The sequence below is a fragment of the Emys orbicularis genome, chromosome 13 (assembly GCF_028017835.1).
Source record: "Emys orbicularis isolate rEmyOrb1 chromosome 13, rEmyOrb1.hap1, whole genome shotgun sequence".
Lineage (NCBI taxonomy): Eukaryota > Metazoa > Chordata > Testudines > Emydidae > Emys > Emys orbicularis.
Genome location: NC_088695.1, coordinates 35,991 through 175,064, shown reverse-complemented (window position 1 = coordinate 175,064; position 139,074 = coordinate 35,991). Strand labels below are relative to the sequence as shown.

Genomic DNA, 139,074 nt, shown 5'->3' with positions numbered 1-139,074 from the left:
CTTGCCCCAGCCCTGAGCCCCCTCCCAGAGCCCACACCTCTACCCCCCTCCTATACTCCAACCTCCTACCCCATCCTGGAGCCCTCATCCCCTCCTGCACCCCAACTCCCTGCCCCATCCCTGAATCCTCTCCTGCACACAAACTCACTCCCAGAGACCACACTCCATCCTGCACCAATACCCCCAGCCCAGAGCCCTCTCCTGGAGCTGTCTCCCAGAGCCTGCTCCCCAACCCCCTGCCCCAGCCCTGAGCCCCTGCCCAGAGCCCCCTCCTGCACCCAAACTCTCTCTCCCAGAGCCTGCACCCCAGCCCTGAGCCCGCTCCCCCTCCTGCACCCCAACCACCTGCTCCAGCCCAGTGAAAGTGAGTGAGGGTGGGAGAGAGTAACTGATAGAGGCAGGAGGGAAGCAGTGAGTGGGGTGGGGCAGGGGTGTTTGGGTGTGTGTGAGTAGACAGTTGGCACCCCTACTTGGGCCCCTGGTGACCTGCCCTGCCCCTGAGTGGAATTGGGGGGTGGGGGTGTCTGCCGGGGCAGGAGAAGCTGGCAGTGGAGGTGGAGATTGAGCTGGTGGATGAACAGCAGCAGAGAGGCTCTCACACGGGGAGACCGTACGTTCCTGGCCAGAGAGACCTGGTTCCAGCTGACAACAATACAGCCAAGGCCCAGCTGGGCTGTGGAGCGGCTGAATGAGGGTCTAGATCAGGCTCTCACTTTCCCTAAGACCATATTGTCACTGGGCACCCACCTAGCGGCTTGGACAGTGACCCCCCCCCCCCCCCCCCCCCCAGGCCCCGAGTGCACGCAGCCAGCAGCTGTAAAAGACCTTTTATGTCCAGCACTCACGCTGAGTCCATACCAGTATTAAAAACAAGAAGCAAGACAAGCAGCAGGGTTTGTTTGAACAGTTCATAGTCCCCTGCTTCCACTCCATCTATCTGGCTGAACATCTCTATGGCCTTGGGGCCCAGTAAGGGGGTGAGATGCCAGAGCCTGTTTGCAGGGTCAATCTGGTGCACATTGCAGCCTTCTCAAAAGCAGTAAGGAAGGCATCTTATCCTCCCTTTCCTTAAACTGGTGCAGCAACTTTACATCTGAGTTCCCTGCGGGCTTGGCCACCCTGGGACCATCCCCACTCACCATGGTAGGGGTCCCTCTGCCTCTCAGCTCTGCCATCGCCAGTTCATGCGTCTCTGCTCTTCCCCATACTTTTGCTGTCTCTCACTGTCCTCCCATTCTTTCAGTTTCAGCTCCACCGATGGGAAGATCCCCTGCTGGTCAGGGAGGTGGGTCCCAGGATCGCCTGGCTGCTCTCAGCCCCTCCCGCGGCCTCAGTTGGGTCGGGGACCGGTGTGGCCCTTGGGGCTGCCTGGCTGCTCCCAGACTCTGTCGTGGCCCCAGCTGGGTCAGGAACTGGTTCCTTAGAGCGATCCTCCTTTTCCAACTGAGCAATGAGCTGTGCCTTGGAGAGCTTTCCAATGTGCAGCCCTCTCCCTCTGCACAGCTCTACAATGTCCTTCTTAAGGAGATGGTTATAGGCCGTCTCCACGCTGTTCCCAAGTGGTCACGGACTCATAGCCCTGTGCTCTCTCAGCTCCCCAACCGCTTCAGTGTGACAGCCCTTCTCGGGGGTCTGCTCTCTCTTGGGGTTAAGTTGTAGGCTCCTCCACCTCCTGGAACCGCACCTCTCAGCCTTCAGCATGCCTGCTAATCCCCCCTTCGTTCTACTGCTCCCCCATCACTCACTGCAGGATGCTTTGTCCATGGGGTACAGTTTATCCCACCACTGCCACCAGTTGTCATGGACCCACAGGTCCGTTGCTCTGGAAATGGTCTGTATGAAGCCAGCCAGGACTCTGGGGTGGCGTGACTCCCTTCAGGGCATGCTGCCCAGGGCAAAAAGCCTCCTCGGCTACCGTCTTCCTGGTCTGACCTTGGAGCATTCAGCATCCCTGTTCACACCGTACAATTCCCCATGGTGAGTACACCTGGACAGGACCTCTGGGGAAGCCAGAGGGCCCTGCACCCCAACTCCGCAGTCAGCCATGACTCTCAGCCAGCGTTGCAAAACAAGGTTTATTAGCCGACAGGAACACAGGGTAGAACAGATCTTGTTAGCACAGAAATCAGTGACTTTCAGACAAGTCCATCTTGGGCAGTGGTTCTCAAACTTTTGTACTGGTGACCCCTTTCACATAGCAAGCCTCTGAGTGCGACCCCCCCTTATCAATTTAAAACACGTTTTTATATATTTAACACCATTAGAAATGCTGGAGGAAAAGCGGGGTTTGAGGTGGAGGCTGACCGCTCGCGCCACTCCATGTAATAACCTTGTGACCCCCTGAGGGGTCCCAACCCCCAGTTTGAGAACCCCTGATCTTGGGGGGCCCTGGGCTCCCCCTCTTCCAGTCCCCCACAGCAGACTGCCCTGGATCCTGCTGCCTGGCCTCCCCCAGGTCCCTTGCTCCTCCTCCGGTCTTTGTCTTGCTTCCCAGGCAAAGTGTCACTTGGTCACATCCCCCTCCTGGGTCTCAGGTTACAAAGCCATCATCCAGTCAGCTGGGCAGCCTTACCTGCCCCGAGGGCATCAGCAAAAGTCACACACCCAATTCCCACCACTAGGCATTGGTGCCGTACACAGGGAAACGGAGGTACGCACTGTGTTAGTATAGAACAGTAAGATTCACATGGAACATAACAGGATGAAAGACCCTGCTTCGTCACAGCATCAAACACCCATGCACCACCCCACAGCCACAGTGAGTGCAGAAAGCATTGGTCCCACAGGGCTCCAGCCACACCCTGCAGCCAAGCCAGGATGGTGGCACCCCTCACTTCCTGTTGGCCTGCGCTGTTCCGATGACGCACTCGTTCACCTGGAAGGGGGAGAGATGGAGTTGAGGGGGGAGCTGCAGCATGGTGACATGGGCAACCCCCTTCCATCTGCCTCTGTTACCTGCACAAAAATCTCTGTTACTCTCACACTCTGGGGGCATCCACCTTTACCCAGTTCCTAGGGCTTAGGCCTAAGCCTCTGCGGGTTTGCAGGACCTTTTACCAGTGAAAGAGCCTTCCACTGTAATATCCTTGTCCTCTCTTTATTGACAATTACCAAGCAGAATACACATGCTAAACAAACAGGGCTCTGCTCACCAACCCTGATCAGGCAGGCGGACTTTCCCTGTTGGCCAGGCCAGGTCGGTCTCGTCTGGGTCCTGGTTGCGGCACATCACGGTCGTGCAGAGGATTCTTAGCAGCTTTGATCTTAGGCTGAGTCTTAGAGGTGAGTTCTTCTTCTTCTGTCCTTTCTTCCTGCTCGTCTCCTTCTTGGACCCCAGTTTATAGAGTGAAACTTGAATCCTGCTTAGCTAGACCTTAACCAATCATTTTACTAAAATTTTACTAACCAATCCAAACATATTGTAACAAAATTTTATAACCAATCTAGCAAAATTAATTATGTCACAGACAGAAACAATCAAAGAACCAAGCAGAGACCGGACAAACAATAGAGAAGTGAGGACCGTAAAGACAAAACAATAAAGAAATGAGGATTTCACAACCACAACTATTGATAAGAGATTTCTTGCCCAACAGGATGCTATCAAACTAAGTTTTCTTTAACCATCTTAAGATCTGTTTCTTTATCTGGTGATAGTGGGTGCTATTAGGACAGGATCTCTTTCTTAACAGCCCGATATTACATTGTTTTGCCCATAGGCAAAAATGCAAACATGGTACCCATCCAGAGCAGACTGCAGAGAGGGAGGAGGAGGCGGCGGAGGAAGGCGTGCGCCAACGTGCTCCACATCGGACTATCTGCACCATAAAGGAGTCTCTGCAGGGCCTGGAGGCGGAAGACATGGACCTGGCTGCGGAGGCAGACCAGGCCCTGTCCTCCCTTCTCCAGGGGAAGCCTCAGAACCCCTGCAGAGACCCAGTGCAGCCCCGGCCAGAAAAACTCCAGAGCTACCCTCTGGAGCCAGGCCAGGATCTCCGGGGCCGGGCTCAGGGTCTTGAGCATGGACAGGACTAGTTGGTTAAGCACCAGTGCCCTCCCCCGCAGGGAAAGGCACCGGAGCAGTCCTATCCATCTCATAGACCTTAAGGTCAGAAGGGACCATTATGATCGTCTAGTCTGACCTCCTGCACAACGCCGGCCACAGAATCTCACCCACCCACTCCTGTAACAAACCCCTAACCTATGTCTGAGTTATTGAAGTCCTCAAATCGTGGTTTAAAGACCTCAAGGTGCAGAGAATCCTCCAGCAAGTGACCCATGCCCCACGCTGCAGAGGAAGGCGAAAAACCTCCAGGGCCTCTGCCAATCTGCCCTGGAGGAAGATTCCTTCCCGACCCCAAATATGGTGATCAGCTAAACCCTGAGCATGTGGGCAAGACTCGCCAGCCAGCACCCAGGAAAGAATTCTCTGTAGTAACTCAGATCCCACCCCATCTAACATCTGCAGCCCCTCACCCACCCTGGTCTCCAAACCCTGCCAGTTCTCTGGCAGAAAAGGATGCGTGGCGGAAAGGTAAACGCCAAGATAGAGCAGTGGACTCGCGCTCCTCCGAATGGCTTGAAGCGCGGGTGGGGTGCATATAGTGAGGCCTTATTGGAAATCCTGGGAGGTGGACGGGCGCAAGCCCGCCCACTTCTAAAGGCCCCTCCCCCAGCCTAGCGGGTGGGACCACTGGAACCAGGGACCAAATAAATACGGGGAACAACTAATGAAAAACAGGGTCGGGAGTGAAGGTCACAGGTTCAAAACAAGGGTACCGGATGGGGACACCGAGCAGAGGACCCTGGACAGCGCCCACTGCTCCTCAGAGCTGTCAAGGGAGCCAGCGGACGCTGCCCAATGGAACCCTGCCCAGAGGCGTGAGACCAGGGAAGAATGGAAATAGGCCCCACAGTTGCAGAGCACCCCCCCCGTCCAGCATCCTCCTCCTGGTAGTGTAGATCGAGACTTTGGCCTGAGCCAGGAGGAGGTTGACGAGGAGGTCTCGCGACTTCGTGGAGCCACGGATGGGGTGTGCAAAAAGGAACAGGTGTGGGGAAAAGTGCAGCTGGAATAGGGGCTGCAACCTGGCGCATTCAAGATAGGTGTGCGCCCAGTTCTCCCTCACGCCGCAGAAGGGACAGGCCTCGGGAATGGGGATGAACCAGGCCAGATACACGCCCGTGCTCACGGCCCCGTGAAGGAACCACCAACCAATGTTCTCGGCAGGCCGTGGGACCAGGGTGGAATAGAGGCTGGCCCACCGGGGCTCCTCACCCTCCGCAGGTGGTAAATAGTTCCGCCACTTGGTGTCGGGGCGGGACAAGAGGGTGAGGAGATGGAACATGTGGAGCACGAGCTTGTACAGTTGGTCCCTGGGCACGGTTTGAAAATGAACCGGCTGCAGGGTGGTTGCCGGCTCGGAGTATGGGAGTGGGGAAGCTGGGGGGGGGCCTCGCGGAACGGGGCCTGATAAAAAGGTCCAGAGGGCCCGGGGTAAGGGGGGGCGGGGAGCGCCCTCTCGCAGGGCCTGCCGCAGGAAGACAAGAGAAGTGGGTGACAAGGCAGTGCCCACCTCCTGGAGTACACGCAGGGGGGTCGGAAGGGTGGAGAACCCCATGCGCCAGCCGAGCGCACGGGGATCCACCCAGTCCCCCCGTTGTAGTCCAGGAAATCTCCGACCCTGGTGGTTTCTGCCAGGACCAACCTCCGGCGCACCGAGGGAGACTCCGCCACCTGCACACGTAGATCGGGCTTGTGTAGCAGGGGATCTGTGAGGAGGTCCGCGCCCTCGGTGGCCACAACGGACCTGGTCGCTGAAAAGAGCTTCCAGGTCTGGAGGAGGTCCTGGTAGAAGACCAGCAGCTCAGAGAGGTCTTGCAGAAGACCCCTCGGGTGGAGATAAAGGAGCTGCCAGTCATATCGGAGCCCTCAGAGGCGGCGGAGGAAGGCGTGCGCCAACGTGCTCCACGCCAGATTACCTGCACCATAAAGGAGTCTCTGCAGGGCCTGGAGGCGGAAGACATGGACCTGGCTGCAGAGGCAGACTAGGCCCTGCCCTCCCTCCTCCAGAGAAAGACTCAGAACCCCTGCAGAGACCCAGTGCAGTCCTGGCCAGAAGAACTCCAGAGCTACCCTCTGGAGCCAGGCCAGGATCCCCGGGGCCGGGCTCAGGATGTGGAGCAGGTGCCAGAGCATGGACAGGACTAGTAGGTTCAGCACCAGTGCCCTCCCCCGCAGGGAAAGGCATCGGAGCCATCCTGTCCATCTCTGCAGCCGCTCACCCACCCTGCCTCCAAATCCTGCCACTTCTCCGGCGGAGAAGAATGCGTGGGGGAAAGGTAAACACCGAGATAGAGCAGTGGACCCGTGCTTCTCCGAATGGCTTGAAGTGCGGGTGGGGTGCATATAGTGAGGCTGTGTGGCCTCCCTCTGACCCAGACGGGGAGGAACCCAACTCTCTGCCCAGGTGGGCAGAATCCAGCCGGCTCTCCCATCAGAAGTAGAGAGGTGGGGCAGGAAGTACCATAGGGGAGCCCCTAGCTCAGTTGGGGCAGAGCCTGGGAAGGAGACAGATGTGTCCTGTTTGCTGCTGCCCGCCGACACTGCTGCCGAGCCAGGCAGCACCCTGGGTCTGGAGAGACCTGAGGCCGAGGAGGAGCTGGAGCTGGTGGGACTGCTGGCGGCTGAGGACCCTGACGACATGGAGGAGCCTGAGACCACGGAGCCGGATCTGGAACTTGGGTAGGAAGTAGCCCAGGGGTTATTTTGATGGTGTTGCGGGCGGATCCCCGATGATGGGACACCCTGACGCTGTTAGGGCCCTGGGCCGGAAGGCAGTGGAGTCGGGCGGGCCTGTGTCCCCTACCCCTGCCACCCCACCCTAGCGCTATAGACTGGTGCCAGCGCTCCCCTGCCTGAGGGCTGGGGCTTAGAGACTGCTGATTGGATCTGCCTGCTAGGGGGCTAGGGACCCTAACCACTGATTTGCTGATTCCCCTTATAGTAGGCTGTGAGCCCAGTAATGTAGTGAGGCAGTGTGGCCTCCCTCCGACCCAGAGTGGGAGACACAACCGTGAGTCCACTACACTTGGGGGCGGACACGGGGAGTGACCCTACCCCTGTCAGAAGGGGTCTTAAGCGAGTCACATGCCACCGGTTCCTATAACAACAATGGAGATGGACAAACTCATTAAATTCCTGGCCACAAGTCAGCAGCAGCTTCAGCAGCAGCAGCAAGTGGGGTTTGTAGAACCCTTTGATCTTTATTTAGGGCAAAATTGACCGATTTCCACCACGATTCCCTATTAATTGTCTCTCCCCTTCTGAACATTTCCCAGAACAACTTTTTTATTTCCAAAGGCAGATTTCCTGGCATGCCTTCCCGGAGTATTCGAATGACCAATTGCTGACTTAGTTCCTGGGTCTGTGTATAGGCAAATGCTGGAGACACATTTTCTTGTATTGATTCCATAGTCCCTGCTAACAGTAACAAATCCTTTTCGCCTCGCTGTTGCCAGACTGGCAGGATGTTAGAAAACAATTGTTGCCCCATTCTTTATTTTGACAAGGATGCACTGATGGGCTTTCCCGATTCTTGTGTTTCAGCTGTAACATAATTTAGTGTGTTTGCCATTCCCTCGATGTTAGTAGCATCCAGTGCTCCAACTCCTAATCCAGTTCCACCCAAAACAGTCTCCAATACACCCCTTGGGGTTCCCTTCCTTATGGACTTTTCAATATACCATAATTTTATCCATGTTGCCCACCCCTTTAGACCACCGCTTTAGATCAGTGGTCCCCAACTTTTTTGGTCTGGCAGGTGCCAGACGATGAGCCACGGAGGACCGTGGCGGCGGATGAGCATTTGCCGAAATGCCGCCGACAAGCGGCAACATCAATAGGCGTCGCCGCCAAAATGCCGCCAATTTTCGGCGGCATTTTGGCAGCGACGCCTCTTGATGACACTACTTGCCGAGAAGCAGCATCATCCAGAAGCGTCGCCACCGACTGCTTGAAATCCCCTTTCCATGGTTTAAACTGTGAAGAATGGAACCATTTTAACTTTGGCTTGTTTAGCCTTTGACCAGATTTTTACCTGGTATACTGTTGGGCTGGCCTTTTCCACAATGTTCACTGGGGCTTCCCATTTCATTCACAAAGAATGATCTTGTTCTGCAAATTTCCAATACAGCACCTGATCTCCAACCTCCCATTCAACAGGCTTCTTTACCCAGCCCAGACTTTTATCCATCTTTTTTACGTTAACGCCCAATTGTCCTGCTATTGTCTTGTGGGTTTCTGATAATGTTTCCACAAGGGACTGGATCCGCTGGTCATTTAGCAGTTTGGGTTGCCACCCATCTGGAATAGCTACATTGAGCCATCACTGTGGGAATGTTCTCATGTCCCTTCCCGTCATTGCTACAAAGGGATTATAACCATGACTTGCTGGGACTGACCTTAATGCCATTAGAATCATAGGCAGTTTCATCCCATCTTTTCCATTTTCTTTTATCATTTTTCTTAGTGCATCCTTTAGAGTGCGGTTAGTTCATTCCAATTGTCCTGAGGATTGGGGGGGGGGCCCACAATGTGGAACCTTTGCTTAATACCGAGTATTTTACACATTTCCTGCAGAGTTTCCTCAATGAAGTGTGGACCTTGGTCCAAAACGATTTCCATGGGCAGCCCCCACTGGCTAAACACTACATTAAATAATTGCCGGGCTGTAGTCAAAGCTGTGTTAGTCTTTGTTCGGATGGCATCTATCCATTTTGTAAAGGGATCTACTCTTACCAAACTTGTTGTTCCTTGGGGGAACTAGTAGGGGTCCAATCTAGTCTATCTGTAACCGGGCCCACGGACTCTCAGTCCTTTGGTGAGCAATGGGACCCTTTTGTACCAGGGCCGCCCAGAGGATTCAGGGGGCCTGGGGTCGGCGGCGGCAGGGGGCCCCCGCCGCCAAAGACCCAGCGCTTTGGCGGCGGGTCCCTGGGCGGAAGGACCCCCTGCCACCAAATTGCCGCCGAAGACCCGGAGCGGAAGAAGCTCCGGGGGCCTGGGCCCCACGAGAGTTTTCCGGGACCCCCGGAGCGAGTGAAGGACCCTGCTCCAGGGCCCCGAAAAACTCTCGTGGGGGGCCCCAGCAGGGCCCGGGGCCTGGGGCAAATTGCCCCACTTGCCCCCCCCTCTGGGCGGCCCTGTTTTGTACATGAGGGTCTGCATTGACCATAGCACATTGCAGACAATGATTACACCACCGCTTTACATCTTCCTTTAAGGTGGGCCACCACCCTGTGTCTTTGACTCTTTCCACAGTTTTGCCCACCCCAAAACGCCCTTGCTCGTTCACATATTGAACCAATTTAGTCCTGACTTTCTTAGGCACTTGCCACCTTTTAGGCTGTTCCCCAAGGTCGGATTCATGCTCAGTGACCCACACTCCCCCTTCGGGGTCTTTGTGTACATGCCATTTTCCTCTGATTATTTCTTGCTTCAGTAATTGCTCAACTTCTTCGTCCCCTTCCGGTAGGCCTTGCAGATCCAACGTCTCTGGGCTTGTCACCTGCCTTTGTGCTCTGGTACTACATTGATTACCTCCTCTTCCTCGCGCTGTGTTAACAGGGTGTTAACATCCGCCCTGTTATTCCAAAATCCTTCCTCACTCCCTGGTTTCTGATGTGCCCTCACATGTGTTACACACGTGTCTCCCTTTCTGCCTCTTATTAAAACCACCACTTGCTCCCAGTACTGTTCATGAGCTACTGGCTTTCCATCTCCTGCGCACATACCCCTCACTGCGCAAATGGGTAGCCATGCCACTGCTGCTCTGCACACCCAGTCCAAATTGGTAAATATTGCCGGGGTGGCTTCCTGATCCTCCCCCTGTAACACCTTCAGTACCGCCACACCTTCTGCAGCTTGTGCCGAGTGCGGCCTTACTGGTCCTTTAGTGCCTGGTTGGTATTTACCTTTACAGCTCCACATCCTGTCTCAGCTCTCCCAGCACTAAACTAGCTCGACCCATCCACAAACCAGATCTGGGCATTTTCCTCCCGAGCTTTCTGTAGGGTACGTCCTGATTTCACTGGCCACTCTGGCAGGGGACACTCATGCTCCTGCACTTGCACTACAAGGCCATGTGGTACAGAGGATAGAACCTTTCCCTTTCCTGCAGTTCTCCCTCGACTTACAAGGGCTAGCGTCCATTGTGCCAACCTAGGGTGAGATACCTGCGCCTTTCCTGGTAGCATGTGTTTCAATGGGGAATGTATTGTCTGCACTATGACTTTGGATCCTCCAATTATATACTCCCGATGCTCAAGGCCCACACTAAGGCCAAGCACCTTTCTCTCTCTCACAGGGGGTGACATTTTGCTCAGTGTAATTCAGTGTTTTGGACCCATAGGCCACGATTTGTAATTTCCTGGTGCTTTGCTTCTGTAACAGCACTGCTTCCAGCGCCACAGCAGTAGTAGGCAGTTGCAGGATGGATGGTTCTCCCACCATATGCTATGGCCGGAGCCTGGGCCAAATCCTGTTTCAGGGTCAGTGATGCCTTTGCCTGATCAGGCCCCCGCTCCCATTGCCGCCCTTTCATTAGGAGAAAACACAGTGGGCGACATTTCAGTAACATCTCCCAAGAAGTTCAGGGTTCCCAAAAGGCTCTTAAGGATGCCGCATCAGTAGGGGCGGGAAGTTTTCCAGTCAGTTCCACCCATTGTGCATCTGGGCTTCGTCCTTCCTTTCCCAATATGACCCTTAAGTATTTAATCTCTTGCTGTACCAGCTGGGCCTTGCCTCTCTTAGCCTTGAATCCAGTATCTTGGATGATCTGTAACATCTGCTCAGTGATCCTACCAACCTCCTCCCTATCATCCCCATGCACCAGGATATCACTAACGTAAGAAATTACCCTCTTTGGGTGTCAATTTTCCCCACATCTTAACCACATGAGAGTGACAAATTGCAGGTGCATTATGAAAACTCTGGGGGACTCATGTGAAACAGAACTGTTGTCCCCTATAAGTGAAACCAAATTTGTACCAAGACTCAGGGTGCAAGGGAATGGCAGAGAAGGCATTTGCTAAATCTATTCCTGAGAACCACTGTGCCCCTGCTGCTACTACAGCAACTACTTTGTGGTACTTAGCCATGACCGGGGCAGGGGCTACTGCATTTAATGCTCTAAAATCCACTGTCCTTCTCCAGGTCTTCCCACCCCCTTTCAGTACAGGCCAATCGGGGCATTATTAGTACCAGCCATTTGCACAAGAAAACCCTGTTCTAACAAACGTTCAATGGTAGATTTTATTCCTTCCTCTGCCTCCTGAGGATACTTGTATTGATGCTGGGGAGGGGGGGGGGTCAGGCCCTCCAATTAAAACCTCAGCATCAATTTTCCCACACTCCAATTTATTTTTAGCCCATACCCCAGGAAACTTATCCACCCATGGGTACCCTCCTTCCGGGGCCTTTACAGCCGCACACCTATGTACAGCATTAACGGAGGGGGTGAGTGTTTCTGCTGGCCCCTCACTATTTGCCCATAGGAACCCATTGGCTAAATCCCCTCATTAAGATAAGGCGTTCCCAATACTCCACCCTCATTACTCCCATTCCCAGTTTGATCCTGCTCCTGAACACACTATTTTACCCATGATTCCTGATTCCCTATGTGGGTCAGCTTTGGTCTTGTGATAAATGCTTTCTTTGTCTCCCCTGTATATGATACTAGCTGTGTTGAATTTTCTGTTTCCACAGAGTCCCGGGAAGCCACTGCTCTCCAAGCACAGATACTGATGCTCCGGTGTCAATTAGCATAGTGGGGCATGTTTGTTCCCCTAATCTCCCCATTATTGCCCCTACAATGGGATGCCCCCATTGGTCATATTGTAGTTGGGCCACTATCTCAGGGGGAGTCTGGGGAGGCGGGCACCCCTATTGGGGTGGTGCCAGTGCTTCGGGGTCTGTTATGGGAGTTACAGGAACCCTGTCAATCAATTCCTCTCGCCTCTCTAACTGGGCAGCCCTCTGCAGCAACTCACTTGTGGGCTTCCCGTCCCATTTCTCTTCTGGTTCCCCTGCCATCATGAGCTCCCTCCATGCCTCCCCTCTCAGTGTACCTTTCCCACCTTCAGCCAGACATCCTCTGTTCTGCATCTGATACCCACGTCCAGATCCATTTCTTCCTCTGGCTCCTCTGCTGCCCTTTGCACCTCCCCGTCCTCTTCCTCTAACATGCCATAGTGCATCAGGCCCCTTTCCCCCCGGCTCCCCTTGGAGATCTGGGGCCCGTTGTTGGCAAAAGTTACCGCCTGTACTGGCTCCATGCTCCTGTCCTTATTTCCTTTTCCCACTTGTCCCTGCGTGTCTTGAAAAACGACAGCTTCTCAAAAAATGTCCTGTTTTAACTCCGGGTATCCCCTAGCTGGATCTATGGGTCCTAAAATTACCTTCATTCTTGAATTCAAACCGTTTAACAATGCCGTCTGAAAAGCTAAAGTATTGAAATCCAGTGGGGTTCCAGTTACTACTGGCACAACCCCGGCAGCCATGGCCAGTGTCTCCTTTTTAATAACATACAATTCCGGGGAGTCACAGGGGCCGTGTTCTGTTACATGGAACAATTTCCCCAGTTGTCGGGCAGACCTCACAACCTTCGTTACTTTATTCACCCAGTCCCATTTGGTAGCAAGAACACTGTTTACACCTAACTGCTCAACTGCCACCTCAACAGTGTAGGAGATACTGTAGTCATATCTTCAACTTGTATTAATGAACGCCCTGAAGGTCTCGTCTCCCAAAACTACCTTGACAGGAAGAAGAGAATCCATGCAGAGGCGAGAGCACCCACAGCTCCCACTGATTTGAACAGCTGTGCATACTCAGCCCCGCTGAGGATAGACTCTACCGCATGGATACTCAGAGGTAGCTAAATAAGCAGACTCCAGCTTGGAAATCGAATCCTTGGTTTGTTACTAGGATGAGGACTTGTAATAGCCTTGCTGATAAGGAATCACCTGTAAGGGAAGAATACTTAGTTCCTCCCTCGGAGATCTGAAGAGTAGGTGTACAAGGAAAGGCATACTACTCTATTTTCAGAGCCTCATGGGAACTCAACCTGTTGGAGTAGTAGCTGGGATTCCAGATTCCACCTCCACCACTTGTGAGCTGACTGGACATACGACAAGCTTGGGATGGGCCAGATTGGAAACTCTGCAGAGGTGCTGACAGCCAGCACTGTGTTGCTCGGTAAGACCACGGCACCTCTACTAGACTGTCACATCCCACATGACCTCTTACACTCACACCCAGTGAATTACCACCAGCAAATCCCACGTTAGCAAACAGTGGAACAGGAAGAGCCACCAATAGATTTGGAACAATCAGGTAGCACCCTTGCTTCCTTATCCTCTCACCAGAGTTGCAGGGTACTTTCTCGGGACTGCTACGAAATCCAGCTTCTTGTATTCATTCCCAGGTTGGCTTTCTGTGTGCTGTTTAATCCTCTCATCTGTGCAGAAATGGAACTCAACTGGCTTTGTTACCTGACCAGCAGTTCTCTTCACAGGTTGTCCTAAAAAGGAGAAAACCCAATGAGACTGATACTGAGGAGGAGCAGTTTATGCTCATCCAAAACCTGTGTTCTCTATGGAGTCATGTGCATTCTATCGGGCCTGCAAAGCCATCCTCAGCCCTTTATATTTCACAAGATAGTTAAGCTGTGTTTCCAGGTAGAGTTGTGGCCCAATACCCTTTAGACATGCCATTTGATATGGTTCCAGAAACATGCTGTTAAGAATGTGGAAAAATCTGTTTTGGTGGATACATCTACCTCTGTCTATTTGATGATAGTCATGCTGTCTGCTACATGTAGGGTGACCAGATAGAAAGTGTGAAAAATCGGGACAGGAGCTGGGGGTGGTAATAGGCACCTACATAAGAAAAAGCCCCAAATATCGGGACCGTCCTATAAAATCGGGACATCTGGTCACCCTAGGAACATGGTGCACAGCTCTGACTCAGTCCCAGGTAGAGTCACATCTGCAAGAAGGCAGATAATGGTTGTAGACAGCTCATCCCCAGCACTTAAATACTAAAGAACTTGAAATGGTTAAAAGCCTCAGTCCTGAAGCTATGGGGAAGGGGAGGGGCTGGAGACTAAGGCCTTGTCTACAGTGAAATGAATGCAGATTAAGGTAGGGTATGAATTTAAACCAGAGTAGCTATTCCTCACTAACTCCCTGTGTGAGTGCTTTTATCCTGGGTTAACCCAATCCACTTGGATTACAGTAATATGGAATAAAGCCCTTATTCTAGAAACAAGAGCATCCACACAGAGCATCAAAGTTACCCTGTGCAGACAACCCCTGAGAAGCAACTGGAACTCAGGGCTACTTCTGCACTGCTCCACAGGTTTTGCGTCCCTGTCCATCAATGGCTATTAGCCAGGATGGACCTATCCTCCATGAAGTTCTCTAGTTCTTTTTTTTAAACCTCCTTATAGTCTCGGCCTTCACAACATCCTGTGGCAAGGAGTTCCACAGGTTGACACTGTGTTGTGCGAAGAAATACTTCCTTTTGTTTGTTTTTAAAGCTGCTGCTGTGGCAAGGCACCTCTTTTCTCGCGCCAGCCTTAGCATTTCTCCCTTCTGGCGAGGGTGGGCCAGAGGTAATCCGTGCCACTCAGGCAGGGTTTGCCTTCCCCCTTCGGTGCTCCCTTGGCTGTGTCTTCAGGGTAGGCCGGAGGGTAAGCCTAAAGGGTGCTCCTTCCCCACTCAAAGAAGGGAAATAGTCCCATAGACCCAAACAAAGGGTGATATCTTTCCCCGCCTCCTCGCTGGGATGGGGTGTCAGTCCTTCCCCTAGCCGGCACTCGGGCTTGTCTGCTTCCCCCATGGGAAGGGGCACAGCCTCTCCTCTTGGAGAAGCTACTTCCCTGCTGCTCCTAGCCTGGTAACAGCTGGTGTCTCGCTCCTCCCTTTCTCTCACTGGAGAAGGGGGTTTTAAAGGGTCTCAGGCAGCCCTTACTTGGATTCAGGTGTCTCTAATTAACCTGAGGTAACCCCTTCTCAGTTTGTAGGAAAAAGGGCCTTGAACATTCTAGGGCTAACATATCTGCCTTCCACTACCCTCTTGCAGCCGTCCGGCCTGACTGTATCACACTGCCTATTAATTTCATTGGGTGATCCCTAGTTCTTGTGTTACGAGGAGTAAACAACACTTCCTTATTTACTTTCTCCATACCAGTCATGATTTTATAGACCTCTGTCATATTTCCCCCCCCCCCCCACCACCACCACCGGTCGTCTCTTTTCCAAGCTGAAAAGTCCCAGTCTTTCTAATCTCTCCTCATATGGAAGCTGTTCCATACCCCTCATCATTTTTGTTGCCCTTTTCCAATGCCAATATTTCTTTTTTGAGATGGGACGACCACATCTGCATGCAGTATTCAAGATGTGGATATTCCATGGATTTATATAGAGGACATATGACCTTTTCTGTCTGATTATCTAATCCCTTTCCTAATGATTCCCAATATTCTGTTCTCTTTTTTGACTGCCGCTGCACATTGAGTGGATGTTTCCAAAGAACTATCCACAATGATTCCAAGATCTTTTCTGAGGGGTAACAGCTAATTTAGACCCCATCATTTTATATGTATAGTTGGGATTATATTTCCCAATGTCAGGGCCGTAGCAACAAAGAACGTGGCCCCCTCCGAACGGTGGCCCCCTCCGAACATATGTCTGGGCGGGGCCCCTTACAATGCAGAAACTGGAATTCGGTATTTATTTTGCCACTTTTAGGGGCCCCCTTCCTTGCGGGGCCCCCTCCGGTCGGAGGGTACGGAGGGCGCTCGCTACGCCTCTGCCCAATGTGCATTTATCAACACTGAATTTCATCTGCCATTTTGTCCAGTCACCCAGGTTTGTGAGATCCCTTTGTAACTATTCACAGTCTGCCTGGGACTTAACCAGCTGGAGTCATTTTCTATCATCTACACATTTTACCACCTCACTATTTACCCCTTTTTCCAGATCATTTATGAGTATTTTGAACAGTACTGGTCCCAGAACAGACCCCTGAGGGACATCGCTGTTTACCTCTCGTAATTTTAAAAACTGACCTTTTTGTTTCCTATCTTTTAACCAGTTACTGATCCATGAGAGGACCTTCCCCTCTTATCCCATGACAGCTTACTTTGCTTAAGAGCCTTTGATGAGGGACCTTGTCAAAGGTTTTCTGGAAATCTAAGTACAGTACACTATATCCCTGGATCACCTTTGTCCATGTTTGTTGTGTTTGTTGACCCCGCTCATAGAATTCTAGTAGATTGGTGAGGCATGATTTCACTTTACAAAAACCATGTTGACTCTTCCCCAATAAATCATGTTCATCTATGTGTCTGATAAGTCTGTTCTTTACTATAGTTTTAACCAGTTTGCCCGATACTGAAGTTAGGCTTACAGGCCTGTAATTTCTGGGATCACCTCTGGAGCTGGTTGCATATTTTCTGTTTGTTTTTTTTGGTGGGTGGATCATCTTCCTTTCTAGTGGAGGTGACTGTGCATCTCACTGCTTCAGCTCTGGCCCAACATTTGCATTGCTGGGCAATCTTGTGTTGGGCTGACCGTCTTCTGGATACCCTACTGCAGGGAAGAACAGTGTCAAGTCTCCCATGTGGTCTTTGGGAAGGGCAGTCAGTCCCACATAATGTATTTCAATATCTACTGGGAAGAGTCACTGAAATCCAGACAGCACTACGTACAGATATGCTTCAGAGGAGACTAACAGCAGCTAATTGTTACACTGCTAATTGGAAACCTAAAATCACTCCTGTTATTTGCACTATGGTACAAAGCCCCCTTGCACATCTAGGCTGCAAGTCAGAACTCAGCCTCTCTCAGTAGCAACTTCTGAGTACTACCATCAGCAAAGGGGCTCTTCCCGCTTCAGTCCAATTCCAGATATCCACACATCCTGGAAGTCACCAGCGCACAACTGGTTATCTCAGCCACCAGGTATGAAACTGAACTGCCTTCTGACCCCCACAGATGGGGCCTCCGGGTTAGGAAATAGGCACAGTGACAGGATCTCACGCACAAGCTCACACAGCTGCTGCATGTGGTGGATTAAGCAGATGTCAGTCTCCAATCATATCAATATGGGACCATTCATGAAGAGTTGAGACTGCTATGTCATCATTGCTCACCTAATCCAGGACACTAAGGGTCCCCCCTCAGCCATGTGGGAAGAACCCCTGGACCCAGGACTCAACTAAATATGCGGGACAACTGAGAAATACCAGGGCAGGAAGTGGAGATCACAGGTTCAAAACTAGGGATCCAGAGGGGGATACTGATCAGAGAACCCCAGTCAGCGCCTGGTGCGCCTCAAAGCCATCTCCTCCAACACTTCCCGCTCCAACTGCTCTATCACCACATCCCTCTGCCGGCTGGCGCCCCGGGTGTAGTCATGGCAGAAGAGCCAGGCACGCACCTGTCACGGAGTCCCCGAGCGATGCTCTGGAACTGCTCCCCACAAAGCCAGTCAGGACTTTGGGGAGCCTCCTCTCCCTCGGAGCAGACTGTCTTCAGGGCAAGAAGCTCACACGGCTTCACCTCCTGGGTCTCTCCTGGGAGCATTCAGCATATGCCCCTCCGTGCGCTTCCCACAGCGAGTCCGCCCAGGCGGGGTCCTGGGGAAGCCAAAGGGTTCTGCACCCCCACTTCGCAGTCAGACGTGACTCTCGGCCAGCCAATAAAACAGGTTTATTAGACGACAGGAACACGGTCTAAAACAGAGCTTGTCGGTCCAGCGAACGGGACCCCTCTGCCGGGTCCATTCTGGGGCCCAGCGAGGCAGACCCCGTCTGCCCTCCCTTCCAGTCCCCAGCTAGCTCCAAACTCCAACCCCCCTCCAGCCCCTCCTTCTCTGGGCTTTGTCTCTTTCCCGGGCCAGGAGGTCACCTGATCCCTTTTTCTTCAACACCTTCAGTTGGCACCTTTGCAGAGGAGAGGCCCAGGCCATCAGTTGCTAGGAGACAGAGTGTCGGGCATTTATGTACCCTGGCCCTTTGCTCTGCAGCAACCATACACCCTTATCCCACCACCTAGACACTTAAGAACTGCATAGGGGAAACTGAGGAAAACATTAAGAACAGTCCCACTTCGTCTCATCTCTCCCCCCTTCGAGACTGAACTGAGCGGGGTCACTGCAGCCAGTGACCTGGGGAAGTTCGAACCCACCAACGTTCCCATGGATGCCCCAGCATCTCTCCCATTCCTTGGTGGGAGTTACACCAGGCCCTTCCAGTTTCGTGCCCTCCCTTAGTTCGAGTGCGCTTGATGGCACTCGCAGGCCGCATGTGGGAAGGTTTATGTGGCCCGTGACCTTTTGCCAGCCCAATACCCCTGGGGTTCAAACTGGGACTGGGTCTTCTCCCAGCACTTTGGTCTGGAGGGCTGCGATTCGGGCTCTCTTGGTTAAGAGCCCCTATCTTGACCTTGGCCAGCTCTGGGCTTGGGCAGCCGCTCCCCACCTTGTGGCCCAGATACAACACCTCTGTCGTCCCCACCTTATACTTTCCAGCTTTTACCGTCAGTCCCACCTCCTTGAGGCAGCCCAGCACCCTCTTCACCTGGGACACACGTCCCTCCCAGGTCTGGCTAAAGACACACGTCATCGATGTACGCCAGGGCCAAGTCCTCCATCCCCCTCAGCTTGTCTAGAATCTCCCCAGGCCTAGGCGTGGGGTAGGCATCGGACACTGTGATGGTTTTAAGCTTCCAATAGTCCCCGCAGAACCAGATCATCCCGTCTTCCTTGGGGACCAGCCCCACGGGTGAGGCCCATGGGCTGTTGAACGGCTGGATCACATCTAAAGCCAGCATGTCCTTGACCTCTCTCTCCAGGTTTTGGGCTGCTTTCCCAGTGAGTCTGAATAGGGAACACCTGATGGGGAGATTGGCTCCCACCTCAGGGAAGAGATCCACCAGGGAGTCTTCCCCCTTCTCCTCCCAATCCTCCCTTTTCAGGTCCAGGGGTCCCCTCACTTTCCTCCCATACAGCAGCTCGAACGGGAAGAAACCTGTGGATTCCTGGGGCACCACCAGCTGCCTCCCGATTCCCCACAGTTCTACTTCCCCTTGGGGAGCCCATTCCTGGTACAGGAATCCCTTCTCCCACAGGACTCTGTCCCTGCAGCCTTCCCCAAGGGGGTTTGCAGCGCTGTGGCCAGCAAGTTCCCTCAGCTTCTCCAAGGAGGGATCCCTCTGCAGCTCGGTCTGGAATTCAGCTGCTGGGGAAGGGAGTGGGACCTGTTCCCTCTCGGTGGCTGGGCCTGGGGTCACAGCTCCCCTGAGCCCTGTCCCTGGTAGCTCCCTCCCTGCTGTGTAATCACTTCCCAGCAGCACGTCTGGACCAGGCAAACCTGGTTGGCAGCCGACCTGCCCTGCCTGGGTGTCCCCCCACTCAGCTGGGGTCTCAGCTCCCACCATGCCCAGCACTGTCCTTGTTGTCCCACTGGGGGCAGGCAGCGAGCTCTCTGCTCTGGTCACAGCATCAGAGCCAGCATGAGCCCCCTCTCCGGTGTGCAGGGGGGCGGGGAGTAATTCTCCTACACACTCAGCCCCAGGGGTCTGGTTACAGGTAGGCAGGTATTCTGAGCCCAGCAGCCCCTCCCTCCTGCCAGCCAGGTCATTTGCATTTTCACTGACCATTTCCCTCTTAGCCAATTGGTTAGCGGGATTCAAATTTAAATCCTCGGCCTTTACAGGAGCAGGGCCTGGATCTTGTCCCAAAGAGACAGAGTCACCCCCGAACAGGACCTCACAGCCGATATCCGGGAGAACCCCAACTACCAGCCAGCCCAACCTCTCCAGGGTCTGCACAGGGATCCGGGCCATAGACAGGGTGAGGGGCTTCATCCCAGGGACCTTCACCCAGGTCACACAGCCCCTCAGCCTCTGCGGCTGCACCACCCGGGGCCTGACATCAGTTCTCTGTGTCCCAGGGTCTCGCCATCCCAGGCAGGTCCCCCCATTGACCACCACCTTCTGCTCCCACTGGGGGTCCGAGGGGCCTGAGCCCAGGAGACTCCACACCGACATATAGGCCGGGGCCAGGAGTGGGAGCCTGTCCACCACCCCACCCATCTGTCTGACAGTGTCTATGGCCTTGGGACCCAGGAAGGGAGCTAGATACCGGGGCTTTTCCGCAGGGTCCCCCTGGTTCAAATCACCTGCCTGCGTGAAGGCCGTGTGGTGGGAATCCACATCACCCCCCTCCTTAACCAGGGGCAGCAATTTAGTGTCGAGGTTCCCTGTGGAACTGGCAGCCCGGGGTCTATCCCCACTCACCCCTGGGGAGCCCCCTATGCTTCTCCACTCCACCATCGCCAGTCCATGCTGCTGCTGCTTCTGCCGCTTTTCCTCGGGCTCTTGCTCTCTCTCACGGTCCTCTCGCTCTCTCGGACTCAGCTCCAATCCCATCCGTCTCCGACCCCCTGATGGGGAACCCGATCGTGAAGACCCCCATCTGGTTGGGGACCAGACTCTTGGGGATGCCTGGCTACCACTCCAGCTGCTCCCAGATCCTCTTGTAGCCCCGTCTGGGTCAGGAATCTGCTCCTTAGAGCGGGCCTCGTCCTCCAGCTGCACGATTAACTGGGCCTTGGTGAACTTCCCAATGCGTAACCCTCTCTTCTTGCACAGGATTACAATGTCCTTCTTGAGGAGATGGTGATAGGCCATCACTCCGCTGTTCCCAGGTTGCTTTGGACTCACAGGCCGTGTGCTCTTAGCTCCCCCACGGTTTCCAGGAAGAGCCCCTAGTGTGCCAGCCCTTCTCGTGGTATCACCTCTTTGCCAGGGTTGAGCTGCAGACTCCTCCGCCCCTGGGACCACTCGCTGCAATCCCCAGGGGAACCCTGTTACTGCAAAAGTCCTTCTCTCTCCCAGGGTCGAGAGGCAAGCTCCTCCGCCCCTTATACTGCTCGCTGCAGTCCTCAGGGGGACCCCGTTACTCCAACAGTCCTTCTCACTGGTCACACACTCCTAGGGGTTAATCGCCCCCTGAAACCGTCCCTCTCTGAGCCTTCAGCACGCCTGGTCCTCATTATCCCCCCTCTGTTTTACTGCTCCCCAGTCACTTACTGCAAGAAGCGCCATTCACGGGGTGCAGTACATCCCACCTCTGCCACCAGTTGACACGGAGTCCCCGGGGGATGCTCTGGAACTGCTCCCCACAAAGCCAGTCAGGACTTTGGGGAGCCTCCTCTCCCTCGGAGCAGACTGTCTTCAGGGCAAGAAGCTCACACGGCTTCACCTCCTGGGTCTCTCCTGGGAGCATTCAGCATATGCCCCTCCGTGCGCTTCCCACAGCGAGTCCGCCCAGGCGGGGTCCTGGGGAAGCCAAAGGGTTCTGCACCCCCCACTTCGCAGTCAGACGTGACTCTCAGCCAGCCAGTAACACAGAGGTTTATTAGATGACAGGAACATGGTCTAAAACAGAGCTTGTCGGTCCAGCGAACGGGACCCCTCTGCCGGGTCCATTCTGGGGCCCAGCGAGGCAGACCCCCGTCTGCCCTCCCTTCCAGTCCCCAGCTAGCTCCAAACTCCAACCCCCGTCCAGCCCCTCCTTCTCTGGGCTTTGTCTCTTTCCGGGGCCAGGAGGTCACCTGATCTCTTTGTCTCCAACACCTTCAGTTGGCACCTTTGCAGAGGAGGGGCCCAGGCCATCAGTTGCTAGGTGACAGAGTGTCGGGCATTTATGTACCCTGGCCCTTTGCTCTGCAGCAATCATACACCCTTATCCCACCACCTAGACACTTAAGAACTGCATAGGGGAAACTGAGGAAAACATTAAGAACAGTCCCACTTCGTCACAGCACCTTCCCCACATCCCACCACCACCGTGCAGAGGGAAAGGTGCGCCGCTGCCCCTGCCAGGCTAGCCAGAACTCCTGGAAGGATGCCATGAAGCCCACATCGTCCAGCAGGCTGTTAGTGAAATGCCAAGAGGCCGGCCCTGGGCTCTCTGAGGTGAGAGAGGCCGTCATGGCCACCAGATGGCGGTCCAAGAAAGGGGCTGGTCGCATGCTGGAGGAGTGGACCCATGCAAGATGGGAGCGTGATAGATAAATGCAGTCTAACTGGGAGTGACTTCCACCCGGACATAGGTAAAGGTGGACTTGTCGTCCTGTTGGTTGCCGAGTCAGACGTCCACCAGGGAGTGATGATGGGCGATCTCCCTGAGGACGCCCGCAGCGGCCTGGCTGCTCTCAGTTCCAGAGCAGTCCCGCTCCTCGAGGGTGGTATTAAAATCCCCGCCCAAGACCAGGCACTCAGAAGGATGGCGGACACCTGCTGATAGAAACACACCTGCTCTGTGCCTGATGTCAGGGCGTAGACATTGACCAGATTCAACGTTAACCCCTCATGCAAGCGTCGAGGTGCAGCAGGTGACCCAGCATGACCTTAGTGACCCCTAGCACCTCAGGCCATAGGGTGGGGGAGAACAGGGGGGCCACCCCAACCGAATGAGCGCTGAGATGGATGAAGTACATCCTGTCCCCCCATTCTAACTGGCTGCGGCAGTTGGATCCGTGTGGGTTTCCTGCAGGAAAATCACAGAGTAGCCCCCTCCCCCAAAGGCAGGAGAGCACCTGGCACCTGCGGAGGCCCACCCTATAGCCTGGGTGTTCAACGTTGCAAAGATGGTGGATTTTATTGTGAGGGCTGGGGAGGATCCTTGTGTGCAGGAGTGCCGGCGGCCCCCATTGGGCCCTGCAACAATCCGTGACTGACCCCAAAAGCCAGCAGGGAGTCACGGAAGTTGCGGGCCCGCTGGTAGGCCGCGGCCTCCTGCCTCCTGGTCCCCTTCCCCTCCTCCAAAACGGCCCTCACAGCCCAAAGGACGAGATGGAAGTCCCCCCAGGGCAGGGGATCGAGCTGCACCTTGCCCTGGGAACCATGGGTGTCCACCAGGAAGCGGCGCAGCTCGTCCAGCAGCACAGTGGGGGATGGGATCACGGACCCATTATCGTCCTCTGTCTAGTCCCCTGTAACGGGCCCACGGCGAGGGACAAACGGGGCAGATGCACTGCGCCAATACCGTTGGTGCTGCACAACCCATCCCTATTCCTGGCAAGGGAGGGGGCTGCGGAGGAAAGAGAGCGCCCCGTAGCGGTGAAAACCGCCCCCTGAGGCTCGTCTGATGAGAGGGGAAATGAGACAACCCCTGGGCTGGCAGCAGTATGAGAGGTGGAGGGGAAATAATCAGAGACTGCGACAGGGTGGGAGTGAGGCTGGGGCCAGCAGCGGGGTCAGGAGCAGAGGCGGATGTGGGAGCGGGATCCCCGGCGCCTCTCGACCAGGGTCAGGGGCCGAGGGGATGGGGACAGGAGGGGGCCCTCAGCACTGCCAGGCCTGGGCGCTTCGATGATCTCAGCACCCGCAGCCATGGCATTGGGCCCGATGGCATCTGCAATAGGACCCCCAACTGGGAGGGAGGGAGGGCCGCTGCCCTGCACTCAAGGGCCCGGCCGCTCGGCACCCGCCATCACCACTGGGGGCTCGGCAGCCATGAGCAAAGTACCATCTGGGGCTGGGCAGATGGACGAGCCCAGGGGCCCCCCAGGATGGAGGGCAGGGGCAGCGGCCTGGGGTAGGAGGTAGAGAGGAGGAAGGGGTGGCGTGATCAAGCTGCCATCCAGAGCGAGGCCCTCGGCAAGGGGTCGTCCTCCCCCGGGGTGACCGGGGTCAGACCCAGGGCCCCAATTGCCTCGAAGATGGAGCTAAAATGTCCCCCCGCCGCCCCAGGGTCCTTCCTGCCAGTAACCTAGGCAGCAACCGCCTCAGCGTCAATGGGGGGCACAGATGACATGGGGATTGGGGGGCTCCATCCGAGGCCTCCTCAAGGAGGGACTCCAAGGGGGGGGGCAGTACCGCCCCCCTCCACTGCCATGGCCTCCTTGGCCGGCTCCACCTGCAGGGCTCAGTTGGGGCGCGGCGTAAGGCTTGGTAGCGGCGCCCCCCCATGGTCTTTGCAGGGAGCCTCATCCCCCTCCATGTCAAGGGGGAGGCGCTGAGCCGGAGCCGTCCTTTTGTCCTGCTTCCCCTGGACGCGTGCCCAGCCGGGGGCAAGGGCGCTGGATCCAAGGACTGGAGAGGCAAAGGGGGAGCAAGAGGAAGAAGGGATACCTCCCCCTGGGGCGTGCCCTCTCCCTAGCCCAGGGACGGCCCTGCCGCCCTCTCCTCCATGGGCCCTGCTGGACTGCATACGACGGAGGTGGGGCCTACCCGCTCGTCTGGGTGCAACGGGGGGGGGCTACCCCTGGGGCCCAAGTGGGAGCAATAGCAGAAGGAGGAGGGGCGACTAGGGGAGCCGGACAGCCAGGGTCGCCGGTGATGGCAGGGCTGGTGCCCTCCCGGGTCTCGAGGGGGGCCCAGGCACCCCTCCATGCCGGGCCAGGGGGCGGACGTGCCCGGTTGCCCGGCAGAGGTAACACTGGGCCTCCCCCGAGGAGTAGTGCACCCGGTAATGGACTCCCTGGTGGGGCACCAGAAAGGACCCCTCTACTGCCTCTCCGTCACGCGCTGCCGGGGGCAGTTGGATTTGGACCTGCCGGCGGAAGGACAGAACGTGACGGAGGGCAGGGTCCTTGCAGCCCAGTGGGAGAGGGCCGATAACAGATAGGGGGTTTCCCCAGGGTGGAGCGGAAGGGCATCATTGGGAAGGAAGGACGGGATGGAGGTGAAAACTACCCGTACGCCCAGTTCCTCAAGGGGAAAAATGGGACTAACACCTCCCCCCCCCCCCTCCCGCAGGCCCATTTCCACCGCCTCCTGGGCAGCGGCCTCTGATGCCATGAATACGACGACCTTCCTGTACATCTTGGAGGCCGCCACCATGGCTGTGGGCCCCACCACCTGCACCAACGCCCTCACGTAGCCCTCTACACGGGGTGAGGCGGGCACCAGGAGGCAACAGAGGCCGTGCTTCCTGGGCGGGGAAGGGACCCCGGCCGCAGGGATGGAGCTGGAAGCCGCAGTTGTGGAAGATGATATAATGGCACGTGGAGGGGCTGTGGCCATCTGGGCGTACGCTTTGGGGGCCAAGGGAGGGGAGCCCCTGGAGCTGGTGGAGGGAACAACAGGGGGGGCTGCGGTGGGTGATGGGGTGGCGGCGGCCCCAACCAGGGGAGGCTTCACTTTTGGGGCGCAGCTCTTGCCCTTTTTACTGGCCGAGGGGGTTCCCCAACCCGGAGGGGGTAGAGGCCATGGCAGTGGCGGAGTCCGGACTTGTGTCCACCGGCGGCCGCGGCGCCTGATCAGAGGCAGAGGGGCCGGCGGTGGTTGAGAGGTTAGCCCCAGGGAGATTCGGGGGAGTTAGCAGAGGGGGGGCCACCCACAGTTTTCCCCACCATTTTGGTATGGGGCAGGAGGTAGCACCGGTGGGGGGGGGAGAAGGGAAGGGGACGGGAAAAGGCCTACCACTCCTCCCCGCTAGGCTGTGGGCAGGGGGGGAGAGTACCAATGGGGAGGCGCAGGGAGGCCAATCGAGGCAGGGAAGGGGGGGCGCAATCAGTGGCGCGGGAGGGGGATACCGGCTCTTCCAGTGCACTAGGAAGGGGAGGGACCACGATATCATTGGGGGGGGGGTTCGGTGAATGGGGGGCACAATGGACAAGGGACACAAGCACTTAGGGGGGAGGTTTGGGGGCATGAAACAAGGGGGCTGAGCGAGTGGGGGAGCAATGGGAGGTTAGGGGAAAAGGGGACCCAGCTGGAAACAGGCGGGGGGCAGGGCTGGAGAGGCACAGGGACAAGCTCTGAAGGCTGGGGCGGGGTAGGCAAACTAACAGTCCCAAGCTGGGTCTTAAGCGAGTCAGGCTCCAATGGTTCCTATAACAACAATGGAGCTGGACAAACTCATTAAATGCCTGGCCAAGAGCCAGCAGCAATAACAGGCACCACAGCTTCAGCCAGAACAGCAACTGGTGCAACAGCAGCTACTTCGTGAGCTGGGGGCCCACCATGGTGAGCAGCAGCAGCAGTGCCTCCAGCCTCCCGACCCATGGGCCACCCTCCTCATCCCGTACCTGACGGGCAGCTCAAACCGCCTACCGGGGGCTCCCGAATGACGAGGCCAGGGATTACAGATGAGTGAAAGCAGCCATCTTAGACACCCTGGACATCACTCTGGAAACCTCCCGGTGGCGGTTCCGTGAAAAGGTCTGTCCAATGGGCGCCAGGCCCCAGGAGTTGAAGGATGCCTGCTGGAGGTGGCTGCAGCCCGAGCAATGGACCGCGAACGACGTTGCCAAACAGGTTGTCCTGGAGCACTTTGTGCACATCCTCCCAACCCGAGGGAGGGCCTGCGTCCTCCAGCACTGGCCGACGACGCTGAGCGCGGCCGTCTCTCTAATGGAGGACTTCTTAGTCGCGGAGGCTCTGATGGGCCAGCGATGCAGGTCCCAGCATTGGGGCCGGGCGACCCAAGAAGAAGTCTGGGACCAAGGCTGACATGCGGCCTGGACCCCGCAGACATGATAGCTGGGGGAGCGACACTCTGCGCCGAGTGGACTCAGCGCCGTGGGGGGTGCTGGGACACCCCGATAAGAAGGGCCGAGCGCTGCTGCCAAGTCTGCCCCACCATCCGTCTGTAGCACCAGCCAGGTCAGGGCGCCCTGAAGTGGGCATGTACATAGATTCCTAGGACTAGCCGGATATTGCCGCCGCTTTATCCCAGGGTTCTCCTCCATTGCGGCCCCCCTTTCCAATCTCCTCAAGAACGAGAGTCCGGAAAGGATCCAGTGGACCAGAGCCTGTGAGGAGGCGTTCCAAACTCTGAAGGCCCGGCTGTCTCAAGAACCCGTCTTGTACAGCCCTGACTTCACCAAGGAGTTTTTGTTACAAACAGATGCCTCAGATGTGGGCCTAGGAGCTGTTCTATCACAGGTAGTAGGGGGCGACAAACACGTCCATCCTCTATATTAGCAGGAAGCTATTCCCGCGAGAGAAGATCTATTCTGTAATCGAGAAAGAAGACCTGGCAGTAAAACGGGCCATGGACTCACTCTGTTATTACCTTCTGTCCGCGCACACTTCACCCTCGTTACAGACCATGCCACGCTCCGCTGGCTTCACACCATGAAGGCAGCGACTCATTGTAGATCTCCGGGAAGTTGGCCGTGAAATGGTACCGGGGTGTGTGTGGGAGACAGAAACAACATCAGAACCATGAACTAGTAAGTCTGCAAGCGTACTAAGATGTGTCTGTCATGTCTTTCCAAGAAGATGTGACGAACTGGGACTGTTCTTAATGTGTTCTTTGAATGCTGAGTAGGGAGTGTGGCTGGGGGGCTGCATTGGGGGATGGGAGACTGGCCTTGAGGGAAGATACCTGAGCATGTAACATGAGAACCCAGGAGGGGGCTGGAGCGAGGTGACACCTCTGCCCGGGAAATGGACAAAGGCTGGGGGAGGAGACACTGGGGAGAATGAGAGTTGCAGGAGCTGGCTGGTGTAATGGAGGGAGCCCAGACGGGGCTCTGACCCCCCAATGGGGCTGTGGTGCCCCTGGGACCCCAAGATGGACCTAATTGGTCCTGTTGTCTGTGCCTGCAAGACCTGTCTTGGACTGTGTTCCTGTCGTCTAAATAAACCTTCTGCTTTACTGGCTGGTGCCGGGCCTTGTGTCCCCCCACACTCCGTGACAGAAGGCCGTAACAAGCTCACAGAACCATGCTGGACTAAGCCATTATGCCACTTAGCACCAATGCCTTTCAACTTCAAGTGGATGGAGGTTATTTTTTCAGAATTGTGCCAATTTACTGGATTTCACCATTGGTGAAACAATAGCTTGCGGAAGATTAGCCTTTGAAAAGGCAGGCTTGTGCTGGAAGACAGTTGCCATATTCTCTGCAGGAGACATTCTCCGAACTGGCTTTCAGATCTGTGGAAAACACTGCCAACACATTGTATATTAAGCATTTGTAACAATACCCCGTGGTATACAAGTAATTATGATGTTAGCTAAGCCTGTCATCAACTCACTAGTTCTTGATCAAGGATAGCATTTTACTGTACTTAGGTTTTAGACATGTAATTTCCTGCATAAGTCACCACAACCTACTTGCTATAGAAGTCAGGACTAACATAAGAGAGTTTCCCAGAGCAGGGACATTTTCCCTTCCCAAAGCCTCAGCAGAAAGCAGACACCCTAGTCTCCCACTGTGAGATACTTACCAAACCGTGACTCTACACCAGTGGTTCTCAAACTTTTCTACTGCTGACCCCTTTCACATAACAAGCCTCTGAGTGCAACCCCCACTTATAAATTAAAAACACTTTTTTATATATTTAACACCATTATAAATGCTGGAGGTGAAGCGGGGTTTGGGGTGGAGGCTGGCAGCTCGTGACCCCCCAGGTAATAACCTTGCGACCCCAGTTTGAGACCCCCCGATCTACACTCTGCATGTCATCATCATTCAGAGTCCTGAAGTTGATGCAGAAACGACCTACATCATAGGAATAGGAAGATTGTGGATGAGACATTTTCACCGCAGTCTTGTCCCCAGAAGTCTGTCACATGTGCCACCACCAATCAGTTTTAGATTAATCACTGGAAAAAAGTTTTAATTTAGGTTATTTCTCAAAAGGACTTGTTACTGTTCCACTCAATGGTGGAAATGTTCAACCCTGAAAGCCACCAGTATCAAGCATCTCTAAAGACGGAGGACAGAATGCACCAGACAAGACTCCTAATTGGTCTCAGAAGCACTAAGTATATTGCAACTGCACAGAGAGCATCTGTATCTACTTTTCATGTCCAGTTATAATAGTGGTTTATCTAAAGTTTGTTAACCTCTGTGAAGGAGCAGAGGGACTGCGGCCAGGCACAGCAGGGGTTAAAGAAAACCTGTGGGTTCAGATAGCCCTGCCCCGTTATACCTGCAGCCAGTGCCAGGCCTGGAGGGGGGAGAAAAGAAGGGCACCTGGCGCAGTCAAGGGCTGACTGGCGAAGAGGCAGGAGCTCTCTGTATGCCTGCCTGAAGGCATGGCCCAGCAACCTGCCTGCCAACGCAGCCACTGGAGGCAAAAAGTTTCCCCTGCGAAGGGGAGCTTGCAGATAAGCCCCAACTGTGGGGAAACGGGACTAGCGGGGCCACGCTCCAAACTAAAAGGACTTGCATAGGGGAGCAGCCCAGGAAAACAGGTCCTGACCCCCACCCCTTCATGGCTGGGAGAAAGATCCATCTCCCCTGTTTAGGGTTTGAGCAACACAGGACCCTGGGCCAGAACCTAAGGGAGAAGGAGGGGTCAGGTCCCCCTACTGCCCCCTAACCAACGATCTAGCCACTAGGCTGCCTGGCCACGGAAGGCCCTATCACACTCTCCTATTAGGAAACTTTAGATTCACATGAAAGAATCATGCCACACCCCTGAATACAGGAGTTAGCCACTCAGCAATGCTCAGGGGCAGCCCGCTGGGGACAAGCCCAGCCGCTGGGCCATGCACAGAGGTTAGGAAGAAGGATCCCGAGTGTTCTACCAGTGTTGACCCGAGCTTCTGCGGAGGGGCCGCCACTTGTTAGATCAATGCTAATAAGTGTCTAAAGCTTAGATTTTAAGATGATACCACACCTAGTCCCCCAACTGGAAGAGAGAAACTGGTCTGTCCTCTTTCATCGGCACAGCCTCCTGGCTGCTGTAAAGATACAAAGAATAGGTCTCTGTTACTCTATTCCCTCTCCCAGTTTGTTCGGGAGGAATGGACAGTTTCACAACTGCAGAGGATTTTGAACAGCAGGGAAACAGACTGTAGTCTTATTAATTTAATACTGCCACTGCTTCCGGGCAAAACCAAGAGCAGCAGCTTTGGCACTGGAGTTGTTTAGGGACTCAAATAAAAACCATGGCATCAGGTCACATTGAAAGTTTTGCAGCCATAAGGGCTAGAAGCTTATTTTGAATGGAAAGTTTGTTCTGCAAAAAGCGATAGCTTTGTTGTGCACCTCCACCACCACCATCCGCACTTGGTAGCACGATCGTCTCATTCATTGCTGGCAGACACATTTTTCAAGTTGTGGTCCTTAGTCTGGTGAAGGGAAACCTTCTGCACTTCCGTGTGGCCTTCTTGCACAACTTTGGAGTTCTGTTACCATCTGGTTACATTAGCATCACTTCAGCAACACTAGCTACTCAGTCCAACCACGCCCTTGTACAATGAATGTTTAATTGCAATACTACAGAACAGACACGTGTACTAAGCAACAGTGCTGCAATGTCTCTTTATTTAAGTTCACATACAGGACGGCAATGTAAACCCTTGGAGAATGCCACATCACTGCCCCCACGAGTTTGGTTAGTCACAAGCACTGACAGACAACAAACGTAGTCCCAACTTTAATGACAATAAAAGGCTGAGGCATGATACAACACTTCCAGTTCAAGTGGTGATATTAGAGACTCATGGATACAAGAACAATCCAAGAACAAAGTTACAATTCCTTACATTGCAACTTAGGTTGAAATTGCACCTTTCTAGTTGGCTGTTGCAAGGCTGGTGAGGTTCCCAGTGGGCATCAGAGCTCTGGGATTACCTCTGGCTTCCTTCCCCACCCATTGGCCATTGCCTGCTGCCCAGATCCATCTTCCTCCGATGGGTCTCCATCCTCCTGCTGTTTGGAGTTCATAAGCTTTGAGTCATCCCTGGTAACACTCCCCAGCTTCTCCATCCCCCCGTCGCCACCCAAAAAGCACCAGAGACCCAAGACATAACTGTGCTGCCCACTGCCTGCTTCTGAGCCAATGTCAATAACAACTGTGACTCATGGTCGTCTAGCACCTCTCACCTACTGCACGCAACTTCTCGCCCTAAGAAGGCAGCTACTTGTGGGGTGGAACGTACCAGCTGCTAAGTAGCACACAGCCCTGAGGGCAGAAAGAGGTGGATTCTGTAGTCAGTAGAAGCTGCAGCCGGTGATGGAGGTTAGCACTATGTAGCCCCCCAAGCTGTAATAGGATCTAGTTAAATACCCCTCCCATCCCAAACCGCCTCCCCTCCCTCCATTCCAATCCCTCCTTACAACGCATCTTTGCCACCAACTCTGTGGTGACCCCCCACCAGAGCCAGCCCCCAATATGCAGCACGCACCAGGCTAGACTGGAGATCCAGGTGGGTACGGTCTGCTACTAGACTGGAAGCATGGCAGGAGAAAATGCCTTCCTTTGTATTTCAAGGGTAGCAAGCACCCTGTCAGCATTCCCACAACGCTCTGGGCTTCATGGGCGGCCTGTGAACCCCTGGCTGGGGGAGGCTAGCCCGCAGCCCCACCCGTTCAACCCGAGGTCCCACCCCACCGCAGCCACCGGCCCCAGCCCCGGAGCATCAGGAGGGCAGGTGGCGCAGCCCCAGCTGTGGCCAGCACTGGCTGGGGGACTGGAGCCGCGCACGCAGAGTGGCGGGAAGCTGGGGGAGCGGGTCAGGGGCAGAGTGTGGACAGGGCCACGTCTGGTTGTTTGGGAAGGCACAGCTTCCCCCACCCTATGGTACCTGCCACCCATGCTGGGCTTCTAGTGACCTCCAAAGATCTAATGACCGCCGGTCCCCATGGGATAGGGCAAGGGCCTTTTGAGGTGTTTGGGTCTTAGTGATACCCCCTCAGAAGCCTGCTGTGCCCCACTGCAGCCTTCTCGAGGGTTGTTCTTGGAGGAAGAGATTGTGAATGGTCCCATAATTAGGGGCTGGCCTAGAATGTGAGCTCTGGATTCAGTTCCCAGCTCAGCTCTCTAGTCCCAGTGTGATCTAGGGCAAGCCAGTTGGGGGAACCGAGGCCCAGGCTATGTACCGGGGTGTTATTGCACTGCCCTACCTCCTGGGGAGGGGCCCGGGACTGAGTGAAGCCTCATAACACACCTCAGGCAGCTTCAGCCCCCTCAGCCTCCAGCGGTTAAAGCCTGCTGAGGAAGACACTTATTTGCACAGTCACTCCTGAGCCTGGCATGCTCGACTGCCCCAATGGGCCTGGACACACCCAGCCCTGGGAGGTGGGGCTGCGGGGCGGGCGGGGTCTTTCAAAGGAACTGGTGAGGAGAGGTGTTGCCCTGGCTCACCTCTTCCCTGAGTGGCTGCACTTGAAAACTGGAGGCAGTGGAAGAATGATCCTTGTGGTTACAACACAACCGGCCGACACCCCAGTGCCTAATATAGGAGAGGCAGGGTTTGCAAACAGGCCCTATGCACAGCCACGGGAGCTTCTCTCTCCCCTGTGCAATAGGGGGCCCAGCTGAGAGCTTCATACCAAGGGACACGGCTCGCATTCGGTGCCAGGTTCCCTGCGCCCTCACATTCCCACGCGAACAATCCGGAGCCAGGGGGCCTGGGAGCAGAGCCCAAGTCATGATGCTCTGCCGCGCTGCCAGCTCTGGGCTTCTAACTGGGCAGTGGTCCCCTAACCCTTGTGCTGGGAGACAGATTTAGCCAACAGGTGAGCCGGGATTCAGGTATGACTGTATTAAACTACGAGAGCATTGTTCACTTTGCTCCCTCTCCACTTGTGCACCATCCTTTCCTTTTAGGTTAGGGAGCCAGCCGATACGGAGGCCTCTCTTTAGGGTTTTTTGTCTGTGCAGTAGAGCACAAAGTCTCCAGAGGATTGTGCAAGGAAAGCCTGCCTGGGTTTAACTAGAAGCAGGGCAATTGCAGCTTCCTGCTGGATACTTTGCCACAGAGAGTAGAGGCCGCCTGCCTCCCGGCTGGTCGAGACACCGGGCAAGAACAAGTCAGCCCTGCTCAATTCAGAAAGCTGGGATGTAAGTGTGACGCTGTATGGAATCTGGGGGACACTTTAGGATATTCTGAATACCAATAGTGTAAAATTGCAATGAGTTATGGCAGATATGCCATGTAAGATATCTGCAAAAATGTTATGATTTGCCAGATACGATAATCTTGTTTATATGTTTGTATCACCTTTTGTATTATGAGTTATAGATATGTATGTATGTCTGTATTTTAAACTTGGGCTTTGCTTCTGGGCGACACCCCCAGGCAGTTTGGAATCAGCATGATGGCCTATTAAGGACCATCTGCTATACAACTGACCCATTGAGAGAAGGCAAGGGATACACATGATGACTCAGCAAGGCAGGCAGGGGCATGGACAGAACTCTGAGGCTTCCAGGCCATGTACTGAGCAGCTTGTGTTTGGGACAAAGGTAGTATAAGCCGCATGGCAAAAGCCTATAAAAGGCCGCTGCATCTTCTCCATTTTGTCTTCAGTCCTGCTTCTTGTCTTTATTCCTGCTTCTTACCTCTGGAGTAACCGTTCTACAAACGAAGCTCTGAACAAAGGACTGAATGATACATCCAAGCTGTGAATGTTTTCCAGAGGGACTTTCAAGCCAGCAAACTCACCAACACTGCTAGGAACCTGATGGACTTTGAAGGCTTTGTATGTGACTGTTTTACCATTTACCATCTCTCTTCTTGTTCTTTCTTTTTTCTTTATAATAAAGCTTTAGTTTTAGACATTAAAGCATTGGCTGGCAGTGTGGCATTTTGGGTAAGATCCAAACCTGTACTGCCCTGGTGACATGGCTGACCCTTTGGGATCAGAAGAACATTTTGTACATGTGAGCAGAGTTTTTTAAATAACTTCTCACTGTACTGGACCTAGGTGCTGATTGGGAGCCAGAGAACTGGAATGCAATAGAGGGAGCTGTGTGATTTATTTTTTGCGTCTTGATAACCAGTATGTGGGTGGGTGGGAGAGGGGGAGGGGGAGGGGGGATTAGAAGCACAGTTTGTGACTGGTTGGGGAGTTTAACTTCAGTGTTACCCGCCAGTCTTGGGAGTATCTGCTCTCCCTTTTGCAGCCCGCCCTGACCTTGGCATTTCCAGTGAGGGCTGCTCCAGTCTTGGCTGTAGACAGTGGATCGTGTGATGTATCCTGGGTAGAAGCAGGAGGCATGTAGGTAAGTATCGCGGTCAGTAGGTTCATAGGCGCCGACTTCTACTGGTGCCGGTGGGTGCTTGACCCCCCTCTGCCCCCGGCACCGCCCCAACTCCACCCCTGCCCTGCCCCCTCCCATCCCCATTCCCGCCCCTTCCCCAAAGTCCCTGCCCCAACTCTGCCCCCTCCCTGCCCCTATTCCGACTCCTTCCCCAAATCCCGGCCCCACCTCTTCCCCGCCTCCTCCCCTGAGCACACCACGTTCCCACTCCTCCCCCTCCCTCCCGGAGCGTGCTACAGCTGTTTGCCGGTGGCAAGCACTGGGAGATAGGTGGAGGAGCGGGGACGCGGCGCGCTCGGGGGGGGGGGGGGGCGGGGTAGAGGAGCTTGGCTGCCGGTGGGTGCAGAGCACCCACTAATTTTCCCCATGGGTGCGCCAGCCCCGGAGCACCCACAGAGTCGGCACCTATGAGTAGGTTTCCGGTATAGGGTGGTGTTTATGTGACCATCACTTATTTGCACTGTAGTGTCCAGGAAGTGGATCTCGTGTGTGGAGTGGTCCAGGCTGAGGTTTATGGTGGGGTGGAAACTGTTGAAATCCAGGTGGAATTCTTCAAGGGCCTCCTTTCCGTGGGTCCATAAGATGAAGATTTCATCAATGTAGTACAAGTAGAGGAGGGGCGCTAGGGGACACCTCTTCGTCAATTATTGGGAGTGGACCACATCCACCCTGACTGAATTGACCCTTTCAGCACTGGTTCTCCACTTGTAAGGTAACTCCCTTCTCTTCATGTGTCAGTATATTTATGCCTGCATCTGTAATTTTCACTTCATGCATCTGAAGAAGGGAGTTTTGTTTACCCACGAAAGCTGATGCCCAAATAAATCTGTTAGTCTTTAAGGTGCCACCGGACTCCTCATTGTTTTTCAAAACAGTTAAGTCGGCTTCAGTTTATACCATGTGTTATTTGGATGCAAGTCTGTTGGGGACCCCCATACCGCTTCAACATTTGCTCTTTGTTCAGACCGGTTCACCCAACCTTCATTTGGGCATCAAATGTTGATCAGTTAGAGGGAATCCTTTCTTTATGGGGATTCAACAGCCAGAGCGTATCCTGTAGACCACCTGCCACGGGAGTCTCTTGCAGTTGTCACTTTCAGGGGCCTGTCCAAGCCACCTGTTTGCCTTTCCCCTCTGCACTAGACGTCTCCTTACAGTTAGAGGCTAAACTCCCACCTGACCTCCATTGGGTGCTGCAGGGTTCCACTCGCTCACACCAGGGGGAATTTACCCCAGAAGTTTCAAAGTCCCTTTCCACACGTGTGTAAATTTTGGCTGCCATGGCACAAGTAACACCGAGGTGCCCAGTGTAGCCCCCCCCATACTGCCACTGCTGGTCCCTAGTTTTAGGCCAAGCTGTGGTCGCTATTTTTTGGATCCTCTTATTGGAATTTGCTATCCTGTTGTTACTGATGTTATAAGAACGGCCAAACTGGGTCAGACCAAAGGTCCATCTAGCCCAGTATCCTGTCTTCTGACAGTGGCCAGTGCCAGGTGCCCCAGAGGAAATGAACAGACCAGGTAATCATCAAGTGATCCATCCCATCGCCCATTCCCAGCTTCTGGCAAACAGAAGCTAGGGACATCATGTCTTTCCCTCCCAAACTGCCATCACTTCATCAGTCTTTGCTGGCAGGGCTGGGCACTCATATGTTCTCCTGGCATGTCCTTGCGTTCTGACCTGGTCTTTTACTCATCTGTAAGATGGCCCCTGTCGACTCCTTCCTCTGCGTCACTAGCAGCTGGAGTTGCGAGTGGTCGTCTTGGCTTTTGCGGTACGGTACACGCCAGCTTTTTGCACATCCTGAACCAAACACGTTTTGCTCCACTCTGCCAGCACGAGCCACAATTTGAGAGTTTGAGGTTTTATTTTCCACTGGTTCAAATGCAGCTCCTAAGAAACCACAACTTACTGGAGTCACTAGATCCCTTCCCACAGCAAATGCTTGGCTGTACAGCTGAATGTCACACCCTGGCCTGAAAGTGCAGGCCTGTTCGGTCATACCAACTAGTAAAGTATGTTGCACAGTCGAGGACTCTGCAGCCTCCATGTGCAAATCTAGCAACACATGGATGGGTTTTGGGGGGCTGGGACCCGAGCCACGAGACTTTAATCAGAAACAGACCCCTTGTGTTCCTTGTAGCTAGTCCCACTATAACGCAAGGCCAATACGCTTTGAAGCAGCTGAAGCTTCCACGGAGTCTCCATGCGTAGGCAGACATCAAGAGCACATTCCCATAACCGGGTGATAGGCAGGGATGGTCCATAGCCGAGAGATGTAGTTAGAATCACACCAAACACACATTGCACGTGAGCACCAAAGCCACTTAACTCCACAGTGGCTCCTGACTGCCTCAAGGCAACAGTCTAGCTAGAGCACGTGGAACAGCTCTGGCAGGAGGAAAATACTCCTTTTGCTCTCTAAAACTGGTGGCTAACTTACAAGACACCACCGCATCGTAGGAACAGAGGACTCTGAACTGTTCTGTGCCAGCGTGTTCCTGTATTGGCTGCTATTGTGATGCACTGAGTCCTTTAAGTGGGGGGAGAGAAGGACGTCACCTTTTCGCCTCACAGTCATGCCATTTATTCCCCGTTGCAGTTGCACTCAGCTTCCTAACCTGATTGCTCGTTCTCTGGCTCCTCCCTGGTTAATTCACTTGCAGCCCAGCAGCAGATGTAGAAGGGGATGGAAATTAAGGAACACTTGGGCTCAAGGGAGAAGATCGGAATGAGAAAACAGTTGTGGGTGGAGAGTCTCAGCTGAGGTAGTGGTTGCTCTATTGGTGAAGTCATTTTAAAATTTAATCTGGAGCATTGCCTGCAAGAACAATCCTGCAGGGGCAAGGAAGGGGGCAACGACGCCGTGTCTTTCACCTCTGTCTTCTGACATCAGTTGTGGGTGGATAAAGACACTAGGTGAACTTCTCTCCTGAAGTGATTGCAACAAGCTTAGTAGGGTTTACATTGGAGGTATCATTAGGCTTCAGAGCTAACATGATAGAGTGGGTTTGTGCAGTTAGGTCACAGTTTCCTTATTTTTTCAGCATCCCTGGCTGCATTTTCAAGCAGGCAGAGTGCACAGGGATCTCCCAGGAAGGTTAAGGACGAAAACAAATCCTTAAAAGGTATTTAGGCTCCTATCGTCCACTGAAATCAGTGGAAATGAGGCACCTATGTTTGAGGCTCTGGGCCTCAATCCTTTATTGCAGAAGCAAAGGTGTTGTGGAAGCGAACAGAAATTAGAGGAGACATTCAGATGAGCAGATTGGTTTAAAGCTCCTGAATGGACAGCTCTTGCCACTTGTGACAAGGTGGTAATTCAATTATGCATGAGGCTGAAGCTTAGCGTTCATCAATGGAGTCCATTGCACACATGGCCTATGACTAAGGCGAAGGTTTTGTCACGGTTGTTTTTAGTAAAAGTCACGGACCGGTCACGGGCAAGAAACAAAAATTCACGGAAGCCGTGATCGGTCTGTGACTTTTGCTGCTGCAGCTCCATGCGTTCCCCTGCCACAGTGGTGGCTGGGAGCTGTGCGGGTCCCTCGCTGCCCACAGCGTCTGGGGGCTGCAGGTGGGGCCCCCTCAGCAGCTGGGAGCTGCAGGGCGACCATGTGTTCCAGAGAGAAAACTGGACACCCCCCAGCCGCTAACTTGAGGTGTCCCCCTTCTTCCCCCCCCCAGCCCACCTGAGGCTGTCACCCATCACAGGAACCTTGCAGGAGGGCTGCTGTTGCTTGGGGGAGTTGAGTGGAGATTGGGGCGTGGCATGGCCAGGCGGAGGGGGGGGGGGTCCATGAGGCTGGAGGGGGAGTGGGGGTGGCACCGTGCCAACGTGTTGGTCAGTGTTGGGGCATCTCTGGTGGTGTGGTGCACTGGACGGGGGTCTCTTGGGGAGGTTGGTTGTAGTATGGCTGTACCCCGGGTCTGCTGGTGCCAGTTGAGCTGTGTGTGTGTGTGTGTGTGTGTGTGTGTGTGTGTGTGTGTGTGCGCGCCTCCCTCTTTCTGTTGGTGTGGTGCATGTGCACCTGCACCAGCGGGGGGCGGGGGGGACATGGGCTGTGGGGGTTTGTGTGGGGGAGGGGGCACTGGAGAGATGCCACCTGAGGGGATCCCAGAGTGTGTGAGGGGGGGATATGGAGGCAGAATGAGGGGGAGGAGTCCTCCTGCCCCCTGGGGAATGTGATGGGGACAATCCCGGGGGGAGGGCGGAGTAAAGGATGCTGTTTCGAGGGGAGAGTCTGAATTGGAGGGGGGGGGGGGGGGGCGCAGAATCTTGGTCTAATGAAGGGCGGGGTGTGTGGGACCCTGGGGGGGGGCCTACAGTTTGCGGTGAAGTGGTGGAGGTCTGGTTGGCTGGTGCAGAGCACTGTGGGGATTATATGGGCGGGGCTACCTGGACATTGGGGGGTGCATGGTGGGGTCTTGGCTGGGGCAGTTGGGGGAGGGTCTTGGCTGGGCAGTTGGGGGGGGCCCTGGCTGGGCAGTTGGGGGAGGGTCTTGGCTGGGGCAGTTGGGGGAGGGTCTTGGCTGGGCAGTTGGGGGGGGCCCTGGCTGGGCAGTTGGGGGAGGGTCTTGGCTGGGGCAGTTGGGCGGGCCCTAGCTGGGGCAGTTGCGGGAGGGTCTTGGCTGGGGCAGTTGGGGGGGGGGCCTGGCTGGGGCAGTTGGGGGAGGGTCTTGGCTGGGGCAGTTGGGCGGGCCCTAGCTGGGGCAGTTGCGGGAGGGTCTTGGCTGGGCAGTTGGGGGGGGCCCTGGCTGGGCAGTTGGGGGGGGGGCCCTGGCTGGGGCAGTTGGGGGAGGGTCTTGGCTGGGCAGTTGGGGGGGGGGCCCTGGCTGGGGCAGTTGGGGGAGGGTCTTGGCTGGGCAGTTGGGGGGGGCCCTGGCTGGGCAGTTGGGGGAGGGTCTTGGCTGGGCAGTTGGGGGGGGCCCTGGCTGGGCAGTTGGGGGAGGGTCTTGGCTGGCAGTTGGGGGGGGGCCCTGGCTGGGCAGTTGGGGGGGGGCCCTGGCTGGGCAGTTGGGGGAGGGTCTTGGCTGGGCAGTTGGGGGGGGGCCCTGGCTGGGCAGTTGGGGGAGGGTCTTGGCTGGGGCAGTTGGGGGAGGGTCTTGGCTGGCAGTTGGGGGGGGGCCCTGGCTGGGCAGTTGCGGGAGGGTCTTGGCTGGGCAGTTGGGGGGGGGCCCTGGCTGGGGCAGTTGGGGGAACATGGCTTTTGGTTTTGGTTTTTATTTTTTTCACCATCAGTGCTGGTTCACATCCCCCACCACCGACTGGCACTTAACTCACACTTGCCTGCCCAGCTTGGCCTGGCACCGGACTTGAAGAGATTCTACCTCAGCACCTCCCCACGGTCAGTACCCACGGCTCGGCTCTGCCTGGCCCTGTTGGTTTTTGGTTTTGTTTTAATTAAAAGCTCGGCTGTGGTCGCTCTTTCTGGTGCCTCTCTGGTGGAGGTGCCCCTGCACCAGCAGGGGCGGCGGGGGGGCGGGGGGGTGTCACAGGCTGTGGGGGCCTCTGCTCAGGAGGACGTGCTCTTCCCAGCCCAGGGAGATCAGCTGCTCCCAAGATGGGGAAATTCTCCCCCTGCACCCGGAATGAGCAGGAAACCTTGTATTACAAACCAAGCCCCAGCTAAAAGGAAGCACCAGTCTGTACTCAGCCTTTACCAGCCATTGATCTTAGTCAGGGGCAGCACCAGCCTCTTCACAGGTGGGGGGTGCGGTGGGCTAGACAGAAAACTAGGAGGGACTAGACTGCATTTCCCACCTCTGTCTGTGGCCCCATCCCTGCTCCTCCTCAGTTAAGTGCCAGCCCCGCCTGCTCCCCCCAGGCCCCCCTCCCTGGCCAGGTCGGAAGCTGGAGCTGGGCCGTGCGGGGCGGAGCGGCTGCTGTGCTGGCAGGTGCCAGGGTGCGGGCTTCGCCTCGTCCTGCTGCTGCTCTGACCCTGGGGCTGCAACTGCTCCTCAGCTCACCACCACCCTTCGACTGCTTGCAGCCTGTAAGCGCTCCCTGGGCAGGCAAAGCAGCGACTGTGGGGAGCAGCGACTGCCGGGAGGGGGCCCAGGAGCATCACTCTGGGCTGCTATAGGGAGCCCTGGACCCAACGCCTGCCCTGGGCAGCACCAGCCGGGGACTGCTCTTGGGCCCCGTGCTCAGACTTACTTTTGGTGGCGGCAGCTCTGCCTTTAGAGGTGGATGGCCAAAGAGCGGCGGGTGCTGGCCGGGCACCCAGCGCTGAAGGCAACACCGCCGCCAGCAGCAGCAAAGTATCTCCCTAACGTTTCCCCTTTGTGCTGGGAGAGGTGGATGGGGGGGGGGGGGGGTTAAGACAAATTTTAGGGTGGCTATAGCCTCCGCAAATCCCCCCCTCCCCCCACACTGCCACCCTGATCTCTACTCCCAGCTGATCTTGCCTGGCACCTGTCTCAAAGCCGGGCTGTCCTACCGCTCAATCTCAGGACAGAGCTGAAATTATTCTTCACCAGTTCTCCCTGGCAGGAAACACAACCCAAGAACATCAACTGGGTGGTAGAGACTGTAACGGTATTTGGCTCCGGTGATTGCTGTTCCAGAAGGACTTGTCCTACACCTCCCCAGGGCAGTCATGGTCACATGTAAGAAGCACCAGGCTGCTCCTGCACACATCACACAGCACTCTATTGTCCCTTCCCTTTGCCTTTATCCCACAGACGTCTGTCCCCCTAACCAGAATGTTCATGTCCTCTGAAGCAAGCCAGAGTCGGTAGAGAGCAGGGCTACAGGGCTGTGACCAGGGACCCTCACCCTGTGATGTGGAAGGAAGAGCATTGAGGACTGAGCATCTCTGGTTACAGGCAAGTTGCTCTCCAGGAAGTTACCGTACTTCAGAAACACTTAATCTCCCTTGCCAACTCCTTGGGAGGGCACAACCGGCTCCCCCAAGCGTATCGTGCCCCAATTAGACGCAGAGGCCTTTCCTCAGCGCCCCACCCCATGGTAACATAACAAATTCTCGCCCCAGACAAGAGTCTTTGCAGCCCTTTCTCAATACTTCAGCAAATTTCCATTATTCTGCAGCTTGCTGTCTGGTTTCCATCCCTCCGGCTGGGCTCAGGGTGGTGGCGCCTTCTCTTGGGCTCTGCCACAGGTTTGGCCATTCTCTCATCCACACAGTGTCATTAGGGTCTGAAATGAGAAAGACAGAACACTTGTGCATGGTGCACACACAGCCCCACCCCCCGACAGACAGAGTCACCTAGCTGCTGCTTCCTGGAGCCCTCTTCTCTATTCACCTCCAGCCTACCCAATGCCTGGAAAGGTCAGCATGCATAAGGGCTGACAGCCCCCGAGGTCACTCCACACTCTCACCTTATACAGGATGTGCTGGTCGACTGAAGAGAGAGAAGATTGAGTATACACATGGAGAACAATGTGGTGTCCAGTGACACACCCCGTGACGTGGAAGGACAGACCAGACACTACAGAGCATCTCTAGTTACATGCAGGTCGCCCTCCTTCACATTTAGTCATGGGGAAGGCAGTGGTGGGGGGGGAGAATCCCAGACAATTACCTGCCAAAGGCAGAGATTGACCTTCCCCAGGACCAGGGGTGAAAGTAATTTAAAGGACTTACCGGTACGCCGGAGTCCTGAGCGGGGGCGTGGCCTCAACTGGAAGAGGCGGGGCCTTTCAAGATTTAAAGGCCCTATCACCCCGGAGCTGCAGAGGCAGCTGGGAGCCCCGGGGCACAGTGGCGAATTAGAGGGCCCGGCGCTCCGGCCACCGCGGAGCTCTGGGCCCTTTAAATCACCACGGGAGCCCTGCCGCCGCTACCCCGGGGCGGCAGGGCTCGGGCAGGGATTCAAAGGGCCTGAGGCTCCCTGCAGCGGCGGGAGCCCTGGGCCCTTTAAATCACCGCCGGAGAAGCCAGTCCTGTCCGGCACAGCGTACCGGACCGGCTTACTTTCACCTCTGCCCAGGACCCAACCCATGGAAATGAGAAACCTCTCTCTGCTCTCAGGGAGGCACCTTGCTACTCAGACACTGGAGAGAGAGAGAGGATGTGACGAACTGGGACTGTTCTCAATGTGGTCTTTGAATGCTGAGTGGGGAGTGTTGGCTGCGAAGGCAGGGGAGGTTGGCTAGGACGGTCTGCATGGGGGAATGGGAGACTGGCCTTGAGGGAGAATACCTGAGCATGTAACGTGAGAACCCAGGAAGGGGTTAGAGGCCAGGTGACACCTTTGCCCGGGAAACTGAACAAAGGCTGGAGGGGGAGTTTTGAGAGCTGGCTGGTGGAATGGCTGGGAGGCAGACAGGGCTCTGATCTCCCAAGGGGGCTGTGGTGCCCTGGGACCCCAAGATGGACCTTACTGGGGGGGATCCTGTTGTCTGTGACTGCAAGACCTGTCTTGGACTGTGTTCCTGTCGTCTAAATAAATCATCTGCTTTACTGGCTGGCTGAGAGTCATGGTGAATCGCAGGAAGCCGGGGGTGCAGGGACTTGTGTCCCCCCACACTCCGTGACAACTGGTGGCAGCGGCGGGATCTACTGCACCCCGTGGTCAGCGCTTCCTGCAGTAAGTGACTGGGGAGCAGTAAAACGAAGGGGGATCAACGGGGACCAGGCGTGCTGAAGAGTCAGAGAGAGATGGTTTCAGGGGGCGATTCACCCCTGGGAGTGTGTGACCAGCGAGAAGGACTTTTGCAGTAACAGGGTCCCCCGGGGGATCACAAGGGAGGTGGTGACCTCGAGAAGGGCTGGCACACTAGGGGTCTCCCTGGAAACTGTGGGGAGCGGTGAGCACCCAGGCCTGTGAGTGGCCAGCAGGAAGATGTATGCCAAGTGCCTTAAGAGTGACCTGGTGGAGCTGTGCAGGCAGAGGGGGCTGCGCAGTGGGAGGCTCACCAAAGAACAGCTCATTGCCCAGCTGGAGGAGAGAGATCGCTCCAATGAACTGATCCCTGTCTCTGAGGGAAGCAGCCCGGCAGATGCAGCGCAGGCCCCAGTGTCTGTCCCAGCTGGGAGTGGTCAGCCGGCTGCTGAGGGCTTCCCGAGACCCCTCCTTCCTATGCCTAGGGGAAGGGTGGGGAGGAGCCCAGCAAATACTGAGGGCACCGTGACACCCCCGGCCAGCAGGGGATCCTCCCGGCGATGCTCAGCATCCGTGGAGCGGAATGGGCTGGAATGGGAGAAAGAGCTAAAACTAAGAGAGCTGGCAGATCGTGAACAACAGAGACAGCATGAACGGGAGGAGAAAGAGAAACAGAGGCAGCATGAAGAGAAACAGAGGCAGCATAAAAAGAGACAGAGGCATCATGAACTGGAGCTGGTGAGGCTGAGGGGCCGCGAGACCCCGGCTGCGGTGAGTGAGGGGGGACCCAGGACTGCACGGAGCTTTGACAAGTGCATCCTGGCTCCACGTAAGGAGGGGGAGGACATGGATGACTTCCTGGATGCCTTTGAGACGGCCTGCGAGCTGCACCAGGTTCATACTGCGTACAGACTCCGGGTTCTCACCCCCTTACTGGACCCCAAAGCCGTGGCATTGTACCGCCAACTGGAAGAGGCGGAGAAAGGGGACTACGAACTATTCAAAAAGGCCCTGCTACGTGAGTTTGCGCTGACTCCTGAGATGTACCGGGAAAGATTGCGGAGTCAGGATAAAACCTCTGAGATCTATCTGCAACTAGCCGTCCGCATGGAGGGATATGCCAGCAAGTGGGCAGATGGGGCCCAGACGAAGGAGGACCTGGTTAAACTGCTGGTACTGGAGCAACTGTATGAGCAGTGCCCATCCGACCTGAGGCTGTGGTTGAGGGACAAAAAGCCAGAGAACCCGCGACACGCAGGGCGGCTGGCCGATGAGTTTGTAAAGAGCCGGTCAGGGGATAACAGGGAGGAGTCCCAAAGGAACAGTCCCACCACAACGCAGAGAGAGAGTCACCATGGGACCTCCCAGCGGGGAAATATGGAGAACCCCCACCAAAGGGGAACATCCAGCGTCAGGTCCATCCGACCCGCTCGAGGGGACCCACGGGACATGGGCTGCTATCACTGTGGCCAAAGAGGCCACATAGGGGCCCAGTGCCTCAGGCTCAGGGACAGACTGAGCAGACCCAACCCACAGAGGGTTGACTGGGTAGAGACCCAGCCGGACGAGGGGAAGACGGCCCAGGCAAGAGGGGTTGACAGCTTCCCAACGGCTCAGGAGAGAGGAGGGCCCTGGGCCAGCTCCTCTGCGGGGCTGGATGCTCCAGACTCAGGGTTTTTGGTTTATACGGTGGGCATGGGGCTGTCCCTGCGGAGCGAGTACCTTGTTCCCCTGGAGGTGGATAGGAGGAAGGTCAATGGATACTGGGATACGGGCGCAGAGGTGACGCTGGTCCGGCCCGAGGTGGTGGCCCCAGATCGGGTGGTGCCCAACACCTACCTGACCCTGACAGGGGTGGGCGGGACCCCAGTCAAAGTGCCCGTGGCGAGGGTACGCCTGAAGTGGGGGCCCAAGGAGGGCCCCAAGGACGTGGGGGTACACCCGTATTTGCCCTCTGAGGTGTTGATGGGGGGGGGACCTGGAGGACTGGCCAAGCAACCCCCAGGGTGCCCTGGTTGTGACCCGCAGTCAGAGCCGGCGAGGGGCACCACGCCCTGACCAGTGCCGTATTATTGCCTAGGCTGACAAGGCCTAGGCCTAGGGCAGCAAATTTGCAGGGGCGGAAGCTCCCCTCCGCGCCCCGCCCCCCTGCTCCAGCTCACCTCTGCCTCCTCTGCAAGCACGCTGGCGGGTCCTGTTTCTCTCCCCTCCCAGCGCTTGCGCCGTGAAACAGCTGTTTCGCGGGGCGGGCGGGGAGGAGGGGGAACGCCACGCGCTGGGGGAAGAGGCGGGGCCCGGGCAGGGATTTGGGGAAGGGATCCAATAGGGGAAGGGAGGGGGTGGAGTTGGGGCGGGGACTTTGGGGAGGGGGTTGGAATGGGGGCAGGAAAGGGGCGGAGTCGGGGTGGGGCCAGGGCGGCAATTATTTCCCAGCCTAGGGGCGGCAAAATTATTAATCCGCCACTGGCCCTGACAACGGGGAGGGTGCCTTGCCCGAGGCGCAGGACCCTAACCTGGTGGGGAGGGAACGCCCAGGGACACGGCTCAGGGAGGCTGCGGCTTCAGACCCTGCCAGCGAGAGAGAGCAGGTGGCCATCCCTGTCCCAGCTGCTGAGTTCCAGCCCGAGGTGCAGAAAGATCCCTCCTTGCGGAAGATAAGGGACCTGGCCAACTTCAGTGCGGTACAGACCATGGGGAGACGTGGCCGGAAAAGGTTCCTGTGGGAGAAGGGGTTCCTGTACCGAGAATGGGCTCCCCCAGGGAAAATGGAGTCGGGGGGATCAGGAGGCAGCTGGTGGTACCCCAGAAGTATCGCCGCCAGCTGCTGTACCGGACCCATGACATTCCCCTCTCAGGGCACCAGGGAACCTGGCGTACCCAGCAGAGGCTGCTACGGAGCTTTTACTGGCCTGGGGTCTTTGTTACTGTCTGACAGTACTGCCGATTCTGTGACCCCTGTCAGAGGGGGAGGAAGGCCTGGGACAAGGGGAAAACAGCTTTAGGACCCTTGCCCAGCATAGAGGAGCCTTTCCAGAGGGTGGCCAAGGTTAAAAGGGGGGGCTTTGAACCAAGAGAGCCCGAATCACAGACCTCCAGACTGGAACGTTGGGAGAAAACCCCAGCCCAGTTGGAACCCCAGGGGTATTGGGGTGGGAAAAGGGCACGGGCCGCATAAACCTTCCCATATGCGAACTACAAGTGCCATCGAGCACACCCGACCTAAGGGGGGGGCGTGAAACTGGAAGGGCCTGGTGTAATTTTCACCAAGGAATGGGAGGGATGCTGGGGCATCCACGGGAATGGGGATAGGTTCGAACTTCCCCGGGTCACTGGCTGAAGTGACCCCGCTCAGTTCGGTCTTGAAGGGGGGAGAGATGTGACGAACTGGGACTGTTCTTAATGTGGTCTTTGAATGCTGAGTGGGGAGTGTTGGCTGGGAAGGCAGGGGAGGTTGGCTAGGCTGGTCTGCATTGGGGGATGGGAGACTGGCCGTGAGGGAGAATACCTGAGCATGTAACGTGAGAACCCAGGAAGGGGTTAGAGGCCAGGTGACACCTTTGCCCGGGAAACTGAACAAAGGCTGGAGAGAGAGTTTCGGGAGCTGGCTGGTGGAATGGCTGGGAGGCAGACAGGGCTCTGACCTCCCAAGGGGGCTGTGATGCCCTGGGACCCCAAGATGGACCTAACTGGGGGGGGATCCTGTTGTCTGTGCCTGCAAGACCTGTCTTGGACTGTGTTCCTGTCATCTAAATAAACCTTCTGCTTTACTGGCTGGCTGAGAGTCATGGTGAATCGCAGGAAGCCGGGGGTGCAGGGCCTTGTGTCCCCCCACACTCCGTGACAGAGAGAATTTCAGACAAATTGACACCTGCTCCCCTTCCATCACTGGCACCACCAGAGAGGACTCGAGGGCTCCTCGAGGGCTAAGTGCAATGTCTAGACTGCCCAGGTCCACTTCTTCCAGAGCCTCCTCCTCTGGCTGGGGCTGCTCCACTGCCTGAAGGAGTCCTCTGCAAACACAACGACGAACCCAAGAAAGAGCCATCACTGCCCAAAGCTCTATTGGTGTGTGAGATCTCACCCTTCCTGCTTCCCTCTCCCATCCGCTCTGCATCACCCCCACTGGATGAAGAGAGAGGGATTCAGCACCTATGGGTCTATAGGCTGGTCACACCCGCTTCCCTGACCACAATAACATCCTGTACCGAGCATGAGTCTCTCCCACCGCACCCCATCCCCCTGTCTTGCAAGATCTTGAGACCAAGCCTGTTGGATGCACACGTAGCACCCCTGCCCATTCCTATGAAGGGAGACAGTAGAAGGCCAGGCAAGGAGAGTGTGTGTTGGCCAACACAACAGGGAAGAGGCAGAGGAGGAAATAAACTCAGAGCCTGTGTACACTTTCCTGGATCCTGCCCTCTCCTGGGGAAGACGCATTATGATCTGTCCTGGGGATCAGCCACCCTCCCACCCTAAGTTCCCTCTAAGTTGCGCGGTTGGGCAGCCGCTCATCAGGGTATCAAGTGCTGCGCACTTCAGGTGTCCCTCCCCCCACTGCCGTGTGCTGCTCCTGCCCTCTGCCTTGGAGCTGCGCCCGGGAGCCTCCTGCTTGGTGTGCAGAGCTGGGGGACGGGGAGTGCTGATGTCAGGGTGTCTGCCTCCCCCCATCCCTGTCCCCATCCCTACAGAGCGGGGACAGGGGGGTGCTGATGTCAGGTGTCTGCCTCCCCCCATCCCTGTCCCCATCCCTACAGAGCGGGGCAGGGGGGTGCTGATGTCAGGTGTCTGCCTCCCCGCATCCCTGTCCCCATCCCTACAGAGCGGGGCAGGGGGGTGCTGATGTCAGGTGTCTGCCTCCCCCCATCCCTGTCCCCATCCCTACAGAGCGGGGACAGGGGGGTGCTGATGTCAGGTGTCTGCCTCCCCCCATCCCTGTCCCCATCCCTACAGAGCGGGGCAGGGGGGTGCTGATGTCAGGTGTCTGCCTCCCCGCATCCCTGTCCCCATCCCTACAGAGCGGGGCAGGGGGGTGCTGATGTCAGGTGTCTGCCTCCCCCCATCCCTGTCCCCATCCCTACAGAGCGGGGACAGGGGGGTGCTGATGTCAGGTGTCTGCCTCCCCCCATCCCTGTCCCCATCCCTACAGAGCGGGGACAGGGGGCACACGACAGGGCTCAGGACAGAGGGAGCTTGCTGGCAGCTGCTGCTGTGGCTGAACATGCTGATCTACTTAAAAGGGCAGCGTACTTCAAGTGGGGGGGGGCAGCATACTTAAAGGGGCAATACACGTCTCTCTGTCTCTCACACATGCACATGGTGTGTCTCTGTCACACACACACAGTCTTTCACACTCACCTTCCAACACATACTTGTATTGTTGTTACTTTTTGATACTTCTTTCAAAGTGTGTTATTTTACTTTTTTGACTGGTCTGTGCATTTCATAATTTTTATTTCTGTCTTATGGTTAAATTTAATTCTTTCAGTAGTGAGTTCTAAAATGCCTAACCTGTCCTGGATGGAGTAATTATCCCTATGGTAACTTTCTTAAAATATATATTACATCTAGGTTTTTTGGTGTTCTACTGGTGGCACATATCTGCACAGTACTTTGATATGGTGCACATCAAATTAATTCTGCACATGGATGGAAAAAAATAGAGGGAACACTGCTCCCACCCACCCCTGGGGAAGTTACCTCCCCCTGCAGCCACAGCTGATCAGGATCCTTTCCCTAGAAACCCAGCCTGTAGCAGGGTTAGTGGCCTCCCAAGCACACTCTTATGACATGGGGTGGGTTTTTCCCTTTCTGCTCAGGGCCCTTTAACAAGTCCACATAAGCCAGATAATCAACCCATTCCCCTTCTGGGATCCATTTTAATAAAATGTGCACCTCAGTTCCAAGCTGAGCACAGACCCTCAGCTCCGAGTGTGTGTCTTTCCTGCAGAATTCAAACACACGCCTCTCTCCTTGAGCCTAGAGTCCCCAGCCCTCTGTCCCAGAGCTGGGTTCAGGTCAGTCTCTCTCTCTGGCACCTGCAGCCCCACAGCTCTCCTTCTCTGAGATGGGTTCTGTTCCTTTCCTCCCTCCAAGATCCAGTCACACCTGCAGCTACTTCCTCCCTCCAGCTACCGCTGCTCAGCAGCTGCCCTGCCTGAGCCTCGCTTAGATGAAGTTAGGCTCCCACCTGAGCTCCCTTCCCCAGGTACCTGGCCCCTCCTCCCTTATTTCCCCAGGTCTCTTCTGAGTTAATCACACGATCACCTTGATTCTTATTCGCCCTCCCCACCTGGGGAGGAAAGCTAAACTTGTCTCACATGAACCTTAGTTTTTCCAGCTATGGGCCTGATCCTACATGTGGGTAACAGCACTTCCACATATAACCATCTGCAAGGATGGGCCCAACAGTAACAAAGCAATCATGTTGTGCACGGTAAATGGACAGACAGCAAATATAGCACTGCAATGACCAGCTTCAGTCATTTTCCTAAATAAACATGTTTAACCTTGTCTGAAGAGAAAAATACTTTATACGGTTACACAATTGTTATACAAGTTTTTTAATTACTTTTGAAATTTATAAACATTAGAGAGCTTTGATTATTGCTTGAAAGCAAGTTCAAGTTGAAATATATAGTATTAACAATTTATTAATAATTTGGAGCTTCCCTGAAAGTATTATTACTGGGGACATGAATAATTATCAAAGCCAGTGTGGGTTCTGGATATAACTAAGGTCGACACTACCAAGTCTTGTCAACAAAAACTGCCTTTTGTCGACCAAAACAGTGCGTGTGTACACACTGTGATGCAACTTTTGTCTGGAAAACACCCGGTTTTGGTGACAAAATACAACCACCCCAATGAGAGAAATACGTCTTTTTTCTTGACAAAGTGCCAGTGTAGACACCATGCATGATTTCACGCTTTAATTGGCCTCCAGGAGGTGTCCCACAATGCCCTTCATGACCACTCTGGTCAGCAGTTTGAACTCCACTGCCCTGCAGCCAGGTAAACAACCATCTGCCCCTTCCCCTTAGAAGCCCTGGGAATTTTTGAAATTCCATTTCCTGCTGGCTCGGCGTGGAGCGGTCTCATCCCATGGTGAGTTCTTGCACCAAATGCTTGCCCGCTTGGACCAGTGCAGAGCTGTTGGATCTGATCAGTATATGGGGAGAGGAGGCTGTGCAGTCCCAGCTGTGCTCGAGCCGTAGGAATTGGGATACCTACGGGCAGATTTCTCGAGGTTTGTGTGAAAAGGGCTATGATCGGGACACGCTGCAGTGCAGAGTGAAGATAAAGGAGCTGAGGCAGGCGTACTATAAGGCAAGGGAGGCAAACCATCGCTCCAGTGCTTCACCTAAGACTGCCAGTTCTATGAGGAGCTGGACACTATTGTCGGTGGCAACCTCACTACCACCACCACGGATGCTTTGGCGGGCCTGGAGGCAGCGGAAAGAGGCCCTAACCTGGAGGACGAAGTTATTGATGAAGAGGTTGAGTTAGATGAGGATGTACCGCTCCTGGTGGGGTCACCCAGTGGGGCAGGCAACCAGGAACTGTTCTCCACTCCAGAGGTGTCTAGCCAGTCTCAGCAGTCGCTGTCTGGGGAGCAAGAAGCAGGAGATGAGACGCCTGGTAAGTGGCTGTGACTTGTGTAGTGTGGAGGTGGGTTCAGGGTATAGAAATGTGGGAGGCTGGCTGTGTTTCTGTGAGGTGGACGTTTCCCTGTGTCGCTAATCAGTACGGCAGAACAGGGTGTTGATTCACACCGAGATCTCATGGGAATCCGCCAGAGAGATCTTCAGGAAAGGTTCCTGGAGGTACTCGACAATCCGCTGGTTCCGTGGCAGAGCAGCTTTGTTCCTCTCCCCATCGTAGGAAACTTTCCCACGCCATTCGGCAATCACTTGTGCAGGGACCAAAGTGGCACACAGGCGATCAGCATAGGGAGCAGGGCAGAAGCCACAAGCGTGGAGTAGATGTGCCCTTGTTTCCCTGCTTACCCTTCGCAGTGAGATATCTGCTAGAATGACCCCGCCTATGGAAAAGTGTGAGGGAATTTTAGAACTTTTCCCCTAGTATGCTGCACCATGACCCTTACAAAGTGTGTGTGCTCTTTTCCCTAGGTGGAGCCCCCCCCCCACCCCCACCCCACCAACACTCATCATGCTTTGGGTGTTCGCAGAGATGTGTGCTTGGCAAGGGTCAGTGAGAAAGTGATGGCAATGTTGCAAAAGATGTATTTAACTGAAATGTTTCAATGTTGTGTGTGAATTTAACAATCCCGCTTCTGTGCATTGTCCCCTGTGCTTTGGCAGATGTGGGGAACGCCCCACACAGCCCGGTTGAGCGTCTCTGCCAGGTAAGAAAGCGCCCAAGGCACAGCAAAGAAGACATGTTCCGGGAGGTACTGCACTGCTCCAATGCAGAGAAAAGGGAGCGCCAGGAGGGATGGGAAGCCGAACGGCAGGACAGAAAAGAGAATCAGGAGTTTGTTAAGGATGCAACCGAGTGGATGATTAAAGTAATGGAGGAGCAAATGCAGATGCTGCAGAGTCGTTAATAGTGCTGCAGACTGAGCAGATTCGCGCACCCTCCTCTGCTGCACATTTAGACTCGTGTCCATGACCCCCCCTCACCCCCAAACTCCGCCTGCACATTCCCATTCACTCCACCACCTTGGACAGCTTTCACAATGACAGCTGGACCTACACACAGCTGTGAAAGTCTGCCCTTCCCTGGTTCCTCCTTTCCCACCAATTATCTGTGCGCTTGAGTGTGCTGTTTCTTGTGCAATAAAAGCAAAGTTTTCAAATGGTAACATCTTTATTTGTTGCCTACAAATTGAGATTGCAGGCACTACCAATACATGCACAGGCATTTTAATAATTTGCTTACTGGAATGTAAGGCCCCAAATGTCACCATTGCTTCCTAAGAAAACTGCATGTAATGTAACATTGCAGCACTAATCACAGAGATTATACATTACTGGTTCTCATTTTCAAAGTGTTGCCTCAAAGCCTCCCTGATTCGAATTGGCCCCCTCTGGTAGCCCTGGTATCTGGCTGCTCAAAATCAGCGGGCAAGCGGTCTGCCTCAGCACTCCACCCCTGAGCAAACCTTTCACCCTTAGCATCACAGAGATTATGCAACATACAGCACGCGGCTATGACCATGGGACTATTATCCTCATTAAGGTCTAACCAGCCATAAAGGCATCACCAGCGTGCCTTTAATCTGCCAAAGGCACATTCAACTGTCATCCGGCACCTACTCAGCCTATTGTTGAACCACTCCTTACTGCTGTCCAGGTGTCCTGTGCAAGGTTTCATGAGCCATGGCTGTAAGGGGTATTCAGGGTCTCCCAGGATCACTATGGGCATTTCAACATCCCCCACTGTAATCTTCTGATTTGGAAAGAAAGTCCCCGCTTGTACCTTTCTGTACAGGCCCATGTTCCTGAAGATGCGTGTGTCATGCACCTTCCCAGACCACCCCACATTGATGTCAGTGAAATGCCCACGGTGATCTACACGGGCCTGGAAAAAGGCAAAAATCTGGCATCTGATATCAATGTTCAGTCATTAAAGAGAGAAAGGTGGAAATCTGAAGAATTTTGAATCAACTTTCACAAACTAGAGAGGAAAGTGTAAAATTGTGAGGGATTATACATCAACAGTCAATAGTGGGCACAGAGGTAAAATCTGAGTGAATTTCATATCGTTATTCAAAAAGGGGCAACATCTGCAAGGATTTGCTATCACTATTCAAGAATTTGAGAAAAAGTCAAAATCTGAGGGGATTTTATGTTAATATTCTATAATTAGAGAGACGGGGAAAATCTCAGGGAATATTAAATCAGTAAAAGATAACTAGAGAGGAAGGAGGGCAAAATTTTAGAATGGTTTAGGATATTCTCCTGAAGAGCTGCTCTCTCACCAACAGAAGCTGGTCCTGTAAAAGGCATTACCTAACCTACCCTGTCTCTCGACATGCAAAGCACTGCACATTGGAGGGGGAAATTGGAGCTCCTCATACACCTTACTGGGTTGTAAATTAACTATCAACTCAAGTGACCTGCATGTTGCTGTAGACAGCTTCATTAAAAACCTCCACTCAATGCACAGCCACTGCTCAAAAAAGCTAACATGTAAGGATTCATAAGGAATGGTTTGGAGAATAACATCAAACATTTGTATATAAATCAAAGGGTCAGCCTGTAATATCCTGGGATCACCATGGCTACTACAGGAATGCACACTGGATATTTTATATCTATCTTTGAGAATTGGGGAGGAAATAGCTCAAAAATATTTAATATGACAGAAAACCACCAAGATCTGAAGGGATTTTATATTGATACTAAATAGGTGAGAAAAGTGGGAGAGTTTGATGGGATTCTCTAGGCAGCTCATTAAACAGAGAGTCACCGGGCGCCCTTCGGGGAGCTGCTTTCAGAGGTTTCAGAGTAGCAGCCGTGTTAGTCTGTATCCGCAAAAAGGGTGAGTGGGGGTGGGGGAGATGGAGGGGAAAGTCCCCCTGGCACTGGGCGGGTGGCGGGGAGCTGCGTGAAGCAGTTGGGGGAGCTGCGTGAAGCAGTTGGTGTGTGCCGGGGAGGAGGCAGTAGCTGGGACTGCGGGGGGGCAGTTGGTGTGTGCGGGGGAGGAGGCAGTAGCTGGGACTGCGGGGGGGGGCAGTTGGTGTGGGGGGGGGGCAGTAGCTGGGACTGCGGGGGGGGGCAGTTGGTGTGTGTGTGGGGGGCAGTTGGTGTGTGCGGGGGGGCAGTAGCTGGGACTGCGGGGGGGCAGTTGGTGTGGGGGGGGGCAGTAGCTGGGACTGCGGGGGGGCAGTAGCTGGGACTGCAGGGGGGCAGTTGGTGTGTGTGTGGGGGCAATAGCTGGGACTGCGTGGGGGGGGGCAGTTGGCGTGGGGGGGCAGTTGGTGTGGGGGGGCAGTTGGTGTGTGCGGGGGGGCAGTAGCTGGGACTGCGGGGGGGGCAGTTGGAGGATTTCACACCGCCCCCCCCCCCGGGATCCCGGGCTGAACAGCGATAGCTCAAACCCCCCCCCCGCGCCTGCAGCTGATTTTCCATCCCGCCCCCGACACGCGAAGGCGAAGCCCCGCCCCCAGGGCAGAGCCGGCTCGAGCCGGAGGCAGCGCGAGGGCAGCGGCCCCCCAGCGCGGAGTCTCTATGTCCCGCCCGCCCAGCTCAGCCCGGGCTCCAGGCAACGGGCACATCACCGAGCCCCCCCCGCCGCGCCTCTCTGCTTCCGGCTCCCAGCGGCCGGCCCCGCCCCTTCCGGCTCCGTCAGCCGCGGCCCCTGCCCGCTCCGCCAACCGAAGGCCGGGCGTGCGCGAGAGAACTACGCTTCCCAGCGTGCTCCGGAAAGCGGGGCGGGGCACTTCCGCCTCCTGAGCGACGGGAGCGCCCGTCGCTGTGGCAGACGCTAACGTCACTTCCGGTCCGAGGAGAGTCAGGAACTACACCTACCAGCCTGCCCCGAGCACTTCCGTCCTGTGGGGCCCGGCGACGGGAGGGCCCCAGGGTCAGCCTGACCCCCCCTCCCCCGCGGCTGTGTACCCGGGTCGGGTTGTTACCGGTGCCCAGGCGCGTTTACCGGGGGCTGGTGCAGCTGCGCACGGACTGAGCATGCTCAGTAACATCTGCTGAAGCCGCTGCCCTCACCCTGCCCTCACTTGGAGTTAAACTCCGCTGCCTGCTGGGGGAAGGGCAGAGTCTGTGCGGGAGGCGGAGACTAACGGGGTGGGGGAGGGCGCAGGGGAACGGGGACTCGGATCCCGCCGGGCCAGTGCAGAAGCCGAGAAAGTTCCCCACAGTAGCTGCCTGCCGGGCTGTGAAACCTGCCAGCATCCGCCAGGCTGCTGCCCTGGGGAGGGGGCTGTGACTGGTGTCTGCTGCCCCCGTTGGGGCCGTGCCCCAGACTACACGTCTCTCTCTGGCTGCAGGGCTCTGGGAGCAGCCGCCCTTACCCTGGCCTCTCCCCCTTCATGCCTTACCTACATCACCTCTGCATCCCCTCCACTCCCACTGGCTCAGACCCCCACTATGCAAGAGCCCAGCCTGAGGTGCACACAGGGCACCCACAGCTCTTCCAGTATCAAATTCCAGCCGCTTGGGGCAGGGCCCATCTCTCATTGCACTGGGGTGGGGGGCTGTATAGAGCATGCCTTCCATGGGGAAACCCCCTCTCTGCTTTGTAGGGTGGGGGGTATGTTAGTACCTGGCATGATGGGAAGACCAAGCTCAGGAATGTGGCAGGGTAGGTGGTGACTGGCACCACCCCCCGCCCGCCCCAACAGTACTAATAACTATATATGCCCCTGCCCCCATGTACAAGAAGTATCATTCCCCATCACCTTCCCTGGCAGGAGAACTGTGCATTATTGAGCGGGGCTGGAGAATCTTGCTCCTTGAGGAAGAAGTAGGCATGGCAGGACGCGAGCATAGCCCCAGCCTGAGGCAGTGGCATTGCTGGAACAGGGGCATTTCTGTATCCTCAGCAGCACGTGAGACACTGGAGCCATTAGTGAAGCTTGTATTTATTGCTATGGATCATGCACACAGAACCCCGTTAGCCCCCCACCCTTCAGCTGGGAACCGCATGGTTGTTAGCGTAGTCTTGGTTCTCAAACTTCGCTGTGTACCTGTCTGCGTGCACAGACGCGTAAAGCTCTGACTGCGGCCGAGTAGCCTCTCTGCCCTTCAGGGGCCCCCCGCCCCAAATCTCTGGCTCTGACCGCCTGGGCCCCGTCACCACCACATCTGTGTACTGGATCTCAGCACCCCCCACTGATGATTCTGGCAGCTGCCGGCCTTGGGGTTTCAGCATCTTGAGGTTGGCGTAGCACGTAGGCTTCTGGGGACAGAGCAGAGATGTCGGGGGGAGGGTGGCATGTGGTGGCATGTGCCCTAGGGTTGGGTGGAGGCCTCTGGCTGCTTAGGATGCCACTGGCAGCACTAACTCCCACCCTCTCTTGTAACCAACAAATTCCCTGTGGGATGGGTTTTGCTCCTGCTGGGGATGGTGGAGCTGAGCACCCCCTGACTAGCGGTAGGGTCCCTTTGTTCCCTCTCAGGAAGAGCATCACCCCCATGCTATGGGGTTCATGGGCTGCAGGAAGAGCACTAACAGCCCCCTGACACTCAGAGACCAGCTTATCTCCAGAGCAGGGAAATACCCGGAGTCCCCTCTACCATCTGTGCCCGGGGAATTGTGCGCCACAGCTTGTTCCCTGGGGCTTTAGCCTTCCCCAGTGTGCTACTCAGCCCTCTCCTTGCAGAGAGGATGCCTCAGCCCCCCTCACCGCATAGCCTGCCCTACTAGGAGACCACAAATGCAGCTAGGGCCTCAGCTCAGCTCAACAGATCCTGCTCCCATCAGCCCCAAAGTGTCTGTGACGACAGGGCTCTGAGGCAATGGTGGGTGTTCAGTCTCACTCATGCGTCCCCTTCCCGCTCTGTGCTGGCTGCTCTGTCCATCAGAGCTAACCCCCACCATCTGCAAACTGCACACCAGTTCCATGCCTGGTGGTCCCGCTGCTCACTGGAGGCAAACACGGAGCAGCCAGCAGTCAATGGCAGAAAGTAGGTCGAGGAGAGGAGATGGGCTCAGCACAGAGATGCTCAGGGCTGATAACTCACCACTTCCTGCCACTTTGCAAGCAGTTAATCTCCGCACACAGCCCCTGAACACATGAATGTAACAATCGCAACTACAGAGCCCCCAGCTCTCCCACCCCGTTCACAACTCTGCTGGTGCCCCTCAATCTGGACCTGCAGTCCCCTGCTATTCCAAGCCTGGGCTCTCTCCCATCCCCACCAGCACCCCTCAATCACAACCTGCAGCCCCCTGATATCCCAGCCCTGTGCTTCCCCACCCACACCTTAACCCTACCCAATTTCTAATGCCACAGGTCAGTCAGTCAGTGGGGACAGCCCCTGCACCATCAACTCCCCAGCTGACTGCTGCGGCTTCTGTGGCTACAGATGTTTTGGCCACAGATGTACCAAGAGCTCTGCTCACCTTGGGGCTGGATTCCTGCTCTTCCTGGGACTCTGGCACCACTGAGCTTTCAAACCCAGAACTTTGCCCTGTCGACAGAGGGAGAGGGAAGGTTGCTGCTGATGCTGAGAGTCCAGGATCAGCTCAGAGATAGAAGTCGGCTCCAGTTTGCAGAGGTACTGAGCAGCTGGAGCCCCCATTCACAGGCAGCACCTGGCTGTCTTAACAAAGCCTGAGACTTGCAGGGACCTCAGGATGGGAGGGGGGGCAGATCCGCAGCCCCAGGGGCTGCTGCCTCCTTGCATACATGGACAAAGCTGCTTCAAACACCTCCCCTCAGCATCCACAAGAAACCAGCCCATGAATGGCCCTTCTTAGAGCCAAGCTCCCAGCAGATGCAAATCAGCATTGATGATGCTGACATGCCTGCTGCCAGCTGGGGACTCGACCAGTAATGTCATAGAACAGGTGACAGAATTATCTCCCCTCCACACACACTGTGTGTGTGAGTGCACACGTGTGCTCTTTTATTCAGGGCAGAGACCGGGCATCCTCAGCACAATGGGGCCTGATCCTGTGAGGGGCCCGGGTGCTACTCACCTGTCTGCAGGTAACTGATGTTGCCATAGACTGGAATCTCCTCAGTCACATGCTTCACACTGGGATGGAAACCAAAAATCCAGTAAATGGCTCAGAGCCAGGGTCAAAGGTGAACGCGCACGGGACCGGCAGAGGAAAAGGAGGATGGGGAAAGGTGGCGGTGGTGGTACACACCCAGAGAGGGCAAAAATGCTCGTGTGGTCTCAGTCTGTAACAATCCCCTTAATTCAAACCAGGGGCCCGTCCAGCCAGAGCGAGCTGAGTGGGTAGTGATGTGCAGAATGGGGAATCAGAACCCCTGATTTCTGGGCCAGCTCTGGCAGGGGAGTGGGACCTAGGGGTTGAGAGCAGGAGGGGAGGCCTGGCAGTCAGGACTCCTGGGTTCTATTCCTTGGTTCCGATTCCCTGTGACATTCCCCCCTTCTCCCTGCCTCTGTTCCATCTCGCTGGCTGACAAAGCTGCCCCCCTCCCCTGACCTCAGTGGTGATGCTTGGACAATGCAGTGACTCCTTGCTCCTGCTGTTTCCTCTGTTGGACTCACCTTCTGCTGAACAGAGGCAAGAGCTTCCTGGACTCATCTGTGCAGGCAGGGCGGGAGAGACAGAGAGAGAAAGAAAAAGATCAGCCCCACAGGCTGTAACGGGGGTGGGGAGAGGACAGATCTCTGGGATGCTGGTGGTGCCAGTGGGGTGTGGCAGGCAGGGACACGGGAGGAGAGGGAGTCAGTGAGGGATGGGATTCTGGGTGGGGGAGCCTGGAATGAGACAGGCTGGGAGCCATGGAGAAGGGGAGCTGGGCTCCCTATGGAGTGAGATGGGGAGAGGGAGGAGTTGGGGCTGGGACATGGAGTGAGGGGGATAAAGGGTGCCCTCTGCAGCAAGACACAAAACAGGCAGAGGGGGAGAGGGGACTGGAGGCAGTAGCCCCTTCTGGAGATATATGGGGAGGGGGACCCAGGAGCCAGACCCCTGTAGGGAAAAGGGCTATGGGAGCCAGCACCCCCTGTGCACCAAGACAGTCTGGGAGGCAGAGGAGCAGGGGACAGGAGCCCCACATAGGGGTTATAGTTAAGGGTGGGAGGAACTGTGCACCTGTGCTCTGAACAGACTGTTCCCTCCCTGCAGCACCTACCTCTGTGTGCCATGTGCCTCACGCAGCAGAAAATATTCCACAACAGGGATACCAGGTGTGACAGGACCAGTGCCCCAACAAGCCCCCACATGGCACCAGTGCCTTGCACCTGCCCCAGACCTGCAAAACAGAAGGGCTGCTGGGAGCACTGGGCCCACACTGTCTGGAGAGAGCCCTGCCCCACCAGCTCTGGCGCTGCACCAGAGGGGTAAGCATGGCTCCCAGGCAGCTCATTCCATAGTCCCTGGCTGACCTGTCAGGGCTCCCTGGGGATTCTGCCATCACACTACGAACAGCGAAGGCTCCGGCAATCGTCACATCCAATGTGGGGATGTTCCCCCACATGCTGCCCCTCCCCGCGTCACGCTGAGGCACAGAGATGGCCCAATTTACCTTTACAAACACCAAACTGGGCGGATGTTTGAGCCTCTCCACTCGGCACAGCAACCCCGGACTCACCTGAAAAGTTACTGCAGTTACAGCTGGAGGAGCCCATGGGCGGGAAACACAATTTTCTCCTACGGTGAAAGATCCTTGATCCCAGACTGGAGTGACTCTGGATTCAGGGCAGATGCCCACGCTGGTTGCAGCTGCTCCAGACTGGATCCAGGCAATGTCTCCTGCCCCGATCCTGATGGCACCAGTCTTACTGCTTCATTTCCCCAGCCTTGGTGGAGACCCCCACATCTTGTCTTGCTGAAGCAGCAGCTCTGGCTGTGCCCAGGGGGTTAGCATCGCTGCAGCTGTAACCCACGGGGATTTCCGGTGCCAGAGCCCGCAGACATCTCCTCCCTCTGCACTGGCTCCTGCTGCTCACGGCTCAGCAGCTGCAGTGCACAGCTCCTGCCTTTCTGGGCAGGTTCCAGTGAAAGGTGGGTCTGCTGCCGGGGGGGAGGGGGAGAGGGATGGGACTCAGAGGTGTCTCCAGAGCTTCTCCCCCATTCTCATGCATTAATTCTGTGCTCCCCAACCCCAACCTCTGCTTCTCCTCTAGTACCAGGGGTTCTTCACACCCTCTCCCAGGCCTGCTCCTCTTCACCCTTCCCAGCTACAAGGATGGGGGAAGGAGGGGGACTCTTTTCATTCCTTCCCCTCCTGCAAGGATGTTGTTGGCTGCTCCCCCTGCCCCTCCATCACCCAGACACAGCTCTGGAGAGGAGGGGAAGAGCTCCAGCTGCCTCGGCAGCAGCCTTGATTGGCTGCTCGTCCCCAGGAGGTGGAAAGGCAGCCAACCAGAAGGGTCTTCCCATGTGCCAGGCTGAAATTCCCAGGAAGGCTGGAGAGTTTCTTGCATCATCAGGAAACCGACTGCAACAGAGGCCAAAAATCACATCACTGTGAGGAGGAAACTGGGAGCTGGCAGCACTGAGGAGGTCTCATGACTGCACTGCTGCTCCTTCCCACCTAGCGTGCCTGCCCCCACCCTGTTCCATCCCCATTCTCCTCACTCCCTCCCCCCCGGGCGGAGGCTGTCCCTGCAGGGGTGTGTGTGAGGGTGGAGGCTCTCCCTGCAGGGAGGAGGGGGGATGAGGGTGGAGGCTGTCGCTGCAGTGGGGAGGGGGCTTGTGTGCGGGTGGAGGCTCTCCCTGCAGGGGTGTGTGTGTGTGAGGGCGGAGGCTGTCCCTGCAGGGGTGTGTGTGTGTGTGTGTGTGTGTGTGTGTGAGGGTGGAGGCTCTCCCTGCAGGGAGGAGGGGGGGATGAGGGCGGAGGCTGTCCCTGCAGGGTGGGTGTGTGTGTGTGAGGGCGGAGGCTGTCCCTGCAGGGTGTGTGTGTGTGTGTGTGTGTGTGAGGGCGGAGGCTGTCCCTGCAGGGTGTGTGTGTGTGTGTGTGTGAGGGCGGAGGCTGTCCCTGCAGGGTGGGTGTGTGAGGGTGGAGGCTCTCCCTGCAGTGCTGTGTGTGTGTGTGTGAGGGTGGAGGCTCTCCCTGCAGTGCTGTGTGTGTGTGTGTGTGTGTGTGAGGACGGAGGCTGTCCCTGCAGGGGTGTGTGTGTGTGTGTGAGGACGGAGGCTGTCCCTGCAGGGGTGTGTGTGTTTGTGTGTGTGTGTGAGGGCGGAGGCTGTCCCTGCAGGGTGTGTTTGTGTGTGTGTGAGGGCGGAGGCTGTCCCTGCAGGGTGTGTTTGTGTGTGTGTGAGGGCGGAGGCTGTCCCTGCAGCGGGTGGAGGGGGAGGATGAGGGTGGAGGCTGTGTCTCCTCCGAGGATACATTGCAGCTGACAGCGAGCTAAAAACAGCGGTGTAGTCATTGGCTGTCTAATATGAGCCTTCAGCGATGTCCCCACAGTTCTATTTAGCACATTAGCACAAGTCTGCCTACCCAGGCTGGGAGGCTTGTTCCCAGATGCAGTGTAGATGCTCCCTGCACAGAGTTTCCTGGTTCCAGAGGCTGTTGCATGGACACAGGCTGGCCGAGCCCAGGACTGGGGGGTGCTGGGGATGTCCTCACCAAACTGAGGGAAATTTAACACTGCTGGAGATGAGCCCCCACCCCCCCGCACAAAGCAGTGGCAGGAAGTGGTTTAGAAACACATGCCCTCACAAATCACAGTGTCCCCCCATAAATTCCCAGCAAGTGGCTAGCTTCCCCCCGGCCCCCGTGACTCCCAGCACATGGGCCAGGCCTTCGTATTCACAGACCCCACGAGTCACCTCTTCAGGTGCAGGAAGTTTATTAGATGCCAGCAGGTGCCCAGGGGTCTGGATGCTCCAGGTCTCACAGAGGGGTGCAGGGGAGTTGGGAAGGGGGGCCTGGGGGGCCTGTGTTCCCAGACATCACAGAGGGCCGTAGTCCTGGCGGGGCAGAATCATGTGGGAGAGCCATAGATCAGAGGAGCTGTAGATGGGGGGGGATTGTGACTCCCAGGTTTGTCCCCTTCTCACCCCCTCTCTGCTGGGGCTCAGTGCAGGTCTGCGATGTGGAGATTCCCTCCCACGCCAGCCACTGCCACCACCCGCCCACCGGGTGCTACTGCCACAGCCTGCACCGGTTTGTTGGGCAGCAGGATCTCGCCGAGCACCTGGAGACAAAGAGCATGTCACCCAGGACTAAGCACCCTGCTGCCCTGGCTCACACCACCCAATCCCTGGCCTTCCTCTGCCCCACCCCTCCATTCTTGCTCACCTCCCCAACCTCCCTGCTGTCCTTGCTCACCCCACCCCACCCCTCCAACCACTCCCTCCCCTGCCCTGCTCCCCTGGCTCATACCGCCCAAGGGCCCCAAACATCCCCCATCCTGTTCCCTGGCTCACATTGACCCCCTGCCCCAAGGTGTAACCCAGTTCCATTAGCTCTCACTGTCATCCCCCCAAGTGGGGAATGCCTACTCCCCCTTTACTCCCAAGCAGGGGTACACCGTCTCACCTGGTTAGTGCCAGTGTGGATGGCGCTGGCTCCACTGGTGCCGCTGCCCCCAGCCACCACTATGTCCTGGTCACAGAACCGGGCTGCATAGAGGAACTGGCCCTGTGTGGGGCCCCCAGGAAAGGGGAGGTTCTTCTGCAGTTGAGATGTCCGTAGATCCCAGAGCTGAAGTGCATTGTGGGGCACCCAGGAGCCAGTGAGCACGCGGTTACCCTGGGGGGAAAGGAGTCAGGCTCAGATATGGTGCTTTATCTCTCCCCCGGGGCACGCAGGAGCTGGTACCAGAGCATAGTTACCCTACGTGGGTAAAGGTTACTTCTCCAGTGGGGATAGGATATTGGGGGGCAGGTGACCCTGGTCCCAGAGCTATTGGTTCAGGGTCAGCACAGACCAGCCCTGGCCAGGACTTTGCATGCCCACGCAGTGTAACTCATGCCCCCTGTCACCTCCCACATCTCACCTGGATGTCGAGGCCTGGGCCACAGATGTGAGGCCCATTGATCACTCTTTGAGCCTCCTTTGCTATCCGCTTGTCCCAGATCTAGGCACAGATAAGAGACAGGTAACAATGGTAGCTTCCAGAACCCCTCCCCATTAGCCAGAGGCCACAGACACAGCCCCCTCCCTTTCCTCCTGCTACCCCTCCATCCATACCCCCCCATAATGCAGGGCCTGACCTTCACACAGTCATCCCAGCCAGCTGTCAGGAACATATGGCGCTCTCCAGGGTGAAAACGGAGGGCAAAGATGCGGCGCGAGTGCCCACTGCTTGGTGTCACATCACCAGTCATGAAGTCAGGAGCCTGCAGAATGTGGGACAGCTGTGGGGAAGGGAAGCAGAATCTGGGTCATGGGGTGATTGGGACACACAGCTGGGAGCAGGGGCAACACACACACACCCCAACTCCAGGCATGGCTCTTCCCCAAGACAGAACACCCCATCCTTGCTGCCCACCCACACTCCAGATAGAGCCCTCCTCTAGGCACCACCCCTCCCCTCATACGTGCCTTCTGGCATCCCCCTCTCCACTCACCTGGTTGGTGTGGCTGTCATAGAGCCGAATATGTCGGTCCTTGCCAGCTGTGGCATAGGTGCTGCCGTCCATGCAGAAATCCATGGCATTGATCTCATTCTCCTTCTCTGGGGTGGGACAGACATGGGGAGAGCAACCAGCAAGGGCTGTTACCCCAGCAACAAGGACAAAGGTGAGGAAGGGATTCCCCCAGCTCACCGACCCCCCACACCATAGGGCCAGGGCTCCTGGCCCTTTCCTTGGAGAAGAGACCCCTTGCAACCCTTCCCTTGGAGAGAAGAGGGAAAGGCACATGGTGACAAGGTACATGGTGACAAGGTACCCTATGGAATGTCTCCCGATACCTGTCACTGTTGCCAGCAGTGTCTCCGAGTCCATGCTGTAGAGAGAGATGATGCCATCAGCCCCCACAGCCAGGAGCAGGCTGGGTCTGCCCGGGTGGTAGGCCAAGGCAGTGATCGCGTGGCGCGTACGGTGTCCTCGGAAAAGGGACGAGTGCAGGGAGGCTGTGGCCACGTTCACAATCTGAGCGTGAGGGGGGAAACGGAGAATGGGATGGATGATGCGACAGGAACAGTGTTACATCCACCTCCGGTACCCCCTCCAACCCCGTCCCGGTACCCACGTGGCCCAAATCCCCTTCCCCCCACTACCTTCCAACCCCCTCCCAGTACCCATGCAGCCCCGTTACCCTCCAACATCCCCTCTCCCCTGTTACCCTCCAGCCCCCTCCCGGTCCTCATGCAGCATTGTTACCCTCCAACCTCCCCTCCCCCCCGTACCTGCACAGCCCTGTTACCCTTCAACCTCCCATCCCCCCATTACCCTCCAACCCCACGTGGCCCTGTTACCCTCCAACCCCGCTTCCCCTCCGGTACCCTCCAACCCCCTCCCAGTACCCACGCAAGTCTGTTACCCTCCAACCTCCCCTCCCCCCCGGTACCCCATAACCCCCCCCCCCCCGGTACCCGCACAGCACTGTTACCCTTCAACCTCCCATCCCCCCATTACCCTCCAATCCCACGTGGCTCTGTTACCCTCCAACTCCCCTCCCCCCGGTACCGCCCCATAGGCCCCTTCTCTCCCCGGTACCTGCACGGCCCCGTTGCCGAACCCGGCTGCCAGGCACCGCCCGGCCGGGGCGAAGCGGAGGCTGTAGATCCCGTGTGGGTCGCTGCTGAGTGGCAGCTGGTGCCGGATGCGGAGCTGTGCGGGGCCCAGGGCCACCTCCTCCCGCTCCCTGCCGCGCGACTCCAGCAGTGCCCGCTCCAGCCGCCGCCGCGCCATGGTGGCTCCCCCCCCACGGGGCAGTTACTGGGGTCGCGGGGCGACGGGCGGGGGGGCAGTTACCGGGGTCACGGGGGCAGTTACCGGGGTCGCGGGGCGACGGGCAGGGGCGGGGGGGGGCAGTTACCGGGGTTGCGGGGCGACGGGCAGAGCGGGGGGGGGGCAGTTACCGGGGTCACGGGGGCAGTTACCGGGGTCGCGGGGCGACGGGCAGAGCGGGGGGGGGGGCAGTTACCGGGGTCGCGGGGCGACGGGCAGGGGCGGGGGGGCAGTTACCGGGGTCACGGGGGCAGTTACCGGGGTCGCGGGGCGACGGGCAGGGGCGGGGGGGGGCAGTTACCGGGGTCACGGGGGCAGTTACCGGAGTCGCGGGGCGACGGGGCAGTTACCGGGGTCGCGGGGCGACGGGGCAGTTACCGGGGTCGCGGGGCGACGGGCAGAGCGGGGGGGGCAGTTACCGGGGTCACGGGGGCAGTTACCGGGGTCGCGGGGCGACGGGCAGGGGCGGGGGGGGCAGTTACCGGGGTCACGGGGGCAGTTACCGGAGTCGCGGGGCGACGGGGCAGTTACCGGGGTCGCGGGGCGACGGGCAGGGGCGGGGGGGCAGTTACCGGGGTCACGGGGGCAGTTACCGGGGTCACGGGGCGACGGGCAGCGCGGGGGGCTGGTTTCCGTGGTTACGAGGGTCCCCCTCCCCTTTGTGTCGCTTCCACCGGGTCCCGGGGTTGAGTCAAACTGTTTCCATGGCAACAGTTTCCGGAGCCAGCCTGCTCTGATTGGCGGAGCCAGCCTTCCTTCACGAGGATTGGTCGAGTGCTGAGCCCCGCCCCCCATGTTCTTCTGATTGGCGGAAGGATCCGAAGCGGCGCTGCGATTGGCCCGAAAGCCCCGTGTCCAAGGCGGGGCGCGAGGCCACGATGCAGTCCCGGGATCCCATCGATGGGGACCCACACGGGGTCAGAGGTCGCGGCCATAGGCCTCGTTATTACAGGGGGGTGTATGGGGGTTAGAGGGGGCAGGGGTGTATTGGGGGGTAAGGGGGGCAGGGGCTGTATGGGGGGAGGCACCCATGGAGGGGGCAGAGGTGTATAGGGCAGGTGCCCAAGGATGAAGTGGGGATCAGGGATGGGGTTTAGCCCTTTTCCCATCTGTGGCAGCCCTGAGAAGGTCAAAATGAAACTAGTGCAAATCTGCTTAGATTCCATAGCAAAATTTTATACAATATAGAGATTTGGGTTTGTACAACTGCTACACACAAGAACCCTGCACTAATTGGTTCACACCCCTCTCCTCAACCCTCCCTCTCCCCAGAACTGTCCCTGTGTGTTCCCCTTCATGCTAATGTTTCTGAACCATCCTTGGGCCTCTGTATCCCACAGCCCAAGGCAAGATTGATCCTCCCCTTAGGGAAGGGATCCCGCCAGTCCCTCAGTGCGAGGGGATTGTTTCAGAGCTCCTGGGCCAGTGACTCTCAGCTCTCTCCATTTGGATCCCTCTACGTCAGGGGTTCTAACTGGCGGTCGGGACCCCTCAGGGGGTCATGAAGTTATTACATGGGGGGGGGTCGCGAGCTGTCAACCTCCACCCCAAACCCCATTTTGCCTCCAGCATTTATAATGGTGTTAAATATAGTAAAAAGTGTTTTTAAATTTAGGGTTAGTACAAAAGTTTGAGAACCACTGCCCTACATGGTTCCCTTCGCCCTAGTCCTTGGCACTGGCAACCTTCAGACATTAGTAGTTACAACCCTATCCCCTCCCCAGCCATCACTTTGCTGAGATGGCCAGATTTAGCTCAGTCTCCCCCCCTGGCAGGGACAAAAGAAAACATGCAGAAAACTGAAGCTACTTGGGTCAGAAAAGCTTGGCACCCTGCTCTGGAACAAGCTAATCTGATTCGCATCCATGCGGAGTGTTTCTGAGCTAGTCAACAGGGAAGAAATTAAATTTCTTGAACTCAACACAGAGGCTACAGAATGTTAGGAACCATTAGTAAAGGGACAGATAATAAGACAGAAAATGTCATAATACCACTAAATAAATCCACAGTACAGCGATACCTTGAATGCTGTGTGCAATTCTGGTCCTTTCTCAAAAGATATATTAGAATTGAAAAAAGTATAGAAAAGCACTAAAAAAAAAAAAAAAAAAAAAAAAAAAAAAAAAAAAGGGGTATGGATCAGCTTCCGTATGAAGAGAGAGTTAAAAGGTTGGGATTGTTCAGCTTAGAAAAGAGACGACTAAGGTGGGATATGATATAGGTCTATAAAATCATGAATGGTATGGAGAAAGTGAATAAGGAAATGTTATTTACTCATTCCCATAACACAAGAACTAGGGGTCACCCAATGAAATTAAATAGGCAACAGGTTTAAAAAAAAAAAAAAAAAAGGAAGTATTTCTTCACACAACACACAGACAACCTGTGGAACTCATTGCCAGGGTATGTTGTGAAGGCCAAAAGTATAACTGGGTTGAAAAAAGAACTAGATAAGTTCCTGGAGGACAGGTCCATCAATGGCTATTAGCCAAGATAATCAGGGATGCAACCCCATGCTCTGGGTGTCCCTAAACCTCTGACTGCCAGAAGCTGGGACTGGATGACAGAGGATGGCCCCTCGATAAATTGCCCTGTCATATTCATTCCCTCTGAAGCATCTGGCACCGGCCACTGTCAGAAGACAGGATATGGGGTTAGATGGACCATTGGTCTGACCAAGCATGGCTGTTCTTATGTTCTTAACCACCAATAGCAGAGGCTGCGGTGAAGAGTTGTGTGTGCACAGCCCATGCAGGGGGACCCAGGGAGTTGCATACACTTAAAAACAAGGGAATGGCTTTCCCTCTTTGGCTGAGTGAGAAGGCTCAAGGTGTTATTCAAAGAAACAGATTCCCACCCAGGCCAGTGATGCCAGTGGGAAAGGGCATGAACCACAGCAGGGAACTGGTGGGAAGACGAGGGCAAATAAAACAAGTCCAGTAAAGAAACACACCCATAGCAGGAAGCCAGGGACAAGAATGGGCGAGGCTGCTGAAGCCAGAAGATAGGGGGAGAAATCAAGCAGGGTAAGGGGATTGCAGAGGGGCTGACAACCCCACCCCCACATGGGTCACGGTGAAAGTGACCCAGCGACTTCAGCTCCACAAAACTGACCTCTACCGCTTGCTCTGAACATGTCACTCTGCCACCTGCTTTGTGCACCAGCCATTAGAAGGGTGCGCAAAGACCCACACTCTCTAGTGTACAGCACATTCACACCAGCCTCTACCCCTGTCCCCAACCCACCCTAGTCCTGTGCTGGGCTCACAGGGGAATCTGAGTCCCCAGGCCTGGGATGTGCCTCACAGCACAATGAAGGGGTTGGGAATGGAGTGGCTGAGCTGCTCTGGCAGGAGGGGGAGCTCACGCTAGGCCTGGTTTGAATGAGGGTGGCGTGACAGTGGGAGCCTCCCTGCAGCACCAGGAAATCTGGGCAAAACCACTAGAGTTATATGGCCCTGGCTCCCACACTGAGCTTTCCCCATCCTGCCCATGCCTGCCACAGTGCTGGGATTGGTAGCCTCCAGGTTACTGACCCAGCCAGTGGCTGCAAGAGAAGAGAGTTATGTCTGTATCAAATGGTGAACTGCATTTGGCTTTGATTTCTGTTTATGTGCCTCTCTCTCATTTTGTGCACTGTGTAGAAAAGCCTGCCTGACTTCGACAAAGCCAGTCTATTCCAGACACAGCCCTGCCAGGGAAAGGACTATCAATGACGGGACTATCAAGGTCCATCAACTTTGGATGATTCAAAGACTGGCCCAGTTCAGGAGCCAATGGTTTTCTTCACTGGGTCTCACAGGGCATGGGGTTGGAATATCCTAGACTGGGCACATGGTCCAAAAGCGTCAGAGACTCGGTTTAAGGGGAGTGCTCCCGGAGAAGGGCGGGCTGCCCCCTGCCACACTCCACAAGACCAGGCTTGATGGGAAGAAGGCAGTAGGGACTCGGCCATGTCTGGAATACTGACCAGAACTCAGTCTCGCGGAAGGAGTGAGATCAGACTGGAGGGCAGCTCAGGACTGTGGTTTTCACAGATCTGTAATACTCCACTGCTTTAAGAGTAAAGTGTCTGTGGTTAAGAAATCACTTTGCTGAGCCTGTGTTTTTTGCTTACCTACCTTATTGTCCCTAAGGGGTTAGTTATCTGCCCTGAACGCTCACAGCAAGGCAGATTCTGAGGGAATGTGTACAAGCAACTGAGGGCTGGGGAAGGCTGAGGTGCTGGTTTTGGTGGCTAGGGTGGTTGGGCTGCAGATTCCCACATCCCAAGGAAAGGTGGCAGCCATGGAATCCACACCTGGGAGTGTGCCTTATAAACCCAAAGGCAGGAACAGTGACACAGCTCTGCCCAGACTCAGCTCAGTGAAGAGTATGTGGGATCCAGCAGTTGAGTCCACCCACAACAGAGCGGTATCCTTTCAGAGGAGGGCAGGGCCAGATTGGGAATAGGGATGTAATGTGGCTGTTAATCCCCAGCCTTGAGGTTCCCATCAGCCTCTTGCTCCATCCTCCTGCCCTGAGCTCCCACATTAGCCTGGGGCTCTCTCACTTTCTCTATCTCCCCTCCTTTGACCCATGGCAAGTTCTGTATGTCAGAAACCCTAAGCCATGGAGCAGCATGGGAAGCCAACATGCTGGGGCCAAATCCCCTGGTCTGCCCAACTCCCATTTGTGTCCCTTCATGTTTTGGTGTCCCCGGGGCCCTGGAGCAGGTTACCAAGCTCAGGAGGGCAGATCCGCAAGGATACAGAGCAACAGAGCTCAGGGGCTGGATCAGGCCTAGAGAAGGCTGGCTGGAGTCCTCCACTCAGTCCCACCCCAGGTTTTATTTGTAGGTCCAGCAAGCAGTGGCCCAGCCCTGGCCCTTGCACAGCTCCTTGTGCTTGAGGAAGCAGTTCTGCACACGGAACTTGCGCCCACAGTCCTCGCATGAATACAGGTTCCCATCGTGGGTCTTCATGTGCTCCGTCAGGTGGTGTTTCAGCTTGAACTTCTTGTTGCAGACGGAGCAGCCGAAGGGGCGCAAACTGAAGGTCAGCATGATGTGCCGGTCACGCTTAGGCTTGACGGCAAAGCGCTTGCCACAAAGGCAGCCAAACTTCTTTCCATCAGGCGCCGTCACAATTTTAACGGGCGCATGCACCACCTGGCCATGCACCGCATGGGCAATGATCTCATTGCCGTGTAGGTCCACTGGCTTCCAGGAGCTCTGGGGGAAGCCGGCCTCATCGGAGGAGAGGGGCTGGGCCTTAATGGTGAAGCCAGGGGCAGTGATGGAGGAGGAGGAGGTGGCACCACTGCCTGCAGCAGGGATTATGTAACTGACTTCACTGCTTGGCTGGAACTCTGCCTGGCACAGGCCCTGAACCTCAGCCATGCCCAATGCCCGCCCCTGTGCCAGCGACTTGAGAAAGCTGGCCTCACCTGCAGCACTCACACCACCTCCCAGTGCTGCCACTGCTGCCTCGTCAGGGTCAAAGCGCTCCTGCTTGATGTAGAAGATCTTGGGGTGGTCACGGGGGCCATGGAAGGCACTGTCCAGCTCCCCTGAAGACGGCCCCTTGGAGCCACCTCTGCCACCACCCTCTTCATCTTCCTCCAGTACAATCTTCACGGCCTTATCCATTGAGCCGCTACAGATCTGGGCCTGATGCTCCTCCTCCTCCTCTTCCTCCTCCTCTTCCTCCTGTGACACTCGGATCTTCATCACCTCATTGTCAAGGCAGCCTGGTGCTGCCCGGCCTGATGACACACCACCATGCCCAGGCCCCTCTGAGCTGCTGCCCCCAGGCTCCCCATCGTCCTTCACAGCAAAATAGTTGCTGCTACTGGGGGACTGGCTCTCGCTTGCCCGGCTGGACCAGGGTCGGCAGGGGCCCCCCTCCAGCTCTTTAAGGATCTCAGAGCACTGGTCCACCACCTGCCACATCTGCAGCCCGCTGGCCACCAGCAGGTGACTGGGCAGTGCCTCCATCAGCAGCTTGAGGCGGCCAGAGTAGATGAGCTGTAGCAAATTCTCAAAGGCCTCTGGCTCAATGACACTGGGCAGCACAATGCAGTTGGTGTCGTTGAGGAGCAGCTTGTCATGGAAGTAGGGCGAGGAGGCGGCCAGCACACTCTTGTGAGCCTGGAAGACCCGGCCCTGCACGTGGATGGAGATGTCGCAGAACTTGCCCTCCAAGCGGTGCTTGTTGAGCGATTCCAGCAGCACCGCAGCATAGTGCGGGAACTCAATCTGGATGCTGCGGGTCTCGGGCTCCATGGCACCGCCTGCCCAGGGCAGGTCACTGCAACGGGAGAGACAGGTAGTGAAGGATGCTGAGGCTAAGAAAAACTCCCTACCCATAGTGCTGCCTGCCACAGGGATGGAGAGCAACTGCAAGGGGAGGAGCAGAATGAGGGGAAGGGCTGGAGCCCCAAGAAACCCCCACCCTCGGCACTGCCTGCTGCAGGAGGAAAATGTCAATGGAGCAGGACAGATGGATTGTTGGGGCCCAGAGAAACACCCCCCACCCCAACCCACCCTTTCCATGGCATCGCCTGTTATAGGAGAGCGCTGGGAGAAAGCATTCGGGGTTCGTTACCAGGGTTCAACCCTCCCACCCCCACTGGGGGGCCACAGGGACCCGGGCAGGGGGTAGAATGAGTGTTTCACAGACCAGGATCCTGGGAACGGGGACCCTCAACCCCGCTCCCAAAGCACCTGCCCCCCGGCAGTGCCCCCTGGGAACTCCCTACACCGCTTCCCAGCATCGCTACCCTACAGAGCGCACAAGCTGTCAGCCCCCCAGTACCTGCCCCATAGTGCCCTGTCCAGCCCCACGGCGGGACACTCCCACCCCCGCTGCAGGGGGAGGGGTAAACTCAGCTCTTACCTGCGGCGAGTTGTTGTGCAGTAGGGCGAGTCCCAGCAGCGAGGTCTGCTCGGGCCAACCGAGAGCGAGCCCCGGGAAACCCCTCCCCCCCGACCGGGCCAACCGAGAGCGAGCGCCGGGAAACCCCTCCCCCACCGCCCGGGCCAACCGAGAGCGAGCCCCGGGAAACTCCCTCCTACTCTAGCTGGGTCACCAGGCAACGCGGCAGGCCGCTCACGCCCAGGTGGGCCGTTGGCCAACCAAAGGCGAGCCTGGCCCCTCCCCCACAGAGCCTCCCTCCCTGGAGTCCCCCCCAATCCCTTCCACACGCGGGCCAACCAAGAGCTGACCCTGGGGCGCCGCCTCAGCCAACCAGCGCTCAGCACACCCCTGAGACACGCCCTGCCCCTGGCCTACGCAGGCCAGAGATCGGCCACCCAGCGTCGCACCCTGGGAGCCGGAGCCGCCAATTGGTAGGCGCCTGATCTTCCTTCAGCCAATCGCAGAGCTGCTCTCTAAAAACCAGCGTTTGGCTAGTGGTCAGGCGCCCCCCCCTTCGTCCCGCACTCTGATTGGCCAGAGGGGGGAGCGTGCTGTGATTGGTGGGGGCGATGCTGAGACCCAGGCTGCCCCCAACACGCCCCTTACAGGGGGCCCATCCCAGGGGGTCCGCGCCGGCCCGGGGTCACCCGCTCTGCCCCTTCCCTGGCGCCACAGCGCGCCCTGCGACCCCCCCCCCGGGAGCTCTCCCCCCCGGGCCGTGCCCTGCGACACCCCCCCGGGAGCTTCCCCCCCACGGGCCGTGCCCTGGGACCCCCCCCCGGGAGCTTTCCCCCCACGGGCCGTGCCCTGCGACATCCCCCCCCCACCCGGAGCTCTCCCCCCCGGGCCGTGCCCTGCGACATCCCCCCCCCCACCCGGAGCTCTCCCCCCCGGGCCGTGCCCTGCGACATTTCCCCCCCCCCCCGGGCCGTGCCCTACGACCCCACGCGGGAGTCTCCTTCCCCCCGGGCCGTGCCCTGCGGCCCCAGTCCAAGGTGGCGTAAAAGAACAATCGCTGTTTATTAAACGTTTCTCCGTTGGCACCACACACTCCAGAAAAAATGAGAAAAAATAAAACTGACATAAAAGAAAACGGAGAGAGAGAGACGCCCGGGGAGCCCGACGCGGTGTCGGGGCGGGCGCTCGTGACCTGAACTCTCTTCCCAAGGCGGGGGGGGGAGGGGGCTATGTACAGAGTCTGAGGTCCGGAGAGGTCTATGTACAGTACAAATCCGGTGGTAATTACAGCACCCAGCCTGGGGGCGATGCGGCCAGGATGGGCCGGGGGAGGCGGGGCAGGGGAGAGGAAATTTCACATATGTACAAACTTTTATATAATAATAATAATTAATACGTATAAATATCATGGCGCCGCCCGAGTCGCCGCTGTCGGGGGGGGGGGAAGGAAGGGGAGAGTCCTTACAAAAGAAATATGGACTGAGGTGGGGGAGGGGGCAGGGGGGGGCTGGTTAATGGCGAGTCTTGTCCTCGCCAGAGTCTGAACTAGAGACACAGAAACAGCAAAGAAACACCCAGTACAATCACTGCGCTGAACACATTCACCCAGCAGCTCAGACCATAGCACGACGGTGAATAGCCACAAGAGTCCCCTCCAGTTCTCCATGCTCAGGTGGGGGGGGGGGGCGCTCCCCCGCCCCGGTGCCCTGCACGCGCCGGCGGGTGGGTAGAGAAATGGCTTCTTCATTATTTTGTTGGTTGTTTCCCCCCACCAACCCCAGACTGGGGGGATGGGGGGTCTGAGAACAGGAAGGAAGGAAGGAAAGAAAGAAAGAAAAAGCCCCTCCCTCAATGCCCCCCCCAGAAAAAAAACCAGATCAATGTCTAGATAATCGTCATTTCCAAAGATTGGGGTGGGTGCAGGACACACGGGGGGAGAGGGGGGGCTGAGCAGGCAAAGCCCTTTATCAGAGTATAGAGAGCGCAGAGAGAGAGGGTGATGGGATCCCAGTGCTGGCACCAGGCAGGAGTTGGGGGGAGACCCCCAGCGCTGACACCAGGTAGGAATGGCAGAGGTGAGGGGCAAACCCCAGCACTGACCCTGGCCAGGCAGGAAAGAGGGAGTGGTCTCTCCCTTGGCCAGGGCAATGGTGTGGGGCAGCCCTGCCTTGCTGGTGTGATGGGTGGGGCAGGGAGAATACCTGCAACTCCACAAGCCTTCCACCCTGACCCACATCCCATTGCTGGAGGGGGGAGAGAGAGAGAGAGAGAGAGAAATACTGGGAGAAAGAGCTGGGAGCCCTTCCCTATTAGTGAAACCTCTACCCCCTCTGGGGAATGCCCCTGCCCCGGGGAGCTGGAGCCAGGCAGAGACCCCCCACATGCAGGGAAATGGGGACAGCTTTGGCTCAAGCTGCCTCCTGTCTCAGTTGCCAACCCTCCAGGATTGTCTCCAGGAATTAAAGACTCAACTTTCATTAAAGATTAGGTCATGTGATGAAACCTCCAGGAACACGGCCAACCAAAATCAGCCCCCCTAGCTACCCCCCGCCATGGCTCCTGGGGGCAGGTTGGAGGTGAGTTTACTCCCTCCCCCTCCCATGGGCAGACACCAGGAAAGGAGGGGGCAATACTATAAAAATGACTGCCAGGGGGAGGATGAGGCCACTCCTGAAAAATCCGAAGTGGGGAAGAGGTAATGTCCCAATTTCCTCCAGGGGGGAGGCAGAGGTCCATGGAGGGGGTGTCAGCCCTGCTCCCTCTGGGAGGAGAGGGGAAGGTGTATGGGAGGGGGTGTAAGATTGTCATCTGTGTTCTGCTATAAAACACCCTGAAGTTGAGTTCAAAGCATTGAACTGTCCCCGAGGACAGTGGGGGGGGGGCGGTTAAAGGAGGCAGGAGCGGTGGGGGAGGGCGCTGGTGCAAGGGGAGGGGGTAAAGGGGGTGCCCCCCCCAGTGCAGGTTTATTTGCTTGGGAGGGGCACTGTGTCCCTGCCAGGGTCTCTGCTGCTCCCGCCGAGCTGCGGGCTGGGGGTGCCCCCCATCTTCCCCGGGCCGCGTCTCGCGGGGGCGGTGGCTAGTGCTCAGCAGCGGTGTTGCGGAACTCTCCATTTTCCGTGATCTGGAGTCGCGGGGGCGGAGGCGGTGGCTGGGCGGGCAGGATCCCGTTCCATGGCTGGGCCAAGGCGCCGCTCAAACGCGGGTTTGCTGTACCCACGGCGGAAAGCTGCCTCTCCTGCAACACAGACACAGAGCAAAGGCTTATTTATTAACGTTACGGGGGCTCAGCCGCTCAATCTGCAGCCCCGCCCACCAGCCCTCCAGACACCTACCCAGATGGCAACCCCTGCCCCAGCCCTCTTCTCCAGTGCCTACATCCACCCAGGCAGCTCGGTCCATGGGGCCGACCTGAGCCAGGAGCATCCGGCACCAACCCAGGAACAGTAGGGGTTCTCCTGGGGGTTTGTTGCTTGTTTCCCTAGTAGGAGAGGATGGCCCCAGGTTTTCTCTGGCCTGGCAGTTCATGGGGTGGGCGTGTTAGCTAACACTGGACTCCAGCAGTGCACCCCAAACGCACAGTGGGACAAAAGAAAAAGGATTCCTACTGGAAAACATGCTAACGCCCCCATTGTAATTCACTTCTCTTAGCACCCAGCTGGACAAACCCTATGCCCAGCCAGCTACCACCTGGTCGACACAGACCTAGCTAGCCTGGTCTACTCTTAAAAGCTGTAAGTTAGGGGTGGTGACGTCTTACTAGTACCCGGGTACCACTAGGACCCCAGGGCAGACACAGCTATCCTGAGATTAATTTACCATAGGGAGGATTGCCAGAGTGGGGGGTAGGGTGCTCGCCTAGGATGCAGAAGCTCTGCGTTCCAGTCCCTGCTCTACTGCAGGCTCCCTCTCTCAGCTTGGGCACGTCCCTTCTGGCCAGATTTACAGACAGGACTTTGGAAGCTAATCTGTCTGGAAATTTTTGAAAATCCTACTAGGTGCCTATCTGCATCCTCAGGCACTAAATACCCTGGAAAATCTTGGCCTACCAGCAGCCCAGCTCTCATGAAAGGCTCCTCTACATCTGAATGGTGTCCTGCTTTTACTGTCCTGCGGGGGTTAAAGCCAGACACCCTTGCTAGTAGTGTGGATACAGTGATGAAAAGGTGCTGCGAGCAGCCAGCCATTCCCGAAGGGGAATAAGCTAGAAGGGTACAAGGCACTTTTATCCCAGTCTCTCTGCGTCTCACTAGGGTCACCCCTGACCCAGCACAGCTCTGCAGGACAAACTGGCCAGCCCAGCCTTAGACGAAAGATGCTTCTCTTGACTGAGGCAGAGGTGGGGCTTTGACTAAGCACCCAGCACCCAGTTTAACAGCTGGATAGCAGCACGAGCTGGACCTGCTGGTGGTCGGGAAACAAGGGTAAAGCTTCCCCTCCCCATGCCCCTTTCTGCTGTGTAACCCCAATCCTGGGGGCACACCCCGTGCTCAGCATGCTGCCAGTTCACAGGCTCACATTTTCCCAGTGCTATTTCAGTGGGAGGTCACTGGGGACACGGCAAACCTGCCCCAGACCACTCAGGCTAGGGACAAGTGGGGGAGAGATCCCACTGCCACGGGGGCCGGGTGGGGAGCAGCCTCTTGCTCCCATTGTTCCGTTGGCACAGGGTGGGGTTTGAGGGGGCTGTGAATGAGGCCAAGGCAGCTGCTGAGTCCATGACATGGGAGCCCAGCTCAGGGCAGTGGGTCAGTATCCCACTCTGCTCTTGGGGGACACTGCCTGGTCCTTGTGAAATCACAGTCTGTCCATGCTATCCCCTCCCCCACATAGTCCCACACCATCACCACCGAGAACGACATTCCCACACACGCCCTCCCTACGCGGGCACTAACCTCTCACGCCTGCCGTCCGGCACCACCCGGGAGCATTCCGGGGCGCCCCCCTCTGGACGGTGGACTGTGCTCTCATCGCTGAGACCTGTGCCCCCCGACACATGTGCTCACAGGACACAGACACACACACACACCCATGTTACACTGCACATGCCCTCCCCTCACAACGCACGCACGAGACGCAGACACCCCCACTGCAGCCCGGCACACCTGAAATCAGGGCTATGGGAAAGAGATTCCCTGCAAGTGGGGGTAGCTCAGGGCTGAGACCTGAGGATCCCACTCCCTGCCCCAGACTCCCTGGTTCTGCCCCTGGGAGGTGAACACAGCCCTCCCCACCCCCCCACCAATTCAGTAGGAGTTACAGGTTCCAGTGAGATGCGGCGTAGACAGACACAAGACAGGAGGTGGAAACGAGACGGGTATGAAACTGGGGGGTTAGCGCTGGGGAAGACGCTCACAGACACTAACAAAACACTAACTGCCCTTGTCTGGTGAGAAACGTTTCCCCCAACATTCCCCCAATTTAACTCCCCAATCGGCCTCCACCCCAGCTCTGATTCCCCCTCAGCCTCCCTCCCAGCACTGCTCCCCCAGCCTTTCAAGGGAAGGGTGCTCATGTGGGCAAGATGCTCACGTGGGCAAGACCGGGGCCCCAAGGCTCAGCCCCCCTCAGAGGAATGCAGCTCTTCGCGGGAACCTGCTTTGTGCTGAAGATGGGGTGAAGCGAGGGCACAAGGGGAAGGGATCACCCCCAGCACTGCAAAGAACTCATGAGGTGTTGGTGGGGGCAGCACAGGCTGCCTGGTGACTCCCAACATCCCAACTCCAAGGAAACAGAAGTGCTGCCACTACCCCAAGAGAGGTTCATGGGCTACTCTGGTGGGAATGCACCCCAGGCCAGCATCAGATGACCCCCGAGTCAGGGAGCAGGGGGGCAGGAAGGCAGACAGGATGGGGACAGGCTGACAGGTGACGTTGTTTATTCCTGACACACGTGATTCTCCTTCGGTTCCTGTCCTGTACCACTAAATGGTCCTCGTGCTGCATCCCAGCATAGGTCAGCTGGTGCAGATCAGACCAGGGGCTCATCTAGACCCATCGCCTGTCTCTGCTAGTGACCAGTGGAAGGTGTGAGGGGGTCTCACCAGAGGCAGCGCAGGGAGGATCACTCAAGCAGAGGGCACTGGGATGGAAAAGACCAGAGAAATACTGGCCCAAATTGCCCATATCCAACTGGCACCTTTCCCCACCCCATCTGTGTCACAACAGGGAGCGAGGCTCCGGGGAGATTGTGATGCAATACCCAGGCAATTCTGCCCTCTGGGGATGGAGGCAGCCACCCAGTAAAGACTTGGGTGCCACAGGGTGCATTCTGATGTTCTCTTCTCAGCCACTGGCCACCCCATGATGGAACTGCTCCAGCCTGAGACCCCCAAATCCTGTGGGGTGCGGAGCGGCTCCCCAGAGTTGATGGAAGCAGCCAACAGGACCGAAAGGCTTATGGGAAGGCCTGGAAAAAGCCTGCAACAGGAGGGTGAAGGCAGGCCCTGGGGCTGAGCAGCACAGGCAACGCCCGCAGCGCTGCCCCCAAGAGACACAGTGTCTGTGAAATGTTCTGACCAGGCTCCATGGTGCCAGGTTCAATCCCCCCCAGCCATGCCAGTACTCAGTGGTCTGGGCCCACTGGAGAGAGAGAGGCTGGACCCTCGGCGGGACAGGGGGGATAGAACCAACCAGACAACGGAGTTAATTGAACCTAATGGGGAAGGAGAAGGTAGTTTGCTAGTCTCTACAGGGAGGGGTGATGCACAGAGGGAGAGGGGGTGCGTGTGCAGATGGGGGTTGAGGGGGAGGAGAGGAAAGGACCCACCTGATCTGCTACCGAACGGCGAGAGTCCCCCCGATCCCTCCACGTGACAAAAGCAGAGTCAGAGAGAGTTACCTGATGAAAAGCTAGGATGAAGAGGAGAGAAACAGACGGGTCAGGGCCCCGGCACTGGTGCCCCCCGGTGGGAGCACGGATCACCCCATCGCTGGCTCCATCGTCTCCCCAGAGAACAGGAGGGGTCCACAGACCCAGGATGGGAGAGGGCCGGGAAGTGCTGGGGGCAGCAGGGGGAAGGGGCCTGGGAAAATCATGATTGAAGTCCTCTCCCTGACCTCTCGCTGCACCCACAGATCCAGGGCCAACTTGACCCAGCTCTGGGGTACACGGGACGACCGGGGAAGGGGGGGAGAGATTCCTGCCACTGGCTCATGCTGGGACAGCCAGGTGAACAGCTGCTAGAGCTACACAGCTACCTCAAAACCCTCACACACACACCGCCCAGTATCTGTACACTGACCCCTGGGCACCCAGCCCCGTAGCCAGACTCTAATACCTCTATCAGGGGTCGGCAACCTTTCAGAAGTGCTGTGCCGAGTCTTCATTTATTCACTCTAATTTAAGGTTTCGCGGGCCAGTAATACATTTTAACGTTTTTAGAAGGTCTCTTTCTATAAATCTATAATATATGACTAAACTATTGTTGTATGTAAAGTAAATAAAGTTTTTAAAATGTTTAAGAAGCTTCATTTAAAATTAAATTAAAATGCAGAGCCCCCCGGACTGGTGGCCAGGACCCGGGCAGTGTGAGTGCCACTGAAAATCAGCTCGCATGCCACCTTCGGCACGCGTGCCATAGGTTGCCTACCCCTGACCTATATGGTGACCACCTTGGCAGGGTGCAAATAAGAGGAAAGCATGGGGAAAATAAGGAACCCCACTTTATTTTAAAAGACCTTTTAGGGAAGCACCATGTCCCTTAGCATATCACCGATTGGTCTCTCGACTTCCCAGGACAGCCACCTCAAACAAGGGACGATCATAGACAGGTGGAAACCCTAATCTCAAGCTGGACCCCACGGCGCCCTCGGGCCCCAATCCCTGCACAGGCTTCACTATCCCCTGAGCCAGGCCCCACGGCCCCCTCGGACCCCAATCCCTGCACAGGCCTCACTATCCCCTGAGCCAGGCCCCACGGCCTCCTTGGGCCCCGATCCCTGCACCCACCACACTATCCCCTGAGCCAGGCCCCACGGCCTCCTCAGGCCCCAAACCCTGCACACACCTCACTAGCCCCTGAGGTGAGCCCCACGGCCCCCACGGACCCCAATCCCCGCACAGGCCTCACTAGGCCCAGAGCCAGGCCCCACGGCCCCCTCGGACCCCAATCCCTGCACAGGCCTCACTATCCCCTGAGCCAGGCCCCACGGCCTCTTGGGCCCCGATCCCTGCACCCACCACACTATCCCCTGAGCCAGGTCCCACGGCCTCCTCAGGCCCCAAACCCTGCACACACCTCACTAGCCCCTGAGCCAGGCCCCACGGCCTCCTTGGGCCCCGATCCCTGCACCCACCACACTATCCCCTGAGCCAGGCCCCACGGCCTCCTCAGACCCCAATCCCTGCACAGGCCTCACTACGCCCCTGAATTTGGCCCCACGGCCCCCTCGGGCCCCAATCCCTGCACATACCTCACTAGGCCCAGAGCCAGGCCCCACGGCCTCTTCGAGCCCCAATCCCTGCACACACCTCACTATCCCCTGAGCCAGGCCCCACGGCCTCCTCGAGCCCCAATCCCTGCACACACCTCACTAGGTCCCTAAGCCAGGCCCCACGGCCTCCTCGGACCCCAATCCTGCACAGGCCTCACTAGCTCCCTGAGCTGGGCCCCACGGGCTCCTCGGGCCCCAATCCCTGCACACACCTCATTAAGCCCCCGAGCTGGGCCCCACGGCCTCCCAGGACTCTGAACACAACACCTAGCTTTGGAGGCTATTCTTACCTGTCCCATGTCCCTTGTTGCCCAGGCTGCAAGGCCCATGTAAGCTCTCAGAGTTTGAGTATCAGGAGGTGATGGAGCAACTCTGGGGGCTGAAAGTTTATCGGGGGAACTGTGGGAGGGGGATTATTGGGGGCATTATGGTGTCAGCTCAGGTGATTTTGGGGGAGCTATATGAGGGGATTGTTGGGTTTCATAGGGAAATGTGTAGGGGTTGTGTGAGGAGATGATTGGGGAATAGAGAGTTTTATTGTGGAGTTGCTGAAAAGTCAGGGAGGGAGGGATGGGGAGAGGAGCTATTTCTCATGGTGTCCAGATGGCATCTCCTCATCCTAAACCCCATGGACCCAAGAAGTCCCCACTGCCCAGGACCCCTCTTCACCTCTATCCCCTGGAGGAGGCACTGAATCCCAGGCCTGCTCTGAGAGTACTGTAAGGGTGCACTGGCCCCCTCACCCTGTGAGCACCCTGATCCTATGTCCCCAAGAGGCAGGAACCCCGTCTAGGGCTAACACAGTGCTAGCCCTCCCCGCCCATCCATTTGTCCACCTCTCCCAGCCCTAGGCCTTCCTCTCTCCTGGTCCTAATGCTGTGGCGGTCAGTGTCCTCCAACTCTAACCCTCATTTCTCCATCCACCTCTCCCAGCCCTGCCCCCTACCCTTCCATTCATCCATCCGGCTGTCTCCCCAGCACTAGCCCTGCTCCTGGTCCATCCATTGGTTTCCCCCAGCACTAGCCCTGCTCCTGGTCCATCCATTGGTTTCCTCTAGCACTAGCCCTGCTCTGGGTCCATCCATCGGGCTGTCTCTCCAGGACTAGCCCTGCTCCGGTCCATTCATCGGTTTCTCCCAGCACTAGCCCTGCCCGTGGGACAGACAGCAGACGAGATGGGATGGGAAATGGAGACACGGAAAAGAAAAATGACATTGTAATTTCCACCTGAGCGTCGAGCAGGCGTTTCCGGGGTTCGGAGACGTCGTGGGCGGCCGAGTGATCCCTGCGCAGCTCCTCCTCCACCAGCATCAACCTGCAGGGACAGGCTTCACTGGAGTCAATCCGGGCTCCCGCGGGGGGAGGCCAAGGGTCCCTGACAGCTAACGCCCAGTGGGGCAGGGGGCAGATGGAGCAGGTCCCTGGGGGGGCGGAGGCCACGGCAGGTACCTGGGGGATGGGATGGGACGCAGCTCCTAGAGGGACTGTTCCCTCCCTGCCCTGAGTTCAGGATCTCTGAGGGGATCCTCCTAGGGTCCTGTGACCCCCCCCCCCCAGCCTCTGCATATGCTGGGGATCTCATGACCCCCTCATCACCATGTATCAGGGACCCTGTGACCCCCATCTCCCCACACATGCCAGGGACCCTATGCCTCTGCCATGAGCCGCCCCCCATGTGTGCCAGGGACCCTGTGACCTCCCATCTTCCCCAACATGTGCCAGGGACCCCGTGGCCCCCCACTTCCCCGCACATGCCCAGGACCCAGTGACCCTACCATAAGGCCCCACCGCTCCGATCCGCCCCTCACCTGCCAATGATGCTCTTGATCTGCGTGTCCTTCTCCACCTGCTGCTGGCGCAGCCGCTTCTCGCTCTGCTCCAGCCGTTGCTGGTACTGCATCAGGATCTTGCTGGTCTGCTCCTCTTGTGACATCAGGCGCCGCTCGTACTCCTCCAGTTTGCGGTTCGACATGTGCAGCCGCTCCTTCAGTGAGTGGATCTCCTCCTCATATTCCTTCACCTGGAGGGAGAGGCAATGTGATGGCCATGAGGGCACTTCTGCCTTGAGGCAGGGGCTCCGTGCCTCCCCACTGTGAAGGGCTGGGGACCAGGACTCCTGCTTCTATCTTTGGCATGAGGAGGGGAGTGGGGTCTAGTGGGTTAAAGCAGGGGTGGTGGCTGGGAGTCAGGCCTCCTGGGTTCCCTTACCCGGTCCAGCCGGCTCTCATCCATGGATTTGGAGTACTCCTTCAGCTTGTACTCCTCGCGCTCGATGTGGGAGCTCTCGATGTCGGCTGACAGGTGTGGCATGTTGGAAACCCAGGCCACGGTGCGCTCAGAGGCCGGCATGACCGGGTTCAGCGTGGAAGGCGTATGCGATGGCTGTGGGGGGAGAGAGTTAGTGAGCATGGAATGAGACCCCCTCCGTGCCCCAGAGACTCCCCTCACCACCCTGTGGGGACTCCTGGAAGACAGACCACCACCCCCGCCCGAAGGTCAGCCACCCACCCTGAGCAGTACTGATGCTCCGCTCCTGAGGACCAACCCCTGAGCCTTCTCACTGTCCCCCTTGTACCACTCCCCACCTGTCCACCCTGCCCCATCTCCCCACTCGCTGACACCCCTCCACTCCCCTCCCCACCGCCCACACACCTTGCCTCCCTTCCTGCCCTCCCCACACCTGCTTGGTAATGGTTGGCTTGAGTGCAGAGGGCGTCTCCTTGGTGACCGACTGCTGGCGGGCGCGGGCTGGCCCGTAGGTGGGCTCGGGTGACTGCAGCAGGTTGCCGCTGGAGGGCCGGGGTTTCTGGGCAGCGCTGACCGTCAGCTGCTGGGACTTTCCGCGCTGAAGCGGGACCTGGGGCTGCGGCTGGGGTGGGGCTCGCTGGGGCTGGGGCCCGATGGTGATCTGTGGGGGGGAGAGCATGTTCTGCAGGTTCTCCTGCAGCGAGAGCTGGCGCTTGGTGAACTCGGAGCCCTGGCGGGTGAACTCGTCACTGTAGCTGTGGCTGTGGATGATGTGCTTACTGGCAGACAGATCCTCGCTTTTGCTGTAGCCGTGGAAGGGGGCAAAGGTGTCGGGGTTGCCCTCAGACGGCCGGTGCGAGGGTGCGGCTGAGGGCCCGTCTGAGGCCATGTGGAAGAGGGGGTTCTGGAAGGAGAGAGGCACCCTAAGCTGCTGGGCTGCAGCCCCGTCAGTGGTGACTCCCATGTGGCTGAGCCGCAGGCCAGCCGCGATGCTGGAGCCACTGCCCTGCGAGAGGCGGCTGGGCCGCAGTCCCATGGCCGCGGTGATGGAGGCCTGGCTGCTGTTGAGCATGTCGCCCACACTCTGCAGGTTGGAGACGCTGTTCATGCGGCTGTCCTGCAGGTCCAGCATCGAGACGCTCTTGTTGACGCTCAGCATCTTCTGGTCGGGCTCAGTGATGTCGGAGCTGCTGGTGCAGTAGGCGGGCGAGGAGCGGGCCAGGGGCGGGCGTGTCACAAAGAACATGTCCTTGGAGCCCTTCTCCTTGGTGGGCGAAGGCAACCGGGTCATGTCCATGGAGCTGGGGGGGCAGAAAGGCCAGGTGGTCAGCGCTGGGGCCAGTGCTCCAGCGGGGATGGGGAGAAGGGAGCAGTGAGTGGCCCCAGCCCAGGGCTCCTGGGGTATATGGGAGATGGGAGTCGGTCAGCAGCCCTGGGGGGACAGACAGGGGGAAGAACAGCCCCAGCTCATGGCCCCTGGGGGATGGGGGAGTTGGGGAGCAGCCCGGGAGGGGGACAGATGGGGGGAAGAACAGCCCCAGCCCAGGGTCCCCAGAGGATGGGGGAGCCAGGGAGCAGCCCCGGGGGGAGGGGGGGGACGAACAGCCCCAGCCCAGGGTCCCCGGGGGATAAGGGACGGGGGAGTCTCTGAGCAGACCATGATGTGTGACCATCCCTTCCCAGGGCTAGCAGGGGTGTTCCTAGTCCCCCTCAGCTCCCCAAAAATGAGCCTCCTGCACACAGACTCCACAGGAGCCCCCAGAGGAGGGAATGGGCCCAGCCTGGTGCTGCCCAGGCCTCACGCAGAGCTACTTGGAACAGGGCAGCGCTCACTCCCTGTGTCCCCCTGGGACCGGTGCAGGGCAAGGAAGGGGAATGATGGCGTTGCTCCCCATCAGGAAGGGTGGGTGGAGCGGCAGGGGGGTGTACCGGATAGCATGGGGCCAGTGTGGGGACCGCGCCAGGACTCACCTGTTGAGGCCCCGCACCATGTAGGGCTGCAGATCGACGGAGCTGCAGGGGGAGCAGAGGCAGCAGTTAGTGTTGGGGGGAGAGCTGGACAGGACCCTACATGGGAAAGGGGGGGGGGCAGAGGGAGATGACCCCTGGCCGCCCCCCCAGTGAATTGGGTTTGCAGCCCTATCCAGTGCCCTGTTCTCTCCCACTGCCCTCCAGCCCCCAGTCCCAGACTCCACTCACCTGTTGAGGTCACGCATCATGTAGGGCTGCATGTCAGAGGACGGCCCCCGCAGGATGATGGGCTTGGTTTGCAGCCGCTCCCCCTGGTGACTTGGCTGCCGCTGAATGTGCGGGTTCCTGAGGGCGACGCTGATGTCGTTGAGCAGCCGAGGCAGGGGGCCCAGCTTGATCAGGGCTTCCTGGGGCCACGGGCAGAAAGACAGGGGAGGGGGTTAGCATGAGACCTGGGGATCCCGGCTGTCCTCCCAGAGCCAGGAGAGAACCCAGGCGTCCTGGCTCCCAGCCCCCTGCTCTAACCCACCAGCCCCCACTCCCCTCCCAGAGCCAGGAGAGAACCCAGGAGTCCTGGCTCCCAGCCCCCCTGCTCTAACGCACTAGTCCCCACTCCCCTCCCAGAGCCAGGAGAGAACCCAGGAGTTCTGGCTTTCATCCCCCACTCCCCCCCAGAGCTGGGAGAGAACCCAGGAGTCCTGGCTTTCATCTCCCACTCCCCTCCCAGAGCTGGGAGAGAACCCAGGAGTCCTGGCTCCTAGCCCCATGTCCGAGGTCTCTGTACCTTGCTGAGCTGGGGCATGACCTCCCAGAGCAGAGCATGCAGCGTGGAGAGCTCGCGGCCCAGGTCGATGTAGCCCTCAAAGCTGCTGCTGTTGGTCAGGGTGTCGAGGTTTGAGATCTCATAGAGGAACTGCTGCATGCTGGCCCACTCCAGCTCCAGGAACTCGTTCATGAATGCCATGTACTCCTCCTTGCTGCCGAACCTGGTGTGGGGTTTTGGGGGGGAGTCAGTGGGCTACAGCACCCCCCATACAACACCCAGGCCCCCTCCCATGCTGGCCCACTCCCACCCAGGAACTCGTTCATGAACACCATGTACTCCTTGCTGCTGACGCTGCCAGCGGGCAGAGGGGTCCATGGAGTACAGCACCCCCTACATACAGCCCCATACATGCGCAGACCCCTCCAGGAACTCATCTCTAAATGACACATACTCCTTTGTGCGGCTGAAACCTGCCAAGGGCGGGGAGGCTTCTTGAGTCAGCGGGATGTAGCACCCTAAGGCGCCCCACCCAAAAAAAACATTCCCCACACCCGGGATGTCCCACCCTGATGCCCTGGCCCATGGTGCATCTCTCACTTGCTGAAGTTGGCCAGGTTCTGGATGACTTTGGCGATGAGGGTCAGCGTGCGGGACGTCTGCTCATCCGGGTACTCCTGCATGAGCCCAAAGAGGCTGGGCGACATGACCGCCGGGCACAGGAAGCGCAAGAAGAGTGAGGCACTGATCAGCCGGTCAGCGATGTCCTCGCGGCCCCTCTCAGCACAGCGCAGCCGCCACGAGGCAAACACCTCCTTTAGCTCCCGCGGGAACACGCTGTCGGGAGGGCAGAAGGGCCATCAGTGACCCCCAGGCCTCCTGAGACCATATGCCCCCAGAGCCCTTGTGCCCCCCACAGAGCCCGTGCACCCCCCACAGGGCACAGACCTCCTTCAGCTCCTGCGGGAACACGCTGTGGGGAGGGCAGAAGGGCCATCAGTGACCCCCAGGCCTCCTGAGACCATATGCCCCCAGAGCCCTTGTGCCCCCCAGAGCCCGTGCACCCCCCACAGGGCAAACACCTCCTTTAGCTCCCGCGGGAACACGCTGTCGGGAGGGCAGAAGGGCCATCAGTGACCCCCAGGCCTCCTGAGACCATATGCCCCCAGAGCCCTTGTGCCCCCCACAGAGCCCATGCACCCCCCACAGGGCACAGACCTCCTTCAGCTCCTGCGGGAACACGCTGTGGGGAGGGCAGAGGGATCATCAATGACCCACACACAGCCCTGAGCCCACCCCCCTCCACAGGGCACTGATGGCCTTCAGCTCCCATGGGAACAGAGTGCAGGGGTGGCAGGGACATCGGTGAGCTCCGGAGTCCCCCATACACCTCACCATAGGGCACAGACCTTTCTCAGCTCCTGCCTGAACTCTCAGTGCCCTCAACACCTCCTCCCTCCACCCATTCCCTCAAATCCCCCCACACCGTGCTGCACAATTGCACTGCTAACCCTGCACAGCACCTGCTCACTCCCTGCCCCTGGACATGCCCCCATCCCCCTGCCAGCTGGCACCCACCAGTGCGAATTGACGACCTTGCAGAGCGCCAGCTCACAGCACATACGCAGGTTGGCCTGGTGGTCAGGCAGGGTGGATGAGGAGCATTTCATGGGGTCGACCTCGCAGTTCTCCTCTGACTCGTAGAGCGCCCGGATGAACTCGCCTGCAGGAATAGAGGGCAGAGAGCTAGTGGGGCAGGGAGGGGGTGCCAGGCTGGACACTGCCCCAGGAACCAGCTCCTACCACCCTGCACACTCCGTCATATCCGTCAGGGGCCTGAAGCTGGGGAGGGGGTGCTCCACCAGCCTCTCCACAGACCAGATGGAGTGAGATGCCAACTCAGGTGTATCCCAGTGCCAGGACCAGCTGTTCAATTGGGGATCACACCCCATCGCCAGGCTAACGCCCCTAAACCCCAGAGCACAGATCCCACTCTCTGGGCATACAGATCCCTGCAGGCACGGTGCACAGACCCACGTGCCTCCCAGGGAGCAGGGCACATGCCCCCCTTCACACGCATAGGACCCAGACTCACCCACAGTGCATGTGCGTGTGCGCACCCACACCTGCGAGTGCAAGCAAACCCCTCCCCCTCCCTCACTCACCGATGGCGTCCTTGAGGTATTTCTGGCCAATGAGTTTCAGATACTCCTCTATGGCTTTCGTGGCCAGGGTGTTCTCCCGGAATATCAGGTGCTCCCGGTCCATGAACCGATCCACTTCCGTCATGGCCATGTCCGAGAGGAAATCCTGCAGGGGTTAGTCCCGGGCGGGGGAGTGAGCGAGGGGACTCAACACCCCAAACCTCCCCACCCCGTGCCCAGAAGGACCTGAGAGGCAGACAATTCAGAGGGCACTTTGTCCTCCAACTCTGCCACCGTCCCTCCCACTCTCCCGGTACCTTGGCTTTGCCAGTGCTCTGCAGGATGTGCACCAGCGCGCAGGCCACTTCCTCCTTGCTCTTGACGCTCAGGACCGGCTCCAGCACGGCGCACAGCATGCGGTAGTTGTTGGTCACGTACTCAGCAAACTCCTTGTACAGCTCCATGGGGAGGATGCTCATGGTCTGGAAGCGGCTCTTGACGCGCACGGCAGGGCAGCCGGCCTTGCTCTTGCTGGTGCTGGGCTGGCTGAGTGGGTACCACTGCTCAGCGAAGTGGCGCCCGGTGACGCTGGCGATGGGGATGCTGACCATGCCCACGTAGTTGCTCTTGTCCTTCTTGCGCTTCTTGTCCGTGTCCTTGTAGACGTGCAGGCGGATGGTGCGCACGGCTGGCAGGTTGTTGAACTCGAAGTGCTCGCCCCAGAAGACATTGTCCGTGCGCATCTTGCTGGTGGTGCGGGCGTAGAGCATGTCGTCCAGGCACAGCTCGCAGTAATAGCGCTTCTTGGGCGGCAGCTCCCGCGCCTCAATGATCCACAGCTTCAGCACATTGTCCACCCGCCGGCTGTTATCCTGGGGGGCACAGGGGGGTAGATAGGGGGTGCTGGCTGTTATCCTGGGGGGCACAGGGGGTTAGATGGGGGAGGTGCTGGCTGTTATCTTGAGGAGGCACAGGGGGTTAGATGTGTCACGGGTGCTGGCTGTTATCCTGGGGGGCACAAGGGGTTGGGGGGCTGTTATCCTCGGGGGCACAGGGGGTTAGATGTGGCGGGGGGCTGGCTGTTAACTTGAGGGGGCACAGGGGGTTAGATGGGGGGGTGCTGGCTGTTATCCTGGGGGGCACAGGGGGTTAGATGGGAGGGTTGGGGGGGCTGTTATCCTGGGGGGCACAGGGGAGTTGGAGGGGTGTTATCCTCGGGGGCACAGGGGGTTAGATGTGGTGGGGGGGCTGGCTGTTATCTTGGGGGCACAGGGGGTTAGACGTGGCGGAGGTGCTGGCTATTATCCTGGGGGCACAGGGTGTTAGATATGGCGGGGGTGTTGGCTGTTATCCTGGGGGGCACAGGGGGTTAGATGGGGGTCAGTGCTATGGAGCATAGGGAGGTCGGTTGCAGGCAAATTGGGGGGATGAGGATGTAGGCAGGGGTCGGTGCTATGGGGTGTAGGAACGGGAACAGGCAGGTGGGTCGGTCGATGCTATGGGATGCAAGCAGGGGTCAGTGCAATGGGGTGTGTGGGTCGGTGCTATGGGACGCAGGCTGGGGTCGGTGCTATGGGGTGTGTGGGTCAGTGCTATCGGACGCAGGCAGGGGGTTTGGTGCTATGGGGAGCTGCGTGTGCTCTGCGGTAAATTGGGGCTGTAACAGTAGCTCTGGGCAGGGGGAGCAGGGGGACACAACTCCTGAGGAGTAAGGCAGCAGGCGAACATGTGGGGAGAGAGGGACACATGTGCACAGCTGTGGGGGGCTGGAACCAGCCTCCTGCCCTTTAGCTCTCCTGTCAGCCAGTATCCACCCTCTTTCCTCTGGGGCTCCCCTGCCCCCCAGCTTCCCTCCTCTACAGCACCTTGTTGGGTTTCACGGCTCGCTGCAAGTTCTCGATCCACTTGTCGCGCTCTGCAGCTGAGCGGCAAGCAAAGCACTTGGTGCCGGACGCAGTGGTGACCTGAGGAAGAGAGAATGAGGAGCAGCTGAGCAGGGCCACATGTACTTCCACACTCCCTGACCGGGGTGCCCAGCCATACACCTCCCTCCCCTTCCAGTGCTGGGGCGAGAACCCAGGAGTCCTGGCTCCCAGCCCCTGAGTTCAAACCCCCTGGACCCCACTCCCCTTTCAGAGCTGGGGAGAGAACCCAGGAGTCCTGGCTCCCAGCCCCTGAGTTCAAACCTCCTGGACCCCACTCCCCTTTCAGAGCTGGGGAGAGAACCCAGGAGTCCTGGCTCCCAGCCCCTGAGTTCAAACCCCCCAGACCCCACTCCCCTTCCAGTGCTGGGGCGAGAACCCAGGAGTCCTGGCTCCCAGCCCCTGAGTTCAAACCCACCAGACCCCACTCCCCTCCCAGTGCTAGGATAGAACCCCGGAGTCCAGGCTTCCAGCTCCCCCTGCTCTAACCCACTGGACCCCACTCCCCTCCCAGAGCCAGGGACAGAACCCCGGAGTCCAGGCTTCCAGCCCCCCTGTTCTAACCCCCGGACCCCACTCCCCTCCCAGAGCCAGGGACAGAACCCCGGAGTCCAGGCTTCCAGCCCCCCTGTTCTAACCCCCCAGACCCCACTCCCCTCCCAGAGCCAGGGACAGAACCCAGGAGTCCTGGCTCCCACTCTCCCTGCTCTAACCCACCGGACCCCACTCCCCTCCCAGAGCCAGGGACAGAACCCAGGAGTCCTGGCTCCCAGCCTCCCTGCTCTAACCCACCGGACTCCACTCCCCTCCCAGAGCCAGGGACAGAACCCAGGAGTCCTGGCTCCCAGCCTCCCTGCTCTAACCCACTGGACCCCACTCCCCTCCCAGAGCCAGGGACAGAACCCAGGAGTCCTGTCTCCCAGCTCCCCCTGCTCTAACCCACTGGACCCCACTCCCCTCCCAGAGCTGGGGACAGAACCCAGGAGTCCTGGCTCCCAGCACCCGGGCCCAGCTCCCTTGCAGGTGCTAGCGCTCTGGGCTGGGCTGCCGTACCTCGAAGCAAAACTCCTGGCCCAGGATGCTGCTGTGCACGGGTTTGATGATGGAGTCCTCGTCCAGGTTGAGCTCCAGGGCCTCAGCCGCGCTGCTGGGGCTCAGCAGGGACTCGTGGGAGTGCGATTCCTTGAAGCTCTGCATGAGGCGGGCTCTGCGGGGGAGGGGAGCTGGTGAGACGGGGGGCTTGCGGGGCCCCGTGTCTCGTGTCATTGGAGTGAGTCCAGTGCAGCGGGGTCAAACACAGTGAATCTGGTGCCATGACACAAGCATGGGACAGGGGAGAGGGAGGGGGAGACAACTGAGACATGGGCTCTGGAGCCGCTGAGGGGGGCGTGTGGGCAGCCAAGCTATGGGGGCAGGGGGTCCTACAGCCTCCCGGGGCGTGTGCAGAACATGCCCTAGCTGTGGCCATGGCACTGGTGAGACCACACAGACAGCTGGTGCCCGGGACGGGGGGTACCTGGGGGATTCAGCAGCTGGCCATGGGAGGGGCCCCTATAGACAATTCTGCACTGCCGGGGGGTCTGGACCGCAGAATGAGAGAGAGAAAGAGAGAGAGAGAGTCAGAGACATGCACAAATTAACTGAGTGGGGAGGAGGGCCCCATGCAGGGTCCCTGGGGGTCACCCTGGGAGGCTGCAACCCACAGGTAAATCACATGGCATTTTCATAGACACCAGGCCACATTAGAACAGGGACAGAGGGTCAGCACCATTACCCCCCTGTTACAGAGCAGGAAACTGAGACACAGAGGGGAAAGGGATTTACCCTCCCCGCCTGCAAAATCACTCTAGTCTCTGGCAAAAGCCAAAGATAGAACACAGGAGTCCTGGCTTCCAGTCCCCGCCCCAAAATCCACTAGACCCCATGCCCCTCCTCGAGCTGGGTATAGAACCCAGGCATCCTGGCTCCTGAACCCTGCCACAAACCCACTAGACTCCAACCTCTCCCCCATCCCAGCTGGGGATAGAACCCCCCCACCCCAACCTGCTAAACCCCACAGCCCTCCCTGAGCTGGGGATGGAACCCAGGAGTCCTGGCTCCCAGCCCCCCCAACCCACTAGATCCCCAACCCCCCCCCGATCCTCCAAGCCAGAGATAGAAACCAGGAGTTCTGGTTTCCAGCCCCCCAAACTCACTAGACCCCCCGGATTCCCCAAGCCAGGGATAGAACCCAGGAGTCCTGGCTCCCGGTTCCCTGAGGATGCCCCATGCTGGCGAGGACACACAAAGCAGCCCCCAGCTGGCGCAGGTGAGTGGCCGCCCCCAGCAGGTTATTTTTAGCGACTGGGCTGCGTAAGCAGAGAGGCCCCTGCGTCTCCGGGAGGCAGCGACTCAGAGCTCGGCTGGGCTCGGCTCTGCCGTCACTGGAGCAGAGTGGGGGCGGGCGCCGCTAAAAATACTCACCCGGCCAGGCAGGGATGTGTCTGCAGTGGGCCTGGGGTGCCAGGCAGAGCAGGTAGGGTGACCAGACAGCAAGTGTGAAAAATCGGGACGGGGGTGGGGGGTAATAGGAGCCTATATAAGAAAAAGCCCCAAATATTGGGACTGTCCCTATAAAATTGGGACATCTGGTCACCCTAAGAGCAGGGGCCTGGGGAGGGGAGCCCTGGAGCAGGCCCGGGGGAACCCAGGTGGGGGACAGGAAAGGGGGGAAACCCAGTTTGAAGTGGAGGAGCCTGGGGGGGGGCAGGCAGGGAGTACAAGGAGGGGGAAGCCCAGGCTGGGGGGAGAAGAGCCAGAGACGTAGGAAAGGAAGAAGCCCAGGCTGGGGAGGGGACAGGGGATGCGAATGGGGAGCCCAAGTGGGGTTGAGGGGCTGCTGAGGACACTGGGGGAGGGCCAGATGGGAGGCAACTGGGCTATGGGGACAGGATAGGGGTGGGGGATCCCAAACCTGGGGGGGAGCCAGGAGTCCAGATACCAAGACAGCTGCACTCCTCCCAGCTGTGTCTACAAAGAGGGGGCAGATCACAGGCACTCCCCACTTTGCCCCCCCCATGCTCCCATACAGCCTCCATCCACATGCCTGCCCCTCCTATACACAGAGAGCCTGCACTGCCCTATAGACGTTATACGTCACACAAATACTGAGATGCAGCCACCTCTTGGCTGGGGTGACGGGACTATACAGACCGGACAGGAGTGTGAAACTGGATGGGCAGGAGAACCTTGTACCCAAGCAATACCCCAGTGAGGCTCTAGGGACTCTTTGGTGCCCGAATGTGGCCAGGACACTGGGGCCCATGCCCCGTGTGTTTCCTTCCCCGCCTTGGAGCACAGCATCCCCAACTGGGGCCAGCCCTGACGCTGAAGGGAGTGCCCCCCACACCCTTCGGCACAGCATCCCCTAGTGCTGCACTGGGGCACAGGCAGAGCAGCCCCCACCCCACTTCCTTTCTCTGGGAGCCCTCCCACCTCGGTTTGTCCCCAGCCAGCCATGCTTGGGCTGCGCCCGGCTGTGGAAGATGCAGAAGTTCTACGACCAGAAGGGACCATCGTGATCATATAGTGACGTCTGCCCCTGCCCCCCGCCCCGCTTTCATGCAGGCCAGAGCCTTGCCCCAGCTAATGCCTACAGCTGAGCTTCTACAAACCAGCATTTAGGAGTGCATGAGTGTGCGTGTGTACATGCATGTGCACATGTGTGTGCGCGTGTGTGTATGTGCGTGCATGGGCGCGTGCACATATACGTGCATGTGTGTGAAAATGTGCGTGTGTGCATGCGCGCGTATGTACGTGCGTGTGTGCGCAGGTGTGTGCCTGTCTGCATAAGCGTGTGCACGTGCATGTGTGAGTGTGTGCATGAGTGTGCACGTGCGTGTGTGTGCGCATGTGCGTGTACATGTGTGCGTTGGGGGGGTTTACTTTCTTCCCACCCCACCGTTGTGGTCAATCTTGCTGGATCCTGACATGAAAATCTCACAATCCTGAGTCACTAAGCTCCTTATACAGCAAAAGTTTGGCATGGCTTTAACCTCTCACATGCGCGCGTGCGCGCACACACACACACACACACGTATGTCACAAATGTACACACACACACAGACATGCATGCACCACATACACATGCACCTGGGGCCCCCCCATGTCCCCACACCCACTCAGGCAGGTGTCTGTGCCCCCTGCTTGCGCCTTCCCGGCTCCCTGCTCTCCCCACTGGGCCAGCGAGGACTCACCAGGCGGGGCAGGGACCTGGGCTGGGATGGGGGGTGGCCGGGCCAGGCTCCGGCAGCCAGGGAGGCAGAGAGGACGAGTCGGGCCAGGGCTGGGATCTCTGCCAAGCCGGATCCGGCTTCTGCTCCTGGCTCCCACCCACCATCTCCGGCTATAAACAGCTCCCGGCACCCAGCAGCACCGCTTCCGCCTGCCAGCCCCACTTCCCCAGCTGGCTGCCTCCCCCCACCCCCATTCCCGCCCCCCCCCACCGGCTGCCTCCCCCAACCCCCACCTCCCTTACTGGCTACTCCCCTCTCCTGCCCCCCACGGCTGTTTCCCACTATTCCTCCCAACTGGTTACCTCCCTCAACCACTCCCCTCACCATTCCCTCCACTGGATGCCTCTTCCCCCCCAGCTTCCCCATTCCCACCCCACCACTGGCTGCCTCACCCCCCATGCCCTACTCCCCCTGGCTGGCTGCCCCCCAATGCCCAGTTGCCTCCCACTTCTCTCTTTCCTCCTTGCCCTCCTCCTCCCTCTGCTTCCCCCAGCTTCCTTCCCATCGTTGGCTGCCTCCCGTCCGCAATGCCCCCTCCTCTTTTCCCTCCCCCCAACTCCCCCTTTCCCAGTCCTGCATAACCCCCAAATGGAAAGTACACCTCTGACAGCGACACCAGCAACTCCAGATGCGGGGGGTGCGACAGGGCACAGCCCCCCACAGAGAACGGACTGGAGGGGACAATCCCCCCCATGCAACTTTCTCCTGTCACCTGAGGTCGTAACAAAGTTTTATCAATGAAGCCCCACAGCTCCCTGCCCGTCACTACTGACATGCCTGCTGTCGAGGTGGGTTGCAGGGGCTGTTAGTACAGGGATCCCTCAAGATGCAACTGCCTCTGGTGTGGGGCAACCATTCCCATGGGGAAGGACGAGAGAGTTGACCCTGTGTGTGCCTGGAACTGGGGGCCCCAACCAGGGCAGTGATTCCTGGCAGTGCTGGGCAAAGTCTGTGCCTTGGAGCCCCATGCTGCTCTCTGCAGCAGTGCCATGAGGTGGGATATGGACCGGAGGGGCTCTCTCACCTGTCATGGTCAGCACTCCGGAACCGTGGCAGGATCTGGCGGAAACTGCTGGTCCGGTCCAGTTTGGGCTGGCTCTTTGTCCGTTTGATGGAGCTCTTCAAACGCCGGCTCAGGAAGCCCTGCTGTGGGTAGGGGATAGACAGAGTGAGATGCTGAGGGGGCATTGAGGGAGCCAGGACTCCTGGGTTTTAGTGCCAACTCTGGGAAGGGAGTGGGAGCTAGTGGGTTGGGGGTGTGTGGAGTGGGAGCCAGGACTCAGGGGTTCTATCCCCGGCTCTGGGAGGAGAGTGAGAGCTCCCCTGCTCTAACCACTTAACTCCACTACCCTCTCAGAGAACCCACGCACCTGGGGGGCAGTGAGCATGAATGTGTGTGCGCGCACGCGAACCTGTGAGAGCCTCTGAGCGTCAGTCCTTTTGTCAGTGAGTGTGAGTCTGGGGGGTGTGAATCAGTGAATAGAAGTGCCCGTGTGAGTGCAGACCCATGTGTCAGTATGAGGGTGACTGCGCGTCTCCATGTGTGTCAGGGCAGGGGAGGTCTCTCACCGAGGGCCGGAACGGGGGTGCCGGGGGCGCGTCCATGTTGATGCTGTATTGCTTCCCTGCAGGGACGCTCTTCCTCCGCGAGCGGCTCACGTGGTGTTCTGAATACAGAGTGTGGGGGAGAGATCTGGTTACTGGCGGAGGGGGCGGGGGGGTCAGAATTCCACCACAGGGTGCCCCAGCCCTGCCCACCCTGCAAAGGTAACAACCAAGACCCTGAAGGGAATCCCACCATCCTACTCAGCACTACACCCACCTCAAGGACTAGGACATGGGGCCTCTGCCCTGCAGGCCATGCCAGCTCTGATCCAGCCTCAGGGCAGAGTACTGACTGGCTCAGGGGGCAGGGAATGGGGCACAGGGCCTTTCCCCTCTGGGGGACGCTGGCTCCGATCCAGCCTCAGGGCAGGGGACTGGCTGGCTCAGGTGGTGGGGAATGGGGCACGGGGCCTTTCCCCTCTAGGGGGTGCTGGCTCCCATCTGGCCCCAGGGGAGGGGACTGACTGGCTCAGGGGGTGGGGCATGGGGCACGGGGCCTGTCCCCTCTAGGGGGCATCGGCTTTAATCCAGCCCCAATGAGGGGGACTGACTGGGGGAGAGGATGAGCCCACCCCGCAGCCTTGGAAACCCAGATATTGGGAGCAAGCTGCATGTGATAGCTGGGGGCAGCACATCTTCTGCCAGCATCAAAGCAGAGACACCCCAGCCATATGGGAGTCTGGCAGCCAGGCCTCCTGCATTCGGGGGCAGGAGAGGGGGGAAACTGGGAATCAAGGTGCCTGGGTTCTCTCTATGCTCTATAGCTGCATGCGGCTTCCCCTCTTGTATGAGGTCACCAGAGAACGGGGAGTGTCCCCAGGGGTGGTGATGGGAGTTCGGCTAGGGCCTCACCCCCCACACTCAGAGAAGCAGGCGCTGGTGGGAAGTGGGGGAGCCCCCCAATTCGGCTCGGTATCTGTGGCCACTACATCGCTGATGGAGGTGCAGGAGTCTCATGGTATGCGCAGGATCACAAGCACCATGCGGAGAGAGAGACAGCCCAGTGCCCCAACTTTACTCACTCCCAGCACCACACAGAGACCCGCACTGTGACCCCCCCAATGTGCACAGACACCCCCAACATGCCTCCCAGCCCCCACACTGCCCTCCCAGAGCGAGGGATAGAATCCCGCAGGCCTGACGCCCCACCGCTGTAACCTACTAGAGGAACAGATAAAACACCCTGAACCTGCCCCCTTTCACCTTCACTTCGTCACACACCTCCGTCACTGGCCAGCTGGGTGCGAGCACCACCCCTGCCTGCTCCCCACTATGTGTTACAAGTTTGAGGGGACTCAGCCTAGTTCTGGTCAGGCCAGCTGGCTTCAACCCTGGGCCAGACTCCACACAACCTGTCCTCAGCCCCAGCAGCTGTTGCCCAGGGCCGAGGCTCCCCGCTTCCCCCAGCACTGCAGTAACGAGAGTGGGACAGGTCAGCTCATTAATACACAGGCGAGGAGGCCAGGAGAGCAGGGGGTATGAGAGAAGGCAGAATTGCATCAGGGCGTATTGACAGGGGTGGGAGACAGGGCAAGGATATGATCCCCAGGCTGGAGGCTCTCAGGGTTGGTGTGTAATCCGGGGGGGCTGGGCATGTGTGTGTGGGGGATATACTCCCGGGGGGGCTCAGTGGAGGTGTTGGGGGCATACACTAAGGGTGGGGAGGCTCAGTGGAGGTGTTGGGGGTATGCACCTATGGGTGGGGGGCTCAGTGGGGGTATGATCCCATGGGTAGGGGCTCAGTGGAGGTGTTGGGGGTATGATCCCATGGGTGGGGGCTCAGTGGGGGTATGATCCCATGGGTGGGGGGCTCAGTGGGGGTGTTGGGGGTATGCACCCATGGGTGGGAGGTCTCAGTGGGGGTATGATCCCATGGGTGGGGGGCTCAGTGGAGGTGTTGGGGGTTGAGGTAATTCATCAGGGGTCACTCGACCCTCTCAGTTAGTGCTGGCCTCACAGCGGCACTATGGGCCTGTGCTGCAGGGTGTGGGGCGGGGGCAGCAGGGGGCTCTCCCCGGGCAGTCAGGGTTGCCCCATTGCCCCAGGGCGGCGTTAGGGGCTGTGCTGCAGGGAGTGGGGCGGGGGCAGCAGGGGGCTCTCCCCAGGCAGCCAGGGCTGGCCCCATTGCCCCAGGGTGGCGCTAGGGGCCTTTGCTGCAGGGAGCGGGCGGGGACAGCAGGGGGCTCTGCCTGGGCAGTCAGGGCTCCCCATTGCCCCAGGGTGGCGCTGGGGCTGTGCTGCAGGGAGCGGGGCGGGGGCAGCAGGGTGCTGGCCCCTGGCAGTCAGGGCTGGCCCCCACTGCAGCGCTAGGGGGCTGTGCTGCAGGGAGCTGGGTAGTGGGTTCTTTCCTCCCAGTCTCAGTTCGGCGCGCAGGTGAACTAGGTCTGCCTCCCCCGGAGCAGGATCGGCTGTCCTCTGCAGTGTTACTATGTGGCAGTTTCCTGGCTGATATGCTCTGCCCCAGAGGTGACCGCATTTGTGTGGGCAGAGGAGTAACCTCACATGCTGTTAATAAAGGGCTCCCCTTGGGCTGAAAGGGTTCAACTGGGAGCTGGGAACACGCCAGCTGTGCCAGCTCAATGCAGCCTCCCCCGCTCCGGCTCCCCCAGCCCCTCTGCCTTTGCTGTGAAAGGCCCTTGGTTACGCACAGCCCAGCCAGAGCCTGCTCCTCCCCCCAGCAGGTCTCCATGGAAAACACCCTGCCATTTCCTATCCATGATGCCTCATTAACAGGGAGTGGTAGCAGCACTCGCAGGGGGATGCAGCTGTTCCCCAGCAACTCTACACAGCCAACATAGTGGGATCCCTCGCCCAGTGCTGAGATGCAACCGCCTCTGGGGTGGGGCGCAGGGGCTATTTATACAGGGATCCCTCACCCAGTGCTAAGATGCAGGCACCTCTGGGGTGGGGCGCAGGGACTATTTATACAGGGATCCCTTACCCAGTGCTAAGATGCAGGCACCTCTGGGGTGGGGCCTGGGTGCTGTTTATACAGGGATCCCTCGCCCAGTGCTGAGATGCAGACGCCTCTGGGGTGGGGCGCAGGGGCTATTTATACAGGGATCCCTCACCCAATGCTAAGATGCAGACACCTCTGGGGTGGGGCGTGGAGGCTATTTATACAGGGATCCCTTGCGTGATGCTGAGATGCAGCCATGTCTAGGGTGGGGCATGGGGGATTTGGCCAGGATGCCAGGGGGAAATCAGGGTCCAGGAGGGGCCTGCGAGGATCGGGGCCAACAGGTCCCTTAGACACGGCTGTCACTAGTGACAGGTTTTGCCAACTTTGCAGATTAAAGTTGCGCAGTTGCTCACCCATCCGCTGTGTCCTGCCAGGCAGTGAATTCCCCAGGGCTGGGACACACGGCAACCCCGGTGCCCAGGGATGGGGGAGAATATCCCACACCAGACACGAGTCTAGGACTGTGGAGCCCTGGGTTCAGTTCCCGGCTCTGCCACAGACTGCCTGTGTGACCCTGGGCCAGTCACTAAGCCTCAGTCCCTATCTGTGACACACGCCTAATGGCCCTGCCCTGCCACACAGGAGGTGTTGGGATCAATCCGTTCTGGATTGCGAGGTGCTCCAGTACTCTGGTGATGGGGGGCAGGTCAGTCCCTAAGAAAGAGAGAGAGAGGATCACACAGCAATGCCTGGGAGAGAACCCAGGAGTCCTGACTCCCAGGTGTGCATTAACTCCATCTCTGCCTGACTTCGGGGACAGGAACACTGGGGGCTACCAGGGTCCCCAGTTGGTTTCAGTGCGTCTCCCCCTGGGGAGAGCTGTCCCTCCTCCCACAGCCTCAGGACTGGGGCCCTTGCTGTGTGTGGCTGGCATCTCCCCCAGCCCAGCGCCCTGATCCTAGTTCCCTGTCAGGCTCCATGTGCAGGGGCCGCCCACCCCCAGTCGGGGGACAATCGTGCCAGGAGTTGCCCGCGTCCTACTTTCCCTGCTCAGTGACTCATGCAAGCGATTGATCCAGGCATGGAGCAGGGCGGCTGCTGACATCGGGGTCACCGACGCACACACATTCCTCATGCCTGACTCGCCTCAAACCTGAAGCCCCAAGAGCCCTTTGTAGCCATCAAATGCTGCAGAGCTTTTGTAGCCGCCTCTTAAAATAAACTAGAAAGGTGGGGGGAGGATGTGGGATCGAACTGAGGGGCATCGGCAGGGCTGGGACAGCAGGGGCTGCGGGTCAGGATTGAGGGATGTGGGCAGAGCGGAGGGCGCCCAGGCTGGGGCAGCAGCTGGCTGCGGGTCGGATTGAGGGATATGGGCAGAGCAGAGGGAACCCAGATTGGGACAGCAGGGGGCTGCGGGTCGGGATTGAGGGATGTGGGCAGAGCAGAGGGGACCCAGATTGGGACAGCAGGGGGCTGCGGGTCGGGATTGAGGGACGTGGGCAGAGCAGAGGGGACCCAGGATGGGACAGCAGGGGCTGTGGGTCGGGATTGAGGGACGTGGGCAGAGCAGAGGGGACACAGGCTGGGGCAGCAGGGGCTGTGGGTCAGGATTGAGGGATGTGGGCAGAGCAGAGGGCGCCCAGGCTGGGACAGCAGGGGGCTGGCTCGGGATTGAGGGATATGGGCAGAGCACAGGGAACCCAGGATGGGAGAGCAGGTGGCTGCGGGTCGGGATTGAGGGACATGGGCAGAGCAGCGAGGACCCAGGCTGGGACAGCAAGTGGCTGGATCGCTATTGAGGGACATGGGCAGAGCAGAGGGAACCCAGGCTGGGACAGAAGGTGGCTGGCTCGGGATTGAGGGATGTGGGCAGAGTGGAGGGCGCCCAGGCTGGGACAGCAGGGGGCTGGGTCAGGATTGAGGGACATGGGCAGAGCAGAGGGAACCCAGGATGGGAGAGCAGGGGGCTGGGTCGGGATTGAGGGACATGGGCAGAGCGGAGGGAACCCAGGCTGGGACAGAAGGTGGCTGGCTCGGGATTGAGGGATGTGGGCAGAGCAGAGGGAACCCAGGCAGGGACAGCAGGTGGCTGAATCGGGATTGAGGGATATGGGCAGAGCAGAGGGAACCCAGGCTGGGACAGCAGGTGGCTGAATCAGGATTGAGGGATATGGGCAGAGCGGAGGGAACCCAGGCTGGGACAGAAGGTGGCTGCGGGTCGGGATTGAGGGACATGGGCAGAGCAGAGGGAACCCAGGATGGGACAGAAGGTGGCTGGCTCGGGATTGAGGGATGTGGGCAGAGCAGAGGGAACTCAGGCAGGGACAGCAGGTGGCTGAATCGGGATTGAGGGATATGGGCAGAGCAGAGGGAACCCAGGATGGGACAGCAGGGGGCTGCGGGTCAGGATTGAGGGATGTGGGCAGAGTGGAGGGCGCCCAGGCTGGGGCAGCAGGGGGTTAGGTCGGGGTAGAGGACATGGGCAGAGCAGAGGGAACCCAGGCAGGGACAGCAGGTAGCTGGATCGGGATTGAGGGATATGGGCAGAGCAGAGGGAACCCAGGCTGGGACAACAGGTGGCTGGGTCGGGATTGAGGGATATGGGCAGAGCAGAGGGAACCCAGGCAGGGACAGCAGGTTGCTGGGTTGGGATTGAGGGACATGGGCAGAGCCGCGAGGACCCAGGCTGGGACAGCAAGTAGCTGGATCGGGATTGAGGGATATGGGCAGAGCAGAGGGAACCCAGGCTGGGACAGCAGGTGGCTGGGTCGGGATTGAGGGATATGGGCAGAGCAGAGGGAACCCAGGCAGGGACAGCAGGTGGCTGAATCAGGATTGAGAAACATGGGCAGAGCGGCGGGGACCCAGCCTGGGACTGCAGGTCGGGATTGAGGGATGTGGGCAGAGCAGAGGGGCCCAGGGTAGGACAGTAGGGGGCTGTGGGTCGGGATTGAGGGATATGGGCAGAAAGATGGGATCCTTGCTGGAAAAGCTGGGGGCTGCGGGTCAGGATTAAGGGGCACTGGCTATGGGGTGGGAGGACCCCCTTGTCAGGGCTGTGGGACATCAGCAGGGCTGTGGGAGGGAGATGGTACGTCTTTGGGCAGCAGAATCTAGTGCTAACTCAACAATATTCTTTCATAAGCATGTTTTCCTGGTGCTCCGTGACCTTGCAGAGTCACAGGGTGGGGGGTTGCCTCTCCTAGCCCCGCGCTCCTTACTAGGTCAGTATTCTGGGAGGGAGCCCAGCCGGCACCGGAGCGTGTCCATCAGGAAGCGGCCCTGACAGAGTGACAGGCGATTGATGGACAAGCAAGCTGGGAGGCTGCGGGAGCATGTGAGCAGAATGAGAACCAAAGGGAAACAATTAATGTCAAAGAGACGCTCGCTCCAGTTAACCCTTCACCTCCCACAACACTACCACCGAGGACCCTCACCACCTGCCCCCAGAGACCAAAATCCCCCCACATCCATCCCCAGAGATGGCTCACGCTCTGTCCATCCCCGGACAGATCCACCATCCACTCCTCCAAACACACCATATATACCCATCTGTCTAGCAAAGACATAGCTAGAGTCCTGATTGTCCATCATCCCTCAGTAAATGTCTGTCCATCACCATACTTCCTGTTCCCCACACATACACGCCAAGCCACTGACCTAAGCACTCATCCTTCCACAACATCCATCCATCCCTGTATGTACCATCAGGGCCGGCTCCAGGGTTTTTGCCGCCCCAAGCAGCCAAAAAAAAAAAAAAAAAAAAAAAAAAAGCCGCGATCGCGATCTGCGGCACTTCCGCCGCCACTCTACTGCCGCCGCTTCATTCTTCAGCGGCAATTCGGCGGCAGGTCCTTCCCGCTGAGAGGGACCGAGGGACCCACCGCTGAATTGCTCCCGAAGAGCTGGACGTGCCGCCCCCTTCCATGTGCCGCCCCAAGCACCAGCTTGCTACGCTGGTGCCTGGAGCCAGCCCTGTGCACCGTTCTATCCATTCATCCCTGCAACCCCATCTATCTCCATGCACAGCCCTCCATCCGTCACCAGGCACTCGTCTTCACACACATCTACCTATCCATTCATTCATCCCCGTACACCCCTCCAACACCATCTATCTCCATGCACAGCCCTCCATTCAGCACCATGCACTCTCCTTCACACACATCTACCTATCCCAGGGGTGGGCAACCTGTGGCTCCGGAGCCACATGCGGCTCTTCAGAAGTTAATATGCGGCTCCTTGTATAGGCAGCGACTCTGGGGCTGGAGCTACAGGTGCCAACTTTCCAATGTGTCAGGGGGTGCTCACTGCTCAACCCCTGGCTCAACTCCACCCCTTCCTGCCCCCTCCCCTGAGCCTGCTGTGCCCTCATTCCTCCCTCCTCCCCCCCAGAGCCTCCTGCATGCCACGAAACAGCTAATTGGAAGGTCCAGGGAGGGATGGTGAAGTGCTGCGGCAGGGCTGCCGGTGGGTGGGAGGCGCTGGGAGCAGGGTGCAGGAGCTGATGGGGGGCTGCTGACGTATTACTGTGTCTCTTTAGCAATGTACATTGGTTAATTCTGGCTCCTTCTCAGGCTCAGGTTGGCCACCCCTGACCTATCCGTTCATTCATCCCTATACACCCCTCCAACACCATCTATCTCCATGCACACCCCTCCATCTGTCACCATGCACTCTCCTTCACACACATCTACCTATTCCTCCAAATCCAGCCAACTTTCTATCCCTCACCACCCTACACACCCATCAATACGATCTCTGTATCTGTGTCTGGTTTCACCCTTCTATCCATCCATCCCGACACACACCTCTGTATCCATCCATCCTTTCTGCCGCCCCTCCCTCACACCATCTACCTGCGCAGCACTCCAGCCCTCCGCCACCACTGTCATTCCCAGCTGTCCAGCCACCCCAACACCAGTGAAGTCTGACCCTTCAGCCCCATTACTCCCAGGTCTGATCCATCCACATGAAGCCAGTAGCAGAATGGGGAGGTGGGGGGAATATTTTCCAGCCTAGAGCCTTGCCCCTCTCTCCAGACCCCCAGCTTCCCTTCGCTCTGCCACCTCATCCAGTGCACCCTAAACTGCTGTGTGCTCCCCCCACCCCCCATGCAGAGATAGGGCTTCCCATAACCTCAGAAAGGAGACAAGCGCGACAAGGTAAAACTTGCTCACCCACGCCAGGCCACGCACGTCCCTCCCCATCTTCCCTCTGACCCCTGGGATCCTGGCCCTAAGGAGCACCCCTGTGGGATGGCAGCATCCCCATCACCACCACCCCGCAGACAGCCTCGGCCAGCACTCACCCCCCAGAGCACTGCATAGCTGCATGGAGAGGAGGCCAATTCCAGCTGGCTTTGCACGGGGCTCCCCGTCCCTCTTCACCACCCTAATGAGGCAGGGGCAGAGTTAAGGAGTGCAAGTGTGAACTGGGGAAACGGTATCTTAGCGCTGCCCCTGCACAGCACAAGCACTGGTCAGAGGCTCATTCAGCAGCCTTTGGGCCACCCAGTGGGGCAGGGGGCATGACGGGAGGCAGGGCACAGAGATGAATTGGGGTGGGAGGCAGCAGGGAGGGTACACCCCAGAGGACTGCATCCTCAGCCCTTCACCTGGGTTATACTACAGACCCGCGCTGGCCTGACAACCCCCCCAAACAGTGAAGCTGCCTGAGACTGCAGCAGAGCTTGGGACACTAACCCTGAACCCTACAGAGGGCGAGTGGAAGGTCTGGGGAACGATTTCCCAGCTGAGCCAGGATTGGGCAGTGCTAGCCATGCTGGTGGGGCTCCCCTTCTCCGAGCCATGCTCCCCAAACTCTCTTCCAGCACCTATGACCCCCAGCAGGCAGCTCCAATCCCACCCAACAAGTGCCGGCATCCCTACAGAGCAGCCCCACCCTAGAGCATGGGCTGGGCAGCCACACTCCATCCTGCCCAGTCTGGATCCCCGCCAACCAGCCTGGCAGCCCAGAACCCTGCGGCTAGTACAGCCACAGCCTCCCTCCTCAATTCCGCTACCGACTCCATACCCAGCACGGGGATGCAGCTGCCTCTGGGGTGGGGTTCAGGGGCTGGGCATACAGCGATCCCTCAAAATGCAGACAACTCTGGTGTGGGACAGGGACTACACAGCTGGAACAGTAACCAAAAGCTCACCCCCAAAGAGAAAAGCAACAGGAATTTTAAGGAATCTCCAGGATGGAACAGAGCATGTCCCACCACACTGGGCTCAGCACTGCCTGCCATGGGGAGTGCCCCCTACTGAGCCCTGCCCCCACCCCACTCCCTGCAGCACACTAGGGCAAGCACTGACAGTGAGGGAGGAGCATCCCTCCCCCCAGCTTTCCAGGGGAGCCCTCCCCCCTGCAGGCTCCCCTGGCATGGCCTGTCCAGGCTCCTCCCCCCCAGACCAGCTGCTATCCCTGCGACCTCATCCACACCTGCCCTGGGGAAGAGCCCAGGCTCCCAGCGCTGCTATTGGACCCACAACCCCGCACACCCCACCCTATGGCTGGCAGCGCTGTACCACCTCTGGACATGTGGGCTGCTCCAGCCCCCACCCCACATTGCAGCAGCTACACCCAGATACACAACCACACATACACACAACCCTACACAACCTCGCCCCACAGCCGTAACCCTATATAGCAACACACAGCCACAACCAGGCGCACACCCCTATGCAGAAAGGCAATCCCCCAACCCTGTATGAACCACACACAGAGACACAACCCTATACATTCTACACACAGACACACAAGCAGAGGCATAACTCTAAGCACACTCACAACTGTATACTCACAACTCTCTTTCACACACATACACACACACTCTAACAGAGACACAACACTATACACACAAGATACAATTATATGCAGGCACACATACGCAGCAGCTGTAGGAGCGGCCACTTCAGCCAAGCCAGAAGTGGAAAGGAGATGTGAATGGGGTGAGTGGGCCATACACACACACACATCCCCAGAGGGAGAGAAACAAGCCAAAATACACAGACACACACTTGTGCACTCACACAGGGAAAGAGTCACACATTGAGAGAACCCTACTGACACGCAATCACACACGCAGACACACATAATCACACTGACAGTCAATGGTACACAACCCTACATACACCCACACAGAGATACGGAGACAGACACAATTTTACCATCCCACAGGGAGAAAGACACAGACACACAACCTTTACATACACACTGAAATGGTCACACGCTTGCATGCACACACAATCCAATATGCACTCACCAGCATGTACTTGAACACACAACCCTCCAAACACACCCAGACACAAGCACAGAGAACCCTACACACACACACACAGAGACAAGCCCACAGACACAAAGTAGCACACACTGACTGGCAGTCTCACACACACACACACATGCACTGACAGACGCACACGCTGACACAGCCACAATTACACAATCTTGCACACGCTGACATGGCCGCGCACACACGCAGCTTGGCCACACTCTCTCTGACACAATCACACAATCCCCTCACTTGCACACAGATACAATCGCAGCCCTCTCCCCATACACTGCCACCAGCAGGGGCACACACAACCTGACACATACAATGACACAAGCTGCAGCCTGACACTGACACACACATCCTTGCACACACAGGCACACTGACACACACAGCAGCCTGACTCTCACACACACCCCAACACACACACAACCTGACACAGACACCCTGACACACACATCCTTGCACACCTAGGCACACTGACACACACGGCAGCCTGACTCTCACACACACCCCAACACACACACAACCTGACACAGACACCCTGACACACACATCCTTGCACACCTAGGCACACTGACACACACGGCAGCCTGACTCTCACACACACCCCAACACACAGACACTCTGACACACGCACCCTTGCACAAGCACACCCACACAACCTGGTGCACACACACACTGACACACACATCCGCACGCGCGCGCACACACACACAGTCTCGCCCCCCCGCAGGGACGCGCCGCGCGCGGCCCCAGCTGCCGCCTCCCACACGCCGCCGCCCCCGCGCCCGCCGCTCACCTGGGCCCGGCACCCCGGCCCCATGATCCCGCGCGGCCGGTGCGGGGCCCCGCTCCTAGCGCCCCATGCCCGGGCCCCGGCGGCTCCGGTGCGGCGGCGGCGCGCGCGGCTGGGCGGCTCCGGGGCCGGCGCTCGCCTCCAGCATCCCGCACGCCGCGCGGTTGCTAGGAGACGCGCTGCCGTTTCCTCGCCCGCCGCCAACCCGGGGCCAGCGCGCCGCGCGCAACGCGCGCCTCGTGCCGGCGCGGGGTTAACCCCTGCGGGGCCGGAGAGCGGCGCGGGGCCACCTCCCCCCGCCCGCCCACGTCGCCCGCGCGCCGGCCCTGCCTCCCCCCACGCCGGCACAGCGCGCAGCCCCCCCCTCCCGCGGAGAGTCCCGCCCCCGCAAGCTTCCCCCCCCCAGGCCTCCTGCCCCCCCGCGATCATAGTGCCCCCCCAGGCCTCCTGCCCCCCCCGCGCAGCCCCCCCGCGGAGAGTCCCGCCCCCGCACGCTTCCCCCCACTGGCCTCCTGCCCCCCCAGCCCCCTGCGGAGACTCCTGCCCCCTCGCGATCATAGTGCCCCCCCAGGCCTCCTGTCCCCCCCCCCCCCCCGCGCAGCCCCCCCCCGCGGAGAGTCCCGCCCCCGCACGCTTCCCCCCACACCCCACTAGCCTCCTGCCCCTCCAAACCGCCGCGGAGAGTCCTGCCCCCCCGCGATCATAGTGCCCCCCAGGCCCCCTGTCCTCCCTGCACAGCCCCCCCCCCGCGATCATAGTGCGCCCCCAGGCCTCCAGCCCCCCCCCCGCGGAGAGTCCTGCCCCCCTGCGATCATAGTGCCCCCCCGGCCTCCTGTTCCCCCCCCGTGGAGAGTCCTGCCCCCCCCGCGATCATAGTGCCCCCCCAGGCCTCCTGTCCCCCCCCGAGAGTTCTGCCCCCCACGATCATAGTGCCCCCCCAGGCCTCCTGTCCCCCCCGCACAGCCACCCCCGTGGAGAGTCCTGCCCCCCCGTGATCATAGTGCCCCCCCAGGCCTCCTGTCCCCCCCCGAGAGTCCTGCCCCCCACGATCATAGTGCCCCCCAGGCCTCCTGTCCCCCCCCGCGCAGCCCCCGCGGAGAGTCCCGCCCCCGCACGCTTCCCCCCACACCCCACTGGCCTCCTGCCCCTCCAAACCGCCGTGGAGAGTCCTGCCCCCCCGCGATCATAGTGCCCCCCACGCAGAGTCCTGCCCCCCGCGATCATAGTGCCCCCCCCAGGCCTCCTGTCCCCCCCCCGCGCAGCCCCCCCCGCGGAGAGTCCCGCCCCCGCACGCTTCCCCCCACACCCCACTAGCCTCCTGCCCCTCCAAACCGCCGCGGAGAGTCCTGCCCCCCCGCGATCATAGTGCCCCCCAGGCCCCCTGTCCTCCCTGCACAGCCCCCCCCCCGCGATCATAGTGCGCCCCCAGGCCTCCAGCCCCCCCCCCCCGCGGAGAGTCCTGCCCCCCCGCGATCATAGTGCCCCCCAGGCCTCCTGTCCTCCCTGCACAGCCCCCCCCCGCGATCATAGTGCGCCCCCAGGCCTCCAGCCCCCCCCCCGCGGAGAGTCCTGCCCCCCTGCGATCATAGTGCCCCTCCCGGCCTCCTGTTCCCCCCCCCGCGGAGAGTCCTGCCCCCCTGCGATCATAGTGCCCCCCCCCGGCCTCCTGTTCCCCCCCTGTGGAGAGTCCTGCCCCCCCCGCGATCATAGTGCCCCCCCAGGCCTCCTGTCCCCCCCCCGAGAGTCCTGCCCCTCACGATCATAGTGCCCCCCCCAGGCCTCCTGTCCCCCCGCACAGCCCCCCCCGTGGAGAGTCCTGCCCCCCCCCGCGATCATAGTGCCCCCCCAGGCCTCCTGTCCCCCCCCCGAGAGTCCTGCCCCTCACGATCATAGTGCCCCCCCCAGGCCTCCTGTCCCCCCGCACAGCCCCCCCCGTGGAGAGTCCTGCCCCCCCCCGCGATCATAGTGCCCCCCCCAGCCTCCTGTCCCCCCCTCACAGCCCCCCCCCGCAGAGAGTCCTGCCCCCCACGATCATAGTGCCCCCCAGGCCTCCTGTCCCCCCCGCACAGCCCCCCCCTGCGGAGAGTCCTGCCCCCCTGCGATCATAGTGCCCCCCCAGGCCTCCTGTCCCCCCCGTGGAGAGTCCTGCCCCCCCCCGCGATCATAGTGCCCCCACAGGCCTCCTGTCCCCCCTGCAGAGAGTCCTGCCCCCCTGCGATCATAGTGCCCCCCCAGGCCTCCTGTTCCCCCCCGTGCAGCCCCCCCCGTGGAGAGTCCTGCCCCCCCATGATCATAGTGCCCCCCAGGCCTCCTGTCCCCCCCGCGGAGTGTCCTGCCCCCCCACGATCATAGTGCCCCCCCAGGCCTCCTGCCCCCCCCCACAAGGCACTTGTCCTCTCATGCTCATATTCCCACCCCCAGAGAGGGCACCTGCCCCCCTCCACATTACCCCCATAACCTTCCTGCTCCCCCACATCCCTCCCACAGAAGGCACCTGTCCCCCATGCTCATATTTCCCCCCACCACGAGACTTGTCCCCCACATTCATATTGCCCTCCACAGGCCTCTGCCCCCCCCCACATCCCCTCCACTGAGAGACCTTCCCCCCACACACAGCCCCCACAGAGACCTGCCCCCCTGCTCATATTGCCCCCACCGAAGGCATCTGCCCCCATGCTCATATTCCCCCAACGCTATCACCACATGCAAAGCGCCTCCTCAGAGAACATCCATCCCACATCCCCCCCCCCCCGCCCAGAAAACACCTGCAGCCCCTTCCCCTGCACTCACTCGCTAATGGAAAGCACTCCCCCCCCCCTGCAGCTGCCTCTCCCCCCACTCACTTCCCTCAAAGGAGGCAAGGTGGGGCCTCTCACACATCTCATCGGCCACCCAAAGAAGCCACCCCCCCCCCATTGACAACAGCCACCAACCCCCTCACCCCATGTTCAAATACACCCCTGCCCGACTCACCCGTTCCGCCCTACCTGCTATGCCCGTCATCCTGGGACACCAAGTGTTAGGGGACCGGCCTGAAGGAACAGCACCGAGGTCTGGAGGAGGGGGTCAGGGGAGGGAAGATGGGGGTGGCTTAGGGGGACCAGGCAGGAGGTGGCACTGGGGGTGGGGGCAGCATGACAGGAGCTGGACAGGGCCTATGGGGGGAACATGGGTGCAGCAGGCAGGGCAGGAGCTGGTCAGGGACAATGGGGGGCACAACATAGAGGAAGGCAGTGACAATGGGGAACAGTCAGGGTGAGCACGAAGTGGGGCAAGAGGTGGGGGTGACCTGGGGAGCACTGGGGCAGTTCAGGGAGCCTTGGGGGGCAGGGTGAGGGGGTGAGTGTGACAAGGGGGCTGTCAGGAGAGGTGCAGGAGGGAAATCCCAGCTGTTCCCTGGGTGAGTCCAATGGGACCCCACACTTGCCTTGACCCTACCCCACATATGCCCTAACCTTCTGTCTGCATCCTGACCCAGCCATTCAATCCCACCCACAAACCATAGCCCAACTCTCCAATTTATCACCCCAGCCGTAATCCCATCCCCTCAACCTTAATCATAACCTATAGCTCGTCTTCAGCCTGTCACCCTGCCCTCCCTTAACCCAACTCCAAACTCCTCAGGCCCCACAGAAACCCTACCAGGCTACTTTAAACTGCTTCAGTGAAACCCAGCCTGCTGTGTGCGGGGACGGTCTAATAACGGTTTCAAACTGTCTACAGCGGTTTAGTTTTGCACCACAAACTAAACTGCTATAAACCAGGTTTAAAACCACAGAAGCAGCCACACACACAGCAGCACTGGTTTTCACTGGTTTTACACTGGTTAAACACAGTGTAAAATCGACTCCATTTAGGCCATGTCTTCACTGCACACAAGGTGTGGTTTTACATCAAGCTTTCTCACTGTAAGATCCTAGTGGGGACAAGGCCCGGGTACTTTTTAGCTGGCTGGAGTGAGGCATGGTCAGCCCTACACCCTCATGCCCTGGGTGCATCTTCACTTGGAAAAATTGTGCGCTGTTAACTCAAGTTAGCTACCACATCTACCTAGCTCAGGCTAGGAGTGGGGGATGTGAGCAGGTGTTGGCTAACAATCAACATCTTGGAAAAGCCTCTGCCTTTAAACACATATCAAACTAGCGACAATGGGTTTTCTCCATATAGGTGACAGTCCTAGTGCAAACAGGATAAGTGCAGTTTCAATCTGTGTTAGCAAGCAGAGATAACCAGGAACAGGGGCTGCGTTCTTAAATTAGCTACCCCAGGTTAGAACAACAGTGGATGTGGCAGCTCAGGTTTGAAGGTAGTGTAGCAGCTCGAGTTAAAGCTGCCAGAGAGCCATGGTTGAACTCGCGCTGAGAACCCATGTTAAAAGCCAAGGTGCCATGTCTTCACTGCTATTTTACCCCAGTGTAGGTAATTGGAGTTAAGAACACACCTTTTTTGTTGTGCAAACACACTCTTAGGACTGGCTAGTGTACACACTCCCAGAACTAGGCTACAACTGTCTGCTTCCAAGTTAGCCGAGGTAACACCCACCCATCCTCACCCACACAGACATGGCCTTAGTGCGAACACTCCACAAAGATCTTCCAGGAGAGGAACATTTGCCCCCGGTCACAGTCCCTACGAGGTGGAGGTTACACGTGTTCAGTGTCTGCACCAGGATTCACCATCACGTTCATCTGCTTGAGTTAACTAGCAACCACTCAGGAGATGTTACAGCATGATCCAAACCTCTACTGGGCCCTAAACTTTACCCTTCCCCCATGGTTACCCATATCTGTAACCCTAATGCCTAGACCTGTATAGATAACTCATACACCCCAACCCCTTACCGTAGTCCATAACCCTCACCCTTAAATTAACCCCCTGCTTTTAAACCTTAACCCTAACTCTTACCCCATAACTCCTACCCCTACCCACCTGAACCTTAACCCTAACTCCTCGCCCCTCACCATAGCCAATGACTCACCCCTAACCCTATCCCCTCCATCTGAACCCAAATCCCTGCCCCTGTGCCTTCACCCTAACTCTCACCCACCAATCCCCAGCTCCATGGCTGCTCCAAGCGATGCTCCTCCCCGGTGTGTTCAGGAGACCCAGGCATCTGCAGCAGGGCCTGCGGATGCTGGGGGGAGGACAGGCCTGCAAGGACATGCTGACTGAGGGAGTGAAGTAGGGGGAAAAACAGCCTTGAGAATGGAGGGGAGATTGGCAGAGATGAGCGACCCCAAAGGAAAGAGCTGGGCCAAGCCAGCCACAGATGCCTCAACCCTAGAGCTCTGGAGGGTCCCATGATCAGCAGGGTTACAAGCTGGATGGGAAAGATCCCATCAATGCTGCAAGGAACCAGGTGGGGGGGCGCTTTCCACCGGCAGTCAGTGCTGATCCTACTGCGGCACTAGGGGCCCTGTGCTGCAGAGAGGGGGGGGCGGGGAGTGTGGCGGGAGCACTGTACTCTGGGGGGCAGAGGACTCAGTAGGGGGCGCTGTGCTGCATGGCACAGGGGGCTCAGCTGGGGGAGCTCTCCCCTGGCAGTCAGTGCTGATCCCAGTGCAGCGCTAGGAGGTGCTGTGATGCAGAGAGAGAGAGAGAGAGTGTGCGCAATAGGGGGTGCTGTGCTGCATGGCACCTGGGGGCTCAGCAGGGGGCGCCAGGCTGTGGGGTGCCTGGGGGGGCTCAGCAGGGGGTGCCGGGCTGCAGAGCGTGAGAGTGCAATAGGGGGCACTGTGCTGTGTGGTACCGGGGGGCTCAACAGGGGGTACCAGGCTGTGGGGCACTGGGAGAGCTCAGCAGGGGGCACCGGGGTGCAGAGAGTGAGAGTGCAGCAGGTGCCAGGCTGCGTGGCGCTGAGGGACTCAGCAGGGGGTTCTGGGCTGTGGGGTGCTTGGGGGGGGGCTCAGTAGGGGGCGCTTTGCTGCATGGTGCTGAGGAGCTCAGCAGGCAGCACCAGGCTGCAGAGAGTGCAATAGGGGGTGCTATGCTGCGTGGTGCCCAGGGGCTCAGCAGGTGGTACCGGGCTGTGGGGCGCAGGGGGGCTCAGCAGGGGGCGCCGGGCTGCATGGCGCTGAGGGGCTCAGCAGGGGGCACCAGGCTGCGTGGCACCGAAGGGGCTCAGCAGGGGGTGCCAGGCTGCAGAGAGTGAGTGCAATAGGTGGTGCTGTGCTGCGGGGCACCGGGGGGCTCAGCAGGGGGCGCTGGGGGCTCAACAGGGGGTGCCGGGCTGTGGGGCACCAGGAGGGGCTCAGCAGGGGGCGCCGGGCTGCACAGCGCCGGGTGGGAGGCTCACCGGGGGGCGCCGGGCTGCAGGGCACAGGATGGGTGCTGGGGTTGTTTCATCCCCACGGCAGCGAGGCTGCGTCACCTCCCTTCATCTCTCCTTGGGGTTTCCATGGAAACCTTTTAAGCCAACTTCTCAGGGAGACAAATTTCTTTTTTTAAATGCTGAGAGGAAAGGGGGGAGGGGGTATGTTAGTGCATGCGGGACTCTGGGGGGGCCCAAGCCTGAGGAGGGGAGGGGGGAGCTGAGGAGTCAGGGGGGCAGACACAGGACACCAGCCTGACTCCTCCACATTCCCTCCCCCCTCACGTTGCTCTGAAGGGCTGTGGGGTCTAGTGGGTTAGAACCAGGGGGGGAGGCACTGGGAGCCAGGACTCCTGGGTTCTCTCCCCGTCTCTAGGAGGGGAGTGGGGGCTAGTGGATTAGAGCAGGGGGGGCAGAGAGCCAGGACTCCTGGGTTCTATCCCTGGTTCTGGGAATGAACCCTGCAGCTGGGTGCCTGCCGGCGCCACCTGGGGGCAGGGAATCTCACAGCGCTGCAGGCCAGGATTTCTGCCAGAGGGGTTCCCCTAGCAACTGTAGCCAAGCACCCATGCGTGGCTGCAACTCAGTTGAGCTGCTTATTATGGGATGGTTCTTCTTGCCTCCTTGGCACGGCATCAGACAGCATTTGTGGGGGGACACACACTGGAATGTAGCAGGCTGCAGAAACTGGGAGTGGAGACCCCAATCCCTCCATACCGGCCAGCATCCCCCTCCATAATCCTCCCCACACAGACACCTCCCATTTCCTCCCTCCCCATACAGAGACATCCCAACCCACCCCACACCAGCCAATCTCACCCTCCCAAATCCCCCATGCCATGAGTCCCCCATCCCCCACAACCTGGCCAGCACCCCTTCCCCCATACAGAGACTCCCCCCACTCCATCCCACACCAGTCACCACCTCCTCCCCAATACCCTCATACAAAGACCCCCCAATCCTCCCCACAGCCAATGCCACCCAGCACCCCCTTCCCCCATACAGAGCTCCCCCTCTCAAACCCCACCCTATCTTCCCCTACAGGCAGGGAGTTTAGGATGGGTACACACAGCCTGCAGCGTGGGAAATGCAGGGACAATCTTTCTGGGGGAAGCAATAAGGCCCAGTGGAACATACCCTGGGGGCAAAGGAGGGGTGGGTTCACCCAGAAGGAGGCACTGGGTTAAAGTGAGTACAGAGGGGACAGACCTAACCCCCCATCCACCCCCCGCAGCTGCCCCATCTCAAAGCTGTCTTGTTCTGAGAGCAGGAGCTCCACCCAGTGGGGACTGGGAGATGCTGCATATTCAACTTGCCCCTGCCCTTACTGTGTAAAGAGGGACCCAGTGCACCTGACCTCATGCCCCTCCCAGAATCCAGGAGTGTCTCACTACAAGATCTGCTTGGATCAGCTGCTGTGGAGTGTTTGAATTACTGGATCTATCAAGGATCTGCTGGTAGATCTTCTAGTGAATTCCCTCCCCCCCAACATTGGTTTAATCACAGGACAGTGGAGATATGTTTCACTGAGATTCCCTGGGGGTCGGGTGCTACGGTTCATGTTTCACAATGGGATGTTCAGGTACTATGGGCCTGCTTCATGTTAGGATCTACAGAGAATTAATGTTCCCTTATGGGATCTGTTGGGCTCAACAGTGTCAGAGCACATCACGGTGGGATCAAGTAGGGCCATGTGTCTGTGTGATCTTGAGGTCATTAGGTGCCACAGGGCACATGTCTCTGGAATCTCATGGGCACCAGGCGCAGAGGGGAGAGTGTCTTTGGGATCACATGCCACAGAGCATGTTGGCTGTGGGATCTAGTGGGGCTCATGAGGGAAGTCTCTGTTGGATCTTGTGGGGACAGGGGACTGCGAGGCATGTGTACCTGTAAGATCTCAGGGGATCAGGCACGGGGGGGGGGGGGGCGGTGTCACTTGGGAATTGGGCACTGCAAGGTGAATATTTCTGTGGGATCTAGGTGATGTTTGCTGTAGAATCTATTGGGAGCAGGCACCCTGGGGTGCATGTCTCTGTGGGATTTACTGGGAATCAGGCACCACAGAGCAGGTTGGTGGTGAGATCTAGTTGGATCATGAGGCAAGTATATGTGGGATCTATTTATGGAACATGTGTCTGGGGGATTGGTTGGGATTGGGCATTTATTTCTGTATTTGCATGGGGAATGGGTGCTGGGGTGCGAGGAATAGTGACCGCAGACCATGCACATCTGTGGGAGCTACTTGGAATTGGGTGCCATGGGGCACGTGTCCCTGCAGGATCAAGTGGGTTCATCCCTGTAGGGTGCTGGCTGGCCATGCCCTACTGTAGCCTGTCCCAGTCCCCACTCACCCCACGCCACGCCCCTGACTTCTTCACCTCATGCAGTGCCGCAACCCCCACTTCTCCACCCAGTGGCCCCCCCAAGTCCTCACCCCATGCTGCAACTACCAGTTCTCTACCCCGTGCCCCCCGAGTCCTCACCCCACACTGTGACCCCCACTTCTCCACCCCGTGCCCCCCACAGTGCAGCGCCCCCACCCTCCAGTCCCTGCCCCCCTGCCGTACCGTGCTCGGGCCGCCCCTCCACAGGGACGCTGACCGTGCGGCGCAGCAGCTTGGTCCGGCAGGGTTCGCTTCGCCGTTCCCTCATCAGCAACGGGTGGATCTGGAGATGGGGGAGGGGAGAGACGGGGGTTAGTGTTGCATGGGGGCACCCCCTCTTTAACTTCCAACACCCCATCCCTCAGGTCCCTGCCTCCCCCATTGCCCCCCAGCTGCCTGTGTCAGGGCAGGAGTGCACAGAGCGACAATCCTCAACCCCTGAGGCTGTCCCAGGTGTGGCTTTATCCTGGGGGGGGGGGGCCCAGCCGGGGGATGGTACAGCATTATCCCAGGGGACCAAGAGGGAGCAGGCTGCATAGCACCCCAGCACCAGGACTGCAGCCTCCCCCCAAGACAGGCTCAGAAGAAGCCCTGCCCCAAGCTCAGGGGCAGGGGACACTGCGTCATATTCTAGGGAGACCTCTCAGCTGGGGCAGGTCTGGGACCAGGAGGGAAGTGAGAGCTCTGGGTGAGGGGAAGGGGGGGTGTCGCTCTGTGCTTGAGAGACAGGGGAGGGGGTGCTCCAGGAGGGGAGGGCAAGGGGGAGGGGATCTCTGCTCTGGGTGGGTGGGGGGGTCCCTCTGGGGTCCCCGCAAGCTCCATGCTCTCCCACAGCTGTATGTCCTGTCCCATCCCTGTGTGTCTCACCTCGTCCTCGTCTAGCATAAGCAGCTGGTTTCCAGAGATGATGCAGAATCGTGGATTCCAGGCTGGGCGTTCATAGGGAGAGTGCATATAGGGCATGCGGTGCATGGGGGCTCCTCGCACATCTGGGAAGGGGGAGAGGGGGTTAGAGATGATGCAATAGGGAGTGGTGTCTTCCCGGGCAGACAGAACCCTCCTTCCCTCCCCACACACGCCCCTCCCTCATCGCATGCACCCCTCCATCCATCTCATCCCAAGCACACCCATCCCACACCACTCCCACCCTCCTCACCCATGGGCACGCTTCCATCCACACCCCGCCCCCCCAAGCACATCCCTCCATCCATCCCCCTCACATCTCTCTCTCATTACCATGCTCCCCACTACCACTGTGGGGCATCAGGGACAGAACTGACCCACTGGGCCAAGGTGAGGAATGACCAGGTCACAGTCGCACTCATGGCTGGGCTCCGCTCCCCTCCTGTACCCCACTTCCAGCCCAGCCCAGCGGGACCAGACCTCACAGCTCTGTCTAACCCTGTCTTCTCCACCTCTTCACTCCCAGCCCAGTGTCCCGATTTCTCCCATTAGCCCAAGTCTAGCCACGCCCAGTCCCATTGCAGCTGGTGCCATAGCCCCAGGGAGGACCGTCCTAGGATAACCTCATGATAGGAGACGTTCTCTCCCAGTCCCCAGTCATTGGGGTCAGCTCACGCTCTGAAGCAGCAGGGTTTTGACACCCCCCTCCCGTTTCAATAACTCTGCCCATGGAACCAACAATCCACACAGGAAGATGCTGAAGACCCCAGAACAGCACCTAGAACAGTGGTTCTCAAACTTTTGTACTGGTGACCCTTTTCACATAGCAAGCCTGTGTGTGCGACCCCACCTTATAAATTAAAAACACCTTTTTACATATTTAACACCATTATAAATGCTGGAGGCAAAGCGGGGTTTGGGGTGGAGGCTGGCAGCTCACGACACCCCCCCCCCCCATGTGACCCACTGAGGGGTCCAGATCCCCAGTTTGAGAACCCCTGACTTAGAACTTTGATATACCCTTCTCCAGGAAGGAGAAACCATAGATCATCCCCAAGCCAGATTACACCTCCCCCGGCTCCTGGCACAGAAAGTTCACCCCAGGCTAACTCTCCCACTCAACTCTTGCCAAGGGCTGGATCACTAGCCACAGACTGATTCAAAGGCAGAGAGTCCAGAAAGGACCAGCCAGTCATGTAGTTTGACCTCCTGTCAAGCACAGCCAGAGAACGACACTCCGGCACACCTGTACTGACCCCAAGAACCTGAGTCTGGCTACAGCATCTCCCAGAGAGGATTGGACGCCCTCAGGAGACAGCAACAGAGGGTCCTGTGGCACCTTTAAGACTAACAGAAGTATTGGGAGCATAAGCTTTCGTGGGTAAGAACCTCACTTCTTCAGATGCAAGTAATGGAAATCTCCAGAGGCAGGTATAAATCAGTGTGGAGATAACGAGGTTAGTTCAATCAGGGAGGGTGAGGTGCTCTGCTAGCAGTAGAGGTGTGAACACCAAGGGAGGAGAAACTGCTTCTGTAGTTGGATAGCCATTCACAGTCTTTGTTTAATCCTGATCTGATGGTGTCAAATTTGCAAATGAACTGGAGCTCAGCAGTTTCTCTTTGGAGTCTGGTCCTGAAGTTTTTTTGCTGTAAGATGGCTACCTTAACATCTGCTATTGTGTGGCCAGGGAGGTTAAAGTGTTCTCCTACAGGTTTTTGTATATTGCCATTCCTGATATCTGACTTGTGTCCATTTATCCTCTTGCGTAGTGACTGTCCAGTTTGGCCAATGTACATAGCAGAGGGGCATTGCTGGCACATGATGGCATATATGACATTGGTGGACGTGCAGGTGAATGAGCCGGTGATGTTGTAGCTGATCTGGTTAGGTCCTGTGATAGTGCTGCTGGTGTAGATATGTGGGCAGAGTTGGCATCGAGGTTTGTTGCATGGGTTGGTTCCTGAGTTAGAGTTGTTATGGTGCGGTGCGTGGTTGCTGGTGAGAATATGCTTAAGGTTGGCGGGTTGTCTGTGGGCGAGGACTGGCCTGCCTCCCAAGGTCTGTGAAAGTGAGGGGTCATTGTCCAGGATGGGTTGTAGATCACTGATGATGCGTTGGAGAGGTTTAAGCTGAGGGCTGTAGGTGATGGCCAGTGGAGTTCTGTTGGTCGTGCAGAACGCAATGCCATCCACAGCCTCAGAAACCACCCTGACATTATCATCAAAGAGGCTGATAAAGGAGGTGCTGTTGTCATCATGAACAGGTCTGACTACCAGAAGGAGGCCACCAGACAACTCTCCAATACCAAATTCTACAGGCCACTTTCCTCAGATCCCACTGAGGAATACACTAAGAAACTGCACCATCTACTCAGGACACTCCCTACACTAACACAGGAACAAATCAACATACCCTTAGAGCCCCGACCGGGGTTATTCTATCTACTACCCAAGATCCACAAACCTGGAAATCCTGGACGCCCCATCATCTCGGGCATTGGCACTCTCACTGAAGGACTGTCTGGATATGTGGACTCCCTACTCAGACCCTACGCCACCAGCACTCCCAGCTATCTCCGTGACACCACAGATTTCCTGAGAAAACTACAATGCATTGGTGACCTCCCAGAAAACACCATCCTAGCCACCATGGATGTAGAGGCTCTCTACACAAACATCCCACACACAGATGGAATACAAGCTGTCAGGAACAGTATCCCTGATGATGACACAGCACAACTTATTGCTGAGCTCTGTGACTTTATCCTCACGCACAATTATTTCAAATTTGGTGACAATATATACCTCCAGACCAGTGGCACCGCTATGGGCACCCGCATGGCCCCACAATATGCCAACATCTTTATGGCTGACCTGGAACAACGCTTCCTCAGCTCTCGTCCACTCACGCCCCTTCTCTACCTACGCTACATTGATGACATCTTCATCATCTGGACCCATGGGAAGGAGACCCTGGAAGAATTCCACCATGATTTCAACAGCTTCCACCCCACCATCAACCTCAGCCTGGACCAATCTACACAGGAGGTCCACTTCCTGGACACCACAGTACAAATAAGCAATGGCCACGTTAACACCACCCTATACCGAAAACCCACCGACCGCTATGCCTACCTTCATGCCTCCAGCTTCCACCCTGGACACACCACACGATCCATCGTCTACAGCCAAGCACTGAGGTACAACCGCATCTGCTCCAACCCCTCAGACAGAGACCAACACCTGCAAGATCTTCACCAAGCATTCTCAAAACTACGATACCCACACAAGGAAATAAAGGAACAAATCAACAGAGCCAGACGTGTACCCAGAAGCCTCCTGCTACAAGACAGGCCCAAAAAAGAAACCAACAGAACTCCACTGGCCATCACCTACAGCCCTCAGCTTAAACCTCTCCAACGCATCATCAGTGATCTACAACCCATCCTGGACAATGACCCCTCACTTTCACAGACCTTGGGAGGCAGGCCAGTCCTCGCCCACAGACAACCCGCCAACCTTAAGCATATTCTCACCAGCAACCACGCACCGCACCATAACAACTCTAACTCAGGAACCAACCCATGCAACAAACCTCGATGCCAACTCTGCCCACATATCTACACCAGCAGCACTATCACAGGACCTAACCAGATCAGCTACAACATCACCGGCTCATTCACCTGCACGTCCACCAATGTCATATATGCCATCATGTGCCAGCAATGCCCCTCTGCTATGTACATTGGCCAAACTGGACAGTCACTACGCAAGAGGATAAATGGACACAAGTCAGATATCAGGAATGGCAATATACAAAAACCTGTAGGAGAACACTTTAACCTCCCTGGCCACACAATAGCAGATGTTAAGGTAGCCATCTTACAGCAAAAAAACTTCAGGACCAGACTCCAAAGAGAAACTGCTGAGCTCCAGTTCATTTGCAAATTTGACACCATCAGATCAGGATTAAACAAAGACTGTGAATGGCTATCCAACTACAGAAGCAGTTTCTCCTCCCTTGGTGTTCACACCTCTACTGCTAGCAGAGCACCTCACCCTCCCTGATTGAACTAACCTCGTTATCTCCACACTGATTTATACCTGCCTCTGGAGATTTCCATTACTTGCATCTGAAGAAGTGAGGTTCTTACCCACGAAAGCTTATGCTCCCAATACTTCTGTTAGTCTTAAAGGTGCCACAGGACCCTCTGTTGCTTTTTACAGATTCAGACTAACACGGCTACCCCTCTGATACTTGACCTCAGGAGACAGAGAGCCCATCCCCTCCCTTGTGTTAATCCCCCCCTGTTAAACAAACTGAGCCTTAATTCCAACTGGAATTTATCTGGCTTCAGCTTCCAGCCAGTGGTGGTTCTTCTCCCTTTCTCTGCTAGGTTAAAGAGTCCAGGTATTTTCGCCACGTGACGGCCCTTACACCCCGCAATCAAGTCACCTCTCAGTCGCCTTCCTTTGATCAGCTGAAGAGATAATGCCTGGTTAGCCGCTTGCTCGCCGTCAGCATCAGGCATGGTCTCCAGCCTTACAGATCGGTTCTGCGGCCTCTCCCATTCTTCCACAACTTTTTAAAGCATGCGGGCACTAGAACTGGCTGCAGTGTTCATCATCCGTCTCTTCAGTGCTGTCCGCAGAGGTAAGGTCACCTCCCCACTTCCTTGTTTAGACAGGTAAGGATCATGCCACAGGCTCATTCTGGGAGCTCATGTGGAGACTGGGTCTTAATATTGCCAATGCCAGGGGTTCAGAACCCACATGCCAGGGCCCCCCAAGTCATCCCATTGACTTAATATACCTAGCTTTATACATTTGGGGGTTTGATGTAGTTACACCCCATTTCTGAGCCTGTGGGGTGATGGCTCTGAGCTGATGGCTCAGAATCTGGTTTTATTTGTATTCAGCACAAGCCATTTCTCTCCCATAACCCCATGACTGCAGGCTACGTCTTGGCTTAGGCCAGGTCTACACTTAGACGGTTTCCCGCTTTACCTCCACCAGTGCTGCCGCCTCTGGCTCAGCAAGCGAAATGCACTGCACTGGGGTAAAGTACTTTACCCTGGGAGAACCAAGTCTACACCAGGGCTTTTGCCAGCATACCAATGTCAGCCAGAAATCCTCCTCCCCAATGCACAGAGCCAGGCCAGCAAAGCTGGAAGCACAGGTCAGGCCATGGACTGTCTGGATGACGTGTCCATATGGCACCAGGCACACGAGGGTGCTGGTCCTGGCTGGGGCACTGTGTGTGTTATGGTAGCAAGAGCAGCTGCATGGGAAGCCCCATAACCCAAAGCTGGGGGGTGAGGGGGGTGGTGGCTCACACCAGTGGGAAGCAGAGGAACCATCCCAAGCCCCAGGGGAAGCAAACGGAGCCAGGGGACTCTAGCACCACAAGCAGCATATAACCCTCCTGCCCCTCCACAGGGGGCTGCCCCCTCCCCAGCACAGACTGGGGGGGGGGGGTCTGGAGTCATGGCCTGCCCAAAATCACTCAGAGGTGGGGTGGTGTTTGCAGGGCGAGGAGCAAAGGACTTTTGCAGTACCGTTCTGCCACCCAGTGGACATAGTTGGACATAGCAGGCTACTGAGCTCACCTTTCTGCAGCCCCTTCCCTCCAAATACACACACAGGAGTCCCCACACTTGCTAAGGAACTCAGCCTTGTGCCTGCCCCAGCATCGCACGGGGCAGGGGGGCTCCCCCTGAGAACAGCACATAGCCTATGGGAAGGGACACCACGAGTCCTGACTCCTCCCCACACACCACTCTATCCCTAGCTAGAACCCAGGAGTCCTGGCTCCCAACCCCCGCTGCTCTAGGGTTACCATAATCCAGCAAGCAAAAAAGAGGACGGGAGGAGCCCCGCCCCTGTCCTGCCCTAGCCCCGCCCCATCCTGCCCTAGCCCCGCCCCTGCCCCTCCCACTCCCCCCCTCAGAACCCCCAACCCTCCCCCCCTCCTTGTCCCCTGACTGCCCCCTCCTGGGACCCCTGCCCCTAACTGCCCCCCAGGACTCCACCCCCTACCTAAGCCTCCCTGCCTCTTGTCCCCTGACTGCCCCCTCCTGAGACCCTCCCCCCATCCTAACTGGCCCCCTAGGACTCTACCCCCTACCTGTACCCTGACTGCCCCAACCCTTATCCACACCCCCACCCCCAGACAGACCCCTGGGACTCCCACGCCCCATCCAACCACTCCCCACCCCCTGACAGCCCCCCCCCCCAGAACTCCCGACCCATCTAAACCCCTCTGCTCCCTGTCCCCTGACTGCTCCGATCCCTCTCCCCACCCCTGCCCCCTGACAGCCCCCCCGCAGAACTCCCAAACACCCCCCCGCTCCTTGTCCCCTGACTGCCCCCTCCTGGGACCCCAGCCCCTAACTGCCCCCCAGGACTCCACACCCTACCTAAGCCTCCCTGCCTCTTGTCCCCTGACTGCCCCCTCCTGAGACCCTCCCCCCATCCTAACTGGCCCCCTAGGACTCTACCCCCTACCTGTACCCTGACTGCCCCAACCCTTATCCACACCCCCACCCCCAGACAGACCCCTGGGACTCCCACGCCCCATCCAACCACTCCCCACCCCCTGACAGCCCCCCCCAGAACTCCCGACCCATCTAAACCCCTCTGCTCCCTATCCCCTGACTGCTCCGATCCCTCTCTCCCCACTCCTGCCCCCTGACAGTCCCCCCCAGAACTCCCAACCCCCTCCCCTTGTCCCCTGACTGCCCCCTCCTGGGACCCCTGCTCCTAACTGCCCTCCAGAACCCCACCCCCTACCTAAGCCTCCCTGTTCCTTGTCCCCTAACTGTCCCCTCCTAAGCCCCCCCCCAATGCCCCCCAGGACCCTACCTATACCCTGACTGCCCAAAACCTTCTCCACACCCCCCAAAAGCCCCCCCCGAACTCCCGACCCCCCCCGTCTCTTGACTGCCCCCTCCAAAACCTCCCTGCCCCTTCTCCGACCCCCTGGCCCCCCTTGTTGTTGGCCTTTTTTCGCCTAATGTCTCGGTGAACTTGCTCAGGAACGGCCTGAGCCGCTGGGCAGCAGCGGGGGAGGAGCTCCAGACTGCCGGAGCCGATCTGCGATGCAGGGAGGGGGAAGCGGAGGAGGGGCTCTCTCTGGCTGAGTGTCGGAGCCCCATGTAAGTGACACTGGCCGGCCGGCCGCCCTGTTAGCCGCGCCTGCTCTGCATCAGGGGGAAGTCCGGACATTTCCAAATTCCCCCCGACGCTATTTTTAGCTTAAAAAGCCGGACATGTCCGGGGGAATCCGGACGGATGGTAACCCTATGCTGCTCTAACCACCAGAACCCATGTCCCCCCACCCCCACACACATGCAGCTGGGGAGAGGACCCATGAGTCCTGGCTCCCAACTTTCTGCTGCTATCTTGTTAATCGCTGTGCAAACTTCGGGCAAAGTAGCTGCCGCATCCTCCTCTGCAGCTGGTCACATAGAGGCTAATAACCTACTACTGCTTCCAATTAATCCTTTAGCAACTTGGGAGAGGTCTGTGCTGCAGAGCTAGAAGATTCTGGGGTAAGATCCTGTTGGTGGCTCATGCAGGGTGGGATGGGAAGGGGGAATAGCGTGCAAAGACATCATTCCAGACCATGTCAAACTCATAACACATTTGTACAGGGGGACCAAGAGAAGGCTGCATGGGATACCTGAATCCTGGAAGTCCCCCCACTCCCAGTACTGGACTTTGCAACCTGAACACTCCTTTTACCGGGGCAGATAGGGGGCTGGAGGAAAGAGCATGTGGGGATGGATGGAAGGGTAAGTGTGGGGATGGACAGATGGCTAGAGGTGTGGAGGCTGAGAAGTATGCATGGGGAAGGATGGAGGGAAAGAAGCTTGTGCAGGGACAGAGGGCTGGGTCCAGGGAGGGTTGGGAACAAATGGGTGCATGAGGAGGGATGGTGGGTGGGAGACAATCAAGATCCTGCCCAAGTCAGCATGAGGAGGTTGCAATAACTACTATCCCTGCACTGACCCCGTAGTACAGGAGCGCCCAGGTGTGCTCATACTCCAATTCCTGCCTTCATGTGTCTGGGATTGCTCATGTTTTGATTAAGGTGCACTGTGGGTAGGGTGACCAGATAGCAAATGTGAAAAATCGGGACGGGGGTGGGGGGTAATAGGAGCCTATATAAGAAAAAGACCCAAAAATCGGGTCTGTCCCTATAAAATCGGGACATCTGGTCACCCTAACTGTGGGACACTCAGTGGCAGCAGGCTAAGGGCTGGGAGTAGGGCCAGGGGGTGTCCAGAGGGCAGAGGAATCCAGCCCTAGGTCAGAGGCCAGGCCTCAATTTCCTGAGAGCCTGCTCTTCCCAGGCCCTAGGGGGGAGGGGATTAGATGCCCACCCATGGGGCAGGGCCAGACCAAGCCATTCTCCTCTTAGTCACCAGCTTGAAGCCACCCCTGGGCAGCAGGGCCCCACTCCTTAGTGCTTGGTGGGGCTCGGCTCTGGCTGCCATGGCAGGCTCAGTGGAGCGCCCAGGACTGCCTGGGGCACAGCTAGAACTGCCCCATGACCCCAGCCCCCAACCAGCTGGAAGATGGTCGCGCTGTGTGGGGCTGTCGGGCTGCAGAGAGATACAGAGAGTGCTGAATCCATATGATTCCACACAAAGCTGGATATTAGTGATATGCAAATTATATGCAAATATGCAAATGCATAATGCTTCCTTGCTTCAACTGACCTGCCTGCAAAAAATGCAAATGAGCTCACCACATAATTTGCATAGAATAGCCAAGTAGCCCAAGGACCTAGCCACTCCTAAAAGCTGGTGTCCTTGTTAGCTCCTGGGCACTCCTCCACACTGGGGGGGGGAGAGAGGCTCACTCAGCACTGGGCCCCCCAGGCCCACATCTCCTGCTCCATCCCCTCAGAATCCCAGCACAGCCCTCTCCCCCTCCCAGCCCTGGCATCGCAGTGTGGGCTGACTGTCCCATCAGATCTGAGTGTGCCTGGAGATCTGTGCTGGGAAGTGACAGCCCAGGGAGCATGTGGGAGGGGGGAGCCTGGCAGAGAGAGAGATAGAAGAGACACCCCTCCCCCTCAAAGATACAGATACGGGCCCTTCCCCTGCCCATCCCCAGACTTAACTGGGGAGAGGATGCCCTATCCCTAAACGGGGAGGGGCCAGAGTGCCCCCCCAGCACCACCTGCAGCTCACGACACTGCCACGCTCTGGGGATTCAATTCATGCCAGTCCCCCCACCCAGAATGAGGGGGGAGGAGGGAGCATCCTCCAATGGGGTTACCTAGCAACCGCATCCCACCACCTCCACACATTGAGTGCAGGGAAGAGACTGTGGGGGGTATTTCATCCCAGCATCCCCCAAAGCAGGGGTGAGCCCCCAGCTATTCCAGCCCTGGCCTTCCCAGCAGGGGGCATGGTGGGGAGTAGGGCAGGGTGCTGGCTGGGGGGAGCTCTCGGCTACTCCAGCCCCAGCCTCTTCCAGCAGGGGGTGCTGAGGAGAGTGGGGCAGGGCACTGGCTGGGGCAGGGGGAGCTCCTGGCTATTCCAGCCCCAGCCTCCCCCAGTAGGGGGCACAGTGGGGAGTAGGGCAGGGCACTGGCTGGGGAGGGGGAGCTCCCAGCTACTCCAGACCCAGCCTCTCCCAGCAGGGGGCACTGTGGGGAGCAGGTACGGTGGGGCTGGCACCAGTGAGGGGGGTGCTCGTTTTGTGTTTAAAGGCCCTGTTAATCACTGAGCAGGGTGCTATGTTTATTCCCGCATTAATATTTCTATTTTGGAGCTATAATAAATTATGAGGCAGTTGGGATGGGAGTCTCCAACTCCGACCAGGGTGTCCCCATTCCTCAGCACAGCGCACACAGACACACACCCCATGTTCTCCCCACCTCTTCCCCAGCCCAGTGCCCCCTGACCTGACCCTGCAGCACAGCACCCCCTGGCACTGCACTGGGGCCAGCACTGACAGAGGGGAGATTGTCCCCTACTCCATTCCTGCAGCACTAGTCATGCTAGCCATGGGGGGCTAATCCTAGCCCTGCCTGGGGTCTCACCTCCCCCCCCCGGCACTTGGGGGCCAGACACTGGGGCACCACTTTGGTGAGGGTTACCTGTACCTTGGGCACAATAGAGAGAAGTGTTGGGCCATGGGGATCAGACAGAGGATGCGACACTCCCTCGGGCCCAGAGCCCAAGGACATGGGGACAGGAGGAGGGTGTTCGGACCCAGGTGTCCGGACAGCAGGAGTTTTAGGAGCCAGGTGTCAGGGTGCAGAGGGGTTCTGGTGGAACATCCGGACCATACATGTGACGGCACGAGTGGCATGCAAACCCCACCCCCCTGGTGCTTTCTGGGCCAGCTGGGAAAGTGGGTCACACGGGTCTCCTGGGGATTTGCACCAGCCTCACATCAAGGGCCAGAGCCCCCTAAACGGGGCCAATGCCCCATACCTCAGAGTGGGCCCTGACCGCGAGCAGGGGCACACTCCAGCAGGCCGTGGGCTGGGAACAAGTGTGGAGGAGGAGATGAGCTGCAGAGAGCAAACCCCAGGGCCCTCCCTGGATGCTAGGGTCCCAGCAACCAATCTGGATCCAGCCCTAAGAGCCCACCAGCCAACACAGGCAGCACTTCCCAACCCTGGCTACAGGCACCATGTGCTGTTCCCACAGCCATCACAGGTCCCCTCCCCCTCCTGCCCCCCACAGGCCTGGGAAGTGCACCCACTACCCTCTACTGCTCCCCAAACCCCTAGCTACCCCTACTGCACCCACAGGCCTGGGCAAGGAGCCCCACTACCCCCGAACCCTTAGCTACCCCTATAGCTCCCACAGACCTGGGCAGTGTACCCACTACCCTCTACAGCCCCCCGCCCCCCTTGGTGCCCCTACTGCCCCACAGGTAGTGGGCTCCTTGCCCAGGCCCTCTACTGCCCCCCGATCCCCTTGCTACCCCTACTGCCCCCACAGGCCGGGGCAGCGCACCCACTACCCTCCACTGCCCCCCAAACCCCCTAGCTACCCTATTGCTCCCACAGATCTAGACACTGCACCCACTATCCTCTACTGCCCCCAGACCCCCTTGTTCCCCTCACAGCCCTGGACAATGGTCCCCCCCACCCACAGGCCTCGGGCAGTGACCCCCCTGCTACCCTCTACTACCCCCTGACACAGCGGACAACAAGCAAGCTCTCCAGATAACCCCAGCACCTCCTCTGTCTCCCCCCACCCCCAGCTGCTCCCAGGTGTATCAACCCCAAGGTCCACCAGGTAACCCCCCCACACTCTTCCCTCAGAGTCCCCCTGCCCTCTTAATACCTGCCCTGGGCTACCCCCCACTCCACTTCCAATCCCAGACATTCCCTCTCACGGCTTCTTCAGACCCCACAGGCCCTGAGCAGCCTCCCCATACATTCCCCTCCCCAACCCCACTGACCCCTGGGGTAAGCCCACCCACCCAACCACCCTGCAGCCACACCAACCCCTGGGAAACCGCCCCCCCCACACATCCCCCTCCCCAACCAAGTCTGACCCTCATACCCCCCAGGCCAGATGAACTCTCCAAGCCCCCAATGACTGCACTGTGAACCCTTCACCATTGTCGCCCCAGAGAACACCCTCATGTTCCCCCCCACTGCCCACCCTCCCCCAACCCCAGAGCCAACTTCCTTTTGCCCTTCCCCACAGACTCCATGAATCCCAGACCCCACAGGTCCCAGGGTACCATCCAGTCTCCCCCACCTCCTGCCACCAACACCGCCATACCCTGTCACCCCCCTGACTTCACGGAGCCCAGAGCACACCCCAATGCTGCCACCTCCTGCCCTAGACAACTGAACCCCAGACCTCACAGGCCCCAGGATACCATCCAGTGCCTCCCATCTCGCCTCCGACTCCCCATTGCCCCACAGGCCCTAGGGCAACCACCAGTGCTCTGTCCTGCCTCCCCACCGACCATGGGGCAGCCCCTTCAGGAGAACCCTTCACTCTCTTGGATGGCCCCTCAAGCATACCCCCTGCCACCCCAAGATGAGCTGGCATCCCTCACTGTTTCCCCAGGCCCCATGTGACCCCTTCATCCCTCACGCTGCATCCAGATGTTCCCCCCACCCAGTCCTGAGCCCACAGGTCCTAGGTGACCCCCCCCCCCACCAAAGAGCAATCCCCAGTCCTGAGCCTGCAGGCCCTGCGTGAAGCTCCCCACCCAGCGCTCCCTAGAGCCAGAGGCCTCAGATGAGTCCCTTTTATGCCTTTGTTACCTCCCCCAGGCAAACCCCATTCTCCCCCATTGCTCAAACCCCACAGACCCCAGTACCCCCCAGGACTCCACACACACAATCATCCCCTTCTGCCCCCACAGGCCCCAGTCACCTCCCAGTGCCCCCCACCTGCCCCAGGTGAACCAGAGTCTCCTCCCAGCCAGATGGACACCCCACATCTCCAGCAGAACCCTGACTCTCCAGCCCACCCCAGGTGACCCCTCCCATTCCTGCCCAAGTTCCAGTGCCCTCTGTCCCAGATATGGTGCCCCACTCCCTCGTTAACCCTGCCTGCCCCAGTTACCTCCCACCACCTGCCCTGCTCCAGGTGAACCCCTTTTTCCTCTCTGACCCCACAGCCCTCCCCTGCCCCACTCCCAAGCCCAGACCCTGGAAGAACCCTTCAGTGCCCTCCCACCTGCCCTAGGTGAGCCTGCCTGTTCCCCCAGACCCCCTCAGACTCCAGAACCCATAGGCCCCAGCTGTGCCCCCGCTCAACCCCAGCTGAACCCACCCCATCCTTTACCTCGAAAGGGGACATAGGACATGGTTCCTTCAGCCGCTCGCTAGTCCCGGGCGCTTGTCATGGACGAGTCGAGGGTGGGGGGAGAGAAGCCGACCCAGGAGAAAGTGGTGTGGGGGGAATCCCCAGAGTGGGGAGGAGAAGGGGGGGAAAGGGGTGGGGGGGCAAGGACCTCAGGGTGATCCAGGGAAGAGGACTTAAGAGGAACCAGGAGAGCAGGGGTGCTGGGGGATCCGGGAGACAGGGGTGCAGGGGGTGCCAGGGGAGGGGGTGTCAGGGGGAACAGGGGGTCGGGGTGCCAGGGGACTAGGGATAGCAGGGTGAAAGGGGATCGGGGGTGCCAGAGGACTAGGAAGAGTGGGGTGCAAGGGGGTCGGGGGAACAGGGGGTTGGGGTGACTGGGGTACAAGGGGGTTGGGGGACGGCAGCAGCAGCCGGGGCGGTGCTGGATGCAGTAGGAGCGGCCAGGCCTGCGGGGGGGCCGCCTCCCACCCACGCTGCCTGGCTGGGCCCCGCCGGGCCCCCGCAGCCGAGCTCCCCCGCTCGCCGCCGCCGCCGCCGAAGGATGCTGCTGTCGCGGATGCTGGTGCTGAAGCTGCGGCCGCTCCAGCCTCGCACACGGGCCCCGCGCGCTGCCCACTCTTAAAGGCGGCCGCGCGGCAGCTGCAGTGGGGGTGGGCGCCGCGTGCGGCCGACAGAAAAGGGAGCTGTCGCGTCCCCTTTAAACTTCGCTCCCCCCACCCCTGAACACACACATCTTAACCCGGGGGTGGGGGCACGTGGGCTTCGGAGCCAGGTTCCGCCGCTTACCGGGAACCGGGCCCCCCAAAGCTGCCAACCAGCTCTATAGCCCCTGCCCCCCCACTCCCCAAACCCGCCATCCAGCTCTATGGCCCCTTCCCCCCCGCCCCGAGACTCCTGCCCCCACGAGCCCCCTGCTCCCCAAACCCTGCCCCCCAGAGCCGCCATCCAGCTCTATGGCCCTTGCCCCCCACTCCCATCCAGCTCTATGGCCTCTGCCTGCCCCTGAGCCCCCTGCCTCCATCTAGCTCTATGACCACTGCCCCCCGAGCCCCCTGCCCCTATCCAGCTCTATGGACCCTGCCCCCCCCCCGAGCCCCCTGCCCCAAAAGCCCCCATCCAGATCTATGGGCTCCCCCCCAAGACCCCTCCCCCCCAGAGCCCCCAAACCCACAAAGCTGCCATCCAGCTCTATGGCCCCGGCACCCCCAAACCTCCTACCCTCCAAAGTCCCCATCCAGAGCTATGGCCTCTGCCTGCCCGAGCCCCCCGCCCCCATCCAATTCTATGGCCTCTTCCCCACCCCCCCGAGTTCCCTGCCCCCATCCAGCTCTATGACCACTGCCCCCCAGAACCCCCCCGCCCCCATTGAGATCTGTGGCACCTGTCCCCAGTCTAGATCTATGCCCCCCCCCGGAACAACTGACCCCCACCATCCAGATCTATGGTTCCTGCCCGCTCTCCAGATCTATGGCCCTGGTCTTCCCCCCAGTGCCTCTTGCCCTTCTACCATCTCCAGCCCTGCTCCCAAGTACTCTGTGAGTATTGTTCCCTCTGCCCACCCCGCACCAAACCCTGGCCCCTGGTACTGTGCCAAGCCATCCCCACGTCCCCATGTCTGCTGTTCTGAGTAGAGTGCAGCTGCCTTTAATGGAGACACCAGGGTAGGGCAAGTGTGGCAGCAAGTACATGTGAGTGCAGGCTGAGGGTCAGTGTGCAGGGGACTTGTGCATGCAGGGTGAGTGAGTGCGCACAGAGCAACTATGTATTCAGGAGGAGGTTGAGTGTGTGTGCAGGGTGAATGTGATTAGAGTGGGTGTGAGGGTACATGGATTAGTGTGCCTTGGGCAAGTGTGCATGCAGGCTGAGTGGGAGTGCACATGGGGGAGTGTGACTGCAGGATCTCAGTGCAGGGGACAAGCATGGAAGAGGGTAAGTGTGCACATGGTGAATGGGCCTGTGTGTGGAGCAAGTGTGAGTGTGCATGCAGAATGAGTGCAAATGTGGAGGGTGTGTCCCCCTTGGACAAACACACTCAGGGCTAGTGGGAGTGTGTGTGGGTTGAGAATGATTGTGTGCAAGTTTCCATTAAAAGTGAGTGCACAAATGGAGTGTGTGGAGCAAGTGTGCATGCAGGATGAGTGAGTGTATGAAGAGAAAGAGCAAGTGTGTATTTGGGGTGAGTGTGCATGCAGGGTGAGTGTGAAGGGGGCAAATGTTCTTGCAGGGCAAAGGTGAGTGTGCATCTTGGCTTCTCCCTGGGGGGCAGCTGAGCTTCCCCACCCCTGTGAGCTGAGGGGGTGTGACGCCACCCCTCAGTGTGTGGTTGTGTAACAGCCCCCTATTAGTGGGTCAGGAGAAGAACTGTCTCTCTAGGGGGGTGTTTCTAGGGCAGCTCCAGGCTCTTGCAGAGAGAGAGGGTGTGTGTGTGCGCATGCTGGTCTCTGAGTGGGTGCACTTGTGTGTGTGCAGGGTAAGTGTGCATGTTTGTGAGCGCATGAGGTGGGGTAGATTATTGTGGAGGAGTTTGCTGGCTGCACAGAGCTGTCTGTGTCCAATACTGGCTTGGCGTGTGGGCACGTTTTAGGGATGTGCATACACAGGGCAGGATTGTGTGTTGGGGTGGAGTATGGTGCATTGGGCTGTGTGTGTGTTAGGAGATATTAGAGGAGCATATTTTGTGTTGGTGTGTTTGAGTGCATTGGGAGCATATTGCGTTGTGTGATAGGGGATTAGAGTGTGTTGCATATTAGGTGTGTGTGTTAGGTCATATTCAGAGTAGTGGGATGTGTGTTAAGGAAGGTGCATTGGGGTGGGTATTGTGTCATATGTTAGGGGCACGGTGTGTATTCAGGGCTGTGCATTGTGTGTTAGGCATTAGGGAAATGTTGTGGATTAAGAGAGACCCATCAAGAGAAATTTGGGACCCTGGCATATCATGTTCACTGGGGCCCCACCCTCACTGGGGCAATGCTCTGGAACTACTTGGTATGAAGCCAGTCAGGACAGTGGGGGAGCCTCCTCTCTCTGAGCATACCTTCAAGTCAACGGGACTGCTATAGGTACCCGCGTGGCCCCACAGTATGCCAACATTTTTATGGCTGACTTAGGGGACGAGAGCTGAGGAAGCGTTATTCTAACGCCCCTACTCTACTTGTGCTACAGTGATGACATCTTCATCATCTGGACCCATGGAAAAGAAGCCCTTGAGGAATTCCACCAGGATTTCAACAATTTCCACCCCACCATCAACCTCAGCCTGGACCAGTCCACACAAGAGATCCACTTCCTGGACACTACAGTGCAAATAAGCAATGGTCACATAAACACCACCCTATACCGGAAACCTACTGACCGTTATACTTACTTACATGCCTCCAGCTTTCATCCAGACCACATCACACAATCCATTGTCTACAGCCAAGCTCTAAGATACAACCGCATTTGCTCCAATCCCTCAGACAGAGACAAACACCAACAGGATCCCTACCAAGTGTTCTTAAAACTACAATACCCACCTGGTGAAATGAAGAAACAGATTGACAGAGCCAGACGGGTACCCAGAAGTCACCTACTACAGGACAGGCCCAACAAAGAAAGTAACAGAACGTCACTAGCTGTCACCTACAGCCTGCAACTAAAACCTCTCCAGCGCATCATCAAGGATCTACAACCTATCCTGAAGGACGATCCCTCACTCTCACAGACCTTGGGAGATAGGCTAGTCCTCGCTTACAGACAGCCCCCCCAACCTGAAGCAAATACTCACCAGCAACTACACACCACACAACAAAAACACTAATCCAGAAACCTATCCTTGCAACAAAGCCCGTTGCCAACTCCGTCTCCATATCTATTCAAGGGACACCATCATAGGAGCTAACCACATCAGCTACACCAGGGGTTCTCAAACTGGGGGTTGGGACCCCACAGGGGGTCGTGAGGTTATTACATGGGGGGTCACAGCTGTCGGCCTCCACCCCAAACCCCGCTTTGCCTCCAGCATTTATGATGGTATTAAATATATTTAAAAGTGTTTTTAATTTATAAGGGGGGGTCGCACGCAGAGGCTTGCTATGTGAAAGGGGTCACCAGTACAAAAGTTTGAGAACCACTGAGCTACACCATCAGGGGCTCGTTCACCTGCACATCTACCAATGTGATATATGCCATCATGTGCCAGCAATGCCCCTCTGTACATTGGCCAAACCGGACAGTCTCTACGCAAAAGAATAAATGGACACAAATCAGACTCTATATGCATCCGAAGAAGTGGGTTGTAGCCCACGAAAGCTTATGCTCTAATAAATTTGTTAGTCTCTAAGGTGCCACAAGTCCTCCTGTTATTTTTGCGGATACAGACTAACACGGCTGCTACTCTGAAACCTGATTCAAGAACCAGTAGGAGAACACTTCAATCTCCCTGGACACTCAATAACAGACTTAAAAGGGGCAATTCTTCAACAAAAAAATGTCAAATACAGACTCCAACAAGAAACAGCAGAACTGGAATTAATTTGCAAACTGGACGCCATCAAATTAAGCCTGAATAAAGACTGGGAGTGGATGGGTCACTAAAAAAAGTAATTTTCTCCCTGCTGATACTCACACCTTCTTGTCAACTGTTGGAAATAGGCGACATCCACCTTGATTACATTGGCCTCGTTAGCACTACAAAAGTAATTTTCCTTCCCTTGATATTCACCCCCTTCTTGTCAACTGTTGAGAATAGGCCACTTCCACCTTAATTGAATTGGCCTCGTTAGCACTGACCCCCCACTTGGTAAGGCAACTCACATCTTTTCATGTGCTGTAATATTTATACTGCTTACTGTATTTTTCACTCCATGCATCTGATGAAGTGGGTTTTAGCCCATGAAAGCTTATGCCCAAATAAATTTGTTAGTCTCTAAGATGCCACAAGGACTCCTCGTTGTTTTCTCTGAGCATGTCTCCAGGGCAAGAAGCTTACACAGCTTTGACCTTCCTGGGTCTGACCTCAGAGCATTCAGCATCCCCTGCCCCTCCGTGCTCTTCCCACAGCGAGTCCACCCGGGCGGGGCTCTTGGGGGAGCCAGAGGGTCCTGCACCCCAACTCCACAGTCAGCAGTGACTCTCAGCCAGCCGGTAAAACAGAAGGTTTATTAGTCGACAGGATCACAGTGTAGAACAGAACTTGTTAGCAGAGAAATAAGTGACTTTCAGCCAAGTCCATCTTGGTGGGAGGGGAGCCCAGAGCCAGAGCTCTGGTCCTCCCGCTGCGCCCCAAGCCAGCCGAGACTGACTCACTTCCAGCTGCCTGGCCCCTGTCCTGCCCGTTGCTCCTCCTCCGGCCTTTGTCTCGCATCCCCCTCCTGGGTCTCAGGTTACGAAGGGGTGGCCATAGCATCCATGCAGGAGCAACCCCTGCAAAAGTCACAAAGGCTTATTCCCACCACCTAGACATAATAGACAGGGAAACTGTGGCACACACAGCATTCATGCAAAACAGTAAGACTCACATAGGCTTACATACAACATAACAAGGGCGAATCTCCCCTATGTAACATCCCAGTTACAGATTTTTTTTTGGGTGGGCCTCCTGAGCTCAGGCCCTGGTACAATTGTCCCCCCCCCCCCAGCCCCTGTTTGGATGTGTCCTTTGGTGATTTAGGGGGCACTAGGGTTGTGTTGTGTACTAGGAGTGTCTGTTGCTAATGAGCCCTAGACTCATCCCCCTGCAGCAGCTCATTCTGGCCCCTCACCCTGATGCTGGGGGCAGGCCGTGCCTGGACACAGGGGTTCCCGTTCCCATCCCAGCTCCAAGCAGCCTCTGGGGAGGGGCAGACCCTGGGCACTGTTAACCCCAAACCTGTGGGATGTGGCCTGGTGCCTCATAAGGAGATGCTATGGGGATGAACTTACCCTGCCACAAGTCCTCCCCAAAATGTCACAGCTTGGACCCCTATCAAGGAGAGCTGGAGCACTGGCAGGGTGTGTCTCTGGAGTGCTGAGGGGGGGGGGTGCTAGATCTGGTGTGAGGGGCAGGGATCAGGACTTCCCAGGGCTGGGGTGCTGGATGTGGTGTCAGGGGAAGTAGCATTATAGCAAGGGGATGGGGTCAGGAACCTGGATTCTGTCCCAGTTTGGTTTGGAGTGGGATCTAGTGGGATGGATAGAATAGGGTGGGCTTGGATCCAGGACAAGTGGAACAGCAGCTGGACCTGGGTCACTGCTCTCTCTCCACTTAGCAATGGCCCAGCTGGGAGTTCCCTGATCACTTAAGCATCCAGCCCCTGGAACTGAGAGGAAAAACTATTTGATTAGGGAATAGTGAGAGGGCTGCATGTCCGGATTGAGGGGCACTGACAGAGCTGTGGGGGGGCAGGACTGGGTAGCAGGGGGCTGTGGGTCGGGAGTGAGGGGCACTGGCAGAGCTGTGGCAGGAGGGAACCCAGGGTTTGGGAGAGCAGGGGTCTGCAGTCAGGATTGAGGGGCACTGGGAGAGCTATCAGGGGAACCCAGGACTGGGAGAGCAGTGGGCTGCAGTCAGGATTGAGGGGCACCGGGAGAGCTATGGGGGGGGGGGAACCCAGGGCTGGGAGAGCAGGGGTCTGCAGTCAGGATTGAGGGGCACTGGGCGAGCTATCAGGGGAACCCAGGGCTGGGAGAGCAGGGGGATGCGGTTGGGATTAAGGGACCCCATCCGGAGACAGGTCCTCCCTGATGACATAGGAGAGGGGAGGCACATGGTGAGGGGGGCGGGGTTGAGGCAGCAGCATGCGGCTGTCCTGGGTCACGTGAAGGGGGAGGGGCGGGTCCAGCGCAGATTGCAGCAGCAGAGCCGCGGGCAGGTAGGAGTTGCAGTGTGTGTTCGCACCAGCGCAGCGCCCCGCTGCCCAGAGGCGTAGCGAGCGCCCTCTGTACCCTCCGACCGGAGGGGGCCCCGCAAGGAAGGGGGCCCCTAAAAGTGGCAAAATAAATACCGCATTCCAGTTTCTGCATTGTAAGGGGCCCCGCCCGGACATATGTTCGGAGGGGGCCACGTTCTTTGTTGCTACGGCCCTGCCGCTGCCCCAGGCCTTGCGGGGGCTGCTCTGCCCTCGCAGGCAGGCCTGGCCCTAGGGGAGCGGGGCAGGGGAGCCGGCTTAGTTGGCTGTTTGCCCTTGCAGGGCTGGTCCCAGTCCCTTGAGCTGAGTCCCGCAGGGACGGTGGCAGCGACACGCGCCAATGAAAGCTGCCTGCTGCGTGAGTAAAAGCCTGACTACTGCTGACCACCTGTGGGGCTATGCCTTGCCCAGCACTGAGATGCAGCCGCCTCTGGGGGGGTTCAGCAGCTGTTTACACTGGCGATGCAGTAGCACACCTCTCCTAGTGCTAACCTGGGGCCAGCACTGACTGCGAGGGGAGGGTGCCCCCAGCGAGACCCCCACCCCAGTCCCTGCAGTCCCCCAGGTCTGGCCCTTACTCTCACTGTCTCTTGGCCACAGGTGCTGTTGCTGTCCCTGTTGATGGTCCCACTGCTCCGAACCGTGTATCAGCGTCTCTTCTCCATGGCGGCTGAAGCCTATACCCCAGGGAGCCTGTCAGCTGCCTTCGTCACCTGCCCCAATGAGAAAGTGGGCAAGGACATTGCAAGGTGGAGCTGGGCTCTATCCCCAGCTCTGGGAGGGGAGTGGGGGCTGGTGGGTTAGAGCAGGGGGGCTGGGAGCCGGGACTCCTGGGTTCTATCCCCAGCTCTGGGAGGGAAGTGCGGGCTGGTGGGTTAGAGCAGGGGGGCTGGGAGCCAGGACTCCTGGGTTCTCTCCCTGGCTCTGGGAGGGGAGTGGGGGCTGGTGGGTTAAAGCAGGGGGGGCTGGGAGCCAGGACTCCTGGGTTCTCTCCCTGGCTCTGGGAGGGGAGTGGGGGCTGGTGGGTTAGAGCAGGGGGGCTGGGAGGCGGGACTCCTGGGTTCTATCCCCAGCTCTGGGAGGGAAGTGGGGGCTGGTGGGTTAGAGCAGGGGGGCTGGGAGCCAGGACTCCTGGGTTCTCTCCCCGGCTCTGGGAGGGGAGTGGGGGCTGGTGGGTTAGAGCAGGGGGGGCTGGGAGCCAGGACTCCTGGGTTCTCTCCCTGGCTCTGGGAGGGGAGTGGGGGCTGGGAGCCAGGACTCCTGGGTTCTATCCCAACTCTGGGAGGGGAGTGGGGGACTTTTGAGCATGGAGGACACTGATATGTATTTTTGTCCTGAGCAGGGCGATGGTAGAGAAGCACCTGGCTGCCTGTGTCAACATCATGCCTCAGATCACATCCATGTGAGTGCAGGAGCCAAGTCCCCGGGCTCTATGGTCACTGGATTGGGCCTGGAATTGGGATGGGGGAGTGGCCTGGCCTCCCTGACTGGGGCAGGCTTTCTCTGTGTATCCCTCTCACCAGCTCCCCCTGCTGGTTTCTTTCAGATACGAGTGGAAGGGGAAGATCGAAGAGGACAGGGAGGTGCTGTTGGTGAGGGACCATGTGGGGAGGGTCTCTGTGGGGTGGGGCATAAATCCCCTGCCTGTGTAGGCAATGGGGAGGCTCTAGAACCCTGGGCTCCGCCCTGCATGTTTGGGGGGGGGGGAGCTAATGGAAACCCCCGCACCTTTCACCATCTGTCTCTCCCCAGATGATCAAAACCCGGAGTTCCCGGATCCCAGCGCTGACCGACTTTGTCCGGTCAGTCCATTGTCCTTCTGTCTCCTTCTCCACCCTGTGGGAGCCTGCTAGTGGGGATGGGCCTAGGGAATTTCTGGGGTGGGGGGGGTGGAGTCTCGAGAGAAGGCTGAGCGTGTGTGGCAGGAGGGTTGCTGGGGGGAGGGAGAGGACATGAGTCTCTGGGGGGGTGGAGGTGGCAGGGGCAGAGTGGTGAGTCCCTGGGGGGAGTTACTGGGGAATCCTTGCCTGCTCCACCCCCTCTGACTTCCCCCATCTCCCTACAGGTCGGTGCACCCATACGAAGTAGCAGAGGTGATTGCGCTGCCCATCCAGCAGGGAAACGCACCATATCTGCAGTGGGTTGGGGAGACTGTGCCAGAGTGAGACCCCGTACCCCACAGCAGGGGACCGTCTGCCCCTACCCTGCCTCAATCCCCCTGTATGGAGACACCACAGGAACAGGACTCACCCCATGGAATTTTTTTTTTTGCGGGGGGGGGGAACCTGCAGCCAATAAACTGCCCCCAACGCACCAAGGTTGGCTCCTCATTCACAGCACACATAGCCCTGGTGTACTGGGGGAGCGAGATGGCGCCTGCAAGCCAGGACTCCTGGGTTCCCTTTCTGGCTCGGGGGGTGGGGGTGGAGGCTGGCCTCCCGGGTTTTAGCCCTTCCTGCGACACAGCAGCCTGTGGTGCCCTCCCTCTAATGACCAGGCCGAGTCTGCAGCAAGCTCTTTATTGCAGGTGTCAGTTTGTACAGTCAGAATGGCGATGGTGACCACAGCATCAGCACACAGGGATGGGGGAGAGGGCACAGCTGGCCTGTGGGGAGGGGAACATATGCCGTCTGTACAGCAGGTTACAAGCAGGATGGATGACTGTGCTGGGGGGCACCCCTCTCCTCCCAGGCCTTGGGGAGCTGCCACCTCCCATTCCTGTGCCCCCATTCTGCCTTGGACAGCCCCATTGTGGCAGGGTGCCCCAAGCTCTGTCCTCCCCCCATTGCACTTCATTAAATAGAATTTTTACAGAATAATAAAAATGCAACAAGAAAATAAACCCTTTGAATACAATGAAGCATTTGCCCGGTGGGAGTGGGGAATGCCCCCCACCATCCACCCTAGGGCCCTTCTTTGAGCAGGACTAGGCAATTCCTGCCTTATATCCAAGCTGAGGGTGAGAGCCCCCCCCAGTGCAATCCCCACCGCTGTCAGAGAGGGACAAATCCCTGACACTGCACTCTGTCCTAGGAGTTGCACTTGCTCAGTGTGTGTGTGTGGGGGGGGGGGGGGGGGGGGAAAGGCTGACAACTCTCTGCAGCCCCAAGAGGGGGTGTCTCTCTGGCACTTCCCCTCCCCCTCAGAACATGCCCCCTCCACCCCATTCCACCAGGTATTGGACAGTGCCATCGAGGGTGACCCTGCGGGCCAGGATGCGGACAGCCTCCCCACGAGCCAGGCGCCCCATGGCTCCAAAGTAGCTGCTGCTGGTGGGGGCAGGGCCCGGGCACAGAGCGCTGGAGGAGGAAGGGGAGGCCAGGGTCTCAGGCTGGTGCTTGGTGCTGGGGGCTGGGTAGTTTGCGTGGGGCAGTGGAGTGTGGGTAGGGGGATGCTCAGGGCTCTCGCTCTCTGGTGCAGGTGCTTCGCGGGGGTCCGGGCTGGCAGTGGTGCTCCTGTTATAAAACAAGGTGGATCAGGGGAGCCTGCACCATGAAATGCTTCTCCCCTCCAGTCCCAGCCCAGAGCCTGCTCCAGAAAGTACCTGCAAAGCTCTAACGTGGGTGGAGCTTCCCCCATCCTGACCCGAACCAGTTTTAGAACCCCTTTCCCTCCCAGCCAGAATCAATTCTAGAATGGTCCCTCTCTGCCCTCAGCCTGCTCTAGAACCACTTAACAACCCAGTCTCCCGTAGAGAACTCAGCCCTCGTTCTAGAATGTCCCATTCCTTGCTCTAGAGTAGATACCATCCCTTGGGGGCCTGCCCTAGAAACTGGCCTCTGAGCTGCCTCTAGGAGAGAGGGGCTGCTCTCCCGAAAGCATACTTGTCCCACTGCATCACAGGCTCCGGAGAAGGTAATGCCCTGGGAGTGCCCCTGTCCCTGCCTCCCCTCACCTCAGGGTCCGGGCAGTGTTGGCGGATGGGTGGAAGGAGGCAAACATCCTGATGGGAGCACTGTGGGCAAGAAAGAGTGAGAAATGGGGTGAATGGAGGGCTGGGCAAGGCGGCACCCCCACCCTGCCGGTCCCTCCTCACCTCTCCAGGCAGCGGGCGTCAGTGCGGCGGAAGTTGTAGGTGCTGGAGGTGCCGCTGTAGCCACAGTATGTCTGGCTAGCACTGACTGGGGTCTCCACCACCTCCTGCAAGGACGGACAATCAGTGGGGTGCCCTGGGAGGGTCCCCAAAGCCCAGGGCGGGGGGGGGGGGGGGGCTCCTGGGGCAATGCGGGAGGCTGTGGCATACCTGGGTGAGGGCTCTGTCCAGCTGCCACTTCTCCCTGCTGCTCCTCAGCTCCATGGTGTCTGTGGGTTCCGGGGGGACCTTGCGCCTCCGTGGCCTCCGGCGCCCTGCCCCACTGCTGCCCTGCCCTGAAAGGAAGCTGTAAGAGACCCTCCTTATCTGCACAGCACGCAGGGGGCCGCGCCTGCTCCACTGGGAGCCCAAGGGGTCTGGGTCAGTGACCCCTGATAGGAACGGGGAGGCAAGGTAGAAAGACCTGCCCAGGCCCTGTGCCCCCTCCTGA

At 58.2% G+C, this 139,074-nt stretch overlaps 6 protein-coding genes across 7 annotated transcripts in view; 1 reads left to right on the top strand and 5 right to left on the bottom strand.

Annotated features, from left to right (window-relative positions):
- Positions 1 to 55,168: 55,168 nt before the first annotated feature.
- SIT1 (signaling threshold regulating transmembrane adaptor 1) lies at positions 55,169 to 59,077 on the bottom strand. Its single transcript, XM_065416171.1, has 6 exons — positions 58,830 to 59,077; positions 58,371 to 58,490; positions 57,781 to 57,817; positions 57,239 to 57,297; positions 56,660 to 56,727; positions 55,169 to 55,492 (listed from the first exon to the last, which is right to left on the bottom strand). The coding sequence occupies exons 1-6, from the start codon at positions 58,864 to 58,866 to the stop codon at positions 55,223 to 55,225; spliced, it is 591 nt and encodes a 196-aa protein (XP_065272243.1). The 5' UTR covers positions 58,867 to 59,077; the 3' UTR covers positions 55,169 to 55,222.
- Positions 59,078 to 61,263: 2,186 nt separating this feature from the next.
- Positions 61,264 to 64,048, bottom strand: LOC135887775 (uncharacterized). The gene is made up of 7 exons (XM_065415532.1): positions 63,854 to 64,048; positions 63,106 to 63,286; positions 62,762 to 62,868; positions 62,405 to 62,548; positions 62,188 to 62,268; positions 61,728 to 61,940; positions 61,264 to 61,383 (listed from the first exon to the last, which is right to left on the bottom strand). The coding sequence occupies exons 1-7, from the start codon at positions 64,046 to 64,048 to the stop codon at positions 61,264 to 61,266; spliced, it is 1,041 nt and encodes a 346-aa protein (XP_065271604.1).
- A 4,793-nt stretch (positions 64,049 to 68,841) lies between these two features.
- Positions 68,842 to 71,000, bottom strand: ZBTB9 (zinc finger and BTB domain containing 9). Its single transcript, XM_065416173.1, has 2 exons — positions 70,966 to 71,000; positions 68,842 to 70,377 (listed from the first exon to the last, which is right to left on the bottom strand). The coding sequence occupies exon 2, from the start codon at positions 70,350 to 70,352 to the stop codon at positions 68,916 to 68,918; it is 1,437 nt and encodes a 478-aa protein (XP_065272245.1). The 5' UTR covers positions 70,353 to 70,377; positions 70,966 to 71,000; the 3' UTR covers positions 68,842 to 68,915.
- Positions 71,001 to 74,020: 3,020 nt separating this feature from the next.
- Positions 74,021 to 114,960, bottom strand: SYNGAP1 (synaptic Ras GTPase activating protein 1). 2 transcript variants are annotated; one of them, XM_065415642.1, is made up of 19 exons: positions 114,841 to 114,960; positions 114,157 to 114,256; positions 94,267 to 94,364; positions 93,722 to 93,843; positions 89,477 to 89,630; positions 88,367 to 88,465; positions 86,819 to 87,373; positions 86,523 to 86,667; positions 85,936 to 86,080; positions 84,958 to 85,194; positions 84,379 to 84,580; positions 83,823 to 84,001; positions 83,595 to 83,636; positions 82,091 to 82,924; positions 81,996 to 82,028; positions 81,585 to 81,798; positions 81,185 to 81,396; positions 80,604 to 80,691; positions 74,021 to 74,179 (listed from the first exon to the last, which is right to left on the bottom strand). In XM_065415642.1, exons 1-19 carry the CDS (start codon positions 114,943 to 114,945, stop codon positions 74,021 to 74,023), a joined length of 3,723 nt encoding a protein of 1,240 aa, XP_065271714.1. In that variant the 5' UTR covers positions 114,946 to 114,960. The 2 variants fall into 2 exon arrangements, with proteins under 2 accessions (XP_065271714.1, XP_065271715.1); XM_065415643.1 differs by lacking the exon at positions 83,595 to 83,636 and having other exon boundaries at positions 74,137 to 74,179; positions 80,590 to 80,691; positions 81,185 to 81,390.
- Positions 114,961 to 134,473: 19,513 nt separating this feature from the next.
- Positions 134,474 to 136,868, top strand: CUTA (cutA divalent cation tolerance homolog). The gene is made up of 6 exons (XM_065416262.1): positions 134,474 to 134,515; positions 135,152 to 135,300; positions 135,894 to 135,953; positions 136,098 to 136,143; positions 136,304 to 136,353; positions 136,617 to 136,868. Exons 2-6 carry the CDS (start codon positions 135,173 to 135,175, stop codon positions 136,714 to 136,716), a joined length of 384 nt encoding a protein of 127 aa, XP_065272334.1. The 5' UTR covers positions 134,474 to 134,515; positions 135,152 to 135,172; the 3' UTR covers positions 136,717 to 136,868.
- A 190-nt stretch (positions 136,869 to 137,058) lies between these two features.
- PHF1 (PHD finger protein 1) overlaps positions 137,059 to 139,074 on the bottom strand; it is an 8,444-nt gene continuing 6,428 nt past the window's right edge. The window contains exons 12-15 of the mRNA XM_065416261.1: positions 138,795 to 138,930; positions 138,588 to 138,691; positions 138,447 to 138,506; positions 137,059 to 138,006 (exon numbers count right to left, since the gene is read on the bottom strand). Of these exons, the coding sequence (XP_065272333.1) occupies positions 137,694 to 138,006; positions 138,447 to 138,506; positions 138,588 to 138,691; positions 138,795 to 138,930 (613 nt within the window). The 3' untranslated portion in view covers positions 137,059 to 137,693. The remainder of the gene's footprint in view (positions 138,007 to 138,446; positions 138,507 to 138,587; positions 138,692 to 138,794; positions 138,931 to 139,074) is intronic.

Bases quoted from the DNA above. Each gene is read 5' to 3' on its own strand.
- SIT1 (XM_065416171.1), bottom strand. From the start codon at position 58,866: ATGGGCTCCTCCAGCTGTAACTGCAGTAACTTTTCAG. The intron at 57,818-58,370 runs GTAGGTGCTGCA...CTGCCTGCACAG, and splicing joins GAGGCACATGGCACACAGAG to ATGAGTCCAGGAAGCTCTTG. The intron at 55,493-56,659 runs GTGAGCAGAGCT...CTCTGTCCCCAG, and splicing joins AGCAGGAATCCAGCCCCAAG to AAGCCTACGTGCTACGCCAA.
- LOC135887775 (XM_065415532.1), bottom strand. From the start codon at position 64,048: ATGGCGCGGCGGCGGCTGGAGCGGGCACTGCTGGAGTCGCGCGGCAGG. The intron at 62,869-63,105 runs GTATCGGGAGAC...GTCCCACCCCAG, and splicing joins ACTGCTGGCAACAGTGACAG to AGAAGGAGAATGAGATCAAT. The intron at 61,384-61,727 runs GTGAGACGGTGT...CTTTGTCTCCAG, and splicing joins TCCACACTGGCACTAACCAG to GTGCTCGGCGAGATCCTGCT.
- ZBTB9 (XM_065416173.1), bottom strand. From the start codon at position 70,352: ATGGAGCCCGAGACCCGCAGCATCCAGATTGAGTTCCCGCACTATGCT.
- SYNGAP1 (XM_065415642.1), bottom strand. From the start codon at position 114,945: ATGCACCGCATGCCCTATATGCACTCTCCCTATGAACGCCCAGCCTGG. The intron at 85,195-85,935 runs GTGGGTGCCAGC...CCCTCCCGACAG, and splicing joins AAGGTCGTCAATTCGCACTG to CGTGTTCCCGCGGGAGCTAA. The intron at 81,799-81,995 runs GTCAGCGAGTGG...TGGGGCACGGAG, and splicing joins GGGGAGGGGAGTGGAGGGGT to GGGGTCTCATTCCATGCTCA.
- CUTA (XM_065416262.1), top strand. From the start codon at position 135,173: ATGGTCCCACTGCTCCGAACCGTGTATCAGCGTCTCTTCTCCATGGCG. The intron at 135,301-135,893 runs GTGGAGCTGGGC...TGTCCTGAGCAG, and splicing joins GTGGGCAAGGACATTGCAAG to GGCGATGGTAGAGAAGCACC. The intron at 136,144-136,303 runs GTGAGGGACCAT...GTCTCTCCCCAG, and splicing joins AGGACAGGGAGGTGCTGTTG to ATGATCAAAACCCGGAGTTC.